The 144,179-nt window shown below is 45.6% G+C and overlaps 2 protein-coding genes across 2 annotated transcripts in view; one reads left to right on the top strand and one right to left on the bottom strand.

Moving 5' to 3' along the window:
- On the top strand, positions 68,241-135,686 carry GFRA4 (GDNF family receptor alpha 4). The gene is made up of 8 exons (XM_021395676.1): positions 68,241-68,761; positions 119,449-119,727; positions 122,932-123,012; positions 125,844-126,189; positions 129,008-129,117; positions 130,034-130,168; positions 130,257-130,414; positions 132,079-135,686. Exons 1-8 carry the CDS (start codon positions 68,722-68,724, stop codon positions 132,223-132,225), a joined length of 1,296 nt encoding a protein of 431 aa, XP_021251351.1. The 5' UTR covers positions 68,241-68,721; the 3' UTR covers positions 132,226-135,686.
- Positions 138,145-144,179, bottom strand: part of ATRN (attractin) — a gene marked incomplete at its 5' end in the record, with an annotated part of 144,363 nt that continues 138,328 nt past the window's right edge. The window contains one exon of the mRNA XM_021395520.1: positions 138,145-143,367. Within this exon, the coding sequence (XP_021251195.1) occupies positions 143,243-143,367 (125 nt within the window). The remainder of the gene's footprint in view (positions 143,368-144,179) is intronic.

Raw genomic sequence — 144,179 nt, 5'->3', positions numbered from 1 at the left:
CTCCCTCAATTTGCTCAGTCTGTGATTCCCTACAGGAATAAGAGAGCTGTGGAATAACTTGATTATAGTACCATAAAAATTCACAACTCAGGAGGGACCATCTGTGCAGGCTGTGTCCACCTGCAGAACCATGGGCAACTCTGTCATACGTTGCCAGTCGAGGAAGATCAACAGAACAGTCACTGTGCAAGCTGCAAAGTACTTCCATGTTCCTCACAATAAGGATAAGTAGAGAAGACAAATCCAAATAAATATGAATTTGCTCAAGGAAGGGATAATAAGAGAACCAGAGCATTGTCATGGTCATCACAGAAAACTCTTCCTTTTTTAGCAAGACCAAATTTTTAGATGGAAAGAGTTTATTTTTGTTAGGATAATCTATCTGGAGAAAAGAGCAAATTTTTCAGAGAGGATGGCCCTCCTCCAGGCTCAGATTAGAAGCAGAGGTTGGCCACCGTGCAAAGGAAGGCAAAAGGAATTAGAACACACTCTGCAGGTGTGATGGGGGCTGGGGAGGAAAGAGGAGAGTTCTTTCTCTACTCCATCTCTAGGATTCAGTGTAAATACCATCATTCTTAGCTGAATACATCTTCATTAGCCAGCAAATCTGTGCTGACTGTCTTTCTGAAGATTTGAAGGATGCAAAGGATGTCTCTGGGCCCAGCTGGAGGCAGATTACCCATCCATAGGAGTATCCATGTGGAAGGAGGTGCAGAGAGAGAGCAATCAAGCAATTGTTTTGTAGGAAAGCTTGTGCCAAAGCTGTCAGTGTTGGCATTGTTTTTATCCTAACTCATAATAGCGTCACAATCACGATCCTGGAACCAACAGGCAAACAGGAATCATGATTTCAGATGGCATAAAGGGAGCTGCCATGATTTCACGTACAGATGTTTTCTAACAGGCGTACCTCGACCTGTATCTTGAAGAACAAAAAGGGAATCCGCTTAACAACTCTATTTTAAACACGAGATCTGTTTGTAACAAACCCTGGGAAGGGGGTGGGGAGGAGGGTAGCAAATTACGCAGTGAAATGCTGCTTACAAACAGCAGAAAATGACTACAGATGCATGAAAAGCAAGATTAATACAGCACCTACGCATTTTAGAGCAAACACGCATTGTACTGAGTTCTGAAACGGTCCTCTAAGAATGACTGTGACCTAAAACTGCAGCTGAGGGTTGGCAGCTCGTAGATGTTGTGTTTTCCTCGTCCAGGTATTCCATGTGAAGGGATGGTGCCTTCCTCTGAGTGTATGGAGCATCCAGACCGTAGGGAAGCCATAGATGCCATTGCTGAGATATGACAGTCTCTGACATTTCCTCACGTATTTTGAGCATGTCTTCACGTGACTAACCTCAAGGGGAGAAATATGTATTCACAGGGCATCTAACTAGAATGGGATAAGTGTTCCTGAAGAAATGAATATTTCCATTTCACACCCTTATAATTCCAGTGTGTAGGATTTTACTCTGTTCTTCCCTACACACACTTCTAGCAATTATCTAAGCATTCCACTCTGCTGCTATTATGACCCAGAGGAAGGAACAGAATGCTTTTTCCAAGGAGAAGATGAAGAAAATTCATAGCTCATCTATCCCCCTCCTCTCTGGCTTTCACCCAGCTTCATTCTTTCCAGGTGCCATTCCACTGCACAGGAGGACCTTGAACATGCTCCCTTGTCATCCTAGCAGGGAAGGTCACACTCTCCATCTGTGGTCTCTGTCACTGGCATCTGACTTGAATTAAAAGAGTGTTGTGGGAGGAAGGGCAAGGGGACATCATAAATCATCATGGAACTGTTTGAGTCAGAAGGGACCCTTAAAGGCCATCTGGTCCCAATGCACAGGGACACCCACAGCTCCACCAGGCGCTCAGAGCCCCGTCCAGCCAGATCTGAGTGTCTCCAGGGACAGTACATCCACCACCTCTCTGGATAACCTGCGCCAGTGCTTCACTACCATTACTGTAAAAAGACTTCTTCCATACATGCACTCTAAATCTCCCCCAATACAACTCTCAAGGGTAAAAAACTGAGAAGTCCCAGTTCTGGTGTAAGTCCAGTAGTGATGGAAAAATAGATATAGTTTCCTTTCTGCACAAGGGACTCAATTTCATCTTCCATGCAGGTCAAGGGACAACTATGACACTTTCTGTTATTATGGCAGGGGATGCTGTACACTGTGCTCCCTCCTACAGCAGGCGTGCAGGAAGCTGGTCACCTTCCTCATGTGGTGTAATGGGGGGAAAGTAGACAGAGTTGATAAGATGTGGGCTTGTAGAGTCATAGAATCATTAAAGTTGGAAAAGACTGCTAAGTTCATCTAGTCCAGCCATCCTCCCATCACCATCATGCACACTATCCAATGGTTTGCAGAAAATGGCAAAAACCCCAGCATTTTTATGAGGCATATCACCAGAGACTGAAGAAATACATCAATAAATGTAACTATGTGCTTGGTCTATTGTAACCTTCCCAAAGTCTGTTCTGGTGGCTGTTGCTGGTCATCACGGGGCTTTGTGACTCTGCAGCTGGGCTAGATGAGCCCTTGGCCCTCACTATCATGGCTGTTCTTGCATGAATTCACCCTGTCAGCTTTCCCCCCTTCTTGTCCATTCCCAGTTTCTCCTGAAAAAGGAAAGCACTCAGGAGGGCACTGCACAAAAAAATTAACTGCCCAACGAGGCTATATACAACCCTTAGGCCACAAACAAACTGCCTTCGTGCATTCAGGAGATCTATGCATCAAATGCAGCTTGACGGTCCGGGTCATACGTTACAGATAGCCCACACTTCCACCCCTCAAACAGAGCCATGCTTTCTCTTTGCTTAGTCCCCTTTTTGGAGCAGCTCTAATTTATGAACAAGATGATAAAGAAACGAAAAAGAATCCTGTCAAGGTTCTTTCTGTGGGTTGTAAATTGTCCATATATCAAAGATATTGCCTACATCCAGCATTTAATGCTATCAGTAAAAATATAATGCGAGGGGGAAAAGAAGAAGTTGCTCACAAGGAAGAATGAATAACCTGTGTGAAATATTGAGCCTGTAAAACCAGCATTTCTCCTTTTGGCTGGAATGTTGGTATTTCTCGCTATTTAATTTACATAAATCAATGATGAAAAAAATGTAATAACAGAACTCAGATTCTATAGCTGCAGGGAACCTGGGAAATGAGGGGACGGAGCTTGGAGATTATCGACATGCTCCAAAGAGAGCAGCACCAGAGAGACTGATTTTTCTAATTTTTCCTTGCTCAAACAAGGTAGCCCCTGTGCCTACACCCCAATGGTGAGAAGTACTGGAAGAAAAAAAAAGAACTAATAAATTTAGCACTTTTAACATTATGCTTGATTCAATTGACTGGACAATTCTGAAATGGTGACTTGGACCAGTTCTGACTAGTGATAAAGTCAGAAAAAAGTCTTCATAATATTCAGGTGCCTGTTGAAAAATCTTGTTCAAAGGCACCCAAATGGGACCAGTGTCATCCTGCAACGGCCTCAGGGCAAGAGAAGGGAGAGCAGAAAGGCTGTAAGTAGAGCAGGGACCTGGTCTGAATGTCAAGCTCCCTGACCCCAAACAAACCCTTGTGCCCACTGAGCCTTCCCAGTCCATGGATGGACCCCTGCAGGGTTCAGTCTTGGCTCTCTTTGTGGTTTACCTGATCATCAGGGAAAAGAAGGGAGCAGGGGGATCTGAGCAGACCCTGTTGGTGGAACCTGTCTTGCAGTTTTGTGGGTCGTGTCAGCAAAGGAGAGCTGTTTTGTAAATGTTCAGATCCCAGAGCTTAGCAAAGCCTGGCTTTAGTGACCACACAAGGGCATACATCCAGAAAAAAGGCTGGAACAGGCTTCTTCTGAGTAACACAATATATGTATTTATATATTTTACTTATTTTCTTCTCCCTTCCTTTGTTTTCTCTTCCTTTGCCCTGAAGAAGCTGTTGATTATAATTTCAGTGCAGTTTGAGATGCAAGCTTAATGGAGCGGGCCTTTCTATTTTTGTACGCTGTGCATTGTCATATGAAATAGCGTGGATTATATTTTGTTGTTGTTGATGCATTGAATATACTTGATATTTAAATCCAGCAGTGTTTATAGCAGGCAGAGATTCTGTGCTGGGACCGGAGAGGCTCGGTGTGTGCTTGGTATTATTATTCTTTCGGTAGGAGATTGAGATTCTGTCTCATGGTTTTGTTCATTTTGCTTTACTTTAGTTTACCCAAGTAAAGTTAAAGAATAATTTAGAATGATGTTTCTAGTCTTAGATTTCTCCTTGATTTCCCCATGATGGTCTCCTAATACCTCCATCCCCATTACGTGCTGCTTCTCCATTCTGTTAGATAGGTCACGCTGGATAACCACGCCATTTCTACATTTAGAACCCATCCTCATTTAAGAAGCTCTGGAAAGGACTGAGAACACATATAATAATGGGTTAAGAACTGACATAATAGACCCTAATAGCACTGTCTGGAAAGCTCCAGTTTAAGGGGATGTGGTGAAAATTAACAGTGGGCCACAGTTTCATGCAGAGCTTGCCTTGCAGAGCAGGGCAGGAGTGCATACACTGGCTTGAACTTGGTTATTAGTGTCCCAACATTACTTCTTTGCATTTGTTTGCCTTGTTCAGCACCAAGGATGCTCTGCAATCTTAGGGATATGTAACATCCTCTTCTGACTAAGTGCTGTCCAGTACAAGATAGAAGGTAGAGTCTGGATAAGCTTAGGACCCCTGGTTGGACCTATATCCTCTGGATGAAAGGGCTAATTATCAGCAACATCCCCACCTGTTTATTGTATAGAGTTGGATCCTGCAGTTTTCATCTCTCATATCATTCTATCTGAACCCTCTGAAGATACAGCTGGCACAAAGCTGAGTTTCTGTTTCACAGATGAATGGGAAAATATATATAAGTTTGAGAAGCTGCCAGACACGTAGTTATAGGGACAGTAGTCTGAGGGAGTCCTCTAAGAGAGGAAGGTGAAAGAAAGAAAGGTGAGATGCAGGAGAAAAGTCCCAAAACAATCTGAAAGTTGACAGACGAGGTGAAGGCAACTAGGAAAACTGCAGAAAGCTTAGCTGTTTCTTGGGAGTTTGGTAAATAGTGTTAAAGCAGGGTATTGAGATAAGGTGGGGTATTACAAGAGAGCGCACTGTGTATGGATGCAGAGATCCAGCAGCATCTGATGTCAGTATGGTAGAGGGGAACTGGAAAACAAAAGGCTCCCATGTTCTTATTGCAAAGCTAGGAAGAGCCACAAGAGTTCAACCAGCTGAGGAGTCCTTGAGGAAAAAGCAGCAGAGAAAGCTTCAAGAAGTGAACCGGTTCAAGCCTTTATGTAGAAGAGGGTTAACTGCATCTAACTGCATCTAGACAAGCCTTGACAACTTAATCTGCCCTATTTATAAAGCCTTGCTGCCATGAGGAAGCCGTGGCCTCCCCTAGGAACCAGGTGAAACATGGCACTACTGGGTGGTAAAGTTTTCCCCGCCACCCACAATGTTTTTAATTCAAATTCAGCTGCCTTCCTTCTTGTCCCTCTCTCTGTGGATATGACAGCAGTTGATCTCTGTCCCCTTTTATGTGTTGGATGAAAGTTGCCATGCCAACCTTTTCTTCTGTTGCCAAGCAGACACTGGAGTGAGAGCTCCACTTCCAATCCAGCACCATGCACAGAATATCACAGGGAGCCACATCCTCCAGAAATACAACCAATTTCAAGATCCTCACCTGCACAGCATCTCCCTTTTAAGCCTTATCACCTGGTTATGACTGCATGAAGTCAACCCAAGTCAGGTGCACCCAAGTTCTGAAGATGAGCTCTTTAGTCTTGTACTTACCAGCAATGGCGTGGCTGAAAACAAGTTGCTGGGACTTTTTCCACATAGGAGGGTCAAGCAGGAAACAAAAAGCTGACACTGATACACTAGAAAAGTTCTGAGCTGAAAACAGTGCAACAGCCCTCTAGCAGGCTTATAAAAGCTTGAGAGGAGACATGCTCCAATCAGATTGACCAGGCAATCAGGGAAGGATTTGTGGCAGCTGGGACCAATCCTGAGTATCAATATGTGCATCCAGGTGTAAGGGAGACCCTTTTTGCTGCTTTGAATCTTGTGAGAGAAGCACTGAATTTGCCTTTTGAAGAGAATAAAGCAGAAGTTGGAGCAAGCTTAGAGATAGGTAGGAATCTGTTTAATCTCTTGCAGCTCTCCCGAGAGCTCTTCATCCATGGGAGAAATACAGCTTCTGCAAGGTTGTTTTTGTTCAGTTGGGTGTTGATGTAGAAGCATGAAGGTTGGAAAACAGCTCTGAGATCACCAAGTCCAACCCAACCCCACCATGCCCACTGGCCATGTCCCTCAGTGCTACATCTCCACAGTTCTTGAACACCTCCAGGGACCATCCCAAGGTCCTTCCTAGTGATTTGTCTCACACTGTCACTGATTCAGTCTCTGCATCCCTCAGCATTTGTCCCTTAGGAAAGGGGTTTATAAATAAGAACAGGACATTGAAATTCGTAAGAGGAAAGTAGGTAATTGTAGGGATGTGTTGGGGAATGGCTATCTATCCTACATGGCTGACGGTTAAGAAAACTGCATCTCAATGGAGCTGTGGAGGGGAACAGGGACACAGTGACACTCTGAAACCATTATTTTGCACCCCCCTCACTGCCAATAGCAATAGGAGCAAAAAGCAATCAGGGTTCACGTCTAGGTACAGCTGAGCCGAGGATGTGACACGATGTTTGGTCATTAGCTTTCAATGAGACTGTGTGTCAGGGGAAAGGGTTCTGCAGTTCGAAGAAGAGATGATTTACAGACCCGAGGAATAACGAAGCTTGTAAGGAACAAAGCTTGGAAATAAAACTGCATGCTCCACCTGAATTGCTACCTACCCGCGTGTGTACTTGAAGCTCATATTTAGTGCTTCTGGTGGCACATTGACAGACGGCTTAGTGAAAACAAATGTTAATGTTAATTAAGCTGGAAAACTTCCCAGATTTTGAGAATGAGAGTGTTTGCTTGGGTAATAATTCAGATAGCCTGTGCCCTGCGCAGTGCTTTCACTGGGAAATCTGATCACTCAGAAGCAGGAAATCAAACAACCAGAAGAGCTCAGATCTCAGATTTTTCTCCTAGGATAGAGGGATGCTCCTCCTTAAAGCACCCTTCTCAGTGCCTGGAGCACCCCAGGTTTCAACAACACAACCCATCAGGAGCTCCTCACCTTCCTTGAGAGAATATCTTATGCTCCAGCAAGGCTCTGGCAAGGAAATGCTTCCTGACATACCTCCTAAATCCTCCTTCACTTAATTTCACTCCAATGCTTCCAGATGATGATAATTAACCTCTTTTTTCTGCAGAGGATAGCAAATAGTGAGAGCTTGGAGGTACGAGCGCAGACAGGTTGGGCAGAGTTTCGTGTGCATACAGCCAGATCTCCCCGCTTAATCTAAATAATTGTAGTTCTGTTGGCTTTGACTGGTCTACCCTGACTTCACCAGCGAATGGTCCTGCCCCTTGGTTTTAAATTCCCTGCTACCTCCTGGTAATTCAAATCATGGCCGCCAATACCAGGCTGAGATATGTGAATACCACCAAAGGGTGTGGGCGAAACGGGCGCTCCAGCTATTATCACAGGGATAGGAGCACTTATTTATTAATTTATGTCTAGCCTAAAAGGCTAGGGGAGGGGGCGGAAATAATAATTAGGAAACGAGTGGATGCACACAGCCGGCCACAGAACCCCTGCTAGCGCTTCTATCTTTATGAAGGGCCACGCAATGGCTCAACACATTCCTATTTTCTGCTTCACTGAGACGACTTTCGCACTGTGGATGCAACGTGCGCTCGGTCCCAGCTGGCAGCTCCGCTAACCATTAGTATTGCAATTAACTCTCCGCAGTGTTCGATTGGGGTGATGCTCCCCAGAGGGCTCCCTGACATCTTTTCCAAAGGGAGGTGCTGCCGTAACCCGGTGGCGAGTGGAGTGCCAAGAGCAGATCAAGAAGCTTTGTATGGGCTGCGGTGTTGTGCAAGGCAAGCTGCTCTGTAGACTTCTCCCTGGAATGCAAGGAGATGTGCAACGTATTTCTTTTTTAATTGCCACTTGCTTAGAGGTACCCTCCAAACTCTGTCAACTGGGCAGGAAACATTTCCTGCTTCTGCATTTTCCCTTTATGACCTTCATATTTTCATTCTGGTTTGCATCAGAGCAGGACTTGGGAGGCACAACTAGGCTGTGCTAGATGTGCTCACACCGACTTGGAATATATGTCCTGGGAAATGTGCCATCTCGGTGCACTTCCAGCAAAGACATTTAATCTAGTGAATATACACAGAGGCTCCACCTTAAATCATGGGATTAATGAAGGCTGTGTTGAATGAGGTGCTTCTGCTGGGCTCTGTGTGAGGTTATTTGTGCAGGGGTCCCTTTCTGAACGACTAAATGAGTGAAAAGAAGGGACAAAGTGGTAGGGAATGGCAGCTTGGAGTGCAGGAGTGCTTTGGGATGTGGTCATGGAGCTGACACTAAGTCCATAATGGGGGGTTAAGCCCCCAGAACTTGATGGGACACCAGGAGGTCAGAGGGTGGCTGGGGGGCCATTTGGACATTTAGTGGGCATGGTGGCGATGAGTTGATGGTTGGATGTGATGATCTTAGAGGTATTTTCCAACCATAGTGATTCTACAGTTCTGACAGTCTAAAAAACTCCAGAGCGCTGTGGTGGTACTGCAGTAACTTCAAGGGCAGAAGATGTCACCGATCATTTAATTTGACCTCGTATTTGTTACTGAATTTAGCTGGTTAGCAGCATATTGAGAGCTTTAAGGTGAATGTGACTTCTTTGAGGGAGAAATTGAGTCTTGATTTGAAAGCATTCAGTGGCAGAGAGAGGCAGTGCTCTCCATGGCACTTTGTTCAAACGGTTCATCACCCTGCTGGAAATCATTTCTATTTGAATATGTCAGGATCCCACTTCCAGCCACAAATACGCCTTTATCCACAAGATTAAAGATGGCTTTGCTAACCCAAATTTTATCCTTATGGAAGTACTTACATGCTTTAATCAAACCAGTCACCTATCCGTCTTCTTTCTGATAAACTAAGCAGACTGAATGGCAGAAAGTCTCAGTGCAAGGCACGTCCTCTGGCTCTGAAGCAATTCTTCTTGCACTTTTGTTCTTTTGGGACACATTTCAGACCTCTCCCCAACCCCTCTTTAAAATCCCAGCAGCAGACAACCAGCTGCTCTACATGGTCTCGTCGGTGCCTTGTGTAGAAGCGGAAAACATTTCTCTTTCCCTAATTACAACTCCCTGCTCATCTCTTCAAGGTCTCTGTTGCTCCCTTTGCTACAGAGGCACCGTGGGAGTTCATGGTGAGCTGCTTGCTTTCCAAGGCCCCTTAACCCCACTCCCTAACATAGCCAGCATTCCTTAAATCTCCATGCGTAGTTTGGCAATTGTCTGTTTAAAATCCCTTTTATCCCTGTTATGATTGATAATATATTTACTTTGAGTAAAAGCTCATGTTAAGCTTGCAGGGCTTACTACATGCTTGTGCAGATTTCCCCTTAGCAAACACTTTAAGGATTCTTAGATGCGTTGTAAGGACTTAGCAATATCTAAACAAATACATTCCACTAGATTCTTAATATCTACTTTGATAATTAATACTAGACTCATGAACAAAACCTGAATTTTTCATATTCATTAAAAAAAAATTGAGACATCTCGGGAGATGAAGAACTTGTTAATACTTCTCTTCAACGAGCAATGGGTTAAGTATCTCTCTCATGTTTTTAATACTCTCTACAGTCCTTTAAGCCTGGGACTTTCCCTAATGCCTTCAGCTTTCCTAACTAACTGCCTTCATTTCACAGCTTCTCATTTTTGCTAATTACCATCTTCCTCTTTCTGTTTTTCCTCCATTGTCCTCTTATTCCTAATTGTTGCCTTCATTTCAGCACTTGGCCAAAAGGAGATTTTTAGGCCACGCTGTCCTTTTTCTCGATCTGCAAATAGTGGCTGTACATGAAAGTGTTCAATTGCGCTGGAAATTGTATAAAGACAGAATGACAAATCAGGCTTTGAGACAGAGCTAACGCTAATTATAAAGCATGAGAGGAATGGATACGGGCAGATGGGTCTGCACAGGAAAGCTCTGAGACAAATGTTCGCAATGGCACCTACCTACAAAATGTCCCATGCAGCCAAATTCAACCACCTTCATTTCTTTGCAATCCAACGAACGGACAGCAAGGTCTTGTACCCGAGGAGGCATCATTTCCATACTGACCATCACATTTTAGGATCATAGAATCATCAGGGTTGGAAAACACCCCTAAGATCACCAACTCCAACCATCAACCCACGCCCACTGACCATGTCGCCAGGTGCCACATCTCCACGTTCCTTGAACACCTCCAGGGGCTGTGACTCCATCACTTCCCTGGGCAGTCTGTGCCAATGCATCACCAGTGTATCCTATGATGCAATCCTTTCCAGCTCCTTCACTATGACTCTCAGCAAATGGTTTGCTTTTTCCAGCACACTATGCCTGGGATCTACAGAGGAGCTCTTTAGAGCAATTAATTTATCCATCATTTAGTCAAACTAGGCTTAACCACAGCACCAGCGAGACTGTATAATGTTAGCGTCCCTCCTTCCCCACCCGTGCTCATCACGTCAAGGTAAGTATTTCATGTGGACCCTTGCCAGGTCAGTCCACACAGCTTGCTTCTCTGCAAAGGCAAGTTCGTGGCTGCTGGAACGATGAAGCAGTAATGCTGCAAAGAGTTAAAGGACATGAAAGCCTTTCCAGAAGCAGCTCAGTGCACACAGGCAAAGCAATTGGGAAGTGGGCACATTACTGCCACTGAATGAGTGACCCGTAACATCATGATGACACATCACCATTGTTCCCTTGTAGAATATTTCCTTCAGGAGCAAAATGAGTGAGAAACGAGTTCCCAAATGATTGCTATCAGAAAAAAAAAAAAAAAAATTAAGGGTGGAGGGGATAAAAAGGGGAGAAAAAAAGAAGAAAGGTTTCATAGGCTAAGAGCAAATTACTCTGCAATTCAGAGAGTGATTTCATGGACATGCTGCAGGGATAATGTATTCTGAGTGGCTAGAATTTCATTTAATTCCACTTCATTGTTGAGCATCTTTTCCAGTAGTTTTATGACTGAACAGTGTGTGCCCATTTTCCCTGTTCTTAATCTGGCTGTTTGACAGTCACTCTGGATAGAGAACGTTCATGTTTATTTGCAAGACGCCTCTTTACAGTATATGTCCCGAGACAGAAGTGGTCGGGGCAAAATGCTCACTAAGGAATCCTAATTTCACCACAATTGCTGTTTAAGCAACTGACTCGAGTTCTTTGTCTCTACAGCGCAGCCAGGGCAGCACGGGCTGTCACTCATTCGCTGATGAATCAATTAATCAATTGAACTATTTTTCTATTGTGCAGCGATCACTGGAATTGCCTGCAATGACTGAAGGATGACATTATGGGTGGAAAAGCTCTGTGAAGCTCTGCACAGCTGCATGTATGGTGGGCCTGAAGCGACTCTGGGATGGACTTGTGCTGAAATCAGGAGTATCTCGTGGTTCCCTGTAACTTTATCAGAAAGCCACATGAAACCTCCAGCATTTTCTTTAGTGAGACCTGAAATTCATCTAAACCCCTATGATTGAGAGTTACAGCCTGGCTGCACCACCCATATATATGCCCACAAACACCCATTTGAGGGGAAAAGACACAAAAAAAAGCCCCAAAAACAAAGATTATGACTTAAACTTCCCCATATATGAGTCCTAAATACGTGGGTTTGGGAGCTCAGGAAGCTCAGCTGGGAACAGTTTGGGGAGGTCCTATTGATAAGAAGCATTTTGCTGCATGTTCAAGGCACCCAGAGCTGTCTGAATAACCCCAAAACTGCTTTGTGAACAGCTTTCTGAAAGGCAATAAAGGCTCTGAACTAACACCTGCATTGCAAAACATGCACCAATCAATGGTCAAGGCATACTTCTCACACGGCTTTGCAGCCTTTATAGTGAGTGATACGTCTCTTGGCTTTCCTTGGAGGCAGGACATTTGGCTGAGCAAATGTTTGACCCAAAGCAGCCACCCTCATTCTTCACACTTCTTATTCAATGATGCACTTTTAGCCTTAAGCTTTTAATCAGATACGACTTTCAACATCATTTCCTGGACCAATTCTGGGCCATTTACATTGGCCCGCACGTCGCCAGCTGAAAACATCACATTATTCCATTTTTGTACCTTTTCTGCTTCTTTATCTCCTCTTCCTGTGGTGGCTGGATCACCCTGGCTTCTTGTCCAGCAATAGGACAAGAGGTGATGGCCTCAAGCTGTGCCAGGGAAAGGTCAGGTTGGATATTAGGAAACATTTCTTCTCTGAGAGAGTGGTCATGCACTGGCACAGGCTGCCCAGGGAGGTGGTGGAATCACCATCCCTGGAGGTGTTCCAGAACCACGGAGTTGTGTCATAGAGGGACATGGTCAGTGGGCACGGTGAGGGTGGGTTGGGGTTAGAAGTCTTTTCCAACATCAACGATTCTATGATTCTATGTCATGCTGATGAATGATGATAGTGGGAGAGCAAAGCCAAGCTCCTTGTCCTGCAGATCAGAAACCAGCTGTAGGGTTCAGGTCCAGGTACACAACCTTCACAGGAGGCATATGTCTCTCTTTTGGGAGCAGTTTCCCAAGCACATTTCCTTCAGGCAGCTGTGACATCTTCATTCATCCGTGTGTCTGTGTGCATAACTACCCTTTTTCTTTGACAGTGTCTTCTGAATCGCTTGGATAATTTCAACCATGGGAACTGTCTTCACTGTATTAAGATATAAATACATTAAACTCCTTTGGAATCCATGCAAACAGGGTAGGCAGGAGAAAGGCTTTTCATTACTGAAGATCCCAGGATGAACTAAAAACCCTATTAGACACCAGAGAACCTACTCAAGCTTTGTGAGTTCCTCAGTTCCCAGAAATACTTGCTAACATAATTAAAAGCCCTGAAGCACAGGCTCATCCCTGGCTCACACTTCCTGTTGCCTTTTCTACCTCTGGAGAAGAGATTTGGAGAGCTATTGGATTTGAATAGCAGAGATGTAATATTCACTTTGCTGTGATGTGGATGATCACACAGAAGAGCCACAAGCTCTTCAAGGTTTGTTTCGGGGCTTTTTTATTAAAAAAAAAAAAAAAAATCTGTTAATTTCCCTGATGTTCTGTAGCTTTTCAGAAATAATATACAAGCGTGCACATAAATAAATCCACTTCATTTACTAGGAAATAAAGTCAGTCAGAGAAAAAGCCACTGAGTTTTCCTTTCTTTCCTTCTTTTGAAAATGTCTTTGCAATCACAACAAAGGAAATTCAAGACATTCAATCAAAATCAAGGTTTGGCCGAAAAGAAGACAAACTAAAATATAAAGTCTCATATTTGGAAAAAGGTTTACATAAAAGGAGCTGAAAGCTATTTGTTAAAATGCATTTGAATTCGTAAGTTCTTTTTGCTAGTTGAGACTTTGGTCACCAACGTGTTTAACTCACAGCATCATGAGTGCCTTCATGGACTTGAATCTGATTTCTCACGCTCCTGGAAATGAAGATGTATCAAAATCTGGACACAAGATATAAAGCTGGAAAAAAATTGCCTGGATGCTATTCACCTTCTATATCATGAGATTTTCATCTTCCTTGCTGTCCTTGTGTCGCATTGCAATGACATTTGTGCTACTGTATCTCTCTACACATCTAGATTGTCAATCCCAAATAAATTTGCTGGCGTCTGCTTAAAAAAAAAAAAAAAAAAAACCAACACAGACATCAAAAATTGATCCAGCAAAAGTCAATAAAAATGTGTGCATCAGCAAAGCATCACGAGATAATCCAGAAATGTGTTTTTTCCTTATTCTTGCGTAACTGCTATAGCTAGGTTCAGATGACCATGCAAGTCAATTGTGTGATACTTGCATAAGTTTGGAGTAATTCAGCAGTGAAATAAGAAGCTGGGGAAGGGATTAAGCCTGTGCTAGTGACAACTGAGGAGGGATAATAAAGGCTGGAAATCTACTGAAGTATGGAGAGGATTAACTTTTTTGCCATTGAAGAGGAAGGGCCATTGAAGGAAGTTAATGACAGATCAGTTCAGTTAAAAATGAACTCAAATGGAGTTTTTTCTCTGCAGGAGAAGTAGAGGAGCAGTGGAACTTCTTGCTGCAAAGTGTTGAGGATGCTAAATATTTCCACTCTCTCAAAGGGAGAGAGTTCTTAGACTCTTCCCTGAGCATCTGCTTTTACCTACTCTTATGGCAAGCAGGGTACTTGGTGTATGATTGGATGCAGTAGGGCTTTTCTTGCACTGTCATTCACTAATATTGTATCATTTCTCAGCAAGTTTGCACTGGTGGCAAAACCCTCTCTCCAGTCAGTGCAAGAAGATAAGCACTGCAGGGAAGGAAATAATTGCAGCCCAAAATATACACCAAACCTTCTTGACTCAAAACTTGATGCTGACGCAGTGAGCAGTTAATTTCTGGATAGAGAAGCCACTGTACTTGTAGATGGATAAGTGTGTGCATTATATATCCATTGGGACAGGTCTGTACCAATAATAAAAAAAGTGAAAGACAAATCTCTGGTTTGAATTCTAAGTGATGGCAGTAACTAATCCCTGCCATGCTTCTAAAGCAAAGTGTGCTTTGAAAGCATCAGGGCACTGGTGGTGCCCACACAACCCGACACATTTTGTGGGTCTCCTCTGGGGTCATGTAGCTCTGCCACACTGGATGTGTTCATGGAGTATATCCCTGCAGCTCACAGGGAAGTAGATTTATAGCACTAAATGTTATAACCTGAAGGTCCTAAATATAGTGTGAAGGCAGTGCAAAGAGTGTTGGGATGGTGTTGGTGAATCGCATAAGGCAGAGGGAGCCAATGACTTCTTGACTGTTTGCTTTCCAAGTGCATAGCCATAATACTGCTATGTTATGCTCTGTTATTTTATGTTACTTGATATTATTTTATTATTTCACTTCACTTCATTTCAGTATTGCTAATATTTGCACTAGAGTGTGGATAAGGCTCAGCTAAGAGAATGATCTTTATGAGTTCAGCATTGACAGGCACAAGGAAGAAGTCATTGTCTTTCTTTAACAGTTGTCAGGCAACTTGCATGACAAAGCACTGGCTTCCCATCTCTAGATCACAGAATCATAGAATCATGGCGGTTGGAAGGGACCTCAAGAGATCATTGAGTCCAACCCCCCTCTAAAGCAGTTCCCTACAATAGGTCACACAGGTCAGCATCCAGCAAGGTCTTGAGTATCTCCATAGAAGGAGGTTCCACCACCTCTCTGGGCAACCTGTTCCAGTGCTCCATCACCCTGGCTGTAAAGAAGTTCTTCTGCATGTTAGTACAGAACTTCCTATGTTCAAGCTTTAGGCCATTGCTCCTTGTCCTGTTGCTACACACCACTGAAAAGAGCCTGGCCTCAACCACTTGATTCCCACCTTCCTTTAAATATTTATAAATATTTATCAGTTCCCCTCTCAGTTTTCTTTTCCCCAGATGGAGCAGACCCAAGTCACTCAGCCTTCCCTCATACAGGAGGTGCTCCAGGCCCTCAATCATCTCTGTGAGCCTCTGCTGGACTCCTTCAAGGAGATCCCTGTCTTTTTGGAACTGGGGAGCCCAGAACTGGACACAGTATCTAAATGGGGCCTTGCCAGGGCAGAGTAGAGGGGGAGGATCACCTCCCTTGACCTGCTGGCCACGCTGTTTGTAATGCACCCCAGGATCCTATTGGCCTTCTTGGCCACCAGGGCACACTGCTGGCTCATGACCAACCTGTTGTCCACCAGGACCCCCAGGTCCTTCTCTGCAGAGCTCCTCTCCAGCAGCTCATCCCCCAACCTGTACTGATGCATGTGGTTATTCCTCCCTGGGTGCAAGACTCTACACTTACTCTTGTTAAACCTCATCAGGTTCCTCCCTGCCCAACTCTCCAGTCTGTCCAGGTCTTGTTGAATGGTAGCACAGCCTTCAGGTGTGTCAGACAATTCTCCCAGCTGATGATGGTTGTTGGTGGTTACATCAAAATACAAGGCAAAGAGGGACCAGTCCAACAGAAACTCCAATTGCATCAGTTATATTTTTGGTTTTGAACTAGCAATTATCTTTCTTCCCATTTTCTATTTCATGGATTTGATAGTTTATTTTAAAAGCATGCTCCTACATTTAGACCAGGATGTGGTCCAAAACCGGCTGACATTTCTCGCTGCCAGTTGATTGTCCCTCACAAGAGCAGTATGAGAAGAACGAACTTACACAGCAGTATTGCATGAGTAACAAGAGCAATCCCACTGCTTTTTGCTCCTCCTGAGACTACCTCTTCAGTGTCACTGCCACCAGAAATAAAACACAATCTTTCCTTATGCTCTTCTTACCATGGGTATAATTAGAATCATAGAATCATTTGAGTTGGAAGGGACCGTGACTGGATCCTCAGACAAGATCACAGAGCTCCAGAGGCAACGGATCGCTCTTTGCCATGGCTATCCAGTGGGAATTGAGCTTTCTTAACTTCAGAGAAAATCGGTGATAGTTCAGTGGTTATCCCATTGCCATGGAATTCTGAGTATATAAAAGTTAAGACTACTTGTTTTAAGTTCACTTGAGCTTCAGGATTCATTTGGCAGCAAAACCTGTGAACTGGCAGAAACATTGATGTTGACATGGTTCACAAAGAGGAAAGAATTTCTCAAGAAAAACTTGTTGCTTTCTGGGAAAATATTTCTCATTATTTCTTTTCCAGAAACAAATAAACAAACCCTCCAACCAGAAAACCATTTTTTCAAGCTTACACATTTTTTTCCACTTTATGTCATTATTATCCATTAAAAAAAAATAAAACCTTTGGGAAATAAGGCAGTATGGGAGGCTGGAAAATAGAGAAAAATCTTATCCTAATTAAAAGAAAGAATGTGATGGGTTGATCTTCCAATTTTCATGATTCTATGATTCTGTGATAAAAAAAAATGTTCCATTACATATATTGATGATTGGACTTGATGATCTTAGAGGTCTTTCCCAACCTTAATGATTCTGTGATTCTATGTAGTTGAGAAGATAAGTGTGAGAAAACCCAACAGTGGGTTGTGTGTGGATAGTGAAATATATTTCATTTGTCCTTTCTTTCTCACTGAATTAAATTAAGGGTTGAAAGTCTAATGCTGCCAACCTCCAACCAACCCTATTCCTAGGAATGCAAACAAATGAACCAACATTGCAGTACGCTGTATTGGAGTTGCTTTCAAGTGGGACAGCTTTCAGTCAATGGTGAATGCTCACAAGATGATGTGTAAATGGGGAAAAATTGCCAGAGGCATCTCCGCATCTGGTACAATGCTGGTAAGACTTCGTTTGAGACAACTGCAGTTTAAATATTGCCACTATTACCAATGCCAAAAAGAAGAATTCACCCCTTGTCAGAGTAAATAAGAGCAAGTATGTGACCGCTGAGTTCACTTCACATTTTTCTACCCTTCCCTTTCTGCACTGGAGTAGAAATCACATCAGTGAGCAAACATCAAGGCCAACATGCATAAAGGCAATGAAATGTTCCAGCCCTACCTGTGGAGCAGGCTGAACCAGTGAAGGGTCCCTCATATTATTCATCCTCATTCCAAAAGCTGAGACTTTTTTGTGGTTTTAGAACCATCTGCTTCCTGAATTTATCTACTCTTGGAAACCATTGGGCAGCTACTGTATAGCAACTGCAGCCACTGAGGCTAATTTCTCACTGGATAGCATGACCTCCAGGCCTGCCAGAGGAAGTAGTCACCCAGATGAAGATCAGTTTATTAGTCCATTGTGGGCAGGACAGGAAATAATATGCTTATCAAGGAAGATTTAACTTTGGCACTGTCTCTAAATGTCTCAACTAACGAGACATTTTAGGCACTGAAATGAGGGCTTGAGAGACTGTGATGACTGTAGCCTAGTTTTGCTTTAGAGAACAGGAGAGAGGCAAATATCTGCTTGGACTAGTTTGGGTCCAGTTCGTCCCATCAGGTTGGTTATTAGGTAAAACTTCTCTGAAAACGTGGTAATGCATTGGAACAGGCTGCCCAGGGAGGTGGTGGAGTCACCATCTCTGGAGGAATTCAAGAAATGTCTGGATGTGGTACTCAGGGACATGGTTTACTGGGAAATACTGGAGGTAGGTGGATGGTTGGACTTGGTGATTTTTTCAGGTCTTTATGATTCTAAGGGATCTGTGGATTTCTGACTGTAGAAGAACATCTCCTGCCTTCTCCTTGGGTACAGTGCTGTCGGTATGGAAACCCTCACCTGCCCAGTGTGCTCACAGAAGTGAGCCTCAGCCTGTGCTACAGTCAGCTCAATTCCTCCTGCCCTCACTCTATACACTCCCTTTGCTCTTGCAGTAAAGATTTAAGGAAGAAATAATAGTGGTAGGTCATTATGACGTTTTAGTGTGTGTTTTATAGGGCATCATGACTCACTGATTCAGGAAAGAACTTTGCAGCTCACTACGAAATTGCCTGTTTCAATCAATCCTGCTGGTGGTTTCTCTAGGAATTTTATGAAGTGTAACTTATGTACGTGTAGAGTGTGAGTGTACCCACATATATATTTATATATGTGTATATATGTATACATGGCGGTGGTGGGGATGGTTATATTTATTTTTGCTTCTGGAATAACCAATTGAAAGCAAAAAAAAAAAAAAAGGCAATAAAAAGTATTATAATGACAAACATGTAAGCCCTAAAATGCTGAAAGCAGCACAAGACTCCATCGGGTCAAGAGAAGGAATAGCTGTCATGAATAACCTTGGCAGGAATGTCTCCAAGCTCAGCTGCTCAGAGAGTTATCAGGGTCATCGTCTTTGTTTAGCTTTTTTGTGACTTAGATGCAGTCACCATCCTCTATGGCTCTAAAACTCTTGGGACAATGATTCCTAAAGTTTCTTTGTGAGTCCTCCGGCCGTGGATGAATGGGCCATAAATCAACCTTTTGTTGCTGGTGCACAGGAGTAAATTTTCTCTGCATTGTTTTCAGTTTGGATACTGCAGAAGGAGTGCTGAGCTCTCTGAGGACAGAATGTGGCCATTGCTGGAGTAGGAAATATAATGCCCCAGGGCAGATGTATGTATGTAGGTCTGAAAGTAATGCCTTCTATTTATTTCCATGGAAACTGCAACAGATACAAAGAGCACAAAAACACTGTATGGTAGAGCAAACACTCAGCTACAAAGCACTATTTTTCCATGTGGTCACCACCATTAGTTATGCATATGAACTAGAGTTTGCATACCACACTAGTAAAAGTCTACACCAATGGACATGACCCACTCTTTCACAGATCTATGACAGCGTTGTTGCTAGGAACATATTACTCATGCAGTCCATCTTTCAATGTGCTCACACCCACTATTTGGTCTGCATAAACATTCAGCTCACTTTTGGAGCAGCACCCATAATGAAACAGGAGGTATTACTTTTGGAGCAGCTCCCATACATGGTCCGTGTGTCCCATTCAAAAGAAAACAAAAAAAAAACCAAAATGTTTTTCTACCATCATCTCTTATGGATGGGAAAATAGAAACCCTGGAGACAGCACTAAGAAAAGTATCACCAGGATGGGTGGACTTGGAGCAGATCCTGAGCTGTGATCAAAAGTGCTCGGAGGGAACTGAGGCACAGAAGAAGGAGAGAGAAAAGAACATGGGAAATGATTTATGTGATGGTGATTTTTTGTAAAAGCTTTATTTTGGATGGAGATAAGGACCCCAAATGCTTCAAACAAGCTTATGGGAAGTGTAGATAGAGAACCTACTTCCTTCTGGGGAGTGGTATTGGACCTTTCAGCATGGATTTGCACAAGGAAGCCTGGCGTTTTTGCTGTTGGCTACTTTGGGAAGGGAAAGAGGCTCCTGGGCGTATTCAAGGGCTTAAGTTTAACTATTGCATCAATGGAATAGAACATACGACCATAGCTAAACGGGGTAACTGAGGCAGCAGCCACTTCCTCAGGAGAAAACCTTGAGCTCTGAGCTCGTACCTTACATTTATTTCGTGAAGGAATAACCTCATAGAATCATAGAACCATTAAGGTTGGAAAAGACCTCTAAGATCACCAAGCCCAACCCCAACCCATCCCCACCATGCCCACTGACCATGTCCCTCGGTGCCACATCTCCACAGTTCTTGAACACCTCCAGGGACAGCAACTTCCATCATGCAAAATGAGTCTTAAAGAGAGAAGAAGGAAAACACCAGGAAGTAGTCCTACCATGCAAGCCATGTGGTCCTTCCCTTCTGACTTCCAAGCTGGTCACAGTGTGTAATGGGACCAAAATGCTCTCATAGGATGGGACATCTGTGTACATAGAAATGGGAAATACTTCCTGAAATTCAGATATAATCCTAACTTGCAGTGTGCACCTAACAAGATCGATCATGCATCCAACTCACCCTGCCTGTAAGGGACAACCAAAATCCGTAACGCCACTGTTTGTGCATGGATGGCTACGTTAAAGGACCCAGTCTTTGCATCTGAACTCTGTTAAACTGTAGTACGTGCATTTCTGCTGCCATACCAAACCCTGTGTTTCTTATACAAACATTGTTAATCTGTTCTCCTTAGCACATAAATGTTATTTATATCATCAAACCAGAAAACCCACAGTTCCATGCACAGCAGATTTGGTGGAATCAGGTTTCTCGAACTTGGCCTCTGCAATCTCACAGTGTGTCTGAGGTCTTCCTGTGACATTTTTCTCACTGGGACCATCGTTTCAAATCTGTTGATTTTCAGCCAGGCGCATTTTTTCATCAGGTTTATAGAAGTGTAGGGTCCTTGAGCCAAAGAAATTGCCTGAAATTTGTGGATGGGTTCAAAAGTTGGGAAGGAGAACGAAGACAGATAGCAGATATTTCAGTTACATGAAGGGTTCGTTTCCCCAGGAAGCCATCCTAAAAAAATAATTGTGCCCTTCACAGAAAATTTATGTAGACAGAATCATCAGATAAGAGCCTGAACTATGCACACATGCAGGATTCTTAGTGGAGAGGAGTCCTCCCACCCATATTGTGTCACCCAGAGATCCTGGCAGGAAGCTTTTATCCCATCCAAGATGTGTCTTGTGTCAGAGCCAAGCAGAGACCTCACATCTCACGGGGTTTCAGTCCACAGCTCTTGTTCTTCAGGGTTTCAAGCATACCTGCCAAAAATAACAAGTCCTGTTAACGACTTTCTAGGTTAGAGCTGTAAATCTGGTAGCGCAAGGACTCTCCCAGCCTCAGGAGCAGTCGTGCTTTACCCACTGGATTCCTATTTCATTTGCCTTGATTGGATTTGCAGAAGACCTCAGCTACAGATGGTTCATGTTCTCCAGGGAATAAGGATCCTTGCATCCAAGCAAGCTCCTGAATCCCTCCTGAAAACTTGCACAGATTGCTCTTCCTGGCTCCTGGCTGGGTGGAGAGTGGTGCTACAGGGGGAGCCCACAGGATATGTCACTACTCAGTAATTCACTCATTTAGCACAGCCAAGCAGAAACACTGACTTTCCTTACTACATTTGCTTTATTCATGGCAAGGAGAAACCCTGCTCCTTGCTGGTATATGAGTAGGGAGGAATGCAGAGCACTGAAGCCTTTGGTTTTTCCTTTGTATTGCAAATGAAGACAAACCAGTTTAGCTAAAAACAGCTCTCGTAGGCGTCACAATGTATATTTGAGGTCAGAATGACCTTTGGACTCATCTGGGACTTACTGAGGGGTCTAATACAGACATCTAGTGGAACAGGCTTCCTGGAGAAGTGGTGGAATCACCATTCCTGGAGCTGTTCAAGGAAACCACAGATGTGGCACTTAGTGAAATGGTTTAGTGGGCATGGTGAGGATGGGTTGACGTTTGGACTAGATGATCTTGGTGGTCTAATCCAACCTTAATGATTCTATGATTAGGATTAGAGATGACCTAGGATATCTCCCCAGCCTGTAGTTGATCCCATGGAGCTGATGGATCTCTTGTAATTCTTCTGACCCATCTGCCAGTGTCTTGTGAATGACTTTATTGTTACAGAACATCATAAATGCCATTAGGCAGCAAGTTAAATACCCAAATTGAGCTTAAGACTCTTAATGACACTTTAAACCCTGTACAAGGTATCCAAATAGGAGATGGGCATTATGACTCACGTGGTGATTAATACAATCCAGTCAGCACAGTCTGTGGACAAGGTAGATCCTCCAACAAACATCCATATTAAATCAGAATAATCATTGCACAAACTCTTCTATTTGCATTGACTATACATTCATTGACTACTGTGACATTAGACAGCTAAATCTGAAGGAGTTCCCTGTGTTGTAGCCACTTCATCAGGAGGAATGGCCAGCATGATGAGCATGGCAGCTGTAATTGTTGTGACCAGTTTAGAGCTTTGTAAGGATGGGAAGTGGGTTTGACTCAATCAGGAAAAAAGCACAGAGAAAAGATTGACCAAAGGGAGAACCAAGAGAGTGACAGTCCCATGCATTCACGGAATTACAGAAGTGTTTGTTGAGAGGATATCTGAAGTTCTCCAGTTCAGCCTTCCACTTGAGAAAGGCAATTTCCAATCCTGGATCAAATCAGCCATACCACTTCTTGCCATGCAATGTGGAAACAGCTTCCCACTACTTACAGTGCCTTTTCCCCCAGTTCTGAATAACTTCCCAAGTGTGCTAGGTCTTTACAGGTGCAGTGGAAAAGACCTCTAACTCTTGAGATCTCTTAGTGAAGTGAGCTTTGCAATTGGATGTCTCAGACCATGTGTGAGCCAGTGACATCCCTTGGACTCAGGGATAACTCCTTCCAGCTTAGAGCTGAACTGAGCTCTGGAGAGATTTTGTGCTTGTAGGTGCCCACCTCACATTTCTGCAAGCATGGTCCCAATTGGCACTGAATCTTTAGGTTCCAGGCACTCACAACCTACGTATGAATCACCCCAAACTCTTCTTCAGAGGGTGCTTGACACAGCATGAAAGAAGTCACGTCAAAAGGTTGCTGCAGCGACGTGCCGAGTAACTGTGGGGGCTGTGCCAGCTCCCGTCACATGAAAGGGTTGTACAGGCATCAGAGAACATCAGAACCTTGTTCCCTGAAAACATGGGATGCGATGGTGTCATGCTGGTTGAACAGGAGTCCTAAGAGAGCAGCGCTTGTCTTGTTCAGGCAGCAGTGTTTGATGGAGATGTTCCACTTCCTTGTGGGCTGACGATACTCCACTGCTGAAAAAAATGAACCCAAGGTTCTGACAGTCAGCAGGGCTCCTGGAGCAAGCAGGGCAGATTTTGCTTACGTAGCATGCTATCTGCTCTTCTGTGCTACTGCATTTCATTATAGAATGAGTAACGCCCCTGGGAGGGTCTCAGCGTTGTTAAGAACGCAACTACTTTGAAAGCATCCCTTGGAGACATCGGTACTGGTGGTTTTATGGATGGAGCAAGGGGGAATATTCGGATACAGAGCCAGCAGGCACCGTCCCATCCTCCATCACCTGCAGCTGATGCAGCACAGAGGCACTGTGGGGTTGGGGATGGAGGCTTGCTGCAAGCAGGCAGGGTTGGCCCCAGCGAAGCAAAGAACAGAAGCGATTCTTTATAGGTGAGACACAGTTACTGCGACACTGGTAGTTATTTTCTCATCAGTCACATCGAGCTCGCAGTGCATTTCCAATTTTATTTGCTATTTTAAAGTGACAGAAGAAGCAGGGATCTCTTCACTTCCCTCCCACAGAGGCCAGCTCCTCAACATAGGTGGAAATGGCATCTTAATTCTTTTTTTACCGAGCGGGTTGATACCTGTTATATCAAGAGGATGGCATTTCTCTGAGAGCAGGCTGCAGAATGCAAATGAAATGATAAGTGCAGCGAGTGGACAATCGCGATTCTTTCTCTGATGATATTTGGAAATGCAAAATTATCTCATTTCAGAGCAAGGGTGGGGGGGGGTTGGGACTTATTTGAAAGTGGGGGAAAAAAGTTCCCCTTTCCAGGAAGAGCACTTAACTATATGCAAGCAAAGTGGATAAAAGCAGCTCGGTAACAACCCCAATTGCACAGAGATCGACTCCTGCATTCCTGCACATCTTTGCCTTTTTGACATTTAACTTTAATTTATAGCAATTTAGCTTGCTCTTAGAGGCTGCGCTGTACATTTGGGAAAGCAAAGTGATCTGTTAAATGTTTGTCTGCAATTCAAATCAGGCACAAAGCAGCTTTGTCTTTTCCTTAAAAAGGAAAACATAGTGAAGCCCCTACACACATCTGAGTGTATTTAATTTGGCATAAAGAGACAGATTATTCTCCTGTTAGGAATTAATTAATAGACGAGAGGACCACTACAGATTAGTTTGGCCCATTGGTCAAGAGTTACAAAATTAGATGCTCATCATTAGATTCCTAAATATGTGGTCAGGTGGGTGGAGGTGCAGTTTGTATCCTGACCCCATGGCACATCCCACATCCCTGCTTTCATTTAGGTCTGTTGCCTCACCGTGTCTCATGTTGCTAATTGGGTCCAAGGGGGCCTTCGCTCTGAGCCCACCCAAACAGGGCCAATTTTCTGCTATGCTGAGGAACCAAATCAGATCGTAGATCTGAATCCCTAAGCACCATGGCCAGAACACAACCACATGGCTGTGAACAAGTGTGGGGAGAGGAAACAGGACAACTATGTTTTGTCAGCAGTGAGCCATCCAACTCACCCATGGAGTCATGCTGGCTGCTGAGATCTCACTTTGCTGTCAGTGCACACCAATTCATTGTCCAAAAGTATAATTTCCTTGCGTTCATTTTAAACAAAACCAGAACAGTGACAGGTGTCCAGGAAAGAATTAATTCTGCCATTATTTTTTGCCTCTTCCTGCTCACAAATTCTCTGCAAGCAACCCGTGATTTTCCCAAGGTTGTGAATTATACAAAATTATTCACTGATGACCTTGTGAATATACTTGGACTTTTCTGCTGTTTGTAAGGAGTGTGTGAGCAGGATAATGTCTGAAAGCAGGGACAATACTGAGGTCCAGGAATTGGTTTCCAGGAGAGTTATGTGGGACGGCACATCTCCAGCTGACCTTGGTCTCATCACTTAATGCCTCTGGGCCACTCACTGTGGATCTGAACTGGCCCTTTCCTTTCATAGCAAGGACTGCTTTGATGATAATGATGAAATTATTCATGTCTGTGAGCTGCTTCTGTGATAATGTCAGCGTGGGCCAAGTGGAAATATACCGAGTTATTAATTCAGAAAGGTGATATACTAAAGGTTCTGTTTCTTGTTGGGTGAGAAACTTAAAACCAGGTTTCTGGGGCAATTTTGAATGTTGGAAGCAAGTTCCTAGAAACTGAGTGTTATCTAAACATAAGCTACGGCTTTCAGTATGGGAGCAAGAGACTGAAATCCAATAGCCATTTGCATGCAGGGCCTCTTTTAGCCTCATAAATCAATTCGTAACTCCATCCTCGTGGCCGCTCTTGGATGCTGGGTGGGGTCAGCCAATTTCTGTAGCTGTTACCTCAACAATCTCGTTGCCAGGACTATTTTCAGAAAACATACGCTCAAAAAAGAGTCACGCACACATTTGAAGAGGTTTGTTTAAAATTTCCAGCAAATGTTGGTGGAATCGCTGAAGTGCTTGTTGGAAGCAAAATTCCATGCTTGGAAGATCAGTCCTCCTCCCACAACTTCTTTTTTTTGTGGCGTAGAATCATAGAGTCATTCAGGTTGGAAAAGACCTCTAAGATCACCAATTCCAACGCCAACCCATCCCCACCGTGCCCACTGACCACGTCCCTCAGTGCCACATCTCCACGGTTCTTGGACACCTCCAGGGATGGTGACCCCACCGCCTTCCTGGGCAGCCTGTGCTGGTGCCTGACTGCTCTTTTGGAGAAGAAATGTTTCCTAATGTCCAATCTGAAATATGACAACAAGATGAAAGTCCTTCTTGCAGCCCCTTGCTTTACATCTCTGGCCTCCTGCACTGTGTTTTGCAGTGGACACCACCTACATCCTTCTGTAAAAAGCCTCTTAGATGGAGGGGAGGGCTCAGAAAGTGTGATAGCTTCAGGAGGGAAAAGCCCATGGGGATACGAACGCTGACATCTGTTCTCCATTGCTCACACTGCTGTTTGCCTTCCATGACAGCTGCATCCAGGTGTGCTCTGGGGCTGTACCCATCGTGATGTGGAAATCCCAGCATCCTCAAGACTTGAGGTAACCAAATGTTGTGGGCCTTGGCCAGTCCTGTCATTATGAGCCCACAGCTTCGTATCATGTGTGTATCACCAGGGTTGCCTACTGCCATGGTTTCTATTTTGTCGATGATGTAGATTTTAAAGACATCAGAGTGTCTCATCTTCTGCATAATATTCCACTTTCTGGTAAGTCCTGCTGGGAGAATTACTCTCCTGAAGCCCAGACATGATGGCATTGTGCCCACGAAGCTGGAGCTGAACTACAGTGCATCTTTTAGAGAGATTTCCTATCTCACTTTAAAACCTGGAGTGATAAGGTATTTACCACTGGCTTTTCAAAGCTGTTGCAGTCATTGCTTATCTGCACTGTAAAAATAAATCAATCAATCAATCAATCAATCAATCAATCATCTTTCATTTTCTACGTGAAGTTCTCTGACTTCAGCATCTAAAGCTATTGGCTCACCATGTGGTGAAACAAGACTAATGTGAGCTGCAGGTCCCCTGCCACCAGGGGTGAACGAAATCTAACTGACTCGGGGATTTATTCCACGTTCATCACTGCTGTCTGAGCACGTGCCTGAACTATGCAGGAAATTGGAGCTGTTATCATTATTTTGGCAGACCCAGCTTGTCTCCAGCTGCCCCATCCCTTTGCCCTGTGGGACATACTGGCAAGTTTCCTTTTTGTTCTTAAATGGATTTTTTTTTTTCATAAAAATGTCTCTTATTTTTCCTGATATGTCCTGGTTTGACATCACTTCAAAGTATAAATCCATTACTGCTCAGCTGGCTTTTCTCTCCCCCGTACTCCTTAAATGTTGTTAATATAAATGGTCAGAAAAAATGATGACGGGGAGAAGCATGACAGTGCCTTTGATCCACCAGTCAACTGTGCTCTGAACTCCCACCCTACCTTCAAAAAAATGTCGTGCCCCCATTGCTATAGCAAAGGGTCACTGGCTGGCAGCATTAGGAATTTCAACTGCAGAGGACAGGCAGCGAGCATCCTTGGTCCATCTAACAAGACAGGAAGAGACGTGAGAACACGTGGCCCTCCCCCTTGGCTGCTTACCATCTATGGCAATGACTTTAAGACTCCTTTTTGCTTTGGACAGCTCTAAAGACATGATTGTCCCCAATCAAACCTCACAACAAAGAGGAAGAAATATTTTTAACTCTATGAGGCCCAAGCATCCTGTCACCCACACACTCCAAAGAGGTAAGACGTAGTAAAATCCACTTAACTTTAAAGCCTCCCCTAGACTGTTAGATTGTCCCAGTGTGGATATGAGTTACTGGTGCCTGAGGAAAACTACATGACACCTCATCTAACAAATTAAATGTTTCCATGCAATTAAAATGAAGCACTCAGCCTTAGTGTAATAAACTTGAGGCTATTAGTATTCCTAGCGTCGTTGCCTTCATTGTGTTTTACAGTGCCATAAATATAAGCTCAGCATGATGGCTCAGCAGGCACTGAGCATGGAGAAAAATATCTTGTAATATTTGTTATTAAAACATTAAAAAGCCCTTTACTTGAACACACACATTTTTAAAATGTCCCTGACTTGGAGCCTCTGCTTTTAATCTCTCCACGTGCCTTGTGGCACTCCATCACAGCCTCTTGTCAGCATGACAGGGATTGCTGCTGCGAAGTGCAGCATTCCCTCAGTGCTCCGAGGCATGGAAAATACCTACAGAATTCCAACTCTTGCTCAAGGTGAAGACCAGAGTTGTGGTCCCAAGGGGAGAGAAGCCTTGGGAGTTTTGCCAGAGCCTTGAACAGAACCTCAGCATGGAGATGAGCATCCAACAATGGTCGTGTCCAGAGAGTCATGGCACTCAGCATAATCTAACACCTACAAATCAAAAATCCTGTAAGAAGAGGATTCATTTTTAGCTTTAGCTGATGGGGGATTCATTTAGCTGGTGGTGACACTGGAGTTCAGGTGCCAATATATGAAGTGCAGAGATTCCTTTTATAATTTGGAGGACACCTAGGCATCAAGTAGGTATGTAGAAGACATTGGGTTCAGTTGCCCATGCAAAAGTATCTGGTGCCATCTGAGATGCACTGGGGTATCCAAAATGCCTGTGCAGGTCTGGGACACAGGTCTGATGGGACATCCAGGCCCTTCTGTTGGCCAGGCAGCATACCCTAGTTACCTGGAAGACCCAATCCAGGTAAGACATCACAAAACAAGGCAGCAAAAGCTGTAGGTGTCTCCATGTGTTCTAAGTGTGCAAGTCCTCCATGGAAATGTAATTGGTGAAGTCAGTGGAGATGGTGGTGCGATCCACCTGGCTGAATGAAGGCATTGCCTGGAGAAGCTGTGGTTTCCCCTCTCCTGGAAACATTCAAGGTCAGGCTGGGTGGGACCCTGGGCAATCTGATCTGCATTTGGCAGTCCTGCTGGTGGCAGGAGGGTTGGAGCTCAATGATCTTTAAGGTCCTTTCCAATCTAAGCCATTCTATTATTCTATGATCTTGTTTAGCATGGGATGAGCCATGACCTAGACTCCACCATCTACACCAGCAAGCTCTCCACAGGCTGATGTGCTCAGACAGAGATATCTTCCCGGCAGACAGACAGCTATAAGCAGACAAAGGGAACTATGCAAATTTTAGAGGAGACATCTGCAAGTTCCTAACATCCCATTCTGCATCCATTCTTGCACGCTTCTTGTCATACTGGGAAGTATTGCAAGAAGTGGAGCTTATTCTCTGAAATAATGCAAAGTAATGCAGAGCTTAGCTCATGGGATTTGCTTGAGTTAAATCAGGAGAACGTGTTTCAGGTAATACAGCAAGAGTTATGCAAAAGAACTCGATTCTGCCTTCTCTCTTTCCTGCATCTTTCATGGGAGGACCTACACTTTCTCTGAAATCCAGTTGAGTTATCATGGCCATATTTCCATCCATGGTTAACACATTTCACACCCCAGTTTCCCTTCACTGCAGCCTTGCTAAGCAACATTTCTTTGACTTCATTTGGAGAACAGAGTTGCAAGGATTTCAATAAAATCCAAACAGAAACTCTTTATCCACTATTAGTTTCAGTTAAAAATAGACAACACATTTCTCTGCTGAGACTTATTCTTTATAAACTCAGGCATATGCTTGTGGATTTGAGCTATTTTTTCTGTTATTTATCCACTGTGTAAGCACTGATTTCTCTCAATACATATTCTATTAGTTACAGTTAGAATTGCCAGAATCACTCTTCTTTTTCACTGTCTTCTTCCTGTACATCTCTGAATCCATGATACCATGTCTCTTCCTACAGCTGTTGAAGAAGCACAAAGCATCCTTCCAAACAGCCTGAGGTGACCAGAGGAAAAAGGGTGAGAAATGCATCTCTTCCTCGCTAACACTGTCCCTTTCTCTTTAGAAGGGACGTTGCTCGGTCCTCATCATTTCATAATTCTGCAATTTCCAGTTTTAATATTTGTTACTGAATTTATCAGCCTCCTCTGTAGTACAAAATTGGGCGGTTGATTTGTGCTGTGTCTGTTCACATCTTCTGAAAATCCCCTTGTTACCTCTTTATCAATAGCCATCCTGCTTTTCCAGACATCCTCACAATTTGTCTTTGCTATTACAGATGGGTTTTAAGCAAGGAGTTTTATCTCTCAGCTATTTCTGGCTCTGTCTCCCTATCACCCCTGCCATCTTTCCCCCTCCTACTGAGATTCAACCACCAGAGAGTGAAATGCATTTTGGAAATGTCTGGTTTATCCCACATAAAGAATGAACAACTTTGCCTGGAAGCTGCCTTTCCTGTTTGTGCAGAGAATCTTGTGCCTATTTCTTAAAATATTAGGAAATTTGAAGCCAAGAGATGAAGGCATCACCCATGTGAAAGCTGGTGATTAGGGGTGCATGAAGGGTACCTACTGGGAGAGTTTTGAACACAATGGCATGAAAGTTCTTCTTACGAGCTCCCCAAATGCCCTTAAATTTTACAGACCATCACAACACGGCCATCTGGATCCTGGGCACATGATCTAAAGAACAAAGCACTTACCATTTACAGTACATAAATCTGAGGAGATTTCAGTACGGGAGATCATAAAAACGTAGAAGCGCTAGAGGTCAGAACGCTTGTCTGATGGCAATAAAAATAACAACAATGCACAAAGCAAGTCCTTTTCCCTCAGATTTCTAATATTCTTTCCCATCAGAAGTGAAGCGATGCTCACATGTAGGACAGTAGGAGAAGACAGACCAGGGCTCTCATAAAGGTTGGAGGGTATATATAGAACTATATGAGAGCTCAGGATCTGTGGGACTAAGCCTAATAAAAGCACATCTTATCTAATCTAAAAGGTTCTCATATATTGTTGACACTCCTGTAGTTTGCTTTTTACTCCATGGGAAATGCAAGTGCAAGGCACCAATCCAGACCTGCGTCTCCTCTGGTAGTTGCTCAGTGTCTCATGGGGGGAATTTGGAATACGCTATTTGAATAAAAGCTCCATCTGTAGAAATCTTCCTGCTGAAACTCCTATGGAAATATCGTTATTTCCATAGGAAATATGTATTTTCAAGTGAAAGAAGAGACTCACTAAGCCTTATAGTCGCTGTCCACCCTCCCCCGCTTTATGTGCTCACCCTAAGACGATCCTAAGATGACTGGGGGGTTGGACTAGATGACCTTTAAGGGTTCCTTCCAACTCTGGGGATTCTATGATTCTGTGATCTGATTAGTGCTAATTGATACTTTCAGCAGTGGGAGTGGAGGATGCTCAATTCTCTCCGTGTTTCTGGAGAAGATCACTCCTGATGCTGGGTGGTGGGGGGATACACTTGCACACGCACGGGGGAAAGTGCTGGAGGGAGGGACTGGGATAGCACAAGGTCTTTCAGCAGAGCTGTGGATCTATCCCTCTTATTACCTGGGTCTCTTAATTTCCCTTCCTCCTTCTCTCTGACAATCATAACTGCTGCTCCTCCAGGACTCGTTTGCTGGAGGTGAGGAATGGCATCATATTACAGACTGCCATGTACCAAAAGTCAGAGATGAGAGCTGTCACATCCCCAGGAGTTTTGTGTCCAGCATCAAGTCACTGCTCCCCAGTGGTCGCAGTACAGATCCTCCTGGGGAAAGCTTTCCGTCAGGGCTGATGGGGAAATTGTTTCAAACTAAAAGAAGGGAGATTTAGATTGGGTATAAGGAAGTTTTTTACAGTAAGGTTGGTGAGGCACTGGCACAGGTTGCCCAGAGAGGTGGTGGGTGCCCCATCCTGGAGGCACCCAAGGTCAGGCTGGAAGGGGCTCTGAGCACCTGATGGAGCTGTGGGTGTCCCTGTTCATTGCAGGGGAGTTGGACCAGGTGGCCTTTTAGAGACCCTTCCAACTCCAGTGATTCTATGATTCTAGGATTCTATGATATGGGTGACAACAAGCAGAATGGTGCAGTCAGCATGAAGAAAGAGAAGTCACTTAGAAGATGGGCTTGAGAGGTGGGCCCACATGAACCTCATGAAGTTCAACAAGGACATGTGCAAGGCCCTGCACTGGGTCAGGGCAATCCCAAATGTGAGTACAGACTGGAGAAGAGAAGGCTCTGGGAGACCTCCTGACTGTAGCCTTCCAGAACCTCAAGGGGCTGACATGAAAGATGGGGAGAGGCTCATAATTAATGGATCTGGAGATTGAACAAAGCATAATTGCCATAAATTTTAGTTTAAAGGTGTTAGATTAGTTTAGATTTAGTTGTGAGTCTTTAGAATAGACGTTAGGAAGAAATTCTTCACTCAGAGGGCAGTGAGAGCCTGGAACTGCTGCCCAGAGCTGTGGGTGCCCCATCCCTGGAGGTGCCCAAGGCCAGGGATGGAGCCCCGGGCAGCCTGAGCTGGTGGGTGGCAACCAGCCCATGGTTGGGGATTGGAACTGGATGAGCTTTAAGGTCCCTTCCAACCCAGACATTCTGTGATTCTATGGTTCTTTATGTCACTGACTGGGAGAAAATCAGATGCCATGCCAAGGAAAAGGCAAACAAGAGGCCAGGGGTCTCATCAGAAACATGCAGACGCAGCAGAGTACCCATGTGGGCACATCCTTTGGCAGCCACCGATGCTCACTGCTGCTTCTGGCATCATGCAGCAGAAAGACATTGCAGGAGCTGTAATTCTGTGTCCACGTCTGATTGCCTCAGCATCCTCTTTCCTCTCTTTGGTTTTTAGACCTAGATAAATAAGATTAAGATGAGAGAAGAAAATCTGAATGACTGAGTGTGCACATCATCCATCTGGTGCAGGATCCCCCCTTATATACATACAATGTCTCACTCTCCCAAAGAGCAAACCACAGGGTGACATGTCTCTTTTATTTTTATTTCATCTATTTTCTCTTATTTTATTTATTTATTATTTCAAGAATAAGTACTCAGTAGTTACTTTGCTTTCCCTTACTGAGTTCGGGTGTTTTTCACGAGTTTTATTTTGTAGCTATCTCAGCAGCCACTGTTTTTTGACAAACGCTTTATGAGGTGAAATGAGATGTGAAATGGGAAAATGAGGGAGATGAGAGAAAACACTACCAGGGTGAGGAAGGAAGGGAAGGAAGACAGCAGTAGAGGGAGAGGATGACAAGAGTGGCATGAAGATTGAATACCCAACCATGTGGCATTTGGGGACTATAGGGATCATCTTGGAGGGGTGAGGTGAGCAGATAGGAAGCAGTGAATGTTCCCTTGAAAAGACTGGTGGGAATTTGGGGATCTTTCTTGACTTTCTGGCTCTGTACTGTGCTCCCAGGCAGCAGCCTTTGCATGTCATTTGGGATTGTGAAGGGCTGTGTCATGTGGTTGTGCACCATGAGCCATTGCTTTGGGTGCTTCGTGCTTCAGGTGTGCATCTGCTGTGTCATCCCAGCCAGGAACTATTCTTGTTCAGACCAAAGTTGTTAGGGATGGGCACAGTAAAGGCAATGAAGAACCACGTGAGAAAGACGACTCCTCCATTGGGATGTCCATACCACAGCATGCAATGGGACGGAGAAACTGTGAACTGGAGGTGGGCTTTCTCCAGCATTCCTTGAGGAGCTATCACATGGAACAACTCACTTCTGGGCTCTGCAAGCAACTTGCCCAGTCAGTCAGTAGCAGAGGCTGGGGCTACCACCTGGTGGCACCTCCAGTGTAAGTGTACAGTAAGGACGAAAAGTCATAGAATCATAGAACCCTCTGAGTTGGAAGAGACCCTTAAAGGCCATCTGCTTCCACTCCCTGCAATGAACAGGGACACCTACAGCTCCATCAGGTGCTCAGAGCCCCATCCAGCCTGATCTTGAATGTCTCCAAAGATGGGACATCCACCACCTCACTGGGCAAGTTCTCCTGGGATGAATCAGCAGACATGTGGTTGGGGAGGATTTAATACCTGAATCTGGAACAAAAACTGGCCAGCAAGGCGAGCTGTGGAGTGACTGATCTGACTAAGAGCTATTTGATGATAACAGCCTATAAGCATGTCTTTTTGTACATGTAACTTAACCCAGTACTGGTCTACATGCCCCAAATCAGCTTCTCTTTCCAGCCCTGAAGCAACGTTGATGAGCCTGGAGGAAAAGCATGATGGTGCCTACTCTGATCATGATATGAGGGAGTCTGGAGGAGCTTTTAATACAACTCAGTCACGGGCACAAATTGTGCCTTTCACACTGGCTTTGGAGGCAGAATCATTTTCATCTGGGGACAGGTGCTTTTGGGGCTGTCTTTATTTAAACAAATCTGTCTGTCTCACTGAGATGGCAGATTGCAATTACAGCACAGCACGCTGGTCAGCTCGGGGTTGGATGTCCAGATTTCCATCTTCCTGCCCAGCTGGGAGGGGAGGGGTCTCCCCTGGCAGAAGTAACTGCTGGAAAGTGCAAAGCCATGGCACGAATAAGAGGCAACACACAGCAGTGAGACTAATGAGTCTGCTGCTCTACTCTTGGGTTATTTAAATTCATTCTGGACATAGGGAGCCTTCCCTGCATTTTTTCTAATGTTCCCGTGTGGTTGAAGGACATTCGTGCTGAAGGTAATTGGATGGATTTAAAGTCCATATCTTGCCTGTTTGAGATGCTCAGGAAGGAGTTTTTTTCTTCCAAAACAAAGAAAATGGTCTCTGGGTCAGATCCTCAGCTGCTGCAAAGTGGCAGACCTCCTGTGACCTCTGCTAAGGACTGGACACAGTGTGCTCTAAAATGTGATGTTTGTTTCCCTGTTGTTATTAATTTGTTAAAGGATGAGATCTTCAAAGGGAGCCAAAGGAACACAGGAGCCCAGATCTTATTGAAATGCAGCCAGGCTCACATGAATTTCTCCAGGGTATCTAATTCCCACAGTGCTCTTGGAACAATCCTGGCCTTCAGGCTGGTGATGTGATCAGCACTGTAACACACAAACAAACAAAGCTGTTTGATCTGTGCCTTCCTTCCGCACCGCACTTCTTACCGAGGTGGTGGCAGAACCCACAGATATCAACAGAGGAAAACAGAGCTCCAACAAGAGCCTTTTTGGAGGCTTAGCAATGCCCTATCCCCACACCAGTCTGGTGGGGCTCATTAATGGGATATCCATGGGGCAGCTCATGGCCTGAGCAGAGGTTTCACTCTTTCCTTGGTGTAGGGTTGTCCTAATCTTCTCCTCCAAACCACATGATGGAGTAAATCTGTTTCAGGCAAGGCTGTACACAGACTGCTTAAAGATCAGCTGAGTGGGATGCATCTCAAACAGACAGTCCTTGGAAGAGTCACCGATGGTTTTTCAGGCTTGGGCTGTCTAGGAGAGTAGAATGGCAATTCATGAATGATTCATTCTGGGTTACAGATCTGTGAACCTACCTTAGACATCTAAAAGTCTCCAAAGCACTGGAGGAGAGTGTCCAGCACCAGTTTGCTTGACAAACATAATTTCAGGTAGAAGAGGGAAACCCTGGGGATTCCCAGCCCAGGTAGGAAGGTGGCTTTAGGTTTACTGAGTGAGGCACTTGCTGCAGTTCTGATGGGTACACCCACACCTTCGAATAGAGGGTGAAAGATCATCCTCACTGTGATGTTAACCTCTCTCCCAGTCAAACCATTCATATCAAGACAGTAGTAGAATCATCACTAAGCCCTGTTTTGCCTAAGACATCTAGTAAGGGCTCTTCAAATAAGTGGAGACACCCATGTGCTCAAAGGAAGGCACAGGTGCATCCCATTCTTGCCCCACAAAGCCTACACAAGGATCCCCATTGCTAGAAATGTCAGTCTCCTCATCTGTGGGTCAGGACCTGGTGCGGACCAGAGATGGTTTCTATCAGGCAGCAGAGACAAGGCTGGTCTGGAAGGGGATTACTTTAGTCATATTGATGGAAGCTGGGTTTTGGGAGGCTGTAACCTCTCCAGTGTTGAACAAAGAGCAGAAGTTGTGGCCCAAAGTGACGTGCAATGGGTGACACAGAGACTGAGCAGCAGAGGCCAGCCTAGAAGCCTGCTGCCTTCCAAAGGAGGCTGGCGTGCAACGTGCATCCTGCTGTCTTCCTTGTTAAGTGATTGCCCTGTTTTAAAAAGCAAAGAGGATTGATTTGCTGGAGTGTCCCTCTGCGTGTGCAGCTTTCAGCTTGCAGCTGCTGCTCTAATTGTGAGACAGAAATTCCTCCTGAGACAGGAAAGAATGTCGGCTTAGGTTAAATAAAAAGTGAAAAATACAGCGATTCTGCAAACTTAAGCAAAGAAATCAGTGTGGTTCTGGAGCTTAGCAACAAGAGTCACTCTCAAAACATTTCATTAGAAATTGTTTGAGCCTAGTTTCAAGGAGCACATTTTGCCCTGATGTTGGATTTATGCTACGCCGGGATTAAAGAATAACACAGGGTTTCAAGTATGTCAGTTCCTTCATTTGCAAGAGGTGTAAGGCAGGGATTTACATTCGCATGGGGCTGTGATCTCATCAGCTCTTCCTAGCAAATCAAGGGGGTGACTGGATCGGCTTTGGGGAGGAAGCCAGAAGGGAAAGTTAATTAACAAGGACTTAGAAATGGGAAGTTTCACCTTCTGAAAAAAAATTCTCTGGTTTTGACATTTGTTCTTCTCTTGAACTGAGCCAAAAAATAAGTCAAGAAAAGCAATAAGCTGAAAAATATTTGGACAGAATAACAGAAAAAAGTACGTCTACAAAGTGGTAAGATTTAGCCCAGGCAATGGCAGAGAATGACAGATACCCTGTGAGGTGTTGTCTGGGCCAAAAGAAAAGCATACAAAGCAAGCCTGGGGCTAGCAACAAAGAGAACTGCTACTTCCATGAGGAACTGGCAGACCCAGAAATGAGAGACAGTGCAAAATAAGAAGTCTGGTTTGGATTATTCTCAACTGAAATTCAGTTAAAATCAATTTTCTCATCAATTCCTCTTAGTTCTGAATCGCTGTGATTCCCAATGAGATGTAAAAGCTGCTTTCAGCCATTTGAGGTCACTGAACATATAAGATCTATGCAGCTTTTGAGCATCACAAGTTGAAAATGCATAGTTTTGTGGCTTTTGTTTCTTTCTTTTGCATTGTAATTTTACTGGCCCAATATCATGAGCAGCCATCAAGAATTCATGGCACGATCTTTGAAATACAACATGAGGGACATGGAAAAGGTTTGCAGTGCTCCAGGTCCATATCCACTTGGATAAATCAGAGAAGACTCCTTTGACTCTGCGCTTGTTTGGGGGTTGCTTTTATTTGTATTTTTTTTTAATATTCTGGCCTCATAAGGGAGCAAAAGTGAAAAATTCTCACCCCAAATCTGTAAGGATATTCACCCACAATGTAAACCTCATTTTGGGTCCTCATTCCAACCTCTTTGCATACAGGTTGTCCAGGGAAGCTGTGGATGTCCTCTGCCTGTGAGGGTTCAAGGCCAGTTAGGATGTTTGGATGGGACTTTAAGCAACCTAATCTAGTTCTGAGGGAGTCCATGACCATGGCAGGAGGAGTGGAACTAGATGATCCTTAAAGGTCCCTTCCAACCCAGTGCTTTCCACGATTCTGTTATTTTATGTTAATGAAAAAGAAAGCAGACCCATTTATCTTCTCCCACCAAATCCCTATTCTGCAAAATTCATCTTCATTTCCCTCAGCCCAGAAGTTAATGGACCTGCAAAGACTGCATGTGTTGGCTTAACACGTCTCCAACAGAGCAAGGAAAGCAAGGAAAGGCTCCTCCAGCTTCCAGTTATAGCTGTGGCTGGGATCAGAGTAGTGAAGTGAGCCATGTAGGGAAGCACTAAACCCTTGGAGAATGGCTGGACTTCCCTTTGGCCCTGACAACACTACTGCACACCATCACCTTTTACAGATCCACAGCACTGAGTGGCCGGGCTATCGGACCAGACATGTCTATGGGGCTGCAAGATGCAGTGGAGCTTTTATTCACTCCACAACTTGTATTCACAAAGTCACAGGCTCATTTGGGGTTGAAAATGACCTTAGGAATTTCCCAGTCCAATCTGCCCAAAGCAGGGTCAGCTACAAGATCAGACCGGGTTACTCTGGGCTTTAACCAGTTTGGTCTTGAAAATGTCCAAGGATGAAGATGGTATTGGTACCTCAGACCTTTGAGTCCTGGAAGATTATTTCCTTGGTGTTGCCTTCATGCACGTATTCAGTGTGAAGGCATTATTTCAACCAGTCTCCTCTGGGGAATAGGTGGCTGTCTGCCACGTGTGAATAAAGACCAAAGTCCTCAAATAATCACTCGGGGGCTATTATCACAGGTCCATGGGAGAACATGATGCTGCATTTCTGCCCTCATGTGTCCAGCTGTAAGAAGTCCCTGCCAGTACAAAATATCATTTGTCGTGTCAAAAAAGTCCAGAGTGAAAAAACAAACAAACAACAAAATCTTGGATCAGTCATTGAAGAAACGTCCCCAGACCCAGCCTATAACTACAGCTAGAGCAGAAGTCACAAGAAGAGTATGGACAGGACCACTGCTTCAAAGAACCAAGAGACACAATTTGGCTTCTACATCTTTGATCTCAGGTGTACGACCCACGTTTTATAGAAATGATGCAACTGGGTGAAACTCACTGCCAAGAATAAGCAGTTCTGCTAGCTAATGGAACACTTCTCCGAGTTCTCTCTAGGTGTACAGGGACATCCATGCTGTGGTTTAAAGCTCAGACAGTAAGGAGCTCCTTCTGCCACCTGATGGTGAATGGAGGAAAGGAGTCACAGCACTTCATCTGCTCAGTCCTTAGCAGGAATTAGCAAGGACCAGACCTTCCAAGCAGAGGATTTCTTTTTGACCTTTAACTACTGGCACGGTTTGAGAAATGTGGCCACTGGGAGAGAATCACAGAATAGCTTGGGTTGGAAGGGACCTCAAAGATTATCCGGTTTCAACTCCCCTACCGTGGGAAGCATTGCCAACCACTAAATCAGGCACTAGTTCAGGTTGCCCATTACCCCATCCAACCTGGCCTTGAGTGCTACCAGGGATGGGGCTTCAGGTTACAGATGTCCATCCTGAACCCCCTTCAGTGACACCTGTAGTCAGCAGAACAGAAGCTCAGCTGAGAGTACTTAGTGGAGTGCAAACTTAAAGGCTCAGGAGCAGACAATTTTGGGCTGTGCTTGGAAATATGGGAAGGAAGTGTGGGACAGACTCGTTGAAGAACCTTTATGTTCCTGGAAGTTTATCAGAGATATTCTTCTTTCACTACTTGGATCATCGGGATATTTCCATCTAACCTGCGCAGAAACCAAAGTGACTGATAGCAGGGGGAAGGAGATAGTCTATCAGGTAAAGAAAACTTGTTTCTTACCCTTGGAGGCTGTGTTCTTTCCCTCAGCAACTTCCCCGCACCCTCACAAAGCTCACCATCATCATCACTGTGCCACCCCTGCTCTTCCACTTGCCCCAGCCATGTAGGCAATGGTCGTTTTCCTCTGTCCTTCAGATCCTGTGCTTCCAACCAGTCTCTCCAGCCTTTGCCAAAGCCATTCTTCCCAAACATGGTGGTGCTTGTTTCCCTGGTCTACCACAAGCCTGACTTTTGGGAGTCCAAATTCCTTCAGTCCCGCAAGGTACCATCGAGCCTGACCAAGGCAGTGAGGGCTCTGTCACAGAGGGTGAGAAACGACTGTGTCAGCCCCAAGCCTCCAGAGTGAGAGGTAAATGGTGTCTTGTGTCAATGGTGTTGTCTTGATGGAGGTCTGAGAAGAAAACCAACCCCAGCCTGCTCTGGAATGGCAGTCATTCAAATCGATAACAAGGGCTTGATTTTACAGAGGGTGACATTCCTCACATTTTTCCTTGTGATTAATGCTTTCCTTGTACGTCCTTGCCACACCACAAGCTCCTTAGTTGCACAGTAACCTTTTGTGTGCTGCAGGACACATCCAGCACATAATAATAAGGTCTCAGAGCCAGATCTGTGATGGTGAAGAGATGTGGAAGACTGTCTGGGATCCCATGAGTTCATGCTATACAGTCCTTAAAACCTATGAGACAAGGTGCTAGTGGAGCCTGATACAATCACTCTGATAGTGGAAAGATGCCTCACCTACGGTACACTTTGAGGCTCTTTGCTTGAGGGCTGTTGTGTAAATCACCTTTTTGCAATGGATGAGCTGGCAACAGAAATCCATACATGAGCTTTGGGCCTTCTCTGGACAACACTCTTGGACATATGGTCAGAGTTTTGGGTGGATGCAATTAACCTTATGGGTCCCTTCCAACTTGAGATATTCTACGATTCTATGATTCCTGGAGCCGTGGACACAGCTGTGTTTGGGAGACAGGCTTTGCAGAAGGACATGTTTTCCTGCAGGAACCTGTATTGTCCCAGTTGTAGGACTACATCTGGAAAAGGACAACGTATGAGCAGTCCAAGTGAATTATGCAGAGGACTAGGACATGCTAGACAGAGCCCAGCAAACCTGAGGAGACATTCAGCAAGGAAACAAAGGAAAGAAGGTCAAGAAACATCTTCATTTGCAGTCTGCTGTGATTAGAAGTCATGCCCTTTAGGAGGCCTTGGGAAGAGCACACGTGCATTATCACTGCTTGAATGCCCAACACAAAGTCAGGCTGACTTTGCAAAGCTGACTCATGATGTGGGTAGAATGAAAAGGACAAAATCTTTTACTTTACACGCATGAGATACAAGTGTGTGGAGAAAGGGAGAGCATTTGGGTTCCTGAGACCTTTAAGTTCAGCCTGCCCAGGGCCCCATCCAACCTGGCCTTGAGCACCTCTGGGGACGGGGCATCCACAACTTCTCTGGGCAACCTGCTCAAAAGGTTCTGTTCGAAGGACAGAGAGTACATCACTTTCAGATCACTTCTCATTTCCCTCTCTGGGCCCTGAACAGGATCCTCAGTATTTCTAACTCAGGTTCATCTTGATGGGTTCTCAGCTCTGCTCACTGACTCCCCTTTTTCTTCACAACTTGTGTTTTAAGGGCACGTCCCTTCCTCCACAGTGAGTTTACAGCAGTGGCTTTGGTAGCTTCTGTTCCCTGCAAAGCTGCATGAGAGAGAAGCCAAGAAAGCAATGCTAATTGTAGCAGTAATTAAAAGCCGAGTGTGAATACTCAATGAAGGGTCAGCCTGGGTGAAGTCCCAGGCACAGTGCTGAAGTGGCTGCTTCAGGAGTGAAACATGCCTTGTGCCTCAGCTCTCAGCACTGCAGAGCTAATTGCCTCTGGAGCAGTGCTGAGCTGGGAGGGCTGCCCGGCTTTCAAGTCCTGAGCCAGGCTCTTCACCTGGAGCCATGTGGTCGCAACAGCTTGTTCTCCTCTTGAACACAGAGTCTGCATGGCAGCATGGAATCACTTGCTAAGAAAAGTTTATATTGCTTGGGGCTACCCATGTTGAGGGCTATCAGAGTCTCAATTGAAACTAATGTTTAGAGGAATGTTTTCTTCAGTTGGTACTGCTGGGTCATGGGAAAGAGTTGCAGTCCTAATTTCTTGAGGTAATTGTAGCTTTTGGGGCTCTCTAGGAAGAGGTAAGGGTTTAGTTTGCATTTTTTGGTCAGTTTTAAATGAGAGGATCGCATTTTACCCTTGGGAAGGTCAACCATTCCAATAACCTCAGAGCACCTGTCCCCAAGTCAGCATCTCTGCATTTATATTGTGATATGTTATAAAAAAATACACATTGCCAGATTTTTACATAACTTCCACAGAAGGATCAAGGGAATGCAAGAGTATGCAGCTCTGTAATAAAGTCTCTAGGACCAGCTCTGGCTAAGAGCTACTCCCAGACTAGCTGGAAAAGTGCCCACCCAGAAACACAGCCAAAAGGTGTCAACAATTTTAGCACCCTTTAAGGGAAACAAGATGATTTTATGGACCAAGATGAGGAGGATCCAGCTAGCTGTGTCAGTGTAGTCACCGCTACAAGTTGTGGCTTTCCCTGCATATACCACCCAGGTAACCTAGTTATTTCCTGCCTCTTGAACAAGAGCAGTATCTCAGATCCCACATCTTGATGTTAGTACAGTTTTATCTGAATCATTTTGGGACATCAAATGCTGGATATAGACAACGCCAAAGGCTACAGTAAATCCACATAATTGGTACTTAACCAATAATAGTTACAGCCGTAATTAAGAGTGTGAAATTTCACTGTTTATTACATCAGGATAATGAGGATTGATCCTCTCTCAGTTTAAAGTGGAGTAACTCTGCCATCATCCACCGCAAAAGTCTCCAATGCGCACAAAGTGTTTTCTTGGATAGCAATCGCATCCCTACAGCGTTGAGATCCTGACTGAGGATCTGGCCCTTCTGTGTGTGCTCCCTCCCACTCAGACACAGCAGAGCTCAGAAAAGTCACGTAGAAGCAAAGAAAACATCTTTTGTCCTGTTCTCATACTCCCAAGCCTCTTCCAGGAAAAGACCAGGCAGTAGACGATAACAGCTCTTGGGTTGACCTGGGGAGGGCAGGCCTGTGATTGAGATATAGGTCTCTGGGGATGGCAACAGTTGAAGTTTTTCCAATTAGCGCGTTGGATCAGAGTCAAGAATTGTCAGGGTTTTAATTTACTAACCTGTGTCCCTCTCCCTGTATATCCATGTGACAGCCTGTTCTTTTAAGGTTGATAGAGTGCGTGGCTGGCCTCTAACTGGTCTCACATCCATCTCCCCCTTGCTCCAGTTTGCTTCCCCAAGAACATTTTCCAAAGTGGAATTTCTGTGGCTTGTGGATGTTCAGGTCTATTTATGCCAAATAGTGATTCTTGCTGGAAAAACGAAAGCTCAGGCCTTTCTGAGTCCTTCAGATGTCTTGAGGTGGGGATGCTGTGTTGGTGTCCACATCGTGGAGAGGAGACAATATTTTTCTGGACTTTGTTGAACATTCTTTTATTGAGATGTCTGGACACTAGCAGAACATGGGAGCACTGCTGCTCCTGTTTGTGTAAAAGCAAAGTAAGTGTTGACCAAATGGCAGACAGGTGGATGTGTTCCCTTTGGCCCTACGGATAGACTTCCTTGGAAGCCATCGGTACAGCATGTTCATCAAGTGTAGAGTAGGCTCCCACCTGCCTCCCATTAGCCAGCATTTCCCATGAGCATTGACACCAAATCACTGTCAGGATGAACGTGAACACCCTTCTTTATCTTTTTCAGCAGCTGTTGAATGTCGTCATCTCCTGAGTCTGGCACAAGCAGTAACTACAGCTCCAAATTCAAGGATACAACAAAATACAAGTTCCATCTGTATCTCGCTGAGATCCTTTGGTAAGGACAGGTGAACAGCTGAAAACAGCAAACCACTGGTAGATGCACACTAGAAACTCTCCTGATTGTCCTGACATTTCCTTTCATGTTCAACCATCCCTATGCCTTTTTTAAACACTTTATGTTTTCCAGCACAGAGCTATCACTGTTTTTTCTCTTTAGAGTGGTACACAACCAGCAAAATTTTCAGTATACTAAGTGACAATTATAGTAGAAAGAGCCTGCTCAGAAGGGGCCATCATCATCACTGTTTGAGGTGTTCATGTAATTCAGACTACCGAGTCTCATGGTTCAGTGTTCATCCCAAAAACACTGGTTCTACTCAAATCTCTCCTAGGGTTAGATGACCTCAATGTACACATCTGCTCTTGAGCCAGTCATCTACAGTGGGATTCCTTTGGCCAAGTAGAAAGGTTTGAAGTACAGATGTCTGTGTTGGATCTAGACCCTTGGGCTCCTTTTGTAGCCAGTGGGATGAAACAGGATACAAGCCATCTGGTCTACTTAAGAAATGTACTTAGGAGGCGATGAGTCATTCCTAGAAGTACCCATTTTGCTCCCTTGATTAGCAGTGGAGGGTGGGCAGCTAATTCGGATGGAGATATGTGCACTGATTTCAAGTCTTAAAGTCTGAAGACTTCAAACGATTTGAATCCAAATGACCATAATTACAGCATGAATAGGAAGGAAAGACACTCCAGCATCATTATGATGCTTGTAGAATAAGGAGCAAGAATAAAAATACGGAGCCAAGCCCACATGTTCTGCTATTACAGAGGCTTCCTAGGTTAGCTTCCCAGCTGGTGGAAGCCTGCTTCCTCTTTTCATTTCCATACTCCTTGACCGATGAACCTGAGAACCAAAAAGAAGTTGGGAGGGCGCAGAATGAGAGCAATGCGAGGCTGAGTTCGAAGATCAGCCTAAGATCCCCCATTTTCCCCATGCTGATGAGATTTCAAGGGCATGAAGACACCTGTGCTTCAATGGAGACTGACAGGAAGCAAATCCCTCATGGTCCTTTGTGTCTTTGAATCTTCCCTATTCAGCTGTATTACAACAAAAACTACTGTAAACTGAGAGCTGGGAGGGGGAGCAGGGATCATAATGCAGTGAGCAAGATCAGTCTTGTTACTTGTTAGAATGACAAGAATAATGGAAAAGAGGAGGAGAGGGCATGAGAGAATACAAAAGCATTAGGCAGAAATTCTGTGAAGCTTATGCAACCTAAAATAAAATGTGATTTGCACGCAGTGCTGTTTAACCTCATGCCCCTGTGACTAATGAATTTCAGTGTCGGGGGATAGAGAAAAAAAAAAAAAACAAAAACACCACCACAACAGCAGCAAAAGGAAAAAAGGAAATGTGACACCAACCCACAATTAGCTGACAAGCAGAAAAAAGAATGGTGTTTTCCCCAGTCTACTTTGCAAAGGTTTCTTAGCAATGTTTCTTAGGGGGCATCAGTGGGAGATGGGCAGGCTCAGCGCAGGACTTTAATTCTCAGGCATTGTCTGACCGATAAAGATTTTAATTGGACTGTTTATGTTTGCAGTCCTCCAGCAACACAGATTTGCTGTGATAATGTGTTTTAAGGGACCAGAGGTAACATTTGGAAGATAAATGTGGTATCGGCTGCCCACGGGGTTACACAGACATTATAGCCTACTGAGGATTCATTATCCATTGTATTTTGAGGTTTTTAAATGAGTTTTTCCAGGCATCCACCTCAGATTTTATGGAACTTCGCCTCTTCCCTCCACTGTTAGACAGCAGAGTGGATTATCACCTGATGTAAATCAAGGCCCTTCCTGTAATTGATTACTGTGAGCTATCAGGTACAATCCCGATCAGCAGAGTTTCCCTGAAGACAGGACACTACAGCTGCTGGACTCCTCTTATTACAGCTTGAGTACAGCAGCTCACGTAGCTAGGGATGCCAACATCACAAAATCTAGGAAGAGAAACAGCACTTTGTTCTCAGCTATTGGACACAGCCCGTATTTACAAAGGGGTACGAGTCACCTTCTACTAGCAAAAAGTTGAGAGATAATGATTTTAAGTTGCACCAGAGAAGGTTCAGTTTGGATACTGGAAAACATTTATTCCTCAAAAGAGTGATCAGGCACTGGCACAGGCTGCCCAGGGAGTGGTGGGGTCCCCATCCCTGGAGGTGTTCAAGAACCATGGAGATGTGACACTGAGGGCCATGGTCAGTGGGCATGGTGGGGATGGGTTGATAGTTGGACTAGATTATCTTAGTGTTCTTTCCAACATTAATGATTCTATGATCTAATGGCCCCTGTAGCCATCACCATCTCAGAAGTCATGGGTCAAAGGACAAGAAATCCATGGTTCAGGTTGGGTATCGGGAAAAGGTTTTTTACCAGACGGTGGTGGGGCACTGGAACAGGCTTCCCAGGGATGTGGTCATGGCACTGAGATTGCTGGAGTTCAAGAAGCCTCTGGACAACACTCTCAGAAATATGTTCTCATTTTTGTGTGGTCCTGTGTGAAGACAGGAGTTGGACTCAATGATCCTTATGGGTCACTTCCAACTCGGGATATCCTATGCTTCTACGGTTACACTTCCACCACTCAATGGTGGGATCAAGTTCGGCCCCCTACACAGTGCTGGGTCATGTTTGGGGATAGGATTGGCTGTGCAGTGACCTTCAGTTGTGCTAACATAGTCATGAAGCACACAAAGGTGTTAATTCAGGGATGGGTGCAGGCACCATGCCATGAGTCTGGCCTTAATGAGGGCAGGAATGTCACTGCCTCCCTGGTGAACACAAGTTCACAAGCTACATCCCACAGCATTTGTCTTCACTCTCTGTAGTGACTTGGTTAGCATGAGAAAGTTGGTCTGATAGAGATTTGTTTATTTTAAGTGAGTTTGGGACACATTCCAAAGTGCCACACTGAGCCTGGGAAAAAAGTGGTCCTGCGTTTACCCTCAGAAAAGGGACAGAATAGAAAAGAGCCATACAGGCTCACTATTCCCTGCCCACCATCTTTAATGAGGAGCAACTGATTAGGAAGATGCACTTTCAGGTAGAATAATAATATCACCCACTACTTACAGCCAACTTGCAGCTGATTCATAGCAGCTTGCTGGGATACCTCTTCTCCAGACAGATCATTTCAGATAAGCAAGAAGCTCCTGCGGGTCCTCAGCAGCTGGATTTGAACAGCAATTTATCAACAGGAGCCCTCCAGTTTGTCCCCCTGCATCTGAAAGAGGAAAGAAAACAAAAGGAATATTTTCCCTTCAGAGGTGATAGGAAACACTTTTCTTTTTCTGAGATTCATGGTCTTTTCTGATTGTTTCCTTACAGCTTACCGGAGCTGTCAAACTCACTTTAGCTTGGGAACATGGGGACATGAAATATTTAGAATTGGCTCTGGCTTTATTTTCAGTCTTCCGAAGGCAGTCCAACAGGCAAAGTCAAACTCTGAAGATTTATGGGCTCTCTAAATAAGCACCAAACAGAGCTTTCAATTGGTCGCAGTTCATATTTTAAATGAGTTGAGCCCTTGGAAATACCAGTGTCATGGGCAAGATCCTCACCTCCTGGAAAATTGCTCCTCCTAGCCTAGAGTCCCTTAGGGAGAACTGTGCTGGGCCATAGCACACGTGCAAGTTCATGGGGTAGATGCCATGTATCACGAAGCAATGTCTTCTTGCTCTCTTGGTGGCTGTACACAATGAATGCATTGCTCTCGCTCTCCTTGATGCAATTATGGCAAGATGTGTGTACGGAGCAAGAAAACCAGTAGAATAATGGCCTGTTTACAACAAGAGGAAGATTTACTTCAGCCCAGATGATTATCCAATTTTAACTTCAGCCGGTGAAAGTGCTGCCTGAAGAGGGTTGTTAAGGGAAAGGATGTTAAAAAGAGGAATTTCACGAAGAAATAGAGGTTCTCCTTTACAACGTACCCCTGAGAGAGAGAATTCACCACCCCATTCTTTCAAGTCAGGGTGGCTGGTGAGGGTTCTCCACTTGTATTAGGCCTCAAACTCAAACACTGCTGCGTACAGGTCAAACATACCTCTGACGATGGGATGAGCAAAGGAGAAGCACTCCTCCTGGGTGCACTACCTTGGGCTTTGGCTCAGGAGAGATTTTTATGTCATTTCTCCCTATTTATTTTAGTTCTGCTGTTTTCCACAGGGAAAAGGTGTGAGCTCTTCTCCCCGTCAGGATGGACTGTGGTCACCGAATCACCGCTGCCCTCCCAGCAGCGGGATGACTGGTCAACTCCAAAGGAAGAAAACAGCAATTAGAAGTTCTTGTACCCAATGCTGAGCAGAGCTCAGCGAGTCATTTTTCTCAAATATTTAGTCTGATGAAAGACGGAGGGTTTGGGGGGCACTGGATTATTTGGGAGTATGGGTTGAGCGTGGCTGATGGCTTCTGCTGGCAATGGAAGTATGGGGATGATGGAAGGGAAATGTCAAAATGCTTCATTTCAGCCTGCCATATGTTTCACATCAGAAGCATCAGGGTGATTTCAAAGCAAAACTTTTCAGCTTCTGTTTGTCATTTTGGATTGAAATTTCTCTCATAATGGAACTGTTTGTTTTTAATAGCTTAGAAATGAAGAAAAATTAATTAGGTGGTCAAGGGAAATTCTCGGGGTGACCATAATCTGTGTTCGTTCTTTTATCCTGGCTTCTTTTTTCTTTTCATTTTTCAGAAAAAAAAAATGAGGGGGAAATGCTTATGTTTGACTGACACCTTTTTTTTCTGATTTCCTAGTAAAACAGGGGATGTCAAAAAGAAGATTCCCGAGCTCTGAACTTTGCTGCATTTCTTGGTAGCGTGGGTGGAGTACCGTCTCCTGCTTATAAATAGTCTCCGTTTTTAGGCAGTAATTGAAAACACAAAGATTTCAGGAAAAAAATCCAGTCCTTGTTTCTGCTGGGGCTTTAGCTGGAAGCACATCAGTCACAGAATCATAGACTCATAGGGTTGCTTGAGTTGGAAGGAAACTTTGAAGGCTGTCTGGTCCACTCCCCTGCAATGAATGGGGACACCCATGGCTCCATCAGGTGCTCAGAGCCCCATCCAGCCTGACCTTGAACATCTCCAGGGACAGGGCATATGTCCTTAAATGCTGGACAAAGAGGCAGCACTGGGGCAAGATGATTGACAAGAAAAAGGTAAGGTGACGTGCCTTGGGGTTGGTTTAGTGAGTACAACTATGGGACTGCCATCTTGTTCTCTTCCCGTGTCAGAAGGAGTGATGGGGACAGAAGAGCACATCTACAATAGCTTCCTGACCAGACAACCTCATCCAACCCCATTCTTAAAGAACTGGGATAATTTTTGTCTGCTTACAAGTCTTTTCTTCTCTCCTCCTCCTTGTCTTCCTCCTAACATCTCCTGAAACTATTTATCAGTTTCAAACAATTTCAGAGGGAGAGGCTGAAGAGCTAATGAAGCTTGGGAAAAGAAGCAGTAAGGTGTAAAGGGAGAGACCCATAAGCTCAGATGAGATAGGTGAAACAGAGGGTCCTGTATTAGACTTCATCTTAGAATCATCATAGATTGGCTTGAATTGGAAGGGATCTCAAAGACCATCTAGTTCCAACCCTCTGCTGTGGGCAGTATTGCCACCCACTAGATCAGGTACTAGTTCAGGTTGCCCAGAACCCCATCCAAGCTGTCCTTGAGCACCTCCAGTGAAGAGGCATCAGAGAATCCACAGCAGCTAAGAGATCTTACATGTATTTCCTAAGGTAGAAAAAAATTCAGTCAGCTATGGGAGAGACTGGAAGTGCTATGGACAAAGGTCTTGGTCTCTACTGTTGTAAACAAAGAGGATCAGTGGATTCTGCTCTCAAACACAGGGATTTATTTGCAGAGGGATGTGGTTGACTGGAGAACGGTGTTGACCTTGAGCCTCTGTACTTTCCTGCTTGTACAACTGAACAACACAGCCCAGACTAGCTTTCAGTCACTAAGGGCATGGTTTAGAATCCCCCCTAAAGAACAAGGCTGCATTTTGGGTTAGTTTTTTTTTTTTTAGTCCTGGGCCTCGCTTTGTCCTGGCCCTGTATAATCAGCACAGGACAGATTCCAGTGCTAGACTCCATAGGACCACATTTAGGACCCCAGGAGGTTGAAGATGTCTCTGCTCTCCTGTTGACACTGGCTGTGATTTCTGGGACACATCCAGAGCAGGGTCTGGCATGCTACCACAGAGAGACAACAGTGTGAATGCTACTCCCACCACACAAATAGAGAGCTGGTGGCTTTCAGCAGTGACAGTGAGAAAGTGGAAAGAGAAGATTTCATAGAATCACAGAATCGTTAAGGCTGGAAAAGAGCTCTGAAATCTCTAAACCCAACCCCAACCCACCCCCACCACACTCAATGAGCATGTCCTTCAGTGCCACATCTCCACAGTTTTTGAGCACCTCCAGGGACAATGAGTCCACCACCTCCATGGGCAGTCTGTTCCAATGGCTGACCACTCCTATTTTTCCTAATATCCAACCTGAACCTCCCCCTTTGGTCCCACCAATCCAAATCTCCTCTGTAAATCTCCCTTGAAGGCTCCGACACATGTTGGGGCCATTAGCCCTGAAATTCAAGCAGTCTGGGATTTCCTTTCCTGATACATTTGTAGTCCCCTGCAAGAGGACTCTGTTCTGTGTCCTGTCAATTCAGCCATGAATCTACACTCAGCACCTTTCCTTACCTACACACACCATTTTTACGTACATCAAATGAAAGACAAAAGAAAAGAAACAAAAACCAAGAAGAATCATTGGCAAAACAGAGCTGCTTCTGCAGCCTCAGAGGGGAAGAACAGCAAAACAGCCATTTTTGGAGGCTGGAGACCAGCTAAACTGGTCGAATTTCTTTGCACCGAGGTGGTGAGCTGCAGTTTCCCACCCTTGCTCACAGCCTGATTTCTGGGCAGCTGCATCACCAATAAAGCTTGCAAACTAATCAAGCCACACTTTTTGCTGCTTCTAGAGTACACTTAGGGGAAATTGCTCTTCTGTAAAGTCTACTAGGAAAAAAAAAGGAATAACTTTTTTTCACAGGTGTTTTTTATTTTTGAACATTATAGAAAGGACTAAAATGGACCGGGGAGGAAGGAGGTTGATGCTCACCTCAAGTGCATGTCAGTGCCAGGGGAGCTGGTGGATATACACTCATTTACATCAACTGAGAAATAAATCCTGAGGTTCTCATTACACAGAGAACACTGAATCCTAATTCACCATCCCCCAGGAATGAAGTAAAGGAGATGGAGGGTCAAGCAGCATAAAATCCAGATACACAGGAAAAGAGAGTCATCTGGGGTCAACTGGTGTTAAAGCTTCAGGACAAGCAATGAGTTTGCTGCAGCACAGCCTCCTTGTGCCAGAGCAGCACAGAGTAAGGGAGGTAAAGCCAGGTTTGTTGGGGAGGGTGGGGGCTGTCTTCAACCTGTTGTCCATGGAGCAAGGCAAGGAGTTAAGTGTGCTGATGGGATGACGAGAAGCCTCTCCAAACAATGGAAATTGGATGAGGGTGGTGGTAACATCACAAAGTCATCAGTAGGAGATGTATTAACAGGATGGGTTGGCTTGGAGATTTGGAGGACCTTGTCATTGCGCCTCTTTAAAGAAACAGAAAAGATGGCTTTGAGATGAGATGCACCTGGAGCTTCTCTGGACTCTATTCTCAAATTGTAGGAACATGGCACAGGCCAAGCTTGGCAAACTTCTGGATAAATATAATGTCACTGAGCTCACCTGTGGTCTCTGGGATAGAAAAGGACTGGGCAAGCAGTGTGTGCCAAGTTGCAAGCATTGACTTCCTTGGCTTTTTTCTTTTTCTAGATAGAAGAGAGTAAAAGAGAAAGATATCTCCTGTTGACCATGGGATATGACTTAATGGTAAACTAAGTAATTCAATCATGGAGCAAAGCTTAGAAAACTCACACTGACACACAGCTCCAGGCTGCACCCTTCAGAAAAGTGCCCCTGAACATAAGAGAATTATAAACCATCTCACAAGAAAGGAGCTCTCTCATTTTTGAACCAGGACTTATTCGCATCAAATCAAAATATATGAACCATACGACTTCACCTGGCCAGGCATTTTGGAACAGGTGGCCCAGGGAGGTGATGGGGTCATCATCCCTGGAGGTGTCCAAGAACCGTGGAGATGTGGCACTGAGGGACTTGGTCAGTGGGCATGGTGGGGTGGGTTGGGTTGAGCTTGGGGATCTCAGAGCTCTTTTTCTGCCTTCTTGATTCTATGATTCTATAGGTTGCATCTGGAATATGCTGAACGGATGCTGGGGTGAGTGAACACAGAGGAATCTTTTGGCTTTTTCATCTCGAGAGCGCATCCTGATAAGGTTGGAAAGCTGATGACAAAACTTAGCAACAGAAGAAAATCATTAATTTTTATTCAATAATTCTTAGCAAAGAAAACCACAGTTAATCCCAAGAACAGTGCTGGGGAATCAGGCTCTCGGAAAAGTGCTGCCACGTGAGGATCAGGGTTAGAACACAGTGCCTTTCCCTTTGAACTGCAGAAAGATCTTTAGGAGTACAAGGAAGGAAAAAATAGCTCTTGCAGAGCTCCTGCTGACATCCTTCTCTGCTTCTGTTCAGCTTCCTGGAGTAGGTAGAAAAATATCACAGCTGATGAAACTCTGGAGCAGGAAGCTGCACTTCTGTGCTGCTATCCTCCAGCCCAGGGGGGAGATGCACTACAAGGGGATAGAGTATAATTGTGATTGGAAGTAAAGAATATCCTCAGATGCTTCCCTGGAGGAAAGTCGTAATGGCACCTAATTTTAAAGGCTGTGAGAAAATAAGTTGGAGAATACAGGCCTTTAAAATAATGTTTTCCTTCTCTATCGGAGTGGTTATTGGAAACGCTAATGGGAGAGCACAGGGTAAGATCGAGGATGCCTCATGCTTGAAAAAAGAAAGGATGAAGAAACCAACACGCACACAAAACAACAATCTGGTTAATGAAATGGAAGATTCCCATCTAATAAACTGGAAAGCACCCTCTGAAGTAGTAATGCAATGAGTCATCCTGCAGGAGGTGTTGCACAGCGCAGGGCTGCACCCAGCAGTACAATGGGAAACCAGCAAAGGAGCAATTACCTGGGCACTGGCTTTGCAGAAAGCACGGAGTGCCAAAGGGGACCATTGTGGTGTGTGATGCAGTGAGCTACCTCAGAGCAAAGAGGAGTAGATATGACATCCATCAATCACTGGATGCAGGATGAAGAAGGACAGACAGTCAGGATTTAAGAAGAGCAGAGCTTGGCAGGGTTTCTCCTAGAAGGTGATTCAATATGTTCAAACGTAACACGTCACCCAGGGGTTAGCTGTCAAAATGATCCCAATTACAGCATTTTTTAAAAATGATTTGAAGGAAATGAAACAATTCTATTTTTTTATTTTATTTTATTTTTTTTGTGTGTGGTAAGTGTGTGCTTCCTTTGAAAATACTCCCATTTCTCATCTAAGACTGTACTCGGGGCAGCTTTATGCCAAAACCTCAGAAAACACCGAGTTCAATGAAAGGTTGATTTTATTTTATCCTTGAAGAACAGAAGCTTTTCTGCTTTGATTTTGCCTCTGTTTTCAGGAAAGAGGAAAACATTTGCCAGCCAAATTCACCTTAAAGGTTGGTTAGGGCAAAGGGCTGGAATACATGAGAAGGCTCGGATGGGGTCTCAGAAGTTTTAGTTCAAACTTGCCTCTGGGCTGTACTTACATCATTTGACATAATGAATCATTGGATGATACTATTATCAAGGCTCCAAAGACCAGTGGAAAAAAAAAAAAAAGTCAATTTCAGTCTCTGGATTCTCCAAATTGTGGAGGCAGCTGCTGAGGGCAGATCCAAATTCCTCTCAATCCAAGACAAGATCTGAGCGCTTTGAAACGCAGCTTGATTCGAAGGCTGGATCTGCGTTCTGCTACAACACCTCCTTCCCACCAAACAATGTCTTCAAAAAGCATCAGAGGCTCCAGAACATCCAATCACAGCAAACCTAGCTCCTTCAGCAGTGCAGACGTTTTTATATTTCATTGCTGCTTAGTGAGAGGGAGGGCAAGAAGCATGACGAGTGGCATACACAAGAAGGTTGCCTGCTCTGCATCAGTCTTGGGTTGCTTTAGCAGCTTGCTGATAAAACCACCAGGTTGATAAAACTGAGTAGAGTTCAGGCTGACTTGGCCCTAGCAAGCCCTCTGCTGCAGAAGGTGATCCATCTCAAATGGGGATGGAACTCACCCTGATGCTGGAGAAATGTGGCCATAGGCAACAGTGCAAACAGGAAAACCAGGCTTCAAGCCTCTTGCATGGAACTCTGTGACACAGTCACATCTCAGCATGGCATGTTTCAAGCCTCAAAGGATGGGCTCATGGGAATCTCATTTTGAGTTGATGTTCTCCAGGGCTTTAGTCACGTTGGGGTCCAGCTTGAAAACTGCTTATCCAGGTAGACAAGGTGTAGAGATAGAAGGGTGAGTTTATTCTTGCACAAGACACATGAGAGGTTATAAGCAAGGAAAAATCCAAGAGTTTCTTAAGTAGGTGCACTGGTGAAGAAGCTCAGAGGAAATATCCTCTTGGAATCAGCTTTTTCTGACAGACTGGTGACTCTCCCATACCTTTTCCCCTACCATATCTGTTGCCTATATCAAGTGTATAACCACCTTTTAAGTTTCAATTTGAATGCCCAAGGATGGATTCATTTCAACTCACCTCTCTCAGCCCCTTTCTAAACCAAAGAAACTGATCAGCTTGGATCCCACAGCATATTTCTCCACGACAAGGGTCAAGAAATGAAGAGAGTCACCAAATAATGGCCAATGCCTCCACCCCCAAAGCATATGAGTTACCTCTTATATATATACCTATATATGTACCTATATATATATAAGTATATACCACATATATACCTATATATGGGTTACCTCTTTGCACACCTCAGGCCTTTTGAAAGCATTGTTTTCCTGGAGATTTCCTTGCCCCATAAGGATGCTCTTTAACACAGGGAAGGGTTGGAGTTGCAACTAGATGCATCCAAATGCAACACCAGGACTCATCTCTGCACAGCTCGGCTGGTACTTTCTGGGGAGCCCAAATTCACCTCCTGTAGCTGCATGCACCATTCGCAAAGCTTTTTCATGAGCAGATTAATTTCCAATATTTCTGCAGGATGCAAACACAGCTAATCCCACTGGTGGCTGTTGCCTGTGGGGTGGAGCTGGCTAGATTCTTCCCCACATTTGCACACTACTCCATGACCAGCTTCTCCATCCAGTGAGTACATTTCTAGAAATTGCCTTGGCCCCAGGATTAGATGAAAGGGGAACAGTCACAGGAGAGCCCTGCACTTCCTTCACCAGCGACTTGAAGGACTGGTGCATTTGCAGATCCAACACCCCATTATTCATGCCTGAAAGACAGAAAATAGGGCACATTATGATATCAAAACCCAGCACCTAAAATCACCGGCTTTGTAGTCTGCAATTGAAAGCATATATCTGCCCATGCTGAGATGGAGAAGTTTCTTTTCCCAGAGAAATCTCTCCCTTCTCACATCTGTACAGGGCACAGCTTGCTGTCCATGGCTGTAACTCTGAAGGAGAGCAAGATAGGGACGAACAGCCTTGAGCATCAGAAGTGTATACTCTTATAATGGACTCGTGGTCCTTTAGGATTGGCTCATTACAGTTAGGATTGGGTTTAATTTACTTATGCCGTAGAATCATATCATAGAATCAACCTACCATATAATCAACCCACCATAGAATCAACTCTTCATAGAATGGCTTGGGTTGGAAGGTACCTTAAAGACCATTGAGTTCCAACCCCCTTGCCATAGGCAGAAATTCCACCAGACACAGTTCCTTTGACCAGATGTAGATGTGAATCTTGGGAGAAGAGTTGCACCCTAAAGCTCTTGTTGTTCCTCCTGATGTCTCCAGCCATCCACCTACCACGTATTTTGAGTTCCAGCATTGTCTTTCTTGTTTACCAGGAAAGACACACTGCCAAGAGTGCCTCTGAGATGTCGGAGCAAGATAGAGGAAGGTCAGAAAGAGGAGTCCTGGCAAAGAGGTTCCTTACTGTCAGTTGGCTCACCATCCGCAGAGACTGCCAACGACTGTCTCTTTTGCAAACATCTGTAGGTGCTGACAGCAATGAAATAGGAAGGGAATATCTCTGATGAATCCCAGCAAACACATGGATTTGAGAACAACAGGAGTGTTGTACAGAGTATATGTTTGTCTTCTTGCAAGAGCAAGTGTCATGAGCTTCTTACCTTCAAATAATTCTTAACTCCCATGCACCTCTCCTAGGCATTACAATTTTTTATAACTGGGGAAACTGAGACATATCCCATGGCAGGGGGGTTGGAACTAGATGATCTTTGAGGTCATTTCCAACCCAAAGCCATCCTATGATTCTAGGTCGTGGTAGCAAAAGTGTTGTCTCCAAAGACATTTAATGTGGGGTGATGAAGCTCTGTGCATGCTTTGAGCATTAGAACATGTACCCCCCTGGATGTCACACTGCTCCCCCTCCACACTGGGAGGGAGAATATTGGCTTCAGGTACCCTGCTGGCAGCAGCTGTATGGGGAAAAGGAAAAGGAGGAAGATTAAAGGACAAAAACAAAGCTCATCCCTCGTGGCACCTTTTACACAACCATTTCCCATTACAAGGTCTCAGCCATACATTAAGGAAGCTTTTAGGAGCAGTCCTTTTCTGCCTGATGAGTGAAACCAGATGCCAAAACCCCAGCAGCGGCAGCAACAGTAAAATAAACCCAGCTAGCAGATTCACCTCCTGAACCTGGCAGCAGCGTGAGGCCACCTTAGCAAAGTCATCATGGGACCATCCATCATCCCACAAAATTGCTGCTGCTCTAATTAAAGCGAGACCATAGCGATTTGGATTTATTTATCAAATATTGGAAAGCAAAGACACTCACTTACTGCCAAAGTGATTAAAGGCTTCGTTGCTATTCACAAGCAGGAGTTGCACTCAATAAGCGTCTATGATGGATGATAGAAGGCTGTTTCTCCTCAGGAGCAAAGGGGCCCAGTCCTGGATGGACTAAGGCATAGACTGGGTTTTACTCTGGTAGCCCTTTACTTCAGTAGTTCATCTGTAGAGCCAACAGCTTATGGGAAGGGATTCCACTTCCCACCTAGCACTGATGTGAAACAGACCCTACATACCTCCTTTCATGTGGAAGAAGGGTTTCAGAGTCATTTTTTTTCACTACCTTGTCCTGTTAACACCTCCGTCCTCTCAATCCTTTCTACTGCTGTGGCAGCGTGTGTCTCAAAACCAGAAACTTGAACAAAGTCTGGGGCAATCCCAATGCAAATTCACACGTCTGGGTTTCGGGTGAGCAATGGTCTCCTTCCAGTAGCTCTCCTTTCCTGGCAATTCAGCTATTTACATTCTGGTTTGTGAAGGCACTGTGACAGAGACGAAATCGTAGGCTTAAAAATGAGAAATGTTGGTTCTTTTTTCCTTTTTACTGGAAAAACTGACTGTGGAAAAAGTGTTCGTGTTTCATCATCGGAACAGAAAGCATCCTTCACTGCTCAGTGGCAATCCCCATCAGCTTTCAGCAAATATTTAGAGTTGTGTAGGGGATTTGGTACTTCCAGAGGTGTCACAAGACGACATTATTTTCCCCCCTACGATTCCACCTCCCAGTCACAAACACTTTCCTGGCATCCTCCCCCAGAGCCTCCTGCACACCACCACTTTCTCCAACCCAGTTCTTGTTTTCCTTCCCTGCTTGCATTTTTCCTCTTGCCTTTTATTTTTGCTGCTATGAGGGAGTTTGGGCAGCTCTTTTCCAGCATTTTTTTTTTCCCTTCTGGCAAAGGTACAACACCAGTTCATTGGGGAGAAGTCAGTGGAACGTTTCCATTTCACTGTGAGGGACTGAAAGTTACCGAGTGCCAGTGCCCTTGAAGCCATGTGCCTCCCTCTGATTTAATATCGAGCCTTTATGTGAGTTAAGGACAAATACCTTGCCTTACAGAACCACTCCCTGTGACAGCCTCTCTAATTAGTTGTTATTAACAGTGATAACAGAGCTATCAGATTTAATAGGCAGCAGATTAGGGCAATTACGGTGAAGTCAGCGGGTGTGTGAAGCTGGAGGTTCGGCTCTGGGGACAAACGGGCACATTTTCTCAGGCAGGACACGCAGGGCAGAGCTGCTGCATGGAAAGGCAGGAGTGGGAGCCTGGCTGGAAAGAAATAATGGCCAGCGCTGTTGGGCGATGAGGGAGGGTAGGTGTCATAAGCATAAAGGAAACCAGGCTTGGAAAAGTAAGTATTGAGTGAAATAAAAATCTGGACTCATTCAGGCTTCTGCCTTTCTTCCACCCTCCCTTTCTTCCTTTCCTTGTACGCTCTGCTCTTTTTCTTCCTCCTTTCCTGTTGCCTTCTTTCTTTCTCTTTCATTCTTCTCCCCTTTTCTTTCTTCTCCCCTTTTCTTTCTTCTCCCCTTTTCTTTCTTCTCCCCTTTTCTTTCTTCTCCCCTTTTCTTTCTTCTCCCCTTTTCTTTCTTCTCCCCTTTTCTTTCTTCTCCCCTTTTCTTTCTTCTCCCCTTTTCTTTCTTCTCTTTTTTTCTCTTCCTTTCTTCTTTCCTTCTTTTTCTCTATTTCCTTCTTTCTCTCTATTTCTCTTCCTTTCCCCTTTCCTTCCTCCCTTTCTTCCTTCTTCTCATCTTCCTCTTTCTCCCTTTCACTTTCTTATTCATTTCCATTTCTTTCTTTTCTTTCTCTCTTTCTCCCTGACTTTTTCACTCCTTCACTTTTCCAGCTCTTCTCTTTTTCTGTTCTTTCTTTCTTTTCCTATCACATTTTTGCTCTCCCTTTCACTCTTTCTCCTTACTATTCACCTTCTCCAGGAGAACACAAACAGGGAAAAAGAAAGATGAGAAAATTAGACAAAACACCAGCATCATCTTATTATTTCTCCTTATCCCTGCCTGGACATGCCCTATGTCTATTGTGTGTGAACTGTTTTCACTCATGGTCGTGAAGAGCAAAGCCAGTGCTTTTTGCAGGGTGCTGCAAAGTGCCAAATCCTTCTGTAAGAGGTGGAGAGAAGCAGTCTGAGGCCCAAGAACGACCTGGCTGGAGGGATCGTAGCGTGGGAGGAACCCCAGAGGTCTCCCCACAACCATTTTGGCAGGTCCACCTGCCTAGACCTGTCCAATTAGCCAGAAATGTAGAAACTCCTCTGTGGACAACCCTGTCTGTCCCCCTACCACCACACCCCTCTTTCAGTCCCTCAGAGCAGTTGAGGCATTTCCCCCCATATGTGCTTTTCCCTTCTCCGTGCTACGTTTCTTCTCATTAAAACAAAAACAAATACAACACGTGGATACTGCAGCCCAGCACTCTTCAGGAATGCATTTACCAGAGACAGCCCTGGTCGCACTGCTTTCCCCATTATCATCAAAGCTGATGAAGACGTCCTCCTCTGGTTTCTGTAACACAAATCCTCGTCCCCCATCTTCCCTTCCATCGCATTTGCCCCACAAGCAAACTGTTTCCATGGAAAGATGATATGCAACATGAAGTCATGGCCACATTGGTAGGCCCTGGGGCCTGCCCTTCTGCTCCCAGCAGTAGCCCCTGAGGGCCCAATCCTCTCCTCCTCAGAGCTAAGGCCCCATGACCTGTGCAATACTCTGGGGAAGGTGTTTGGCCCCCATGACCTATACAACCCCTTGGGGAAGGTAGTTGGCACAAGACATGGGGGAAAGGCAAGAGGCAGAGGAAGCACAGATGGGCATCACTCGACGCTTCTATTTTGCACTTGCTTTCTTAATTGTATTCCAGGAGTTTCCAGAGACCACTGCTGAGATCAAAGACTTGTTAGCTGTGCAGCTGGAAAAATAGGTAGAGTCTACTCCAGAGAAGTACTGATTGGAGTGGGGAAAGGGATAAGGGAAGGGGAGCTGCAGAGACACATTGTCTTGCCCTGGATCCAGTGTCTGGGTTACAGACTGGAGTACATCTCCCATCTCTTCTGAATCTTCCTCCTTATCCCACGGTCTCCTCTGAGGCATAAAAAAGTTTTAATGGCAAACAAGGGGTGGTTCGAGAGAGTTTTACAAGGTGTGATATGGAGAAACCATATCTATTGCATCATATCCATTGCACACCTCCCATGGGAAGCTGGATGGCTTGAATTGGCTGCTGTGCTGCAGATTGCTGCGGCAGTGGGAGCTGAAGTGTCAGACTGTGCTATAAAGAGTGTATCAGCTGCTAACACCATCCCACAAAATGTGACTGAGCTGTGCTGAACAGGTGACATCCCCAGACCTGAAGTGGGTTGTAAAGTGAGGTGCTGGGAAGTGCAGACCTCCCAAAGACTATTTTATGCAGCACTGTGCTGGTTTGTGTCATAGCAGGATTCTGCTAGGACTTTATGTCTTCCATGTAAATTTATGGAGTCCTTTTTCTGCTCCTGTCTCTCCCAGCTGAAACCCCAGAACTTGGCTAATGCTTGCCCATTTGCCATGGGTTGGCTAACTTTAGCTCTGAGGAAGCAACTGTTCGGTATATCCAATCGTTCAGAGTTGATATCTATGATTTCACTTCAAAGTGGCTAGAATAAAGGAGGTGCAAATGCTGATAAATGATCCTTTCTTTTTCCCCCCTCTCACGAAGTAGGGAAAAAATGGCACAGGCTCAATTTCTATAATGTTCTATTTTCATCTGTAAGAAGAAAATTTTCAAGTCTAGATGCCAAAAGTAGGAAAATTAGATCTGTATTTAGACAGTTAAATAAGAGGTTCAATATTCAAAGACAGCAATACCCCACATCTCTAATTGCCACCAGAAGAGACTGGGATCTTGCTTTGCTTTTAAAAGGGTGATTTCCAAAAAGAAAACTCTCTGTCAGGGAATGAGGGGCAGAAGTCCACTGAAAGCTCAGTGCTCTCAAGTTTATTTCTCCACTTAGTGTCATAGCATGAGATCTTGGCTTCAGGCAGCTCTCTTTACTACAAATCTTAACTCACCCCCTGAAAGTAATTCATACCTGCACATAGCGGACCAACTCCATTTATTACTCAGTCCAAACTAGAATGCATGGTGTGCAAGATTGGACACCACAGGGAAACTGTAGTGTCTGTGAGGGGATTGGGCTGCACCAGCCAAACACCGCATCCCAATGAGAAGAGTTCATGGCAGATGCTCCCAGATCTCAGCAAGAATCTCATGAAATGTGTTGAGTTGTCTAAAGCTAAGAACCTTCCATGACTTCCCCCCCAAATGCCATAACCCCAGAGGGCACTCATTGACAATGAGTGAAGATAACTTTCAGATAACTCCAAGATACTCTTAGATAACTTCACGCATGGTCGAATGGCTATCAATGTCCAAAAGTAAAAGAAAATACAACCCAAAATTCAGAAGGAAAAAAAGGAGATTTGTCACAAACCACTGAAAAACAGCCTGGTGGCGGAATGAAGTCTAACACTGGCTTAGGTTCCCAAGAGCTCACATTCAGCTTTGAGGTTGTTTAATCAGCCCTATGGTTTACTGAAAGAAAAATATTTGAAAAATAAATGCACAGACTTTCCAAGTGAGACCTCAGCCACAAAGAAGAAGATTCTTTGCCCCAGGCCATGTTTTATGCCATGTTTGTGCTCATGCCAGCTGTGAGAGGAGGGCCTCAAAATGTACACAATACTGTGCAAACACTGAACAAGATAAATTCCTCCCTTGGAAAAGCCAGGCAGCTAGATCAAGTGCACCAAATCCACTTTGTAGCACAAAAGTTATTCAGGCAGTCATTATTTCTAGAAGAATGAGCAAGTGAACAGGCTGCCCTGGGAGGTGGTGGAGTCACCAACCCTGGAGGTATTCAAGAACTACAGAGATGTGGCACTAAGTGCCATGTTCAGCAGGCAATAATGATGGTAGGTGAATGGTTGGATTAGATGATCTTACAGGTCTTCCCCAACCTTAATGATTCTATGATTCCAAGTGGGTGCTAGTATATAACTGTTCTCATAGAATCATGGATGTTCCATAGTGTATGGTACCTTTAATACCTTCATAGGATGAACAAGGTTGTAGATTGATATTAAAGGGACTACGATGTCTTTCAGGACATCTCAATGATGTTGTCTGCCTTCAAAGATCCTCTTGTGTTACTCAAGTCAATGAGCACAGCTAAATTAGAAAACATGGTCACCTTGATTATGCAGCAGGACACAGGCTGCTCTCCTTGTTATTAGAAAAAAACTTCAGAAATGAAAACAATATCACCATGTTATTAAGAAAAGGAGGAGGGAAGGAAGCATTTCAGCAATAAAAATGCCAATCTCCGATTTATTTAAAAAACACTAAAACAATGAGCTGAAAACTGGGAATCTAGAAAACTCCTTTGATAAATGTCACTATTTTTAAATTAGGACAAAGGAATTAAAAAAAAAATGGAGGCTTATGTTTAATTCACTTGAAAGCAAATTAAAGGGTTCGGCTTATGGATGAAAGAGAAAATTAGGTTATTTTTTCCCTGAGAGTTACCAAGGCTACTGCAGCCCAGAGAAAGCCACAGTTCAGCACGCAGCTCCATGAACTGCTATTATTGACAGGGCTGTTTGCACATCTTAAGTGGATTTAGAAGTGGCTCCATCTCAGGAGTCGGAAGCTGGACCAGACACTGTGTCACATCCTGGCGTGGACGGCACTTGGTTGGGTCTGCCTAATCCAGGGATTTTTTTCCCCAAATACATTCAGTCCTCCCCCATACTTTGTAAGGCAGGTGCTGGCTGGATTAATGTGAAGCTCCCGGCAGCAGGATGTTTGCTTTCTGAGATACTTTCTCATACATTAGCGAAGTCAGCTCTTGTGTCGTGGTACAGTACCTCCAGCATTTCACCTGGGCTGAATGTGGGATTTAGCCAAGTACCCAGAAATGTAACCCCTCGGTCTGTACATGTGTAAGTCCATTATGGTTTTTAACTGCCATGGCTCAAGCTGGGTATGATTTCCAACAGAGAAACAGCTGAACAAGTGCCCCACTTACAGAAACCCTTGCTTTCTTGTTTATGACTTACCATTTTATACTATTTCACTGCGTTTTCGCTCATCAGTGGGGTCTTCACTGTACTATTCAGTTCCTCCCCACTGATGTTTCTCAGCTTTTTTCCCCCCCATCAACTGACTTCGTTAGCACTTCATTTCTACCTTGGGGGCCAAAATCATTATTGCAGACCTTAAACAAATCAATAGTGAGAAAGACCCAAGAGAAACTCCACTAATAGATGTGCTCCCCTTCCAGCACTGTTCAATATAATTTCCCGTTAGCCACATTCTTACTTGTCTCACGGTTTCCTCATCAAACTCTATCTTATCCCAAGGAACTAACAAGGTTACTCCATGGCACCTCATCAATTTCTCATTTCTCAGTCTCCCAAAAAAGGAGATTATTCACATGCCTGCTTTTCATACTAAACTTTATTTTATCCAAGAAAATATCAGGTTTACATGCTATGATCTCTTAGTTGTTCTCTGTGTCTTTCCTGCCTCCTTCTCACTATGTTGTAGCAAAGTCCAGTGAAGCTCTGAGCAGAAACAAGCACCTCTATCATCTTTTGGATTACCTCTCTCTTTCAAATACAAACCCTGTTTTCTGCTCCCCAGCCCAGAAGCTGCACCTTGACTCAATGGTTATCCTTCCACTCCTTTCTTCCAGACGCAAAGTTGTGCATGATGGCCCTTGCATCATAGAATCATTAAGGCTGGAAAAACCTCTAAGATCACCAAGACCAACCCACCTCCACCATGCCCATTGACCATGTCCCCCTGTGACACATCTCCATGGTTCTAGAACATGTCAAGGGACAGTGAATCCACCACCTCCCTGAGCAGCCTGTGCCAGTGCCCAACTGCTCTTTTGAAGAAAATGTCTCCTAATATCCAACCTGAGCCTCCCTTGGCACAACTTAAGGACATTACCTCTTGTCCTGTACAAGCTGGTAAATCATCTTGTAGATGTGATAATGAAGAGTATCTCCATCTAGTTGTTCTGATTGGAGTGCTTTTTGGATTAGAGCTTCCCCGTAGTTCTCATTTCCAAATTTCCGTACATTTCCACGATGTGCTTGGCTTTTACCATCCTATTCTTCTTGACTGAATAAAGGTGAAATACTTTCTTTTTTCCCCAAGACATTTTACCTACATTATGACAAAACACATATATGGAGATCAACCATAATTATCATCCCTCATTTCACTGTATATTCCCTGCCTGCATTCTTCTGGGTTTTCATTTCAATGTATCCCATGACTGAATATATTAATGGTTGGACTCGATGACCTTAGAGGTCTTTTCTAAGGATAGTAATTCTGTATGAAGAATGCAGGAGCACTGGGGTTCCTATCACTCTTCGTATCTCTCAGATGCCCTTTTCATTTGGTTCACTTGAGGATGATTGCAAAGTGTGGCAGATTAATCCAGACGTATCTCACCCAAGGGCTGGCTGCACTCTAGTGGTCATGGGAAAGGAGTGTGCTGTGAGGAGATTTGCTCTGTTTATTGATGGTGTAATTCTGCAAGTCAGTGTGGTCCTCCCATTGACTCAACTGGGAGTTCAGGCTTTCCAGGATCTCAACACAGGAGCTCAGCTCCAGATCCTCAGCAAGTTTCACAAAATGCATAAGGATTCCCAAGGTCTGTGCAGTTCCTTGTAAAGCAACTCCTCCTTGCAATGAGTTTAAACACCCTACAGGTGCTGAGAGACGCTGCAGTCTTTAGATAAACACTCCTGGAGTGTTCTTCCTAGAAAGCATTATTGCTGTTGTTATTATTACTAGCTCTTATATGGTAGCAAATAACTTTCCTACTGTCCTCTCAGCTCATTTTAATAGATTTGTGTGGCTCTCCCAGAGGATCAGCAGTCAGAGAATCCCAAATTAACTCATGCAAAGAATAGAAAGGAAGTAGAAAAATGCTTCTAAAACTGGAAAAAGAAAAAAAAAACACAGATTTAAAATTCACTGCTCTTATGCTCTTGTAAAACCCTGGCAGCCAAGACCCTTCTCCTGCCCTACACAGACAACACCTGATTAAAGAGGAAACACAGATAACACAAGCTGGTTCCCTAGCATAGCAGACAAGGATGAACATGAGAGCAACTTGGCCAGATCAGGAGAAGCCTAATCTGTTTCTGATGGCAGCCAGGCTGAGGTCATTCCATCTACAGAAGCTTATCCACATCTTGGATCATATGGTATTGATGAAATGAATGAGAACAGCCTTACCTCTAACTACAGCTGGAGATGGTTTTTGAGAGATGTTGATCAGAAAGGGTCTAACAGCTTCAGAACCCCACTGACAATTGGGCCACCTGCATCAGTGAAATCTGCTACTACCTGCTCTATGGCTCTTGGCTGGATTCTCTTGCTCCTGTGAATGGTAATCAAATAAATACCCTATAGCTGTATAAATGCAGGGAGGGGTATCAGCTGATATCAATAAAGTCAGCTCATCAGCAAGCCAGTGTGAAGCCAGATGGAAGAAGTATGGGGAGCTGACCTGAAAGTGTGGTGTTTTGTTGTTTGCTTGAAGATTGGCGTATCTGTGTCAAAATTTAAAATTTTTCTTAATGCTCCCAAGCTGGGAGGTCTAGAGATGTTTGAGATTGGAAGTATTCTCTTCTTTCCTGGTTCTGTAGACCAAGATAGCGTTTGAGGTTTCTTTAGTGCTGCTGCCTGGTTCATCTTCTCCAGTGTCTCGTATTCCCTGATCCACATTTCTAGACAGTTTTCTTCTTATTCTAAGCAGAGATAGGTGGATGGAAGGATGGTTAGTAGGACAGAGGGTGGGTGGATTGATGGATGGAAGGAAGGGTGGATGGAAGGATGCATGTGTGCATGTCCTGTGATGGTCCTGGCTATTTTCCAACTCTTTTGATTTGCGTGAATCACTTAATATCTCTGTTGTTGCTTCTCTATTCATAAAAAGAGACAACTGCAGTTCCACTGCCTTGTTTTTGTAGCTGCTTTTTGGATGACCTATGATCAAGGGGACGTGCAGGGCACGGAATTATCTTCCACAGTGATCTTACTGAAGACAGACAAAAAATGGTGTTCCAGTTTCCAGTGTAACCAGTTTCATTTTTACAAGTGCATTTCTTTTAATCAGCGTGTTTTGTGTGCTTTCCCTGCCCAGTGATTTCTTCATGGACTACCTAAACAATTCTTTCTTTCATTGGTATTGCTAAACCTCTCATCCAGAGCTCTGGGGAGTGGCTCTTTGGGACAGATCTAACGTGGACCAACAATAGCATTTTTTAGACCTGACTGATCAATACTTTCATTCCTTGGTAAGGAAAGGTAGCAGGTAATTTTAGGAGGGATGTGTGTGTGTGCGTGCATGGAAGGAGTGTTTTAATTAACTCTGTTCGTCTCAGCATCCACCCAGCGATTAAAAGGAAGCCCAGATCTGACAAATAAGGCAGCAAGGAACAATGACCCCTCTCTCTTTGCAGTATTTGTGGCATGTCTCCTCTGGGTGGCTTTTCCCAGTGTATGAGTCTCCCCCACATGCATTAATTACAGAAAAGGCAGGAAATGCCTCTGTGTTGGGTTGAATGGTAGGGGTTGCCTATGTTTGGACTTTCCCCTCTTCCCCAAAACCCTATTTTTTTTCCTGCAAACTTAGGAAGAAAAGTTGCTTTCATAGCACTGATTCCTTGGCGACTTCCTACTTGTTCAAGCAGGAGAGGCTGGAGCATGTCCGTAGCCTGAGAGGGGACAGCAAGGATTATGATCCTTGATTAGATTCATAGAATAGCTTGGGTTGGAAATAATCTTAAACCTCCAACTCTGGCTCCAGCCATGCAAATGGAAGAGGTATTGGCACTCAGATGCGGCCCTGAGGGACATGATTGGTGGGGATGGGTTGATGGTTGGACATGGTGATCTTTGTGGTCTTTTCAGCTTCAATGATTCTCTGGTTCTACAGAGAGGTTGATATTCCTTCCCTGATGTGACCAAAAGAAAAGTTTTCTTGCAGCTCAAGTATAGCAAGGGGACAAGATGCAGCTTCCCCACGTCCATGCTCTCAGCACTGGTGTGTGTGGTGGGACACAGAGCTGAACCCATCCCTTCATTAATGGGTGGGCTGATGGGGCTCGGGTCACTTCCTTTGGTCCAGCAACATCAGGTAGAACCACAGAATCATTAAGGTTGGAAAAGTCCTCTAGGATCATCTATCTAGTCCAGCTGCCAACACAGGACCTCATTCTCAAGGAGAAGGCAGGCATTTTCCAAGGAAAATATTTATTTGTCAAAATAACACAAAGGATAACGTATGTTTCAGTGACGTTCCTTTTATGGTCAAATGACTATGTCAAGAATAGCGCAATAAAAAAGAATCTGCAAAATAATTAAAAATAATAATAAGCAGAAAAATGCAATCGTTTCCCAAGTTTCCCAGTTGGACGTTTCAATTGCATCTCATTGCAATTTCATTTTGAAATTTGCTTAAGCATAATCATACTCTCTTTAAAGAAGTAAGAAAAAAAACAACAAATGAACAGCTCAAGAGTAATGCTTTTTCCCTCCAAATGAGGTTTTATTAACACTTTATTTTTCCCCACTGAGTAACTTGGGAAAAGCTCATTTTAGATGTGAAATACAGTTATTAAAGACATTCATTTATTTACAGCTTTCCCATTCTGACAGAGAACTAAAAGCTCGCTAATTGAGCAGCTCCAGACTGGAACACGGTAGATACTTTTGGAAGGAGAGGAGGTTCAGGGAGCACCCCTTTCTTTTCGATTTGCCAGGGGGAAAAAAATAGCAAAAAAAAAAAAAGTATTTTCTCAGTCTTTTTATGCTCTCTGCCTAAGTCCTACAAACGTGGCTTTATGAATTATTTCCCTTCTCTGTTTTTCTCACAAAATAATAAAATAGTGTCGTTCCTCTGGTTTTCCAGGAGGACTTGCTGGAGGATTAATGAGGTGATGCCACAAGGAAATCAAGTTAAGAACCCTGAACAGCTCCAGCAAAAAAATAAATAATAATCCAAGAGCTTTTAAACATCTGTTTAGCCAAAATATCTGACCCAGCGCGCGAGAAAATCTCTTGCTGCTAATGTTCAAAAGCACTTCCTGAGCTTTCAGGGAGGAAAAAGTGACTGGTGCTTCTCTCCATCCTCAGAGGAGCCTCTGTGTTGAGAAGAGGGAGAGGAAATGAGGGAAAGAATGAGGGAGGGAAGGAAGAAGTGAGAGGGAAAGTGGAGGAAAAGAAGAGAAAAGGAAAAGAAAGAGGGAAAGAATGGGGAAAAGAAAGGGAAAAGGAAAGAGGAAAGGAGAGGAGAGGAAAGGAGAGGAGAGGAAAGGAGAGGAAAGGAAAGGAGGAAAGGAAGGAGAACAGGGGTAGCTGTTTTTAAAGGGTACTGAGTCTTCTTACTCTGTTGGTCAGTTAATTACCGGGTGAACCTGAAGACATCGCTTCATGTTCTGCGTCTCAGCTACTCCATGCATGAAATGGAGGTAGAGGAAAATGATGCTCACTCATCATCATAAAGATTAAGAGGTGGCTCGAGGAGCCAGGCTCTGCTGCTTGGCTTCCTATAGGAGGGTCTTATGCTGGGACGTGGGGACGACAGGTAGGGGAGGCCGGGGGCACGGGAGAAGCACTAGGGGATGAGGGTAAGGGACACTTTGGTAGGGCTGTATGGCCTCAGGGCAGCACAGGGATCTGGATGGAGATTTATGGAGGTGGGAGAACATAACCTGAATTTACAGAGAGGGTTTGGGGAGGAGATACAGAGGATCATGTTCTAGGGGATTGCTTGAAGAAAGGTGTAGATTTTGGCCGAAGACTTCAGGGCTCCAGCTCCAGCAGCCAAGACTAGAATGCAGGTCCCAGATGGATAAAGCCAGTGCTTAGATGGGGGCTTGGAGATGCTGGGACCCCCCAAGAGGGCAGCGGGGGGAGAAAGCACACCCGGGGCTGAAGGAATCGAACACCGCGGGATCCGGAGGGGCTCCTCCGAGACGCAGATCCACCAGGCTGGGGTAGAAACCCCCCGGGACCAGGGAGCAGGGGCCAGGAAGGCGGGGAGGAGCGGGGCCGGGCCGCCAAGCCCCACCCCGCGGGGCCGGGGCCGCGGTAGAGGCGGGGGCGGCGGCGGAGGGAGCGCGGGGAAGGCGGCGAAGGGCTGCCCCGGCGCTCGGGTACGGAGTCGGGCGATCCGAAGTTTATCGCTGAAACGAGAGGGGAAAAAAAAAAAAAAAGGGAAAAATAATAATCATTAAAAAAGAGAATAAAATAGATACAGGAATAATTATAGCTAGGTAGAGACAGAGAGAGAGAAAGGAAGAGCATCCCCCCCGCAGCTGCCCCGGAGGGATGCGGCGGAGCGTGGCCGGCGGGACCCCCCGCTGCCCGGGCACCACCCGGGGCCGGAGCGGGGCTGAACCGTGAGCGCTCACCCCGGGAGGGCCGGACCGGGGCGGCGGGGACTCCTCCCGCCCTGCTCAGCCTCCGCGCATCCTCGGGCGCCGCCGTGCCGTGCCGAACCGCGCCGTGCCGAGCCGTGCCGGGCCGCTCGGTCCGAGCCGTGCCGAGTCGGTGTGAACCGAGCAGTGCCGAGCGGTTAGGATGAGGGGCATCCTCTACTTCTGCACGCTGATCCTCCTGGGTGAGTAACGCTGGGGGACAACTTTCTGTCGGGGTTTGCTTGCGGGGATATCTCGCCACCTCCGGGTATGGGAGGTCTCTCCCTTCCTAGCACCCCGGGAGCATCACCCCGCTGTCTGTTGTGTTCGCTCTGGACCCAAGCGCTGGAGCTTTGCTACTGTCAGTCCGGATAGTTCTGTTTGCCGCGGGAATGGCTAATTACAGCAGGGAATGAACGCACTTCTCGCTGGGGAAGAGGAGCTTGGAGGGAGGTGTTGGGAGGAAAAGGATTTAGTACGGTGCTGGGCGGTGGAGGAGATAGAAAATGTCGGGGTTCGGTGCCGGAGGGTGATGGCAATGCGTGAGCCCCAGCCCCGCACTGTGTGGAGCTGTGCGGCGGGGCTTCCCGCTGATCCTTCCCAAAACTGGGTGCCCTCAGGGCTTTTTGCACCGGCAGCTGCCTCCCTTTACCCCTGTGCAAGCTGTAAAGCAGATGGGAGATGCTGTCCCCCGTGGGATGCTGCTGTATCTGCTGGGATGAGGTCCGCAGCACCCGTGCTTGGAGCATCCCGCTTATAACCCGTATCTCTCCCGTGTGCCGTGCCCTGGGGTTCCTGAGTCCCCGGGATGAGCAGTTTCCATGTGTCCGGCAGCAAGCAGCCACAGCTGGGAGCAGCATTGCTTTGGCTACAACCCTGCCAGCTCCCCGTAGGGTGTGTTTCCCCTTTGCTCTGTGCTTCTTTGAGATGGCAAGCCCCAAAAATGTGGGTTCAGATAAAGCAGGAAAGGCTGCCAGAGAGGAAGGAGGTAGGATGTGCTAGTCCTCTTCGAGTGGCTGTTGGGAAGAAGGGCTGGAAATGGCTGGAAGCGGCTGGGACATCCTGGTCCACCTGTATGTATCCCGAGCATCCCCGTTCTCAGCCCACGTCCTGGGCGAAAACCACGGCAGGTTTTTTTTGCTCAGTGAAGATGGCTTTGTCAGAGCTCCAGGTAACTCCTCGTGCTCGCTTTCCCTGTCACTAGATGTCACCAGCAGCAACTCGTGCAAGTCCCACGAGGCAGTGGGAGGTTTTGGCTCCCAAGAGCAGCTGTCTCCAGCCCTGGAGCGGTTCACTCCGGGGGTTTGGGGTATGGATAGGACCCAGACTGGTTCAGCTCTTGATTGCAGGGAGTGGAGCTGAGCTGGGGAAGGTCCCAGGCTGCCTCAGAGATGGAAATCTCTCCTGTGAGGCTCGCGAGGCATTTGGGTGGGAGGTCAGGTCTCTGCAGGATCCCTTTTCCAAGTGGTTAAGATTGAGTGGGTAACTGATTGACTGCCTGATTGACTGACCAGTGGGCTGATTGATTTTCTCTAGAGAAAGCAGAGTTAAAGAAAAGAGCTTCTGCAAATGGCCAGCTCTCCATTGTCAGCAATGCAATTGGGATTAGTGGGCAGGATTTAAGGAAGTACTCATCGCCTCGCATCCAGACCAGAGCAAAACCATCAGATAGTATTCAGCTTCTGATCTCAGGGATTCCAGAAGGACCTTTCCACCTCTGGACTAGCATTTGACTCTTGCAGGCTCAGTGCCATCTCAGCAGATGCCATCCCAAGCCCTCTGTCTGCTCTCTAGATGTTTCCTGGATGTTTGTGTTATGGATGGGCAAGAGCTGCTTATTTAGATATCTGCCATGGGGATTGGAGCTGCTGAGGTGCTGGGCTGGTGATGGAGCCTCTGCAGCACAGCAGTATCCAGCTTTCAGTATCCTGCAAACCATGTGGGCTGAAGTGGGAGAGCCTCCCTTTTTGTATGTTCCCCCCCACCCCCATTTTGGGACGATGCAGGGTGGAGGAGGCAGGGCTAGAAGCAATTAGGACCTCTGAGGTGGTACCAGGCAGAATCACCATCATTCATCAAAGATGGAGATCTCCTGCTGTCACTTCATACCCAGCTCCCCGTTGGCACAAGCAAGCAGGGGAAACCAGACAAAAAAAAATAATGATGAAATTGAACAGATTTTTACTTTCTCAGCCACTTTTCATTCAGATCAGCTCCCTGATCTGTCTCACCAGCAGCCACAAGGACACCAGTACCAGTGGCAAGGGGAACGTAAGACCACACCACTGGGGACAGGGCCATGGTTTGGGGGCATCCACTGCTGACTCAGTGTCCTCTAATACTTTCTTGTATCTGTGGTGTTGGCTAGAAATCCCACCCACAGGACACTGGTCAGATATATTCAGGTAACTGTGGAAGGCTTTATGGTAGGTGAATCTAGTGGTGGGCAACTCTACCCTCGGCAGGGGGGGTGGAACTCAATGGACTTTGAGATCCTTTCCAACCCAAACCATTCTACAGTATGTATGTATATTTACTCTGTGGTAAAATCCATCCTCCTGAAAGCATTGACATCATTAAAAACAAAGAATATCATTAATTTTACGAGGACCTCTAACCAGCCCCCGAAACGTTGCCCATCCCTTATGCAGCAATGGATCATTGGGATGGAGGGCGGGATCCTAAGTGGCATCTGGGATGTCTGGGATGACAACAGCTGAGTTTACCTGGGAAGTTTTATGGTGCAGGGTAATTAGCATCATTCCTGGCATATATTAGCCACAGCCTCTTGGCAGATGCCATCAAACACAAGAGATCATCTGGCAGATTTTCACCCATTTTGAGAGCACAGATCCCACGGGGAGAGCAGAAATCTCAACAAAAATGCATCTGTGTGTACAAGAGAGGGAAACGCTCCCTAAATTAGTGCCTTTGTCAGCTCTGACAGGAGCAATGCGTTATTTGCATCAATAAGAATGGGATATTTATGCCTCGCTGTATGGGTGCGGAGAATAAATAAAACTTCTCTCTCCACGGTGTAAATTCCTCTGCAAGGAGATTGCCACACCCAGAACAAATTTTTTGTTTTTGTTTTCCAGAGCTCCAGAGCCTAAAAAATGTAATTACTCCCGAGTAAAAATTAGTACTCTTTAAGCCTAATAATTAGTGTGAATTACTGTGAGCAGTGTTTTATCTCGCTTTCGGAGAGAGAAATATCTTCTCTGCTCTCCTGGCAATTTTCACAGGAGGCCTTATTGTTCCTGAAATTCACTTCATCATTTCTGCGTGAGACTCATTCACTTTTATAACTTTCCATTTGGTCATTTTTAAGCATGACTTTAATTGTGGTTGAAGCCTGCCTCGTTTCAATGAAAACACCTTGCGACCAATATCCATGTTCTTTTTCCCTTCAGTGGACTCCATTTTCCTTTTGCTTCCTTAAAAAAAAAAAAAAAAAAAGGCCCCTTTCTTCTCAGCCCAAAGGTGGAAGAGAACAAATTCAAAAGGAGTTCTGCTAAAAAATAAAAATCAGAAGGATATAGAATCATGGAATGATCAAGATTGGAAAAGATCTCCAAGATCACCAAGTCCAACCCCAACTCATCACCACCATGACCACTAAACCATGTCCCTCAGTGCCACAAATGCACCTTTCAAGGCACATTTCCTTGAAAGAAATAGAAAGAAAGCTTGTCCCTGATGATCTTCAATTCAGTCCTGTTCCAGTTTTTTTTCCAAATACATCTGTCAAAATCCCCTCTGGTAATAACTTCTGACTTCAAGCCTGGCTGGTCTGATGGTGGGAACCATGTGATGGTGGGTGGGGGAGCTGGGAAGCCATGCCCACCACCCAGTATGGATTGCATTCAACTCTTGTGGCTATCATAGCCTTAAAGGCCTAAATACGGGTATGCTGGGATTGGGCTCCTGTTGTAATCATATTTGAAAGTCAAGGCTAGGAGGATAAATTTGAAGAGGTGGATGGGAAGTGAAGCCACAGGTGAGCACTGGGTCCTGGAGATGGACCAGGAGGAAACCCATCTTTGGTGTCACTGTGGGTGATTGTGTCCTGGTGGGTCCAGGAGTGTCCATGTGTGTCCAGGAGGAGTTGTGGTGGTCAAGGTGGTGGAGGATTAGGACTCAGTACTGTTGTTTGGAGAGCAGGATGGGTCTGCAGAAGGTAGAACCACCATTTCTCCTGGGTAAGGAGACCCTGGCACTGCCACACGGAATTAAAATGAGCGTGCAGAAAGAATAAGTATCTTCTAAGGTCACACTGCATTCAAATCACCTGTGGCTCCTCTAGGATTTTGGTCTAATAACAAGTGATGCCACAGCTGGCATCTGCTGAGCTGTACAGGGTTTGACAGATGTTCAGAAAGGCTGGTGTCTTCATGAATATTTCCAAGCATCTTAGGTGAGCTATGTAGGTAGGAAGCTGACATAGAATCATAGAATGGCTTGGGTTGGCAGGGACCTCAGAGATCATCTAGTTCCAACCCCCCTTCCTTGGGCAAGGTTGCCAACCACTAGATCAGACTGCCCAGGAACCCATCAAGCCTGGCCTTGAACACGTCCCACAGCTGCAGATCTGCCTCCCGGGGCCCAGCAGTGCTACATCTTTCCCTGCTGCTGGGATTGGCATCCGTGCAAGATGCAGGATGTAGCCCGAGCCTCGTCATCTCAAGCCCTTCCTGGTCCATCTGACTGGAGCTGTTGGGGTAAATGGGATTTAGATGCCTGTAGAGGATGGCTTGAGTGAGTGGATGAGCCCCAGAGATGCAGACCAGAAAATAAACTCTGAGCTGCTGCTCTACTGACAGTCCTCATGGGGATAAAGTGTTTCCCTATATCCCGTTGGACTAGACCTTTATTCCACAGCTCAGAACTGCCTTGGCTGTATCCTGTCACTTATCTCATTTCACCTCCCTCCATGCGAATCCCCCCTGATCTCGCTCCGCAGGCAGCTCCTTGCTGCACATGTTCCTCTTTCTGTCCAAAGCCATCTGGGAAGCAGTTTGCATGAAAGACGCAGTAAAAAATAGTTGCGCTGTTGTTTTGATTTATTGAACCCAACTGGAAAAACCTGTCCATGATACCTGCCCTCGCTGAATGCTTTGACAAGGCTATTAGCAGTGCTCCCCATGCAGCTGCTGACATATGGGTTGGCAGGTCATTTTGACATGCAAGTGCAAGCAGCTGGTTTCAAGTTCATGGGTCCAGTTTACTGAGGAGAAAGGAACTGTTTTCTGGTGCTTCTTCCAAAAGTAGGATCAAGTTGCTCATCTTTCACACATGGCTGAGTCCTGCCATCTATCCTTGGTCCCCAAGGGGATGGCAATATGTTTTGCCTATGGGGTTTTAAATAAGTCCAGATGCTAAAGATCTGGGAGTTAAGACCAGAGAAACCATTCAGCTTTGCTTTTATTTTTCACCACCTCTTCTTCTTCTGCAAAGAGCAAAAGGCCAAGCGCATTACTCGAGTCAAGTCTCAACATTGAAACTTCTGTCTGAGAAAACTTACTGAGGGTGCACTCAATCTAGGCTCATGCTTGAGGCTGCTTTGCAGGCTGTCCTGTGAACACGTGTTTCAGGTCTCCTCTCCCTTGGAGGAGTTTAGCTGCTAATGGCTGTAAATCCCACGAGGAGTAGAGGTGCCTGAGGGAAGTGCTTGTCTGCAAGAGGAATGTGTTTGGGAGTCCAGGGCTGTGTGGTTTGAGGTCTCTGGGGACTCAGAGCTGAGCTAGGCACAGCAAATGCTCAGGGCAGGTTCTGGAGGAACTCCAGGGCACTTTCAGAGAGCACAGTCTCTGCAAAGACATCAGGCTTTGCTTCGAGCTTTGCATCAAATGAAGCTGGCTGATGCCTCTGCAGCAGCCACCTGGGAAATCCCATCATCCTTGATTAAACACAGCAAAGGAAACATAGGGCAGCTACAGCCTTATGGGAAAGAGCCTTCACTTGGATGACGGCTGTGAGTTTTTTCGGAGCAAATCTTGTGTCTGGGCCACCACTTGTGCAGGGTTCATGTGGTCCTGTCCGTGAGAGTTTTGCATAAGCAATCCAATCAATCTTAAAGGGTTTTGAGTTTCTCAACCCATCTTCTTTTACTGTGGCAGCCTTTATTGAACACTTTGTCTTCTATTTATTTATTTTTTTCTGCTCCTGCCCATACTGGACCCTCCAACAGCATCAGATTCATCATGTTCGCAACTAGCTTTTTCTTTCTGTCCATTGGTCACCAGTATCACCAGTAAGTGGTGTCCAGGAGCTCCAGATCAGCTCCCCTGGTGCTGGTTGTAGGCACAATTCCTTGACTTGCAGCCCTCCTGCCCCCCCTCCCAGCCAAAAAAGCTCAGACCTGCTTGGGGAGGGAGTCATGGAATAAGAGAATATCCCAAACTGGAAGGTACCCATAAAGATCACTGACTCAAACTCCTTGAGAAGCCAAGAGGAAACTCATAGCTGCTTGGAGCTACTTCTTTCTGTGACTTTGGATAAAAAGTTCTTAATAACAGGCTGAGTATTTCTTCTGAGGCTTTAACTTCCATGTGTGCTAAGAAAAATGCATCTCCCCATGACAGCCTTCACAGCAATCTCAGATATTATACAGCTCACTCCATTACCTGCAATCTGGAAATAGGTGGCAGAAGTCTGCTGTAGCACTGCATGTTTTTTCCTTTCTTGCTCTCTGTGTTTTCTTTTGATGTTCAGTGTGTACAGCAGAAGGCACCTTAGAAAGATGTCACAAGGCAACATAAATCCGTGCACACTGACTCTTCTGTAATAAAGGCTGCAGGTTAGGACGATGTGTTTGCCACCTCCTAATGGAGAGGGGAGCAAACCAGGATGCTGAATTATTAGACAGGGCTTGGAATGAATCAAAGCCATTTGACCTGTTTGTGTAAAACCTCAGACAAGGCTGAGTTTGCCTAAGTGTTTCCTCTGCATGGTGAGGAATTATACTCCTCCTCGCAAGGGTTGGTTGATTTATGCCCTGGATTTGACACATGAGTTATAGCAATTTCATGGTAGATTTCTTTTTCTTCTTTTTTTTCTTTTTCCTTTTTTTTTTTTTTCCCTTTGGCTTGTTCTGTTTCTTCCTTTTATAAGAGAACACAACCCAATAAGGCTGGGTCATCTTAGCTAAGCTTACCTTCCAGTGTGGGAAAAAATACTCAGGGTCATAGAGATCACAGCCTACAGATACCCTAAATGTAATGGGAAGGAGTTGTTCTCCTTGCAGGGAGCTGGAATAAAGTGGAGAAGGGAGGAAATTGAGCTGTATATTAGGAATATAAGCTTTGCTTTGAGCCATCATCTGATCACTTAAAGGAAGAAAGAAGAGCAGGTTCTCCTTTAGAAAATGGTAGGATCACTGTGAGGCTTGGTGGGGTTTGTAGGCATTAACAAATCTTATTGCCATAAGTTGTGCTGCCCCAAGGAACTCCAGAAAGGGAGTTGGGTGCCCCCTTCCCAGAGAGCTTCTTGTTTTTCCCAGATTCAAATTTGTGCCATTTTTAAGATGAGTTCCTTAGTAATTGAAGGGAAACAGGAATGGAAATGACCTGAGACTCAGGTGAGGAGCCTTATCCTAAACCCAGGCTGTCTTTGGAGCTGTCTGGGGGAAAGGATGAAGAACTGCATATTAACCTTGAGTTGTGAGACTTCTCCCTACGGACTAGAAGGTGCAGGAAAGAACAGAGGAGATGGACCAGAGCTGATTTAGGGCAAGAGGTAATGGCCTTAAGTTGTGCCAAGGGAGGTTCAGGTTGGATATTAAGAAACATTTCTTCTCCCAGAGAGCTGTCAGGCACTGGCACAGGCTGCCCAGGGAGTGGTGGAGTCACAATCCCTCAAGGTGTTCCAGAACTGTGGAGATGTGGCACTGAGGGACATGGTCAGTGGGCATGGTGGGGGTGGGTTGGTGTTGGATTTGATGATCATAGAGGTTTTTCCAACCTGAATGATTCTGTGATTCTATGGTTCTGGTCTGAAGATGGAAGGAGTGGAGAAAGGGCTCTCCCAAGGCTGGAAAGGAGTTGGAGATGAACCTTAACAGGGGACCCTGGGGCTGAAAGGAGGAAAGAGTGAGGTTGTCTGAAAGCAATTCCGTAGCTGGGAAAGCCATAAAAGTTGGACCCCCCCCCTTCCGTGAAAGGTGACATGAGTCATGCTGGGGAAGTGCATGTGAACTGACAGCTGGGGGACCCATCCATCTGCACGGAGTGCGGAGGCATACGCACCGCGTAAAGCAGTTCCAAGTGATCACCCTCGTGGGAGTGATATGAGGAAATTTATCTCCCTCTGCTGATATTGCTTCACTCTTCCTCCTGCAGACCCAGTCAGGGCAATCCTTAATGTCTGCTGGAAAGACTGCTGGTAATTAAATACCTGACTCAAGGGGGTCTGGGTCTCTAGTTGGGTTCCTTATATAATTGCATTACCAGTTAATTATTGATCATAATTGGTAGGATGAGAGCAAAAATCACCACCACCAACAAAGAAGCAATCAAACAAAAAAAGAAAACAACAACAAACCGAACCAAACAGAAAGTGCTCTAACAAATAACAAAGAGAAATTCAGTAGACTTTTGCACAAGTTCCTAATCTGCAAGGCAAATGCTGTCCTACACTCAGGAATTAAGACATCTATTTCTGGGCATCTCTCAGCATTTGGGAAACGATGCAAACACACTGAAACTCAGTGTAAATGAGGGATATTTTTGGGGTAGACAAATTACCGTGAGATAGAAACAGGTGACAGTGAGATAGGAACAGGTGACAATGTGGTGTTTGCCCTGGGATGTCGGTGCTTTTGCGAAGAGGCTACCTACAAACTGGGATCAAAATTACTCATGGTTGTATCAGAAACAATGCGACTTTCAGCAGCACCTGCTGCTCACACAGTCGACTGAGCTCTTATTTTGGCACTTGTGCAGCCGCCGACTAATCTGCTCTGAAAATCTGCCCGCATCCTCTACGTAGGGATCAGTGGTCCCACTTTGAGTTGGGTTTGGAGATGTGCACGGCTAAAGAGAAGGAGATGAATTCAGTGATGTGCCATGGAGACAGGGGAGTAGCCCTGGGGCGCAAAAACTAAAAGCCTCTGATAGAAGAGTGGGCTGGAAAACCGAAAAATACTGGGATTTTGTTACAATTTGGCTTCCAGACAACAATGGCAAATCAGGAATAATAACAACTGCACTAAAAGATAGAGAACAGAAAATAAAATACTTATTGAGGATAGTTCTAACTGAAGAAAATCATGGAGTAAAATAACATCTTGGGTGTGTCTGTTCTGTTTTACCTGCTTTTATTAAAAAAAAACAAAAACAGCTCTCTATTACACTATTCCTTCTGAAGAGTCAGTGGACATGGAGACAAATGGACCCTGTTTTTCATCTGCCACCTGCTCAGTTTCAGACATGGATGGTTCCAGCAGAAAGCAGGTATGGGTTTCATCCTACCTGCTATTCACCTGGAACTTCCTTAGTCAATAAAGAGGGGCTACTGGGTCCAGAGGAATATTTATCCTCTCTACAGATCCATATCAACTCTGGGAATTACAAAGAGAAACAAGATGACAGTTTTAATCCTTTCTCTGATTGTTAGATGTCCTAAGTTCATTCGTACCCCTCCTAAACCACCAAGGTTGATGTTCCTCAAGTGATCAGGGGTGAGCAGCCAAGGAGCCACTCAAACCATTCTATGATTCTATGATTCTATGATAAGTTCATGACTCTACTGGGGGCCCCAGAAGGCACTTGTAAACCACACAGTGCCCAGGAGCCTCTGGGGATGCTGAACTTTGATTTTCAAGCCCATTAAACTGCCAAATGTTCCCTGAAATGGTTTTGGCCAGGGCCAACTAGCCATCTCCCGAGCACTGGTTAGGATCCAGCATGAGCCAAGGCCCATTAGCAGCAGGTGGTTTGCATGTGGCTGCTCTGTTTTGAAGGGAAAGAGACTTAAATAGCATGGATGAGGCAGTTCTGGACCAGCATCTCAAGTTTGTTTAATTACCTATCTTAGAATACCCTATCCCTCCCAGACACTGGTCATCTCTCAGACCCATCCTGCAGTTGCTGTTGAGCAAATGTGCCTCAAGCTTAATCTCAGCCCCACACATTCATCTTCCTTTCTGCTATTTCCAGCTCAGAAGGCAGAACACTGTCAATGACATGAGATAATATAAAATAAATGATAGTGCTGCCTAATTTGATTGGGAACAGATAAATCTCCATTTCTAACGCAAGCAGGTGCATGCAAACCCACACGCACACAGTGCTGGCAAGGGGCCGGGGATGTGCATGCACACAGAGTCCATTAGAAGCTTCTTGTGCCACAGCTCTATCAACTCTGAAGTGTCCTCTCCAACACCAAGGCTTTCCTTGGCTTGCAGTTGCAGTTAGCATGACTTCATGAAAGATAAGGCACATGAGAGAAGTCTGAGGATTCTTGAATTATCCAGAGTTGAAAAGGGAAGAAAGACACAGGAGAGAACATGATCACACTCTATAAATACCTTCAAGGTAACAGTGCAAGGGAAGGGAGAGGATTAGTCACACTGCTTTAAGACAGGGAATGGAGGGAGAGAGCAACAGTGTGAAGCAAAGGAAAGAAAAAGTTTTAAGCTGAGCAAAATGTCTAAGCTATTTTTCTTTCTCATTTGTACAGGAAAAAGAAATTGAAGGGCTTCAGTTTGGGCCAAGCGTAAAGCTTGATGCAACTGTTTTTCAGGACAGTTGTGGGTTTGGGCCATAAGGGTTAAAGGGTACATCGAAGTGTAAGATCTCTACATCCCGGGTGCATCTGTGAGTTAAACAAGGAGACTGTGGAACCTCCTAGACAAAGACAGGGTCACTAGGTTCAGGTCCACCTCTTCTGCTTGAAAGAGAAGTTTGACCAAAGTTCCTTCACTCCTCTTTTCCCTCCACCCCATGTATCCCACACTCATACTGAAGGTACCATGGAAAGATGGTGCTGCTTGCCCAAGGGTCTTCATAGTTGTGTGATGGTGGTGAGTCTGGGACAACAAAGAGGCTTGGCTAGACTCCCAGTCTTGTTAATGGGTGATGAGGTGGCTGCTGCTCCTCTCTAGTAAAATAACCTTGCTTTTAGTGCTTCAGATCTGGCCCTGTCCTCCTTGAAAATGGAGATTGGGAAGGCAGGAGTTTGGATGCAGCTCCCTGATGGACTGGCTCCAAGACTGGCTTGGACAATCATTCTTATTGTCACCTTCTGTTATTCTGGGACTCAAAATTAAGCATTTTCCAAAAAATGCAGGTAGCTGCTGCCAAGATTCTTTCCTGTCTCCCCACGCAAGTGCCAAGAACTCCTTCTTCTCATAACAAATCAACAAGCCATATATAGGTGTCCCTAGAGAAAAGCCTTCAGGCTAGTAAAAACCAACAAGTTGGTCCAACTAAAGGTAAACAAGTTAATTATGCTGTTCTTCAGCCTGTTGTTTCCTAAGTAAAGCTTGTAGATGTATCAATCCGCCTGTCCACCCCAAATAACTTCTGAGCCCCCCAGCTAGGTTTTATACACATTTGTATATATGTGTGTATATATATAATTAAATGGATATATATAGATGTTTGATAATGGTCTCCAAAAATGTTCAGGTCCCATGGATTGATGTGAAATCCACTGTGGAAAAAGGAGTGAGCTCCTAGAACTGCCCACTGAGGGAGAAGTTAGTGATTTTCATGTCAGAAAACGTGCATGCATCTCCTGGTTTCAGCTGGGACTGAGTTTATTTTCTTCGTAATGTCTGGTGTGAAGCTATGCTATGTTGTGGTCTTAGGAGGTAAACAATGTTGATATGACACTGAGAGACTCCTTTCGGCGCATGACACAGATCTGCAATTGCCAAAGAAATGGCTTCCAGGGACTGAGGTGAGTGTTGGGTGGGACTGGTGGGAGCCCAACACCTGTAACCTTAAAGGTAGTCTATGCAGCTTGGAAATCCAGCACGGGAAGACAAACTGAGAGCTTTGTGTAGATTCAGGACTGCTCCTAGGAGGTAAAAGAAGCTGAGCAATGCCAAAGGGGAAGGATGGTCCTGTGGAAATCAACCATGACGTAGTACCATAGCTGTGGATGCTAATATGATGTGCCATCTCTTGGGTAATCAAAAGCCATAGAATGGTTTCAGTTTGAAGAGACCCTTAAAGGCCATCTGCTCCCACTCCCTGCAATGAACAGGGACACCCACAGCTCCACCAGGTTCTCAGAGCCCCATCCTGCCTGACCTTGGGTGTCTCAGGGAGTTGGGCATCCACCACCTCTCTGGGAAACCTGAATGCCCAGTACCTTTCTCTTGTGCCAGCTGCACATTCAGAGGAGGGCTGCATTTTCCAGAGAGATGGATGTTAGGATGGAATTCTGCAGGAACTCCCTCAGGATAGATTTGCTTGCTATGGTGTCCCCTTGGTCATACCAAGGAACAGAAGGTAACAAGTGTTGATGCAGGGAACTGGGGAACATAGACTGATCTTCAGAGGCTAATGCCATGCTGCAAAACCCTCCAGGGCAGGGAAAAGCCTCTCAGGATGATCGTCTCCTTGTTGGGCAAAGCATGATCCTTATGGGTCCCTACCAACTTGGGACATTGTATGATTCTATGATTCTATGACATTCTGGCAGCCTCAGCACGCATTTCAGCACATGCCTTGACTCTGCTTGCACCTCCCATGTGCTGCTCCACTCAGATGTGACACACAGCGTCCTCGTTCTCCGTCATCTGACGTGTTGGGTGGCAAAGGTTAATGGCATGGCATGCAATGGTCGATAGCTGTCAACTACAATAGTTATAGTGACAGCTTGAAGTGAGGAGGGGACAGGGATTAAGTGAATTGGCTGGTGCTTTCTCCTCTCCTGTGCATGTGATTTGTGTGTGCCCACCTGAACCTCACTGCTCATTCCCATGGTCCCACATGCCTTGCAAATTCAGGGCCTGATCTCAAGGCACAGTGGCATGTATCTGCACCATAGCATGTTATACAGAAATCACAAGGTAAATGATCTAAAATGAAAGAAGAGGATGGAAGAGAGAGAAGGGAAAAAAAAAATTCTTCATGGTGCTTTTGTTTTCTAACAATGTTGACATTATGTGGAGTAACCGAGTATAAAATCTGCCTATCGTTTGGGAGCAGTGTGCAGAAAAGATGCTATTATCTGAGCCTTTTATGCCTCTTTACCCTGTCTGGATCAGAGGAGATAAATGCGTAGATAGGAGCTGAGGCTCCTATCTTTATTTAAGCTGTCAGGTATTGCTACGTTATTTTATGCTGATTGTTATAGAAAGCCTCCACAAAGAGATATATGTTTCTATATTCCCCCATGTTTGCTATTTTAATCTATAATTTAATAATAGAAGAGATGTATTTCCCTATATTATTTTTATTTGTAGTGTCAGTGCTCTTATTTTTCAAATAAACATTCACAGACACAAAGCACTTAAAATATGCACATAATCAATCTTCTCTGTTCTCTTTTGGGTTCCCTTTTGACTATTATTGCAGTCATTCTTTAATTTACGCACAAACACTAAAATATCTTTAGTACAAGACGGGTTCCCCGTTGGGATGGCAGACTTGCAGTGAGCATGTACATGTGGATGCATGACCGTAGTAACATTCAAACGCGCTCACATCTGAAGTTATATACATACAGGCATGAAATGGATACACATTGGTAGATATGAAATAGTCAGTAGGGCCAGGAAGCTTTGCTGTTGTCCAATCTGGTACTGGCCAATTTCATTCGGTGATTCAGATACAACCCAAGCTGCCATCAGAAGCTAGGGGCTCAGCTTGGTATCCAAAAAAATGCTTTCCATTTCTTTCCCGTGCCTCCCAATGGAGTTAATCATTTCTCAGCTATTTCTCAGTGCAGTGAGGCCGCTCTAAGGCCAATTTACAATTGGAACAACAGCCAACAGCTGTACAGAGCAGAAAACTTTGCTTGGGTGGGTCCATGTTTGGTGTCTTGCTTCTTCATAAGCAACAAAAAGGACAGAGATTTTATCTTCCTTTCTCTTGTCTGGTTTGCCATTGGCTTTTCCTGTATGTACCCTCATGCAGAGTGCACACCAATCAGTGTGTTCACACCTAGATGACCAGGGCACCCAGAGACCATTTGCATGGGTCAGCGCATGTACAGGAAGGGACCTTTGGGATTAACCACTGTCAGATACTTGGCTTTCCATGTTCATCATGAGCAAGTGCAGGTCAGAAGCAGACAGTGCAGGCACTTCAAGAACATAAACTCAGTGTTTAAGAAACGGATTTCTGGAAAAGTAAATGACTGAGTCACCAAAGAGGGAGGAAAACATTGGTGCAGAATACTGAAACATTTGGACCAGGAGGGATGATGAAGGGATACCATTTGGGGTAAATAACCAAAAGTGAGACATTTCTAATCACAAAGCATTTAGAGGAAATGCAACACTTGCATGTTAAATGAGATTATTATCAGATACTGTGTCTGGTCTAGCCATGAGGGCTTGGACAATAGCTTGCAAAATATTGAGATTTCTACATGATATTAAGGCATTGACCTTCTCAGAGTTGTCTTAAGACGAGGTAGGTTCATGAACTCCTATGAGTTAAACCAGACAGTTGGTGTATGACTGGCTGCTCAGATCTCAGGTGAATTTGCTTCAGCTGAGCCTAGAACCATGAATTCTCTGCAGATTGCTTGTTTTGTGGCTGTTGTAACCTGCTGGAGACATCAGGGTGGCAAAGTCAAATGGCTGCAGGCAGCACTGTAGGACCACTGATAATTGAGGAAAGCAAAGGGGCTTATGAGCTAGCTTTCTCTCAGGTTTAACAAAGCTGCTAGAAAACTTTCCTCTCACTTCTTTCCTCTGCAAAAAATAAGACTTTCATCTGAAGCCACTAAGAGTCACTTGTCTTTTAGCAGATAGAATCTGCTTTCAACCATAACTATTCAAAAAATGCAATAATCTTTACCGACCTCAAAGTTTTCAGTGAGCAGATAGCATATCTTGGGAATCACAGTTTGACTGAGTTTAGGTGGTAGCCGGGCTAGGCTGTGTGACCAGACTAGATCTCCTGAGGTGTGAGATGAATGCTTGCTACTCAAAAGTCCTACGAAGAAGCCTGGCCTTCAGAGGAGAAGGGCAACTGGAGCTGTTTGAACAGCTCCCAAGCAGCATCTTGGCAGCGTTTCAGATTTAAAACAGTGAGACCATTAGTGGAAGTAGTTTCAGTCTCGATTATTTTCCTCTAATGGCAGAAGGAGAATCTGCAGAAAAGTGGGACGGTTTCTTTCCGAGCCCTGCACTGAAATCGTATCAGAAGTGGAAGGAGTAAATGAGGGAATCCCAGCGTTGGCCCAACACCTCCTACTCCCGCACATCCGAGCCCTGTGCTATCCAGCACCCACCTCTGTTGAGCATCTTCTCACCTCCTGGCACAGTAGGAGTCACAGAGGCTGTCAGCAGCGTTTTCACTCTATCTGGCCTAAAAACAGCCCCTAATTTCCAAGCTGTAGGAGTTACGTCTCTTAGAAAAAAAAAAAAAAAAGAAAAAGAAAAATTGAACACCTGTATCAGAGTTTCCTTCTGCTCAAAAGGTGCTGTGAGTCTGGAAGGGAAAATTACAAGAAAAAGCAGCTAGGAGTCACTGAGTCTAATACAGACGTGCCTCTGTCCTACTGAAATTCGTGTTGCTTGGGTCAATATTACTGTGTTTAAGCCTCATGTTGTGCTACTGCTGTCAGGTCAGCAGGGCTGCAGGATGTTTCTTGACCTCTGTCATTCCTCGTGGTAGCAGTGGGCAGGTTGTTCATGGAGAAGTAAAGAGGACCTGGTTCATGGAAGGACCAAGAACACAAAGACTGCCTGCTGATTCCTTTATGCTGTGGTCAAAGCAAGGAACAAAGTTCCTCTGCATCGCAGCAAAGCAAAGATGGAAAGGATCGCTTTGTCCTCTCCCCACTGGTTCATAATTGGCATTTAGACTGGAAAGATTCACAAACCGCCTTTTCCAGCACATTACCCAAGTCCTACAGGAACCCATCGTGCAAGCTTTAAACACATGATCCTTGCAAATCCTCTACACATGGTGACTGTTCCTGCACACGATGCACACCCCGTGGGGTGTGAACTCAGCCACACACTCTCCAACAACATGCACCAATGACCTGATCCTCCAGTGAAAGATGTTTATCCTTATGTATATTTTCTTCCAAACAAAGACAGAAAACGTGTGCAGTTTGGTTCCATGTGGAAGTTGAATCCAAAGCTTATGGGAAGGAACAATCCAACTTGGTCCCACTTCAACCCTCCATCCTTCTCCGCCCTTGGCAGCTCATGACAGCCAATTGCTACCTATGGCTGTGTCACAGGCCCTGAAGACCGCCTGTCCCTCCTCAGCTTGCTGGAGTGAACCTCAGAGATCAGGTCTAATCATCAGGTTTGCAGAGAAAATGAGATTTTTTCTTCCTGGCTGACTTCCATCGGCAGCAGCTCCAGCTCTCCAAGGCACATCTCAATTAATTAATAGAGTCAAACTTTGTTAGAAACAATCGTTGGCCAGAAATTACTCAGTCCCAAGTTCTCTTCTTTGCTTTTCTCTTTGTTGTTTCTCCCTGATGCTTTCTTCCCTCCTGCCTTTCTCAGCAGTGAAGCGTGTCCTGGCAAAGCCTAATACAGAGGGTGGGATCTTCTTTAGTGCATAGTTGAAGTTCAACCATTTTTCCAGCCCATTCAAAGCTCTGCTGGAGTAGTTTCCCAAGCAGATCTCAGCACAGAAGCTGTGCAGTCAACTGAGGCCAGGCTGCAATATATTACAATATTGGGGTCCCAGGAGATCTTCTGTCACCTCAAACTTGACATTTATCCCCTCAAATTCTGTGATTCTGTGATTTAGGGAATAGCGGGGAAGGAAGGAAGGAAGGAAGGAAGGAAGGAAGGAAGGGAGGGAGGGAGGGAGGGAGGAAGGGAGGAAAGGAAGGAAGGGAGGAAAGGGAGGAAGGGAGGAAAGGGAGGGAAGAAGGAAGGTTCACAGGAGGAGCAGTGGATGTGCTGAAGCTGGGGTTTGGGAAGGAGCTGGGACATCCCAAATCCAGGCACATAGCTCACAGGAGCTCTGGCTGCCTCCAAGCCTGGGAAATGAGGCTACAGTCAGTAGAGATGTGGAATGGAGCTCACCCTCAGTATAGATCAATCATATCCAAGCCCAGGCTCATCCCTACTGAAGCAGCAGTGGCACAGCAGGAGCAGTGGTTGCTTCACTTCTGCAGGTAAATGAGAGACATTCTCCAGGGCTGTCAGAGCAGCACTTTTCATCAGCCTCAAATTATTATTATTATTTTCTTTTAACATGAATGCAAATACGTCAGCCTTTCTAGTGGCTTCATTAAGTACTCAGCACATCATTCACAGCCTTGTAATTCTTGTCAAGCACCAACAGCCCCGTCCCATGATTGTGAAGTCTGAATTCCTCTATCTCATGACAGAAAACAGGGGAGGATTAAAAAAAACATATATCCAAAAGATAACAGCAATTTTCCTTCTTCCTTGCAGTCACTAAATAACAGGGCAGATACCAGCTGGAGTCACAGCTTACACCCAGAGTAATTCATTGCTATATTGTGGTGATACAGGTAAAAATTTTGTCCCATCCTTGGCTGTTTTAGGTTCATGTTGAAAAGATGAAGTGGAGCAATGTCTCATCCGCTCTGTGCGTGGGAAGATGAATCTCTTATATTCCCCATTTTACTTCTTGAATGCAAAGGAGGGAAGCAAGGAAAGCGTTACAAGGTCATTATTAAAGGCGATCAAACTTTAAAAACAAGCAGACCTACTAGCAGCAGAAAATCCTTTTGTTACAACAAGCTGTTGATTTGTCTGCTTAATTTTAGAAATGTAGCAGAGTGTTTCTTGGAACCTCAGTACCCACCATTCCATTCCCCAGGAATTTTACCCATATTTTTCCTCTGAAACATCATCGTATAGAACGTGCATACCACTGCTAGAAAGTGTTTGCAGAATGGGACATGAGCAAGAAATGATGACTGCCATTCCATCTCCTTTGGGACACAAAAAGCCCTCCCTTGTGCCGATTCCTTTTGAGGTATTTCCAGGATGACTGTTTCTCCAGCTGCCTTCTCCTCTTGGCTGCATGCCACCAGGAAGACCTCCTTCAAACTCCTCAAAATGTGGGAGAATTCAATATATTTCCTAAACAAGTGAAGTGTGAAGAGGTGGTTTCTACAGCCCCTTTGAGGCCTGGGAGCTACGCTGAGAGATTTTTCAACATCCTGCATGAAAACACTGCTGAAGAGGCAGTTTTGAGGAAGGGGAAGCTGTGAGCAGCTACATGTCAAGTCAAGTCAGAGAAACATAGCTCAGAGATGTTGAGAGAGGACCAAAATCATTGCTTCAGATGTGTGTGGGAAAGAATACAACAACCAGTGTGCAGGGAGAGGGAACGTTAAGTGTTTTTTAGCAGCTGTGTCTGTCTAAGAGGCCTGAGCCTTGGTCTTCAGCTATACAAAAAATGAGATGCAGGTTCCCAAGTCTTTGATACTCCAATTCATGATGAAGGCTGGGTACTCCAAAACTTACAGCCTGAGCTGGCAAAAGAAATGAAGGGGATCTGAGACGCTAATTAAGCCATGCTCTCTGTTTTGTTGCTAATAAAGCCATGAAAGCTGCAAAAAGCTCAATCCAGACTTTACATTTGGTGCTGCGGTGGTGTTTGGCAGCTGAAGCAGATTTGGCTGCAGCGGTGCATTATCAGCCCTCGCAGAGCTGTGCCTGCCTCCCAGAGGCTGTGAGCCCCCTGCTCCCCGGAGGGATGGAGAGCCAGCCCTGGTGACCCTCATCCAAAGCAAACATGCCTTTAGAGAGGTGCAGAGCATGCGTTTACAGATGAAATGTACTTTGTGTGTTGGTTGGTAGCAGAGCAAAGTGAGTGGGAGAGAACATTGCCAGCCTTTAAAAAAGTCCGGGAGCCATCACAGAATCACAGAATTGTCAAAGTTGGAAAAGAGCTCTAAGATTCCCAAGTCCAACCCCAGCCCATCCCACCATGCCCACTGACCATGTCCCTCAGTGCCACATCCTATGGTTCTTGAACACCTCCAGGGACGGTGACTCCCCCACCTCCCTGGGCAGCTGTGCCAGTGCCTGACCACACTCTGGGAGAAGAAATCTAATATCCAATCTGATCCTCCCCTGAAAGATATATAGGAAAAAACAAGGAAGTCAAGGAGAATTTGAACCATTGCAACATCCATTTGGTTGCACAGGGAGAGCAGCAGCCACCAAGACCAGATCCTGGTGGATGGTCAGACCCCTCTCTGAAGGGTTCCTCCAGACCTGATGACATTCTAGTGCTTCATCCCCTCTTTGCTGCTGCCAGTCTTGCCGAGCTACTATTTGCTGCATTAGATGAGTGATGATCCTTTGATGGAACAGCTGTGCTCATAGAATCATAGAATCACCAAGGTTGGAAAAGACCTCCAAGCTCATCCAGTCCAACCATCCACCTACCACCACCATTTGCCCACTAAACCACGTCCCTCAGTACAACACCATGTGTATCTGACACTTTTCGTCTCCCAGTCTGAAAAGAAACAAATGATTTTCTCTTTTAGAAACAGCCTAGCAGAGTGAAGATGGATTATTCCAAATCAATTAAAATAGCCATGTAAAATTTCAGTGCAAAATTTAACAAGGTCGTAAGTTTTCTTTTACAACCCATAGCTGCTCATCAAAGCCCCAAACAGCAAAGGAAACCTCGCACACTCCTGACTCACCCACTGCACTGTGATTATAGGAACCGTATCTTTTAATGCAGGACCAGAGGCGGGAGCCTCTGGTATTGTGGGTTTTTTTTTTTTTTTGCTTGTGTTTAGACCTTAATGTGCGGATATTTTATCCTTTGAGCCTGAAATAATTTGCAATATTCCTCACGCGGCCCCGAAAGTACTTTGTTTGAGAAATGCTGCCATGCACATTTCCTTGCAGACTACAGCTAAAGGAGGTTTTTATCTGCTCTGTAAGCAAAGATAGGGACTTTGGTTAGCAGAGGCAATCCATGCAAAACCCAAGTGCTGCGTGTGCAAACTGAGCTGTAATAATGGTTATAGCTATTCCAGGGCAGGAGCAGGAGCAGCTCAGGGAGCTTTGGGTTGGGCAGAGAAACAAATGAGGTGAAAGCAGGGATTGTGCGCCCAGCCACCAAATGGAAAACCCGAATCAAGGCAGAGTGCAGAAAATAACGGGAGGAGATGGGCATGGGGGGATGCCACAGGGGCCGGGTGTCTTCCACCTATTTCTGAGCACCGAGGAAAGCACCGTCCCTTGGTGTAAAAATAGGAACTCTTCACACTCTTTTAATAGCAAGGAAATGCTGAGAGAAGCCACTGTTTTCAAGGTTATGCCCAGGGGGCCTGTCAGAGTGTATTTAATGCAGATTTTCTCAGCCATCCAGAGACTAGGAACGTGATGGGTTTTGAAAGAAAGAGGAGCATTCCTCTAATCCAGCAGAAGGGAAAACCTTTTTGATGCTGCCAGTCCCGCTGCTTCAGGGGTTGAGGGTCAGCAGCTCCAGGATGCCCAGTCTGGGTGGCAGAAGGACCTCTTGCAGAAGGGCCTGGAGTTGATCTCTCATGTGCTGGTGTCAAACATAACCATTGGCAGCTCTCAGTGGGGCTGTTTGGGTTTGGGGGCTGGGCTTTTGGCATCGTTTTCACCTCTGTTTCAGTTCAGGTCTCCACGTCCCAGTGGGAAGTAGAGTTTGTTGCGGGCAAGTTTTGCCTCTAATCCGAAATCACAATGCGTTTCATGAAATTTCCAAATGTATTTCCTCCTATTTACACTCCCATTTTCACTCCTTTTCCCCTGCAAGGTCTGATCATAGGAAAAAGAGAGAGAGATACTGAGAAGGATACTCATGGCTGTAGCTGTACTGCGGCTCAGGAATTCAGGGCTGTTATTATCCAAGTATTTCTTGATTCTTTTCCCTTCTAAGTTGATCTTTCCAAAACTTTGCAGATGAGATCCACTAGCCAAAGCCAAGTAGTTAAATCATCCAGCTCTTTTTTCCCCTCCTTTTCCTCTTATTTGCACGGGACGAGTCTGTTGGCATCACAAAGCAAGCTTCCTTTTCCAACTTTTCCATTTTTTTTCTTTATTTAAAATATTTTAAGGTGTCTTTTACTGTCCCCATTACACAGTATTTGCCCTGCACATTGTATCAAATGTCCATCAGTATTGTATTTATGTTATTTCAAAAGTTGGGGGAGCTTTTATCCTCCTGAAAATCTTTTGATACGGACAGCCCCAGGATCAGATGATCACAGAACGAATGAATCATAGAATGAATGAATCATCATAGAATGGCTTGAGTTGAAAGGGACCTCAAAGATCATTTGTGTGGGTTTAATGTGAGCAGTGTGTCGGGCATCTGAAAGCAGCAGTGGTGTTGATGAGGCTGAGCACACTTCCTGGTCATAGTTCTGTTTACAAGAGTGTTTTCGCGTGTTACTCACTGACGTTTGTCTTGTTTGGAGACACTTGTCCCACAGGACTCTGTCTTCCAAAGGCCTTTCCCCAGAGAAGTGGGGAGTCACCGTCCCTGGAGGTGTCCAAGAACCGTGGAGATGTGGCATTGAGGGACGTGGTCAGTGGGCATGGTGGGATGGCTTGGGATTTGGCTTGGGGATCTCAGACGTCTGTTCCAATCTAAATATTTCTGTGATTCTATGATCTGTGGAACTACTTGTGGCTGTTTATCATGGCTGTTTACATGGGTTACAGGGAATACAGAGAAATTTCATGATGACAAATCCACTGAGAGTCACTCCTTGCGTAGAAAGCACTTCTAGCTCAGGACATCCACAGGCTGGCAGGTTTCAGAGGGCAGAATTATGTCCTGGACCCGTGTTCATAGTCTTCCCTAAGCATATTCTGTTGGTCACTGCTGGGTGACACGTACCTTGGAATGGCTGTTCCTACGTAAATCTGGGTCAAGGGAGGTTAAATGCTACTTTGTGGAGTCAATGAGTGATTTAATGATGTCAGAGCAAAGGTCAGTCCAGCAGGAGCCTTCACTGTGCTCCCAGAACAACGTTATTAGCAGAGAAACTTTCTAACTCAGAGGCCATACCTAGGCACTTGTAATAGCCCCAGGGGATGGTTCAGCTTCATCCCACCAGGACAGGTGTCCATAGCCCAGGACTTCTGCTATTCTCCTTGCTTTCTATGCATACCAAGTCCAAGTTCCAAGGACAGAACCACGTGTGCCATCTCCAATAATAGGGGGACCATGAACAGCAAAGCCCAAACCGCAGCACAGAAACACCAGCTCTCCAGATTCGTTCTTCCTTCACAGCTCTGACTTTGTGAAAAATTAATTGCAAGCAGCAATGCACCCACACTCCAGAGAAGCTGCTGAGGGCTCGGCAATGCAGGCGGGGTGAGGCCAGGCTCGAGCACAAACCCAGCCTTGTGCTGCAGCCCTGCTGTTTCCCAGCCCGGCAGGGAGGGAAAGTGGACAGAGAACAGATGGAGAGATGAACCCAGCAGGAGGAGAAGATGTTCGGAGAAGAGGGAGGAGGGGAAGGAAGGGAGAGGAACAAGGCAGAAAGGGGGAGGGTGTCAGCACAGAAGAAAGAGACATGTCTTTCAGGATTAGTCCTTCGGCTGTTCATGCCCAGGGTGCTATCTGATGCTGATCAGGCAGGTGAGGGAAGATTGAAGATATCAGCCTCTCTGCTGGGGTAAGGAGGGATGCGATATCTAACTAAGTGAGGAGAGAGAAACAGCACAGCCACCTGAGGTCCTTGGCAGCTTGCACAGCACGGAGCCCCGAGTCAATAACTTGGGGCAGGAGGGATGGAGGGGTAGGGCTTAAAGAGCTCTTTGATAAGCATGGAGTCAAAACACTTCTTAGAGGCTCTGATCAAAGTTAAAGGCAAGCTCTTTACCCATCCCTCTGGGGCAAAGCTAATGACCTGCCTCTGAATCCACCAGCCCCATGCTGTTCCCCTCCCCACCCCATCCTTGCCAAGCTGCATGGACTGCTCCTCACTGGGCTCCCAGCTCTTTGCAAGGACAGAAGTGCAAGAATGGAGGAACAGATGTGCTCAGGGCAGAGAGAAGTCCCAGGAGCTCATAGCATCACCGGGGAGGGCTTTAACCTGATACATGTGTGTAAGGATGGCTGCAGTGGTGCTTGAATGGTGGAGACTGGGGGGAGTGTAAGGACACTTTTATAAGCTTCTCTGGAATTCTTTGCTTGGGACCATTGTTATTTTTGGTCCCAGGTGGGAAATATTTTTATTTTTCTCCCCCAAAAGGCTTTGTCAACTTAAGCCTTTGAAATCCAATAGGGAGCCAGTGCATCATGGCATGTTGCTGGTCGTTTCTCCTATGGAGTTCAGAATGATCCTAGGTCTTTCACTGGAGATAAAAGCAGCAGTTCCTACCCGAAACACATCATCTTCTAAGTACCCAAATGTTCCCTGACTCAAAAAGGGGAAACTGTAGCAACCTTGCAAGTCTCCAACTTTGCAAAGCTGCCCTGTGGGGTGGTTTTCTGTTTGGCACCAAGTCTTCACCACGGTGCATATATGCCATGACTGCATCCCGGGGAGGTAACCCATCTCAGCGTAGGGCCCTGGATCTCAAGCAGCTGGAAGACAACAGAATGAGGAAGGGGTGAGGGAGAGATGGTCTGGAAAGTCAAACTGAGCACAAAGAAGACAAACAAAATGGAGCTTTCTGCTCGTGTGAAAAGCAGCAGTGAGTGACCCATCTGCACTTGGAGGGGGTGGAAGGGAGGAGTGCTGTCTGTCCTGGGATTAATTTAAGTCATAGAAATGTGAACCTAAGCAAACCAGTTGATTTCCAGTGACCAGGGAAAAAAGAAAAAAAAAAAAAGAGTGAAAACACTAAAAAAAGAACACCCTCCCCCCAAAATATTATCTACCAACGAGAATTTCATTGGCACGTAAATAAATACGGGCATCTCCAGCTGCAGCCCCAGCTCCCCAGCTGAATGTTTAGCTCTTTATCTCCATATTTATGAAGGATCTCTGCTGATTCACGTCTGCCCAAGTTCTGGCTCAACACTTTCAAATGGCCAGCGTTCCTTTAAAAGATAATCGGCACCTCCACAAGCTTTTCTTCCTTCTATACACCTTCCCACCAGGATAAAAGATTCCCTTGCATAATAATTGGCCAAAATGGAAATTGCACACGTCTTTTTCCCTAAGGTACGCACAGCTGAGCATCTGTGGTCTCAGTTGGGAAGTTCGATTTTATTCAGCCATTCAACCCCGGTGCTCAATAAAAAATGCAAGAGCGACAACAACAACAAAAAAAATCAGAAATCAAAGGGCAAAGGAAGGTAATACTGCTGCCAGCTAAACAGCTCCTTTTAAGCCGGGCTCCATCCTCCTCCTTCCGAGGGGGAATGATGTCGTTATTAAAGCCAGATGAGAGGGAGAGATGGGATCCCGGGTGTGTGGGGCTGGAGTGGTTTGCAGAGATAAGATTTAATTTTCAGAGCCAGAGGCTGGAGCTTTGTTGTTGCAGGAGGGTGTGTGTGCTCTGGGGGAGGCAATGGTGAGGCACGCTGAAACTTCCCTCGGTGATCGACCAGAGGCAGACCCAGCTGTTAAAAAAAGAAATTACTTCTGTGATTTTTTGGGGGGAGGATGAAAATTTGGTTTAAAAGCTTTCTTTCTTTATTAGGAAGAGGTGGAGCTCTTGGTGATGTAGCCCCTGTACTCTGTATGGCTTCCCAAGGCATTCAAAGTGCACGGAGCACCCCTGTGTAGGCAGACAGTTCCTTCCCAGTCTGGTTATAATGGATGCTGAGACAGCTGTGCAGCCTTTCAGATCTGCTCAGTGATGCTGAGCCCCATGTTCCAGCCCCAAACAGATGAAAGAAATTCCTACTTGCTGGTGATACCAGGGATTTCCTGGTCCTTGTAGGTGGTGGAGGCTGGAGGGACATTCTGCCAGTGATGCTGGGGGTGGTTGCTGCAAGGTGCTGTGAAGGGTCTGGAGCACAAGTCTTATGGCAAGTGGCTGAGGGAACTGGGATGGGCCAGCCTGGAGAAGAAGAAGCTCAGGGGAGACCTCATGTCTCTCTGCAAGTCCTTGAAAGGAGGTTGAAATGAGGTGGGCATCAGCCTCTGCTCCCAAGCCGCTAGTCATGGGACAAGAGGTGATGGCCTCAAGTTGTGCCAGGGGAGGTTCAGTTTGGATATTAGGACATGGTGAGGTTCTAATCCTGCCGAAATATGACAGCTACCAAAGCAGACATTGGTGTGAGACAACAGGAACCCACTGGACACTGGAGGGTGTGACATTCAGACACCTTCCTGCATTCATAAAATTGGGGTCAATAACACCATTACTGATGCTAACTACTGCAGCCCCATTTCCCAGAGCACCAGCTGTAATAAAATAGCTCCCCAAATGTCAGCCTGAGCATAAAGGATATTAGAAACCTAATGAAGCACATTCGTAGTTCTAATTGTGAGTGAAATATCAGCAAACAACTGGATACTTTGACAGGGTTGTTTAATAATTAGGCCAGGATGCGAGAGACAGGATCTGGCCTGCTGCTGAAAATGAGGCAGGGCTTACGATGTGGGAAGTAGAGAGAGCCTTTTGCAAAAGCATTTTGAGATAAAATATTGCTGGGAGAGTGCTGTAAAAAATGTCACGGGATATGGACTCCACGTTCAGATTCAGTGGGAGGGTGAAGTTACTGCACTGACTGCCCAGGGAGGAGACTGCCAGAGCAAAATGTTGATGAATAAGCTAAGTTTAAATAGGAACTTCGTCAGGTTTGCTTTCATTTTTTTTTTTTTTAACATCATAAAACCTTACATATCCTCTTCTCCAAGTAAAAAGCTACAAGAGGTAGTGTCTACCACCTGAGCAATGAGGAAATCCCAGCAGCTTTGAGACAGAAATATGAAATCCCAGTTTTATAACCCAGCTTTGACAGTCTCTCGGATCCTCCTCATCCCTTCATTTCCGTGGTTCTCTGATTGATGCCATCCCTCCGTGTGACTCTAATAAACTGTTGGTGAGATGTTTGGAGTGGTAGAAATATGGGAAATTTTCCTTGTCCTACCTGGGATGGTTGCACTTGGATAGAATCACAGAATCAGAGAGTCATTAAAGTTGGAAAAGACCACTAAGATCTCCAAATCCAGCCATCAACCCATCCCCATCATGCCCACTAACCACGTCCCAGAGTGCCACATCCACCCTTTTCCTGAAAGTGAATATCTGAGCATGAATATCTGTGATGGATAGAAAGATGTTTGAGAAGATCCCATTGGATTTTAGGGTACCATTGTCCCTACTCCATCCAGTGCAGTGCCAGCTGGACATTGGAACAGGCAACCGGGTGACACGATCTGCTCTTGCCTCCACTGATTGTGCTTGTGACAACTTCTGTGGCACTTTCGACAACATCAGCAGAGCACTGGTATCCTTGGCCCTGCTCCAGCAGTAATAATTATGCCTCCCCACATTCCTCCTGTAGTCTCAATTAGAAACAATTTTCTTCTTTGCTTCCTGACCCGAACAGTTGCCTCGATTAGTTGTGCAATGTTGATTAAACAAGCCAGTTCCTATAGACGGTTGGAAAGGGCTTGGGAATCCATGGGGATTTGAGCACTGATGGAATGCACAATATTAATAGAAATCAATAGAATTAATGGATTAATTCAATACTAATACATAGTGCTGGAGGAGAAGTTAGGCTAATGAAAATGCATGTATTCCCTAAACTCTTCCATTTGCATCAGATGATTCATCCACTACTGCTTCTATCAAACAACATTAATGAGATTAAAAGCACATTTGCTAAGTGCACATGACCAAGAGGGGGAAGGGAGTGAAAAGTTTCTTTCAGGGAGCCCTGCTCTACCCAGTTCTCTAAGCAAGATTTCCTCTCTGTACCTGGCTTTTTGCAGGTTAGTTAACAAGCAGAAGGAAACTGAGGATCTGTAGAAAAGGGGGGGGTTTCCGTGCTAAAGTTCATGCTAAACCTTGCCTTGCATTGGATTTATTTTTCTTATACTAGATAGACACACTGGAAAACAGTTATAGAGTTTTACCTCCTCCAGTACTGGCTTGTGATTGTCAATGGGTCTGAGAGTACAATGGGGTAATAATTGCAGATATCTGAGGCTGCAATAAGAAATGCATATTTCTCATACACTTGGACATCCCTGGCTATCACTGGGCCCCATCCCTTAGTGCAGAATGAGAGGAAATATTTGCAGAATGGTGTTCCTTTTGTGTGAGAAGAGGTGCAGGTAGATATGATTGCAGCCTTAAGCAGCTGAGGAGATCATCCATCCATTGCAAAAGGCAAGACACTGTGGACTAAACATGAGGCAAGATCAGGAGTCACAGTTGCTTTGCATTGAGTTTGCGATCACGCTGAAGTCACTGGGTGCACCAAGGGCTGGGTTCCACATGCTGTACTGCATACATAGCATTGCATATGCTATAGAATGCATGATTGCATCCTTACAATCAAAGAACATTTAGGCCATGTCCCTGTGTGGTCGCTCTGATAAAAGAGCCCTTTGTAGGCTGCATCCAAAGGCCACCCGAGCAGCTTGCAATTCATTGGCATCACTTCAAAAACAAGGCAGTTGTTTGCTGTGGGGCCACCCAGATGTTGGCCATGGGGCATCCTCAGCCCTGTGACCAAACCCACTGAGCAGGCGTTTATTCTAACTGAGCGGAACAGGTTGCAAAACCTTTGGAGTTTGTTTCTCCTCTGTGGGAAATATTGACAAAACCAGAGGCAAGAGAGACACTCATGCTGAATTTTTGGCAAAAGAGAAAATGTTTTTGGCTGAAAACGAGGTGATTTGGATCCTGAACTGCATCTGCAGAGCATGCTGGGAGAGGAAATCCAGCTGTGAAACGCAGAGCTGATCTGAGCCCGATTACAGGTCTCACCATGGCCATAGTTCAGAGTCCACATTCATCTTGGTTTGGGGACATTTGGGTTTTCAATTTAAAGGTAAAAACATCCATCTCTTTGTCTGTGCATCTCCACTTACTCTGTGCAAGCCTGTTTTACTTCTACATTCTTCTCCCTCAAACTGGAAAAGGAAACAGTCTACTCTGGACAAAAAGCTGCACTGAAAGCACAGTGTCCCACATCTCCAGTTTTCCTTAAATCACCAGCCAAATGGTCCTGTTATCTCCATTCCACCTCCACTTCCATTTAAAAAATGCCTTGTTTTGACCCTAAGCTATCCCAACACAAGCTTAAAAATGAATGCAGTTATCAGAGCTGGTGTCAATACATAGATGTATAAAGATACAGATAAATTAACTCATGACTAACAATGGCAGATTTTCCTAAAACGTTTGCTGTTTAGGACAATGTTTTCTCCTCAAAATAGGCCTTGTCCAAATTAAAACATAGGAAAAAGACTGAAGACTTGTTCAGAGAATGTGAGGAAGCTCCCTCTTTTTTGGTCTAAATGAGATTTTTTAGCCTGTTCTGCTTTGTGGAGTGACTTTGCAGATAGCAACTGGGACATGATGGTTAAAAAAATCCAGTGGGGAAGTTGGACCCCAGACTCACTGCTCCATGTGCAGCACAAGCAATGATTCTTCTGCTGCCAGGGGGTCTCTTATCCTCTCCGTGGGTAGCCAGGAGAAGCTCCCTTTCCCCAGTCATGCACATATAAAGTCAATGCAGTATTTTCCTTAATTTACTGAAAGTGCCATTGATTTCCTGCTTGATCTATTGTTCTTCTGGACCTGAGCACCGCTGTGTTTTTCACATAATGAGCTCTATATTCAGAAGCACTTACACAATGTGGGCACCTCATTTCCAGAGGTGTTTTACGATTGTAGGAGCATGTGTATCCCAGGCTTTGTATAAATTATTAGATCATGGGAAATTGTTCACTGCTGTTCCCATTGGTGTACCTTGACCTGTCCCACCAAAGGTTCACTACACACTGCTCTTTACTTTGAGCTACCCTTTGTCTCTGTAGGAAGAAAACTTGGATGCTCTGCCTAGAAGAACTTAGGCAACGTTCAGGCCAGGAATGCTCATTTCTGTGATTCTGTGTTCCTTCTCTTGATGACATATGAGTTAGTTAGCAGTGTGCAAGTGTACAAATCTACCTTCACTGTGGCTACATGGAGTGGTGACTGCTGGGATTACTCATGGATGAAATCACTTCTTGTGTGCATGAAGTCACATCTGCGTGTTGTTAGGACTCCCACAAGATACAACACAAACTTGAGATGTCTCTACATTATCACCCAGATATGAGCAGGGTGCTTTCTTCCAAAGCTGCTGCTTTCCCAAGCCAAAATTCATGATCCCACATGCAATCCACTCATCATATATCATGATAGAATGGCTTGGGTTGGAAGGAACGTTAAAGACCATCTAGTTCCAACACTCTGCTGTAGGCTGAATTGCTGACCACTAGATCAGGTTGCCCAGGGCCCCATCCATGGCCTTGAGATCCTCCAGGGATGGGACTCCCACAGCTCTTGGTGGGACCTCATTGCCCTCTGAGTGAAGAATTTCCTCCTAATATCTAATTTAATCTCTCCTCTTTTAGTTCAAAATTGTTCCCCTTGTTCTATCACTGTGTGGTCTCATAATAAGTCAGTCTCCCAATGACCTTAGGGTGGTGACACCAAGGTAGAGTGTGGCTCACAGTCTGTAAGCCCCATGTGACTAATAAGAGTTGGCACTGGTGGCCGTGCCGCAAAGAGCAGGATGTGACAGACACACTCATTGCATGATTTTTCTGCTGCTGAACGTAGTTCACTCTGCTCTCAGAGCAGCCAAACATCTGCAGTGCTCAGCAGGACATCACTCTGTGCTACTCCTCTAGATACAGCCCTTTGTAAATAAGGGGCAGACAAGAACTGACTGTCCTGATTTTCATTGTCATATCATTTACTTCTGATTTGCAGCACAACAACAACATTACTGAATAATCAGAGCAGAGACTGTGCAATGACCTTGCTGGCAGGGCCAGAGCCTCCAGAAGATGAACAGAGATGACCAGTCAAACCAGCAAATCACTCAACCCATGAAATACGTCTTTCATCTCTTATTTGTCTTTAATATTATTGCTACACCACTGACTTCATTGCAGAATCCACACCAGCAAAATAAGACCAAGGTCTGCTCTTTGTATACTAGAGGCATCTGCTATATTAGCAAAAATCCAGTCACCAGGCTGAGCTCTGTGGAATTACCACAGCTTTAAAGTTGTGTAACTGCGATTAAAACCTTGTCCTTACATTAATTCATATTTCATGGGCCTGTTTTGGATGTTTCACACTGTGACTCCGCTGGGGAAATTCCAGCTGCATGTTCTAGATTCATGAGCTGTTTTATTTTGTCATCTATTCAGTCTGTTGTCACTGTGGCTACTCACTCAAAGAAGAGGAGAATTATAGCGGTGTTCCCCTGGGCTGATATAAATCAGCACAACTCCATGAGAGTGGTCTGAGTCAACCACATCTTTGCTCGGATGAGCCAGCTCCTCATCTCATGGAATTGGGAATTTCTCAGCATTACAAGAAGCTGGGAAGGCACAAGCAGCGAAAACTTAGCACAAAATTCCCTCCTGAAAAGGATGCCGAAGTGATCTAAAGAGGGACTATTTGACAGAGTTGGAGGTGGATGGAGAGGAATAGGACCTGAAGCTGGTGAGCAACTAAGTTGGCAATCTGCCTAAAATCCCAAGACTTTAGCTTGGAGAATCAGTCTTTAAAGGCAACTCAATGATCTTAAAAATAAGTAACCTTGCAGCCAAGCAGCATCCTGCAGCCCATCAGTGTTATCCCAGAAGTGTTCTTGCAGTGGCACTCTCTAAATCTAGGCACTCATAGGAAATTAAAATTCCCCTCCTAAAAGAAACCATGAGGAAGGGGCACTAGAATCCAAGACCAGCCTTGGCACTGACTTGCGAGCACCTTCCAAATCATCACGATTAGGAACTGATTTTTAGTTTCTTCAGGCCAGTAGGAAAGGGTTATCATGGAATGGTTTGAGTTGGAAGGGACTCTTAAGGCCATCTGGTCCAACTCCCCTGCAATGAACAGGGACACCCAGAGCTCCATCACATGAGGTGCTTAGAGCCCTCTCCAGTGGGACCTCGAATGTTTTTATACAGTATTACATTTGACTCTTTGCACTATCCTGCGTCACTGGTGAAATCATGTAGTTCAATGCTTGGACCCTAACCATCAGCTGGACTTGCAGGAGATACAGGATGCATGAGGACAATGTTTTCTGAGCCCAGAAAAACTAAACAGGCCAGGAAGAAGTTCAGCATACCTCAGCTCTTTTCCTACTTAGTCTGTCCCCAGGAAAATGCCCCACAGGAGCTACAGGAAAACTGGAATTGGCTAATTGTGAAATGAGCATTTCAGAGGGGATGTCTGTGATCACCACTAGTGAGACAGAAGCGCCATGAAAGAAAACAGATCCAGGTCCAAATGGAGTTAAAACCAGGCTGAAATGATCAAAAGCCCCTCAAGGATATAAGAGCTTCAACCTCATTTAATTAGACACTTCTGAATTGGCTCCTTCAGCACTGGAGGCTCTCTGTGCCCCAGTGGACATCATATTGATGGCACTAGGATCTGCTCCTGGGCACAGTCAGGCCATGGGAGCAAGCCTCCTTGGCCAGGTAAATCAGCCATGCATAGACACAGACCTGTGCCCAGACCTAGACATAAAACCATTAGAGAGTGTCCAAAGGAGGGCTAAGAAGATGTGGGGAAGGGGCTGGAGGGCAAGAGGTGTGAGGAGCAGCTGAGGTCCTGTGGTTTGTTGGGTGCAGAGCAGAGGGGGCTGAGGGGAGGCCTAGTGGCGGCCTACAGGGAGCAGAGGGGCAGGCCGTGATAGATCCGAGGCTGCCCATACCATTTAATTCCTTTCCCCTGGTGCATATCCATTCTGATACAGTCTTTCATTGCATGATTAAAGATATTGATATCGACACGATAACAATCTGGAGCATGGAGGCACTGAGTAACTGAAGGCACAGATCCTCAGCATTGATACACAAGCAAGGCAGATGCAATGAGCTTTTTCTTCAGCTGAACACAATGTCAGGCTTCTAGGGCTGGCGGGAAAAAAATCCTTTCTCACAAAATGAAGATATTTTGGCAAAGGGAGAAGAATTGAGAGGCCATGGTGAACAAGCAGTTCTGAGGGTTTGCTCGGAACATGATGACTACAGGTCTGAAGCCCTGCATGGACACAGAAACAAAAGCTTTGGGCTGGTGGAGACCAGCTGAGCTGGGTTGGATGCCACTAAAGTGGAGACAGGAACCCCCTATGTACCCGAGGGCAGATTTTGAACCACTGAATCAGTGGAGTAAAGAGCTGCAGAAATTATTTGTAATTCCGCAATAATTTGTAATTCCAGGGGCAGAGGTTTTGAGAAAAAAAGCTTGTTGCAGAAGGGAGGTGTGTGGTACAGAGATTTTTTGTCAAAGGTTTTTCAACAGAAGGGAAAACCTGAAAAGCATTACTTTCTTTTTTTTTTTTTAAACCTCCCAAAGAAAGCAATAACATGAAGGGGAGGACGAATTTGGTCCAGATGCAACCAAAGGAGCCAAAAGAAGCACATTTTTGCAAGAAGGGTAATTAACCATTGGAACAAACTACCCACAATAACAGATTTCTTTGTCTCTTGAGGTCTTCCAAAGAAGGGTGGATGCTTCTTTGGAAAAGACGTGTGAGCCAAAGAGAAATTATAGGGGTCATTACCACTGCAAGCGGATGCAGTCCTCCGAGCTGTGTTACGGAGGAGGTCAGCTCAGCCTCCTGGCCTCTGAACTTGTGAATCGTACAGTCCTTTGGCTTTCTGAAGGGCCCCTGCCTCACTCACGCACACAGCACTGACGGATTTAATCAACTTCTTGCTGACAGCAGCAGAACAGCGGTGCTCGCACATCCTGGCTGTAATGCAGATCCTGGTAGGAGAGCCACCGAGCTCCAGACCTTTCTCCTCTTCCATCCCCTTGGCGGCTTTTGCTCCTAAAACCTGACACTGACCCACTTCTAAGCTGTGCATAACAGCTCAGTTCTGCCTCATGATCATATCCATCCTCTGCAAAACCATCAGCCTCCCACAGTCCCAGAGCCTTGCCTAATTTGCTGCCTCTCCTTGGTCTCATTTGCTCTGTAGCAGCCGCTGACAACTCATTATGAGACCACACAGGCTTGCACCCACACCGGCATCCTAAACTTGTCCATCATCTGCATTTCCAACAGGATCCTCCTTTGAGATTTAGGGAGATTTAGGTTAGATATCAGGAGGAAGTTTTTCACCCAGAGGGTGGTGACACATTGGAACAGATTGCCCAAGGAGGTTGTGGATGCCCCATCCCTGGAGGCATTCAAGGCCAGGGTGGACATGGCTCTGGGCAGCCTGGTCTAGTGGCTGGCAACCCTGCACTCAGCAGGGGGATTGAAACTCGATGATCTTTGAGGTCCTTGTCAACCCAGGCCATTCTATGATTCTAGGATGAGATTGCACCCTGCTATTCGAAGAGTCATAGAATCATTAAGGCTAGAAAAGGCCTCTAAGATCACCAAGTCTAACCATCAACCTACCACCATTATTGCCCACTAAACCACATCCCTCAGTGACACACTCCACTGTTCTGGAACACCTCCAGGGACGGTGACTCAACTCCCTGGGCAGCCTGTGCCAAGGCATCACCACTCTTTTGGAGAAGAAATTTCTCCTAATATCCAGCCTGAGATGGATGGATCTGGTCTGGAGGCAGGCTCGGGCCCACTCCATTCTGTCTGTAGTCTCTCTGACACGATTTCTGTGCTTTTATGTGTGGGTAGCAACCTTCCCTTCCCAAGGGCACAGTGCTCACTACATCTTTTGATGGTTCCCAGCCTTCTGCATTAGGACCTTTCTGCTATTGAGTAGGGCAGTACTGTAGGAGTTCAAATCTTCCTTGGGCATTGGGAGCTTAGAATTCATCCACAGCTGAAAAAACACTTTTAAGATGAAAAGCTGCTGCTGGAACCCTTTGCCTTATTGTTTATCTCCACACATAGCCAGGGATGCTGGCCCCTGACTGCAGTAGGGTTTGCGACATGGAGTATGACTCTATAAGGTGAAAAAGCAGCAGAGGATCTGGACTTGACGGGTGGTGTTGTCCCTGGCAGAGTCCCAGACAGCTCTGAACTACTCTTCCCCACATGATGGAGGAAGGGGTCCTCACAGCCAGATGCTGGCACAAATGTGCATTGCTTTCAGCAGAGCGGAACAGGGTTGAGAGAGAGCTCAATGTACGATGATGCGGGGAAAGAAGGGTTATTGAAATAACAAATGCCATTCAAGGAGAGCTATGATTAGCTGGACTCCATGCAGACTGCTAGAGGAATGCTGAACTTTATTACTTCTGGCCTTTTCTGCTGCCTCTGGTCTGTTCAAACTTCATGACGCTTAACGACAGATTAAACATTAAACTTCTCTAAACTGGCCAAGTGAAGTCAAAAAAGAGCTGGGGAGAGAGATCAACAACACTGTTAGCTACCTTGATTAGATAACAGAAAGTGTGATTTCCCTTTAAAGGCACTGTCAGTCTAAGGGTCTGAAATTCACTGATGTGCAATAGAGTTTTTAATAATCCACATGTTCCTGTAAACCTTCATAATCAATTTCCCTTATGCTCATCTCTTCTATTATCCATCATCATCACCTCCTCTCAGCTCTCCCCAGCAATCAACTCTGAATTTGGGGTTTGTTTGCAACCTGGTAACCTTCCCCCCTGCCTACCCCAATATGAAACCCATGAATAATCACTGAAAGTGTGATATAAATAATTGCATGTGTACCACAGCCAACTTGAAGCCAGTAATTACATCTTAGGATTTTGCTCTTGTCCCTGGGTGGACTCTCACTTTACAAGACTAACAGAAGCCTTCAAGCAAGTTGCTGGACCTTTGTACAGATCAAGTTATCTTGGATTACAAGATCATTTCTTACAGCAAAATTCTGCTTTGGTTATTTGAGCTGAGACCGAAAACAGATTTCCAGGACAGAAATAGGGAGGGCATAAGGAGAAAGTTCAGCATGAAAGTTCAAACCTTGCTTAATAACTTATTATTATTTAATTTCCTTCCATCCCCTGGGGTCTCTAGGATGGAAGGAATGTAATTGCCATAAATGCAGGTCTAACTCAGGTGAAGACACTGTGACTTTAGGATGATGTTTCCTTCTGTGGAGTTTCGGAAGTGTTGCTTTCCCAGGGGACCCAGTCGTTATGGCAGATGACACTACTGGCACTTCGCTGCACTCTGAAAGTCCATCCCACCCTGGGCAATCTCTACCTCTTTGTATCTGGTTCTAGATGCTTTATTTAATTCCTGACACAAGCCAGAGGTTTCCTCTTTAATCATCTTGCTACTTCCCCCAACAATGGAGTTGTTTGACACCTGGGACTTATATTTTTGCTGCCATCTCACTTTGTTACAGTGCATCTTCAAGCAAACATCTTGCTCCCATTTGACCAGGATTAATCTCCTGAAACTGCATGTACATGCCTACCTAGAGCTGAATGGATGCCCCAGCTAATGCTTGGCTCTGTTTCCCGTTGCTACACCAGAAATGTGCTGACTTCCCTCAAGACTGTGTCCATATCTGCAGTCCTATTAATGTCTCAGATACCCTAGAGCAATTCAAATGGCATTGAGCACCCATATATTGGCTCCTCTAGTGACTCAGGATTGTAGATACATATCTCAGATGAGAATGACCAAACGAATGCAAGATGATTCCCATCTTCTTCCACTGCATATGGAAGAAGACGATTCACCCTCCTATGACAAATGAATATTTGCCTTTTATTGTATGTTATATTTTTTAACACACTGCCCCATGTTTCTTTATCTTTCCATTTCTATTTCCCTTCTTCCCAGTGCCTTGACTCAATATTGGTAGGGAAAGTCAATCTGACATCTCATTTTTGGAACAACTGTGAGACACAGCAAGGTTTTTTTCTCTCTCTCTTTCTTTCTCACATGTTGTTTCCACTGGGTTTCCTTGTTCTGTGGCCTTCACGTTGAATTTATTCCTTTTATTACTAACAGTTAGCTGGATGAAATATCTCTTTCACACTCCCTTTTATGAGACGTATTTGAAAAGTCTTGCCAAAGCTGCTTAGATCTTGCAGTGCTGCTTCTTACAGCTTTGTGCTTTCTTCAGCACCCCAAATATTACCCAATGCTACAGATACGAGGCCTGCATTCTTCCAAAGGTAGATTATTGACCCAAGTTTGATGCTTGAAATAGCACCTCTGGGCCTAAGTTGCAGTCAGCTCCTGATGTTCTGAGCAATGTAGATACGCGTAATACGAAGCACTCTAGTGTGGAAAGGTGTATCAATGCACAGAGTGGATTTATTACGGGACTCTGTTGGTACAGACTACATCACAGTGCTGGTTTGGGATGAGAAGTGTGGATTTAGGTCATGTCTCAACTTCTGAATCCTTGAATTTACAGCTTCAGTGTCATTTCAATGCGTAGTTTTGCTTGCTTTAGTACAGGTTCTCATGGCTTTGTCTTTTTCTTTCTCCAGCACAGCCTCTTTTTCCCTCCACCACTGCCAACCTTGTGTTTTTTTGCCTGTCTCTCCCCATCAGTCTTGTTGGCTTTGGAGGCAATCACATCTAAGTGAGGTTCCTTCATCTCTCTCTGTAGTTAATGTAGGCACAGAAGTGTCTTCATTGCCAGTAATTACTTTAGTTTGCTCTATGAACTGCTTAACTCTTAAGCAGCTCTATGTTGACTACCGTTTTTGGCACAAGAGTTACGAAATATAGAACAATTAAGGTTGGAAAAGACCTCTGAGATCATCTAGTCCAACCATCCACCGACCAAATCCCAAAACCATATCCCTCAGTGCCACATCTACCCTTCTCTTGAAAACCTCCAAGGATGGTGACTCCACCACTTCCGTGGGCAGGAACATGTATATCTAGATAGTGTCTACTTATATACATACTTACATTTAAATGCAGACATATATCTATATGAAGTTGTATACATTGCTACATACCTAAATTCCAGCTGTCTTTCATCACTGATCATTTCTCACTGCTTTATCTCTTCCTTTCCTCTTCAGACAGAAACTTCTCCTGTTTTTCCAGCTTGACTTCCTTCTCTAATCTCAGTTTCTGCCTTATTCAGCCTCACTTATGTTTCAGGCTTGCAAACTCCAGCCTTCATGTTTAACATCTCTTGTCAGAAGCAAAAAAAAAGTAGTCTGGATATGAGAAGAAAGGATGATAGATGGGTGCAATGACCTGGACTGATACAGACATATACACAATTTTGTCTTTGAACCCAAGGTTGCCTGGAAAAGCGCCACTGGAGGATATATTTTGGAACCCTGTGGTTTGGTAAAGTCAGGACAAGGATCTCTGTTCCTTGACTTTAATCATCATTCATCTTCATAAAACTCCGGGGGAGGGGGGAGGGGGGGGTTAGCTTTTGTTTGAATGGATTTTGTGACTTCCAGAGAAAACAGAGGCAGGGGAGTATAATTGAGAGGTTGTTTAGTGCCAAATTCATCTTAAAGCAGGGAATGCAAATCACATAGCAAGTGTTGAATTATATATGATTAAAACTGCTTCAGTCCTTGCAAAGAAAAATAAAAAAGAGCCTTTTTATTCACCAGTTAATCATGGACAAAGAAAAAAGTTGATAGAACAAAAATGAACTTAATCACAGAAAAAGGGGTCACCGTTTGCTGCTTGACATATGGCTGGGTTCTCTATCATGACAGTGCGTTGCAGAACGCGCTGTCATTTAAGTGTTTTAAAGAGGCACATTAAGAAGGGAGTTCACTGATAAATGACCCTTTAAAAATGGGAGAGATTCACTTCTTAGAAACGAATGTTCAAGGTTTGTACAGTGGTCTCAGTCCATTTTGGATGCTCTTGTATTATGCAAGCTAGGCAGGGTGGGAAGTTTTTTCAGTGCTTTGTTACATGTCTTGATGTATAAGATAGAAAAAAGTGTGTTGAACCTACTGAAGGCATGGTGCTAACACTGTCCCATTTTGCTAACTGTTGTTAGGCAGGCATTAGGTCAAACTCAACATCGCTGGTCCAAAAAGTGACAGAGATCAAAAGAAGAAAATTCAGTTTTCTCTTTGTTTCTCTACAGTGTGAATGGTGACTTGAAAATGGTCCTGGCCCCTGATGAACCAGCAGTGTTGACATGCTTTTTGGATTGTTTGATTCAGTGGGCATCGTAGCTCCCTTGGAGAGCTTGCTGAACTTCATGTACTGAGTCCTCTGCCTTTGAAGGCATCGCACTTGTTTTGCTATTGGCAGGAGCGTACAAGGGGATGCAACGTGCTATGCTTTAAGATCAAGCCTGCAGAGATGGAGGGTGCAGAGGGCACTACTGGGCTCAGCTTGCCCTTGATTCTCTCAGCTCTCTGGCAAGGACAGCAAAGGAGGGCACAGACCACCAGCAGGTGCAAAAATCTTCATCTCTAAAAAATGCCAGCCCTCTTTCTGCTGCTTTGGTGGTAGTGTCAGTGTTTCATGGTAGCCAGTGTCCAGCTACAGAGCTTCAAGAGCTGTGCTAAGTGGCTGGTCAAGAAGGGAAGAGCTGCTCCCTTTGTTACAGAGATGGATGGCTGAACCTGGGGAGTACTGGATATACCTATACCTACACCTCCTGGGTCTGAATCATAGAATCATTAAGGTTGGAAAGGCTTCTTGCCTTTGGTTTCACAGGCCTTCATCTCAGTTACTTCACTGAAGTTACTACTGGCTAACAACAGTTTAACTGTGAGAGAATTCATGATCTTCATCATCTTTAATTTGGGTCTCACTCCAGCGTGGTTTCTCTGGTCTTGAGGTGGTTGTTCTCACTTTACAAGAGCACCTCAGCCCCACTGACCACTACCAGACAGGGCCATAGGAACAGGGAGCAGGGAGGGACTGGTGGAAGGCACATACGCAGCTTTCTGCTCCAACAGAGAGGGAGGATGCAGGAGCCATTTCTGACAATTACTTCTGTAAATGATTCCACTGCTGGGGATTTAACAGACCTTCCATAATCTGTTCCACTTTTTAACTTCCCATAGAACATTTTTCTTAATATCTAACAGAATCTCCCTTGCCGCACATTTACTCAAAATTGCTTCTCATCATACATCCCACAACGGTGGAGATCTATCTATCACTCTCTGCTTCTTGTTTACATATGTGAGTGTTCCTTCACAGCCATCTTCCTAAACTAAACAAATCCAGTTCTTGCAGTTCTTTCAGCCTTTCCTAACAAGTCAGGTCTGCAAAAACACCTGTGAATATCATTACATTCTTCCAAGATCTCCTTCATCTTCCTTAACACATGTTGTCCAGTCAAAGAGGTGGACTTGAACTCCAGGTCAGACTAAAGCTCACTGGAGCAGAGAAGGTCCCTTCCAACCCAAGCCATTTTAAGATTCTGTGATTCTATGATTCCATTATATGCATTTGTGTCTCAGAACATGTGTTTTCTTGTTTGCATGCTGCTACATTTCCTTTGGCCACTTCCCACCCCACGGCCACGTCTCCCCTACTGCTGAACTTCTTCCTCCTGTCTTTCTGTATTGCACTGCCCAGTGTTGCTTCTGCTTCTGTTCAGTGTCATCCTCCTGATTTCAAACACTGCCTTCAATGAACTGAGATCATTTTGAATTCCAGTCTTGTCCTGCTCATTGCTTGTGACCCCCTTCTTGTCTTCTGTCAGCCACAAATTACATAAATCTATTCTCTATTCCATCATCGGAGTCATTATGAGAATATTGAATAGTGCCAGACTCAGAATAGACCCTAGAAGACCTTCTAGTCTGAAAATGTGCCATTTCTTTTTGAGCACAGTACTCACGAGCACCCATTTTACCATGATTGCACAGGAGCCATTCTTACGGGTACATCACGTGGACCTCTGCCAAATGCCAAAGTAAAATCATACTGCCTCACCCTTCTGGCCAGTCTTATTCACCTGGTTGGTCTATATTTCAACATCTTCTGCTTCCATAAAAAGGACTTTTCTTTGTCCTTGCCCACTCCTTTGGAGCCACAGTCTTGATAAGGATTGGAAAGCTAAAAATGTTACTTTTCTGCCACCTCTTGTAGTTGGTATGTGCGGACTTAAGCTAAAATTTTATTACACTAGAAAACAAGATTCACCCTGGTGACAATCCAGAGGTGGGCGAGGTTATGACCTGGAAGCAGAGTGATTGAAAGAGTGAACCTGGTTGGAAAAATGAATAGATAAACCATAATAATAAAAAAAGAAAAACAGAATAATACTGAGATATCTTCAATCCCATTGGAGAACAAGGCGTAGAAATCTGTGCTCTCAGATTCCAAGCGCTCAGTGCTGCAGCCTGCAGAAATGCTGCTCTGTTCATGAGACAGAAATTAAAAGGGCTTGGGCTATCTGCTAACACTGGGTATTGGTTTTAAAAATAGAAGCTACTGCAATGTGCCTGCCCCCGGGAGCACTAGGAAAGAAGGACAAGCCCCTCAGATCCCAAAGAACTCAATAGGAATATTTAGAGAAAATATTTTGCTTTGCCTGACAGAGGGATGTTTTCAAGACAATGACTGGAGATGTGTTATCTTTTATGCTGTTAGCTGCCCTCTTGGGTCCTTGCAAATAGCCCTGACAGAGAAGATTTTGAGAATCTGCATTTCCAGTGCCCTTGATGGGAGCTATTGCTTGAGCAGAGTTCCCTCTGGGTTTTAACTTGCTCCTGAGGTTTTTGACAGGAAAGTGCAAGAGTCATTTGAAGGAAACGAGGACATCACAATACACATTGATGATACACTGAAAGATGGTGGGGGCAGAGCAGCAAAAGAGGAAGACAACAAAAGAAGTGTTTCCTGACCCTGAAATGGGTCACAAAAAAAGGACATGGCAGGAGAAATCTAATTTAAAATCAGAAATGTGAAATATTTGGGGAGAAGTGTAAGTGTGTACAGATTCTGACCCAAGCCAGGCCATTGCAGAAATGCTGCTTTAACAGATAAGAAAGATTTGCAGAGTTTGTTTCCTGGAGCCGAAATGAGATGATGGTTCTTTTTTCTGGGATCTTATGACGAAGGACTCAAAATGAAACAGGCTTGCCAACCTGGGCAGGGAGCTCTGAAAGACAGAGAAGAAAGCAAGCACCTGAGTTTTGGCAAGCTGTGTCACCTGGAGATGAACCATATGGACGGGAAATAATGCTGCCACTGGAAGAAGGCTTGGGAATAACATATCAATTCAAATCAGAGCTGTCTGTAATTAGTACTGCAGTGTATGGGCACAAAAATTAGCAGTGCCAAAAATAATACATCCTGATGTATTTTACTGAGTCTGTGCGATATCAAAAAATGTATTGCAATGGCCACCAATGAATGCAGAGGTGAAGAAGTGCAAAACTTACCAATAATTCCTACCTGAAAGAGAAAAAACAGAGATGATGGCTCAGATATAGCGGACCTGTTGCAGTATCCAGTGTATGCTGAGACTGCATTATTACAGAAACACTGAATAATCTGAGTTGGAAGGGACCCATGAGGGTCATTGAGTCCAAATCCTGGCTCCACACGGAACTACCTAAAAATTAAACCCTATGTCTGAGAGCTTTCTCCAAAGACTTCTTGAACTTCAGCAGGTTTGTGCCGTGAGCACTTCCCTGGAGAGCCTATCCCAGCGTCTGCATTGGAGAATCTTCTATTAGGGTATCTTGTAGGAAAAAAATAAACCTTGTATTTGGCAAATATAAACTCCCAGAAACAGAAGTCCTGCAAAAGTCCATACATATTGATTGGACTTTGCAAGATTTCGAAGAGTTGGCAAACAACAGAAACATTTAGTCAAATGATTTGAAGAAAAGTGGAGTTAAGGGAGCTTAAAACTACATATATATACTTATATGTGTGTACAAAACTCTTGCAGGCTCTGAAAGAGATCTGTATCTCACCCTGCTGGGCAGAAGACAGCCTTTAGGGCACTAGCTGGAATTCAGCTCAGAAAGCTGAGCATCAGGCTTATTCAAATCTGGGCTGAGAAGCTGATCTGATCTTGAGGCACACAGAGAGATAAATAGCTGGACAAAAATACACGGCCCCAAATCAAACGAAAGCGGAGGAGTTCACTTTCTACAGGCTCTGTAGTCAATAACCCCTGAATGCTGTTTTAGTGGCAATTGACTGTAACTGAGAGAAAAATTCTGTTTGCAGAAGGAGTGGATGTAAAGGTTTTATGTTCAGGTTAATCTAGGAAAGACCATGAAAACACATCAACAGCGTGTTATCCAATCTCCTAGAGACATATGGGTCTGTGTAGCATTTTAAATGCATATGTTGCTACAGGTCTGGATGTTTGAGGACCCCCAAAGACCACAGCACTAAGCTCTGTGGGGCTCTCACAGCCCAGTGGCTGTAGGTAAGAGACATAGACTGATCACTACTTTCTCTTGAGAAGAGCCATTTCAAGCATCAGAGAAATGCCTGTACTAATAGTTGGAGCACATAGCACTTTCTTTCCTCTAAAGAAAATCAGCTCCAAGGCAATTACTGGTAATGAACTTTTGCATGGAATTTGTAAAAATTATTGTAAATAACTAGCATGTTGCTGATGTCACTTCGATTAAAATATCCTTCAGCTCCTCTAGTTTCCCTGTGTGTAGGCCTCTATTTGTCTTTGATTGTCTCTATTTTCGAGGAAGGTTCAGGTTGGGTATTAGGAACGGTTTCTTCTCGGGAAGAGTGGTGATGCACTGGCACAGGCTGCCCAGGGAGTGGTGGAGTCACCATCCCTGGATGTGCTCCAGAACTGTGGAGATGTGGCACTGAGGGACATGGCCAGTGGGCATGGTGGATGGGTTGGGATTGGGCTTGGAGATCTTAGAGCTCTTTTCCAACCTTAATGGTTCTATGATTCTGTGGTTCTATGGTGCTTGGGATTATGCCAGCCTTACCACGCGCCTCCTATATGTGCTTGCAGACTCAGAGACCTTTTATTTCCTTTCCATGTATCAACCCCAGTATCTGACTTGGTCATTGCCTTCCTGGTGGTGTTACAAAGCAAGTCATCATCAATGCAACTGTAACCGGATTTTTTGAAATCTCCTGCTTCCTATCTTAAATTGCCCCTTTTTGCCACATATTTAATAACATCCTCCTCCCTCCAGAGAGGGATGGATTTCTATCTGTGGGGCTGCTATAACCACATCTCCCTTAGAGAAACACCTTGTCAGGGCTGTTGCCTTCACCATTGCACTGCAGAGCTCTGACGTGTCGCGCACTCTTCTTCTCAAGGATGTCAAAGAGGAAGAGAAAATCTCACAGTGCTGGACAAGGCAAATGGAAGTCACTGGCATGTGGAGCATTACAGGATTGCTCTCCTTTTTAGATCACTCTCACTTCATCCGAATACAGTGCCAATTGAAGTGATAATGACTCCTCTTTCAATGGCAGCTTTCACTGGAGGTATTTTGATATGCTAGTAAGAGTTACTTTAAAATGCCAGCAATAAATACTCATTGAATGCAATACACTTAGTGCCTCAGCTCTACAGTCCATATATGTTCCCATCAGCTGCATTTTTTGACTGAATAAATGCTAGGTATGAGCAGTACTCTCTACATTTCCCTCACTGTGCCATGTCTCTCCAAGAAAATACGCAACAAATTTCTCTCTTAGAGATAGGATGCCTGCAGTACCTTCCTGGGATCAGAAAAATAGGAAGAATAAAGATAATTCTGTCTGAAAGACTCTTGATATTCTTCTTTGAGTCACTTTCTTTGGGATGTGCTTTCAACAGGACAAATATCAGCCTTGAAGTTACAGGAAGTCGTGCAATGAAAGGACTTGTTCATCTTCATATTTTGGGTGGATATTCATATTGTCACCAAAATCAGGTATCAGTGTGTCTGAGCCATGCCCAACATGTAGGGAGATCTCTGGATGAGGAATGTGACAGTTCAGAAGGGGAAAAGAAGCACCGGAGACAAGCTGGTGCTCAAATCCTTCAAACCTCTATTCTGGTGAGATGGGTGAGTCTTACTCAGGGCAGGTATGCAACTCTTTGCAACCGGGTCACGCACTGAGCTTGATGGTTTGATTTGCATCTTCATTTCCTAAAAACATTGTTTATAGCTGAGTCGGTGATTAGTCTGGCTGAGTCAATTGAGTAGGATGAGGCTTTCCAGAGGCATCTTTACAAAACAAAGGCTGAGGTCTTGTCAGAAAGGATGTGCTCGTGTAGGGGAATAATGATAACTAGGGAGACTTCACTCCAAGTTATCATGCGAGTGTTCAGGAAGAATTTTTTTCTCCTTCGGGGTAATGAAGGCATGATGTGACTTCACCAGACTGCAGACATCCAGAGGGCTAAGGGCTCTCTTCCAGCCTTAAAGTTTGCAGACACAATCTGGCAACTAATGTCCCAGCTCACGGTTGGTTTGCTGTTGTTGTTCTCTTTTGTTTCTTTTTTTTTTCCCAGTCAAATTCTAATCACTGACTTGGTGAGTGACAAATAGATTGCTTCTTCTTTCCAACCTTCAGCAAAGTCATAGTGACACTCGCCTCCTGGTAAATGGCTAAGGGTGCTACAGATGAGAAGGACTATCAAAGACAAATATGGGATTGTTGAATTAATTTCTAAATGTTCATGTCTAAAACCCAACCCACCATGCCCTCCTTGTGTGATTCTTGCTTTCATTTAACACTTATGGTCAACACATTTCACTCTCGCTTTGCAGCCTAAGGGAGTCCCCACACGTCAGAGAATAGCCCACCAAAACCATGTCCTCATCATCAGACTTGTGCAGATCCATCACGCCAAGTGGTGGGTAGGATGGTTTGCTCAATGAATTTCCTGAAATGATGTCTAGAGTTTCTATGTGAGATGCATTCTACAATAGGAAGATAGAATGGATGAATGATGTTTCTTTTCATTTTGATTCTGAGCAGTGTGTAAATTATCTTCTACATGGATCAACTATTAAAGGATAGCTCACCATTTAGTGAACATTATCACATTTATTTGTATTTTCCAAGTGCCTTTTAAGTGCTGCTTGAAGGCATCTGGCCAGTATCAACAAAAATTGCTAATAACTTTAGAATAAGGGGAGAAAGGTCAGAGATTTAGGTACAAAGAGTCAGCTGAGCACATTTTAATGCCTGCTGGAGACACGTAGCATGTTGCTGGCTCAGACATTCTGGCATTGCTTTGGCAGTCTTGAACATTACATTCCTGAGGTGTTCTCAGCAAATTCCCCCAGCCCAACATTGACCAGGAAGATCTGCTAGCGAAAGAAGATCAGTTTGCACTGGGGGATTTCATTCTGTGTATGTAATGTTTGTAAACCCATCCAGTTCCACAGAGAGTTGATAGCAATGAATGCTGACATCTTCCCTGCATGAGCTGCTCTGATCTAATTCAGCAAAACAGCATCCCAAAGGGCTTTACAGGGCACTATGAAATCTGGATGACAGCTGTGAGTTCTGGACAAGGCATGGGGGATCTCCTGGTAGGGCTTTTCTCTGACAGATCTGGGGGAAGGACCATCAGCATCTCCAGTTCAGGCATGATACAGTGTTCTTGTCCAGCGACACAAGACCAAGTACACGATAGAGCAATGCAGACAGCCAAATCCCAGTGGCATTTCCACTCTGGCATGCCCCAAGAACTCCTGGCTTCCCCAAATCCATTGCAAATGGGGCCCTTGGAGAGAGGGACACCTGAGAGCCACAGCTTCTTGTCCTCTTGGAGAAAATCTAAGGTACACAGGTAGTGGTACATGCCACAAAAACCATGTGCTTGCAGGGAAAGCAGCCCACTGCACATTCTGCAGCTATTTCAACAGTAAATGGGAAACTAAGTCTGCATAAGGAGGTTTTCTGCTTAGGTGACACTGGGCACTTGACTGTAAAATCTGGGTATGGAAACATAGTTTAAACAAGGATAAAGAGTGACTGCCAACGTTAGTCACCTGTGCCCATACATGCATCATTACTGGCTCATGAATGTATAGGAAATATTATGATTATTTCTTCCAGACTCCCTTTCCCATCATTTCTTGCTCCAGGAAAAATGTGAGTAACAACTTACTTCCAACAGCTCTGGGTAAGCAGAAAGTTGTTGGTTATCAGGCAGCTGCCTACTACCAAGCACCAACATCTGTCCTGCAGTTTTAATTCAAAGCAGCCTATTAGGATGGCCTGTTGATGATCATTTCTCCCTGATGAACGCTGTGGGATGGTCAGGTGCCCTGTATACACCCAGTGTAGTGTAGACCTATACTCTACAGATGTCTCTCACATTAGCACAGGATGGAAGCACACCTCCCAAGCTTTCCCCAAGCCATTTATGTGGTATGATGTGGGCTGGCAGACTGAATCAGCATGACAAAAGCCAGGCAGCTCTGCAGCAGGAGCAAGGCTGGTAGGGGGACAGCCTGTCACACGCCACATTGTGTTGCATGTGACATGCCTGGTCAGCAGAAGACCTCTGGAGCATGGCAGGGAAAGGATGTGGCAAAGCAGGACTGAGCCCATAGCAAAGAGGATGGGTGAGCACAGGGGATTCAGCCTGAGCGGGAGCTTTCTGTGCAATACTTGTGCTCATTTGTGTAAGGTTTGGCAGGCCTGACTTAGGAAGAACTACGTAAAAGATGTCCAACTAACCTAAATGGGCAATAAACCACTTCTGTTGCTCTACTAGAGATGTCAGATTGCTATTCTCCTCTAAGCAGCAAATACTGCAAAAGACAAAAAAAAAAAAAAACAAACAAAAAAAACAATCTGGAGTCAAGAGCTTGTCAGGGAAGTAATAACAGTGTTCATCACTTCCTAGCACTGTGCGTGGATTCGCACCTAAAATATCCGAAGTCTGGTGGGGAAGAGGATGTGTGCCAAAGCCCTAGGTTGAACAGCACCATGAATCAGAGAATCATGAAGGTTGGAAAAGACTTTTGAGATCCTCAAGTCCAACCCCAACCCATCCCCACCATGCCCATTGACCACGTCCCTCAGTGCCACATCTCTATGGTTCTTGAACATCTCCAGGGACAGTGACCCCAGCACTCCCTGGGCAGCCTGTGTCAGTGCCTCACTCCTCTTTCAGAGAAGAAATGTTTCCTAATACCCAACCTGACCCTCCCCTGACATGACTGGAGGCCATTACCTCTGGTGCAGTGTGGTGTGGTGCCTCCTAAAGCATCTACAACCCAGGTCCTGCTGAAGGAAGGATCCAAAAGTCAGCGTGCAGGGCCCAGCGTTGGTGCATGGTCATACAAATCCTTTTGTATGCTGTTTCGAAGCTGGTATACGTAGTGTCACCTTCACATTTCTGCACACTAGACACAGCTGCATTTCCATGGTGAAGGAAACGTTCTCTTTGGAGGAGTCAGGTTTCCGTGTCCATCCAAATGCATTTTTGAGATAGAAAGAAGCAAGACTCTGTGAAGGCAATGGAAGAGCCAGATTTTTCTCTTACTCCTGCAGGTTAGGAGTGCCTTTATGTCAGTGTCACTGAGGTAAGCAAGAGCCGAAACAGATGTGGAGCACGGCTGCAAACAGGATGTGAAAATAAACTCATTACCCCATCTGCCCACCGTAAACAGCGTGAAATTAGCAGCAAGCGAGGAATAAAAATCCAGACAAATGGGCTTTTAAAGAGAGCGGAGGGAGCTGGAAGTTGCGTTATTAGAAAAGCAGAGGCACAAAACGCCCAAGCCACACACGTATTCCCACCCCCAGTGAGCTGCTGGGGACAGATGTGGAGAAAAATCCCATGGCGGAGCATCCGTAAAGTGGCATTTTTGAAGGTGAAACCGTAAAGGCCGCTCTGTCCATGGGAGAGCAGACCTGATGCTGCTCTCTCCCCGCCTGTTAGGAAGCACCATCTATTTTATAGGTCTCGGAGTTGTTTTTTTTTTTGTTCCCCAAGAGGCGCTCTCTTAATGTTGCATAAAATTACTCTCTCAAGGGTAGCGCGAGGAGGAAAGCGCAGCGTTATGTTGTCTCAGTTGCAAAGACATTGCTACCAATAAAAGCCCCTGAATGGTTTGGATTTTAAGTGACATGATTATGGAGCGGGTCATTCGTGACGCTCCAGTTAAGGTTGCTTCAAACACCTCTGCCATGAAGTCTGCACGAGTGTGTCTGATGCTCTGGGTTGAGGCTGTAAATATTCACCCCCAGCCTTTGTTCTATGTAGCGAGCAAGGATATGTTTACTTAAAATTTTTGCAGGGAAATTTCTCAAATGGTCAATCTGCTTGATTTATTCAAAGTGAGATCCCACAGAGTTTTATGGCTTTTACGGGCTGGCTGTGTTTATAACTGTCCTGGGGAGTATCTTCTGCCATTCACGTAGAGGAGTGGGGGAAGGAGGGCTGTAATTTCTATTTTAACTCACTTTTCTAGCAGCTGACATGACACTGACAAAGTCATCTCCTCTAGAATAAAACCTGCCATGCTTTATTGGAGGCCAGAGGAGATCCTTTGGAGAGAGCCGGGGCAAAATTAAGTCAAGTGCTTTTTTTTCCTCAATAGATTCTGTTCAGAAAGATTTCACATGGAAAATGCAGCAGTGTCTGAAGGCAGAGACTATAGCTCCAGCTCGCTTTATAGATCTCAGAGAAATTGCAGACCGAATGATATTTCAAGGAAACTGGTTCCTTGTGTTCTGAGTTCTTCAAGATATGACAGCCCAAGGCAGAGTTTTCTATGTGTTGGAAATAATTTCTCTCTCCACATTTGGCAGATCCAAGCAAGCCTTGAGTGCTAAATAAACCAGGTCTATGAATAAATCAGGGGAAGGGGAACTCGAATTTGAGGTGTTGTGCGATTTGAGATAACTGAAAGCCTGACGTTGGCCATGAGGCACTTTGAAATAGTCTGGAGTTTGATGAAAGGTTTTACATTTGAGATGCCATTGGGGTATTTCATGAGAAACCTCCTGGTGGGTTCACCCAAAGTTTGTAATAAACGTAATTGAAATATCTGAACTCCAGCTGCTACCTTCTACTCTAATCAGAAAGAGTGACAGAAGCAGCTCCTTCTAAGCAAACACCCTGCTACTGCCAAGGGAGGAGGGATGTAGGGAATGGATACGCTGGGCTCAGCATGCACTGGGAGAGCAGCAGAGGCAGGTGCAGAAATTCAGGTCCTGGAAGGTAGCAGGTGGGAGGAGGACAAGGGAACTCCGGAGAAATCAATGGACTCTTGGAGAGAGGGGAGATCTGATGAAGCTCTTAGAGATGGAAATGTTGGACCTACATTTTTCGTGGAGAGATTTCTGTAATGCTGTCTGAGTTGGTTCTCACTCTATAGGGGTTCAGAAATGAGAAGTTCCCCTTACCTTATCTACCTTGTGCAGATGTAATGTGTTCCCACCCAGAGGATAACAAGAACTGCTGGGGACAAGAAGTTCCTCTGGGAGTTGTTTGAGAAGTCCTGCTTCAAGGTCATGGCAGCAGTTTCTGTTTTTATAGTACGGCAGAATCAGAAATTACACTGTAGGCATGGGGTCTGAACCTTCCCTCCCATATACAAGGTTTCCATCTTCACCACTCCCACAAGTCATGGCTCAGCCATCCTTGACCTGTATCAATGTGCTCCAGAGCTCCACACCAACTGGAAGGAGTGCAGTTCTCCTGTTTTCTCTCTGCCATGACCCTCTTAGCTCAGGCATGCCATTGCACGGGTCCCGTCCCCTGGAGTCACTCTGGATGTGGCCATCCTGCTGTAGAGAGGAAGAGCATTTAGTAGCATAGTGATGGTCTGCTCTGGGCCATGGGGACACGGCATCGCCAAACCTTGGTGGGGATGTTTAATTCATTGGTGTGCATGTAGAAATGACTCCTTCCCCCAGTGCTTTTCTCTGTCCTCACAGCATGGGGAACAGAGCACTTAGTATTTTCACAAGTAACTCTGAGGGGAATTTGCAGGCATTTGGTAAGAGCCAAAACAAAACAGTGGGAGTCCTAGGGGGGTGGTGGCAGCAAACAAGGGCCAACTCCTGGGACGCGTGTGGGCTGACTCCAAGTCAAAACGCCCCACACAGTGCAACTCAGAGCTTCAGGGACAGTGTGGGCAAGATTAAATTGTGTGCAAGGAGGAGACAGTGGAGTGTCCAACAAGACTGGGCTTCTGTTAATGTCAGTGGGCAGAGATGAGATAGAAAAGTGAGGGGGGGCAAAGGCCTTGGAGAGCTTTCTGTGCTCCAAATGGGATAGGACAAGCATGTACAATCTGGCTTCCAGGCTGACCCCATCTGGGGCCACTCTCTCAAATCAGGAAGACCCAGGTCTCAAGGATGGAGGTGGTTTTCTCCTTCTGGCTCCTCAGTGAGAGGTGTAGGAGGCCACAAGCATCTCACTGCTGCTGGTGACCCAGCAATGTGGGGTAGAGGGCTGGGTTGCAGTGCTGTGTCTCAGGTTGTGCTGCACCTCCTTAGCATCCCTCCAAGTGCCCTTCACCCAGTCTTATCCTTCTGATGCTGCTGGGCCGTGCTGCAGCACACTTCATCAGCTGGCACATTTCAACCCCATCACGGTGCAATTCCTGAGTAGGAGCAGTGAGCCTGGACATTTAAACTCTCCAGCTGACACCCTGGGGAGGGATCTGCCTGCTCAAGAACTTCAGAAGCAAGGTATTTGCTTGTAGAGTGGGTGGCGATGTGGTTGATTTTCACCTCTGTATGTGAAGATGGACATCCCAGCCTGGTCCATCTCATGGGAAACACAGCTCATTTCCCACCTGGGGTTGCTCCATCAGCCTCACAACTCTTCTCTGGTTTCCTTGCAGAAGGTATGGCGGAAGCTGTCAGCTCAAGCAGGGACTGCCTTCAGGCAGGTGAATCCTGCACCAATGACCCCATCTGCAGCTCCAAATTCAGGACCCTCCGGCAATGCATCGCAGGTAATGGAGCCAACAAGCTGGGCCCCGATGCCAAGAACCAGTGCCGGAGCACGGTGACGGCCCTGCTCTCCAGCCAGCTCTACGGCTGCAAGTGCAAGCGAGGCATGAAAAAGGAGAAGCACTGCTTGAGTGTCTACTGGAGCATCCACCACACGCTGATGGAAGGTCAGTTGGGCACAGTGCTTTTTTCATATGGTCTTCCCAAAAGCTGGGTCTTTCTGTTGAGCTCCCCAGCACAAAAGTCAATGTGATGAAGGTCATACATATCATATCCTGTTCTGTCTCTGCACCTATGACACCGCACAGTAATGGCATTTTTAGGAAAGAGATCCTGAAAGTTTGAGATACCTCCTTTCTTTTTTCTAAGTTGTCTTCTTTTTCGTGATGCTCCCAGTATATCTTGAGATATTTTCTGGGGAAATGCATGGAATGTTTTGCGTGTAAATAGGAGTATGCTAGCCAAGCCCTGAAGCTGCATATCTTATAGAAGCGCTGCACCAAGTTTGTGCATTGAGGAAAAAAAAATGGTGTAAATTTAAAACAAATCACTCTCTTGGAGGATCTCAAGTCCGTGAGTGTCTTTGGGTTAGTGAAGATTTGGGGCTGGTGACATCAAGTTGGAATTTAAAGTGTTCTCAGAGACGGTGTTTAGTAAGTTTGGATTTTGACGTTTTTTAAGAGTCATCATAAAATTGCACCTCTGTGGTCATAATTCTTCGTTGTCAGGCTGGTGACTATTTTATGCACCATGAAAATTAAAATGGGGAATAAAACAGAACCTTCCAACCATAGGCTGTGAAATAGATTAATAAAACACTGCTGGCTGGAAGCTGGAAGGGAAGGTGCAGGGGTGATAGGCCAAAAGGTCACGCAAAACAAAGAGGATGGAAACCATAAAGCACCAGCTTGCCAGAATGGGAACTGCTTGATCAAGTTCTCGGAAAGCTTTCAAGTAGCTCAGCTTGCAGGGCACAGAGCACGGTGATATGTACTTACTGGGGAAATAAGAGGCCCCAGCAGCACCCAGGATCTGATCTTTCCCCTAATTACCAAGTGAAGTTGTTTGCTTTGAACTGGGGAAGAGGAGCAATCCAGGCTCTCCATTGAGTCATGGCCCCTTCCCCGCTGACCTTCCTGGACTGAGGGTTTTGGACGCAGTCCATCTCCCACCCCCTTCTCCCTCTGATTTTCTCACAAAGCAGCTCCTGTCTCCTGGCTGTGTTCACAGACACGGTTGGGTCCCTGTTCACCACTCCTGTGGCTCCTGGGTGGCCTCTCATTCTTTCATCATCTTTTTATGACGGGAGCTGTGCAGATCAGTTCTGGAGCGGGCACTGCTTTAGTGACAGAGAAGACGTGGCTGTAGTGAGGGAACCTCCCTGTCAGTATGGGGCCACCCCAACCCTAAGAAAGCTGTTTGGCTCCAACCCTGGGGAAATTTATTTTATTTTTTAAGAGGTGAGGAACTTGAGATGCTTGCAAGAGGAGTGAAGAGCATGGGGAAGAGTGGAGGGCTTGGGTAACAAGGGGGCTGGAGCGACATGGGTGTGCAGGACAGTGGTGCCAAGAGGATCCCCACTGCTGGGAGAGCAGGAAGAGGATGGCAGGGAGAACTGGGAGCGGGCAGGGGCCAGGTGTGCATCTCCAGATGGATGCTGGCCAGGCTGGGTGGGATGTTGGTCCGGCAGCTTGGGACGTCCTCTTGTGGAAGGGTAATTGTAGACTGCCAAAACTCTGCCCTACTTCTGCTGTCATGTTCTGAGCCTTGCATTTTTGCAAGCATCAAGCTCACTTGCAGTGCAGATTCACACTCTCAAACCTTTGATTTCCTTACCTTAATTTCCTGGGGGAAATACATTTCATAATAGTCACATGTTTCAGAGTCCTTACACATGTTTAATTGACTGAGAAAGGAAGCCAATCCACATGCTCCTTGTAGAGCTTTGTCTTTCAGTCATACATACCCAGGAGGCTGTAAAAAGCTTCCTAGAAGCCCTCTTATAAAATCAATTGTGGAAGTGTGTGCTCAGGGAATTTATAAAGCATACTATTTACTCAGCTTCTCTTGTGTGCGCCTGTGTTTAGCCACCTTCCCATTTGGAGACACAATAACATGATGACAACCCGATAACAATTCTCTGATAAGGTGCTATATCACCAGGACATAAAACTGCTATGCTGGAACATACAAATGGGCCCCTCTCCAGTCAGTAACGATGCAAGATATTTCAATGAAGGTGTAAAGCTGCCTTGTAATGCACCTGTGGTAATTGCACAGTGCTGTGTACCCTGGGAGCCATTTCTTCCTGACCGCAGCTGGTGATCAGCATATGCCCAGAGCAAGAGGTTTGATAGTCCTTTTATCCCAGCCAGTACATCTGCTGCTGCTGTCCATATCCATCTAAATGTCTAATAAAAAAAAATGATACCGAGCTGTTTGCTTCAATAATATTCTCTAGTATCTATCAGGGTGACGGGGCATTACAGACCATTGAACGGATGAAAGGGAAGCACCGATTGAATAAAATTAGCTTCCCAGCGACTTAAAAATGAAGAGGGGAAGTGTCTGCGGGAGTTGTGGGTCATTAGCTCAGTGCCAAGTAAGAAAGGGCTGCTGGCAAGAAGAGAAGAGGTGTTAATAAATATGAAAATGAAATGTTGCCCTACTTGCATCCTAGAAAGAGATGAGGACCACTGAACAAAGGAGGGATATATAAAAAATAGGAATGGTGTTGGAAACACATTGCATGTAGGCAATAGGAGAAGACGTGATGGCCTCAAGTTGTGCCAGGGGAGGGTCAGGTTGTATATTAGGAAACATTTCTTCTCTGAAAGAGTGGTCAGGCACTGGCACAGGCTGCCCAGGGAGTGGTGGGGTCACTGTCCCTGGAGATGTTCAAGAACCATGGAGATGCGGCACTGAGGGACATGGTCAGTGGGCATGGTGGAGGTGGGCTGGAATTGGACTTGGTGGTCTTAAGAGGTCTTTTCCAACCTTAATGACTCTCGGATTCTATAATGGTATGAGCTCTGCCCATAAGCAAGAGCGTGTGTTACAGCCTGGTGTCTTCAGCAGCAATCTCAGAAAGGGGCCCAGGACTTGAGCTATACAAGGTTGCAACTCAACAGTTCTGTGAGGGGCTGATCTATTCCATAGTTACGATGTATTTTTAAAAGCCAGTTGCATTCTATTCTCTTCTGTAAGGATATGGTCACAACAGTTCCTTTGACCCCGACTATTCATTTACTTATGATCTTTAAAGCACAGTTATTTTTGGACTAACCAAGCCATTGTATGCTGCAACTGTTGAGCCTTGTACATCTCAGGCTCATCTGCTGCCTTCTCACCAACTGCTCTTTTCACACCAGGCATGAACGTTCTGGAGAGTTCTCCTTATGAGCCATTCATCAGGGGCTTTGATTACGTACGGCTGGCCTCCATCACTGCAGGTAGGTGGCTGAGAAGATGCTCTTACACTGACTGGTTCAAAATGGGAGAACTGGCTGTCAAGTGCTAAGGAGGAGGCAGTCCTTTGTGGTCTCTCATGGTCTCTTTACAAAGCATTGCATGGCTAAAGTCTTGCAACCATTTTTTTCAGGGACCTTCCTACCAATCCTGTGCCAAACTGTTGGTAGAAGAACATGTCCTCGGAGGAAACATTTGCAGTTTTTATCCTTTGTCTTTTAAATGCCCATTCTTTGAAGGGCTGAGGCTGAGGGACAAAGTAGGAAGGCCTCTCGTGATAAGCCATCATCCGTGGGCTGATTCTCCATAGCAGGTGGATGACCTGTGCAATGCAGAAACCCTGGTGAGCATTGGATGGCTGGTTGCCATTCGGGACTAGAAGGTGCTTCCTTATCAATCACAGGTTCAGACACCCCAAAGGCAAAAAGGTCAGTAGCCCAACCTACTGGCTTGATCCCAATCACAACCTTTAACCCCATGCCCTGAGGTCAACCTGCGGACTCAGGCTCATGTTCTGCTCTGTATCATGTAATCCCCTTAATAACATAAGCAAAGCTGCCCTACCTTTTAACCCCCTTGAGGGCATGAACCCTTGGCTCAGCAGCTAAAAGGTCAGTGCAGTAGCTTTTAGCCATCCATCACCAATATTACAGCTGCCAACACAACCTGTACCAAAACCATGGGGAAGCTTTACCAACAGTGATTTTTGTCACCGGAACACTCACCTGGAAGCATGTGATTTGTTCCACTCGTGTCTCTGGAAGTTGTGCCAAAGCAGCAGTCCTCTCGCAGCTCTTCCTAGCGTGCACTTGGCTCTGGGGTGGAGGACACAGCTGGAGTGCACCCAAGCAAGCAAGGAGCAGCACATCTCTGCAGCTGATGGATGGCTGCAGTCCCCTCGACAGCGAGGCACTTGTTAGGTGAAAATGTCCAGGAGCAAATTAACCCATCAGCCCTTGACAATCTGACCAGCAAAGGGAAGGGAGATGCTCCGTGACCTCACATCTTCTTATTGACTCCACTTGACTGATTTGAGCATGCAAAGTGAAGCATGCACAAAGCTGTTTGCCAGGTCACGGCCTTCCTCACAAGAGTTTTTCCCTTTTTATTTTTTCTAGAAGTCCTACAGGGCTCTTCAGAGCACGGCAAAATCCATCCAGGAATGGGGATTTTTATGCATGATTAACACACAGACAGGTTTTTAAAGCAGATTGAAACTGGTCGGGCAGCAGAGCCAATGAGCCCAGAGCAGCAGGGATACATACCATAGGACTCAGCATCCATTGAGGCACATGAAGTTTTGTGGTTTAATTTTTTCTTTCCTATTTATACATCAGAACAGCCTGTATCACAGCTCATGACCTGTCACACTGTGCTTATCCAGTGCGTGGAATTACAGGACTGGCGTTGCCAAAGGATCCTCTTTCAAATACACCCCAAAAATTCCAAAGAACTTGTTGAAATGTAAGACATTCCCATGATGCCATGCCAAGTCAGAGTGACAGATGTTTTTAATCCAATTTTACAAAAACAATATATGGCCACCACTAAAAATATAGAAGCAGAATGATATCCCTCCACTCTGATGGTAATAGTGAATGTTAAAAGCGAGTCCTCCATTGCTGCGTGTGAACAGGAGAACTAGCATGTTCCCTGTGATTCATTAGCTGATTGGGTAATGAAACCCTTCCAAGTAACTTTCCTACACATTTGCTGGCAGCTCCCCAGTGTAAACTGAAGCTCTGAACAATATTTATCTCCGGGTGTTTTTAAAGAGAAGCACTTCTGTTGTGGAAACGCACCGAGCAAAAGTGCCATCCATTGTAAAATAACTGCAAAATTTGAAATTCATCTTCTGGTAAACAGCGGAGACAAAACTGAGGGGAAAATAAATGGCTAAAAGATGGAGCATCTGATAATGACTGCGACAATAAAGGAGGACAGCCAGTTTTGAAGTGCTCAGAGTGACTGACGATGCTTCAGCACTTGTCATGGTGACTGGTTGGTTTTAACTCCTGGTCAAAGACAGGGCTTGACTTTGCAGCAAAAAAAGAATCTGGTTCTAAGTGTGCTTCAGGTAATGGGCTTAATTCAGAGAGGCGAAGAATGTATTCAAATTCATTTTCTCTAGCACATGGAGGAGCCTCTTCTTATCTCTCCCATCAGCAAGAGCTGAATGTCTCAACACATTCCTACCAGTGACTCTGTGGCATTCTTCCTGGTATAAAAGATAGCTCCATCCACCTCTGAAATAGTTCCAGGATCTATCCGTACCTCCAGAGGCCTGAGGAAACTCACTGCACAGGGAAAAGAAGCCATGGTGCAAGGGTTTGTGCAGATCAGATGTGTCAGGACATCTGGCTTGGCCATTGACTCGGTGTTTGATCTTGGGCAACTTTGTGGGAAAAGAAAGTCCATTTGGAACAGATCCCATCACAGTGGTGGATCCAGTCATGGTCACATGTTGATGTGCCTTCTAATGACTGCTGACTCACCAGGCCTCGGTGTGGTTAATTCACGATGATAACCGCCTGAGGTAGAGCAAAAATGCCCAAGGTAGAGCAAAGTTTCCTTTTATTAAATGCAGGAAGGAGGTAGAGCAGGTTCTGGGGTGCGAGGTTTGTTGTGTGGCCATGGCACCTCTCACGAAAAGGGGATTTGGGTCTAATGCAACACAGAGAGCAGATGTGGACTCCACATGGAGCCAGTGGTGGCCTCCTGAAGGAAAAGGTTGGGAGGAAGGTCTTAGAACAGGGTGCTGCTGCATGTGAGAGCTGAGCACTAAACTCCATCACCATCTTATGCCAACCCACAGGGTCTGAGAACGAGGTGACCCAGGTGAACCGCTGCCTGGACGCCGCCAAGGCCTGCAACGTGGACGAGATGTGCCAGCGGCTGCGGACGGAATATGTCTCCTTCTGCATCCGGCGCCTGGCTCGGGCCGACACGTGCAACCGCTCCAAGTGCCACAAGGCCTTACGCAAGTTCTTTGACCGTGTGCCGCCCGAGTACACCCACGAGCTGCTCTTCTGCCCCTGTGAAGACACAGCCTGCGCCGAACGCCGGCGGCAGACCATCGTTCCGGCCTGCTCCTATGAGTCCAAGGAGAAACCCAACTGCCTGGCGCCGCTGGACTCTTGCCGGGAGAACTATGTCTGTAGGTACGTCCGTGCAGTGGGGAGGGTGATGTGGAGAGCCAGCACCCAAACAAGCCTGGGGGACACTGGGGACAGCCCGGTGCCCAGAGCTGTGTACCCACCTGTAGGATCCTGACTGAGTGCACCTATCTCACTGCTTCCCCAAGTGAACGGCATGGAGCTGTGTCAGGGGGGGTTAGGGAAAGGCTCTGCCCCATAGGGCAGTGGGCATGGAACGGGCTGCCCAGGGCAGTGGGCATGGCCCCGACCTCATCAAGCTCAGTAACTACTGGGACACTGCTCTCAGACACGGGGTTTGGGTTTTGGGTGGTGATGTGTGGAGCCAGGAGTTGGAACTGATGGTCCTCGTGGGTCCCTTGGGATACTGGGATATTCTGTGATTGTTTGATCCTATGACTGGTTCACCACAACTGGCTAACATAGGCCATTGTGTGAGTGGCTCCTTCCCATGATCCATGTCTTTGTTTCATACCCTGATACAGAAAGCGTTAATGAACAGAAGAAGTTTGTGTTGTAGCCTTTTTTGAACTTTTCTATCGATTTTGGATTCGGTCCCAAAGAAAGACTCACTATGGAAATATTTCCAGGAAGGTGCAAGCTAAGCAGGAGTGCAGTGTGGATTCCATTCCAGACTCATGCATGCAGTCATACACAGAACTATCTTAATGTGGATTCTCGCATACTCCTGATGTATTTTTCCCTCAGCTGCACTTTTTTCACCCCTCTATTTCTCAAAAAGTCTTTGATATTCCAGAAGGTTAACCCAAATAGAGCCCTTCAGGTGGAGCCATCCATTCATAAGAGGTGTAAGACCATAAGAGCAGCTGTACTGCACCAGACAGGCAGTGATGCTCCCAGCTCCATGTCCTCTGTGCAGCTCTTGCCATGAGCAGACACCTGGAGGAGAGCACAAGAGCACGGCCAGCGTAGGACACGTCTCCCAGTACTGTTCCAGCCTCTAATTATTCTGGGCTTTGGGACTGAACTGAACACCTCCAGCATGCCATCCTTAAAGTGCATTAAAAAATTGTCTTTTCCTTAGGGGAGGTGAGGGCAGCTGCATGTAGAACACATCCTCTTGGAATGGTGGCCTGGCATTAATGCACCCAGAAATGCTGATAACAGAAAAACTGAGACATAGAGCTGATGCTGACTCCGAATGATGCAAAGTCCTCGAGCCCCACCACCTCTTGCTTGAAAATTCCCCCCAGGTACCCAGAGAATCCAAATCAGACAGGTACTGCCCACTCCCTAACAAGACAAGTGGGCCCAGAGGGGAAGAGGACGTTCAAAGGGGAGAGTGCTGCTTCACGCTGGCTGGAAACCATTTCCTACAAACAGCACAGCTGTTAATTATCTGGTTCCTTGGTCTCTGAATATATAATATAAAACAACCTCCAGAGACATGGCTAGAGCAAGGGCTGGAAGTGCGACCTGGTCAAGGCCAGCAGTGCAGAAAGCACAAGGAGAGCCAGGATCAAACTTTGGCACTTTGAAGAAGTAGAGTACAATACCCCAGGGCAAACCCTGCTGTACTGCCAAGCCCTCTTACCCATCGTAACCCCCTTCAGTTACCCAGCTTGGAGGTGTGGGCTCTAGAAAGAGCAGCATAAAAATTGCAATCGATCCCTCCCTCCCTCAAATAATACAATAAAAATTTGGTAAGCATATTTTGCCTGGCCACTGTGAAGGAGAGGGAGGTTGATGGTATGGACACTGGCTGCCTGCCTAGATGCGTCTGTGTCTCCAGCAGTCCTGTGTCCTACCTGAGAGCCCCATGTGGATGACTTAAATACCCTGCCATGTCCAACTGCCACCAGATGTGCCAACAATTGGCCCATTCCTAAAGTATTAGGTGTCAAACGTCTGTTTGGCAGCGTGATTTGCAGAGTTTACCCAACCAAGGTAGTAGGGCAGCCACATGCAAAGAGCTCTCCGGCATGTCTGAAAGATTCCCCTATTTCCTTGCGTGGACTGGAGGGTCCCAGCAAGCCCAGAGTTGGGTCTCAAAACCACTTTGTGCTGAGAGATCGGATGCTTTCAGCCAAACCATACAAAATCTGAGGCACAACAGTGGTCAAAGCACTGTGGCATGCACCTCTCACTCCACAGACCCCAGAGAGTCCAATCTTCTGAGAGTGGGCGCCGGTAGCGGAGGAGATGGCAGCAGCCATGGTGATGGCGAGAGAATAACAGAGCCTTTGGGAATTGCCCTTAAACTGAAGATATCCTCGGCGACATTTAGAGCATAATCTTTGAAGAGAGAGAAAGGGGACCAGAGTGATTCTCTCTTTCAGCAATTCAGTCCAAAAATGAAGGCTTAGGTCTCTAGGGAAGATTAGTACTCGGGAGTCAGATAGCAGCAATAGAGAATGAATTATCTTGCTGTCTGCAACAGCTTTTCCTTTGAAAAGCAGCTTTGCACATCAGAAAACAAACATTTCTTCCAAGATCGCACCTTCCTTGCAGTCCCAGAGGATGCTTGTACAACATGACCTACAGCACCTCTCCACATCTCCTCTCAGGGTGATAAAACCCACTTCTGGCTTTGCTGGAGTGGGCCAGCGAGAAGAAAACCTGTGTTTTGTATTCCAACTGGCTTAGCAACAGCTACAGCAGCAAAGGATCTTGTGAATATTACCCCCTTCTGTGCAAATGCAGTAGGCACCACCAGTGTGCTATTATGTCCCTTTTTGCCCCAAATATCTCTGCTCTTAAGTCCCATTTAACCCTGCCCATGGCAGAGGGGCTGGAGCTCAATGATCTTTAAGGTCTTTTCCAACCTAAGGCATCCTACGGTTTTGTGCTCTTGCTCCCATAGGTCACGCTACGCAGAGTTCCAGTTTAATTGCCAGCCCTCCCTGCAGACTGCAAGTGGCTGCCGGAGGGACAGCTATGCTGCCTGCCTGCTGGCCTACACCGGGATCATAGGTAAGGTCTCGTGTCCTTCCCCTGCTCTATCATCCACTCCCTGAGTGGGAAAGCTCCTGTACCGCTGCCAGCTGAAAGCTATGAGGGTAGCAAGGTGGACATCTAAGAGTAGGATCTCAAGGAGATGTAGGTCTTTCTCTCCGCTGTGTGAAAGAAGGAAGCTAAGCCATGATCATGGGGCATCTTCATGATAGCTGCAGCAGAAGGAGGAAAACCATGCATCACGAGCTGCTGCAAGACCCTGCTTGATGCTCATGGAGATGGGTTGTCCCAGAGCACTTGCTCTGCTGGGTGTGCCCTGATCCCTCTGCTGGATTTCCCACTGGAAATCACTGTCCCCTGCCATCCTGCTGACTTCAGAGAATGTCAAACTGGGTTTTCAGATGCTGCAGCGGCCCATCTGGCAGCTGTTAGCACAAGCACAACCAGAGTCCAAAGAGAAGCGCCAGTAGCCACTGGACTTGGCCCATCCCAAAGGGAAGGGATAAATTGACAGCTGTTCGGGTCACGATTTCATTCTGGTTTAAGCCTTCCTTTGTTGTCTCTGGCCATTTTGGAGTCTGAGTTTGGCTTCTCTGATGCCAGTGTGAAAACCTCCTCACACATTCACAAGTAATATTTGAACGTTACTAGGAAACCTCAGCTCCTGGGAGTTGCCCATTCCTTAGACTTAGAGCACACTTTAACTGACTAAATGCTTCGCTGCTGGTGGGGTGGGCTAAGAGATGGAAAATGACCCTCCTCTCCTTCCTGGGAGCAAAGCAGAGCTGTGACACCACCACCTGAAGGGTTTTCTCATCACATAGGAGCATGTCTGAGACTGTAAACAGAGCAACATCAGAGAGCAGCAAAGAGATGAGACTGTCCCCTCTTGGAGCTCCAGCTTTGGGGTAACACTTCTCCATCCTTTCCATAGGCAGCCCCATCACGCCCAACTACATTGACAACTCGACCTCCAGCATAGCACCCTGGTGCACGTGCAACGCAAGTGGCAACCGGCAGGAAGAGTGTGAGAGCTTTCTGCACCTTTTCACTGACAACATCTGTCTCCGTAAGTATCTCCCGAGGGAGGATGCGTGTGCTTGCCTGTGGAAGCATTGCCCTGATGGTGCTTTTCTCCATCTCTTCCTCATACAAAGAAAATGCCATCCAAGCCTTCGGCAACGGGACCTATCTGAACGCAGCCACGGCCCCATCCATCCCCCCCACCACGCAGATGTATAAGCAGGAGAGAAACGCCAACAGAGCTGCGGCAACCCTCAGCGAGAACATCTTCGAGCACCTCCAGCCTACCAAGGTAGGAGAGCCTGGCCCAAGGGTTGCTTGGCTGTGTCCATGCCTCTTCATGTCCTCCAGCCCTCCTCACCTCAGCTCCTTCTTCCAGCTGTGTCATTGCATCTCCATGCAGATAACCAACTTCCCCTCCACCTTCTAGAGTCCCTGACTCATTCTCTTCCTCATGCCATGACCTCTTCTAACCCAACACCAAGCACAAGGCAATGCTATCCTATCCCCCACCCTGTCCTCTGTCCTGTTGGTCACCATCTCTTTTCTTTCATGGATGCTATTGAGAGAGATGGGTTTTCTAGGAACATCTCTGTGCTTTCTGGGAGCGTAGAAGGGAACCAGGACCACTGGTTCAGCTCCTTGCCCAGCTGGGGGGCATTCACATAGGTTCAGACAAGGTTTTCAGCTGCGTGAGGTCATACACTGAGACTTAACTGAGCAGGGATCACCAAGCATTGGAAAACCTCAGCTGAAAGATTCTACCCAGCAGCAAATTTTTAGTACCGAAGTAATAATAAATTGAAATTGTTCTAAAACAAATAACAGGTTAATTTACTGATGATGACAGTAATAAGCATTAAATATTTTATTATTAAGTAAAAAGCAATGACCTTGATTCGCCGCCCACTAGAGTAGTCTTCAGATTGAATTATTTTACTGTTGAATAATTAACAGTGACCCTGATTTGCTGAACATACAGGTAACAAAAGCTGTCAGTTAAGTAGACTCTGAGGACTGAGTGTGTGCCTTGTGCTGGGCTAGATGATATCTCCTGGGAGGTTCCACATGCAGATTTTTAAAACCTTTTCCAAAACCATCGCACACCACTCTGTCTTCACTGAGCAGTTATCAGGTCTTGGAGTGGGTGTGAAATGTGGCCTCAGCTTCCCTGACTGCTTTGCAGGGCATGGGTGGCCATGCAGCACAGCACGGGGATACCTCAGTCAGGGCAGAAAACCATTTGCACCCAGGAGAGCTGGAGGACTTGCTTCTGGCTGGCGCTTGCCAAACCTTTGTGCAATCTGAGGTCAAGATCCTGCGCCGAGAACATTATCCAAGCCATCACTTGCAAGAGATGGAGAAGCTGTGAAAGTCCCTCATGACTGATAGCCTAGTCCAGATGGTCACATGCGCAGTACTTTCATAGTATCATGGAATCATTAAGATTGGAAGAGACTTCTAAGATCCCCAAGCCCAACCCCAACCCATCCCACCGTGCCCACTGACCATGTCCCTCAGTGCCACATCTCTGCAGTTCTGAACACCTCTAGGGATGGTGACTCCCTCACTTCTCTGAGCAGCATGTGCTAGTGCCTGACCACTCTTCTGGAGAAGAAATTTTTCCTAATATCCAACTTGAAACTCCCCTGCCACGACGTAAAGCCGTTACCTATGGAGGAACCTACCTGGGTCCCAGCTTCTGCTTGGCAAAATACCTGCTGATGCCATGGAGATACCTCCAATACTTGGGGACATCTCCACCTGGAGAGGTCACCACATCAAGTCATTGGCTGGTGATGACTCCATGGGCATGGATCTCCCCTGAGCAAAATGGGCATTCAGGCACCCACCTTGGAAAAAGAAACTTTCACCACCATCATCTCCAACAGACCTGAGCTGACCACAAGGCTAAAAATCACGACACTCACCCATGCTTCCTCCTTTCTCTTGCAGGTGGCTGGAGAGGAGAGGCTCCTGCGGGGCTCCACTCGTCTGTCATCAGAGACCTCCAGCGCAGCAGCTCCATGCCGCCAGGCAGCCTCCCTGCTGCAGCTGTGGCTTCTCCCCACTCTTGCTGTGCTGAGCCTCTTTGTGATGTGAAGCAGAGTGGGACCACGCCAGGCAGTGACTCTCTTTGTGTCGGTTTCTTTAAAAAAAACAAAACAACCAGACAAGGAACTTCTTTCGGGAGGTGGGGTAGGAGGAGGGAAGGGATGGGAAGGAGAGGTGAGTGTGTTGGCATCCCTTTCTCCTCCTCATCCATCTGCCAATTTGTTTGATTTTATACAATCAGCATCACCAACAGCCAGCTCATCCTTTGTCCTGGCCACCTTTCACCCCACAGCGTGGTTGTTGTCTCTCCAGCTCTCTGTGGATTGGGGTTGTGAGCCACAGACAATTCCCTTGGAAAAGCTGAAGGAGAGAGCTGAGTCAAGAAACGAGAGCTGCAATGTAAATGCTTTTGCCTTCCCCAGCCAAGAGGGGAAAGACTTTTGATGGATGAGATGTCAGGACGTTTCCTGAAGCCCCAACTCACACTGCGGGGCATTTGGCAGGATGAGTCAAGTGATGTGTCGTACAGATTGTCTCCAGGGTTGCTCAGGACCCAAAGGACAGAGTTCACTTCACTCTGGTTCAGAGTGAAGAAACCAGAGCCCCTGGTGAGAAGGTAGCTGGTTCTGTTCACCAGAGAGGATGCTGAAGCACCTCTGGGGTGGAGCAAGCAGCCATACAACAAATTGGCTCACAGGGACCATCCACCTGCTTGAAACTACGGCTGGCATGCAACCAGCATGCGTCTCCAAGATGTCACCTACTCCTTGGGCCCTCCTCTTCAGGAAACGTGTACTGTATTGATCATGTTCAGGAAGAAACACGTGTGTTGCATTTTGTTAATGGCTGGCTTTCTTCGTCTCCCAACCCTAGCATCTCTACTTACTCTACTTACTGGTCCTGTGAAGTGTTTGGGGTAGGTACTTTTTCATGATGTCCAACCAGCCAGGGGCCAAAGTCATCCCACTCCCAGCCAACCTCTCTATGTGCAGGATAAACCCGTGAGGCCACAGGTAGGACTCAATATGAGTGCAACACAATCCATTCTCACCAGCTACCTGTGCCACTGTCGGTCTTGCAGGGACACAGAGGGACAGCTGAGGGATGTCACTAGCTACGTAAGGAAGAGATAGGATACAAAGGGTTTTCATGTCCTTGGTAGGGAGTGGATTGTTACAGTCCCCCTCCTTGAGGAGTTGCTGGAGGAAATCACTTGTATCCAGGCTAGCACACTAAGGACACTGCCTCCTTCCAAGTGCTAATTACTCAGCCAAGGGGTGGCTTAAGGAAAGGCTGGAGAAGTGACCCAACCAGATGGAGGATGATGACAAATGTCTCCCAGATTGCTCAAGGCACAGGAAGGAAAACGTGTGACCTTGTGATACACCAGCATCCAGGGGCCTTCCCTTGAGGAAGTGGGCTGGGGTGTCCCAGAGCCTTGCGGGGAGATGAACTCCATGCTAGACCAAGCCAATAAAGAAGTGGTAAGGAAAAGTAGCAAGGTTTCCCTGGACAAATGCTTTCCCAGGTTAACCACCACACAAGGGACAGGAGCAGCTCATTGCTCCCTGTGAGTTTCACAGCAGCCCATTTACCCTTTGGTTTATGCCTCTCCGAGGAACAGCACCAGTTGCTCAGCATTTGGAGGCATAGAAAATTTTAGAAGCAGCTGAAATGGCAAAGTCCAGCGCTTTTTATTCCCATTCCCTGCAGAGCACTTTCCATCGCTTTAATGCTTCAGGTTTTGCTGAGAAACTGCAGCGACTTTCTTGGGGCTTGGTCCAATATAAAACCACTCTTGTTTGCAAATGAACATCTGTGGGAGTGTAAGACATGGCAGAAACCCTCCTGGCTGCGTCCTGGCTGAAGTTCTGCACCTGGGGTTGTCCTAATCCAGGAGACAGGATCCTGGAACACGCTGAGATCTAAGTCTTGCACGCAGGGTGCCAGGGGATGCGCTGAAATGAAATGTGTGTGCCAAAACTTCATGGCCAGGAGGATCTCCCAGCATTGGAAATGCAGCATGGGGCAGTGGCACAGGTCCCAGACCTCCCTTCAGAGTGCCATAGCCATGCCCTGAGCTGGTGTGAACATTTCCCATTTATCCAGCCCATCACTGGGGCCATCTGTGCAAGTATGAGGTGTAATTCCAAAAACCTGTGTCTTCTGAGCCACAGGTGAGAAAGATCAAACCCCATTGGAGAACAGCAAGGAACTACCTCAACACCATGAGGTCGTGCTGAGAATTGCCTTTGTCTGCTGCTTTCCTTTCAAGTCCTGCAGTCCAGAACTGCTCTTCTGCCCATCTGGTCTCAGCAGATGGGTCCCCACCAGCCTTTGGTCTTCTGGTATCACGGGCTGAGTCTCTGCACAGCATAGGTGTGTAAGGGACGGGATGTGTATGTCATGCTTTGAAGATCTTAGGATGTTGGCAGTCCCTGAGCTTTGCTGGCCAAACAAAGCCTCAGATCCCGTTGTGGTGTCTTCTTGTGTCCTCCATTTTGGGAGGATGGCAGAACGGTCCTGAGGCTGCGAAAGGCAACCGCAAATCACTATGGATCATATCACAGAGGCTTTGCACGAGGGGGTAAAATAAAGGCGAATGGTCTGTTGGGATTCCTGCAAAAGTGTAAATGGGGGTCTGCTAGAGGGTTCTTCCTTGTGGTCTTGACTGAGGGGTCTGAAAAACATCTGCAGAGCTGACCTTGCAGGTCTGAAAATGCGCTCCCCATCCTCATTCCTCGTGCTGTGCTGTGAGTTTGGAAGCAGCATCCCTCAAGCAATGGGCCACCTCCTGCTCTCCCAAGGAGTTCCCTGCGGTCTGGGGATGTTTTGCAGTGAAGAAGGGCACAGAGCAATGAGCCTCCACGCAGCAGGAAAGGGCCAGTGGTTCCAGTGGTTGGGATGGGTGTTCACATGGTGTTGGAATAAAAAAAAAAATCAAAAAATCTGCATGAATTTTCCTGACCATTCCACATTGTTTTTTTTTACCAGTACTCTAAGCCCATTCACGAACCAAACTTGGCAAAAAAAAAAGTAGTCACAGCAGCAGAGGGAAAGGACTGAGTGAGCCAAGGGAGAGAAAGGGAGACCACTTTTTAGCAATTTTTCCATCCCTGAGGACTTCCATAAGCACAAAGAAGAGTTGTGGGAAAAAAAAGTGGCCAGCCGACTTTCTACAGCCACTGAACTCTTTTTTTTCTGGCTGCTCAGCACCGTTTCGCAGTGGTTTGGCAGTTCCTCGCATCCGTGAGATGTCGTGTATGTACAAACACCGCGTTGTTGACCAAGCAAGAGGGCGAGCAGGGAGGGAAAGTGGTGTTGGGAAAGGAGCCCCATGGGTGGCAGGGGATGCTGATGGGTGTGCGTGTGTGTGTGTGTGTGTGTGCACGTGGGGAGGATGCTTGGTGTCTGCCTGTGCTGCCGGGGTGTAACCTGTACTTATCTCTTCTGTACGAGTCGATATTCAAGACATATCCATGAATAAAGCACACATGCATTTTCCTGACCGCCTGCTCCTGTCTGTGATGTAGGGCTGGCCGTGCCCATGCACTGTGCACCAAACTCACTCCTCCTGCACTGTAAGGGATCTAGAAGGAAGAGGGGGATGCTCTAGGGGGGAAGTTGTAGAGTATTGAGGTTCAGAGCCCCCACAGTTGGCTGGAAACTCCAGTCTGGTGCATCCCGGCCAGGAGAAACCAGCTCTGCAGAGATGCAACCAATGGGGAGCCACCAACACCACCCATGGACCTGCTCGAGTTCTGGGGCTGTGTGTGCTGAGCATGGGGATAGCACACACTCTGGGAGCTCTGGAAGCAGTGTGGGGAAGGTTGAGGTCCAAGATGGCACCAGCATGGTCGGAGGGGGGGAGCAGCAGTTTATGTCAGCCAGTGGGAAGATGATTCGTGCTACCAACACCTGTGGGCCATTTCTGGCACCTAAAATAGACTTTAAAAAAAAAAAAGAGGCATAAATTCTGAGTCGGAAGGGACCCATAAGGATTCTTGAACTCAGCGTTGCACTTTTTCCTCCAAAATTTGTGTCTACAGCTATGTAGAAATTCTTCTTCTTGGGCTGCCCAGGGAGGTGGTGGAGTCACCGTCCCTGGAGGTGTTCAAGAAATGTTTAGATGTTGTGTTGAGAGACATGGTTTAGTGGGGTTATTGGTGGTAGTTGGATGGTTGGACTGGTTGATCTTGTAGGTCTTTTCCAACCTAGCTGATTCTATGATTCCATGATTCTGTGGAAGTTCCAGGCAGTGTAATCTGAAATGTGCTATGAAAACACTGCAGGTTGGATGGATTTTTCCTGCTTCTTGGCCGAAAGATTAACAAGACCAGCATTGCCCCATCCCCACCATGCCCACTAACCGTGTCTCTAAACCACCCAGGGACATGGGGACAGGGACAAAGGCTGAAGCAAGAGCAAGTGAAGTGGTTTTCCATGATTTCCAGGAAAGATACCCCCAAACCAAACATCTGGAGACCAAAAAGGGGCAGAGAAATCCATGGATAGCACTGGGGAGAACGCTCCCCACTGCACTGTGACTGCTGATTCAGCACAAGCAAAATTCTGGTAAGCACAGGGATCCCAGGGAATGTGTCAATGGAAATAATACTGGTCTCGCTCGGTGGGGCTGCAGACTTGAGATCAGAGCTGATAAAAGTGAGTGCAATGCCAGTGGGACAGGTGGGACTTTTTGGCATGTTTTTGTAGGGGTTGCCTGTGTTGCAGACATGGTATGGTAAGGTGTTGTGGTTCCCTGCAATGGGGAACACTGGGAACCCAGCCCAACTCTACAGCAGTGATGATGCATTGGTCACGGAGCATCACTGCAAGCCCATAAACTCATCAGCAGATACCACTGCCCTCTTATTAACCAATCTCCCCCATCCATTTTATGCCACAGAAAATCTCTCTCAGTTATTGTTTTTGTCACCTGAACCCCTGCTTTGCTGCTTTCTTTAGGTCAGAAACCAGAAAAACACCAAAACAACAGAGAGGCACTGCATGGGTTACCCAGAGAGGTGGTGGGTGCCCTGAGTCTGGAGACATTCACGGGACTGGATGGGGCTCTGAGCACCTGATGGAGCTGTGGGTGTCCCCGTTCATTGCAGAGCAGTGGGACCAGGTGGCCTTTAAAGGTCCCTTCCAACTCAAACCATTCTATGAGTCTATGAACAACAACAAAAACCCACAAGGGGGAAGACAAAACCCTCTGCAAATTGGTTTTGCCAAGATGGCAATCCGCGTTAGCTGTGCTGCTCTGGTTCATTTGCACATCACTTTTTCCTGCCCCTTTCCCATTAATGTGGAAAAATCAGATGTTTGTTCTTCCACCATACCCAAAAGATGGCTTTAACACCAACCAGCGATGCGCAACTCAACCGAGGGCAAGAATATTCTAGAATTATAAAATATCCTGAGCTGGAAGGATCCATGAGGATCATCATGTCCAACCCCTGGCTCCACACAGGACTACCTCTTTTCTTAGCTACTAGCCTGGCTCCTGCATCCAGCAGGGCTACGACACGGTTATTTAGGGACACTGGTTAGGAGGCATGATGGGGATGGGTCAACAGTTGGACTTGAGGAGCTTAGAGGTCATCTCCAAACTTAAGGATCCTATGATTCTACGACCCTACGTGCCCTAGCACACCCTCCACCCTACCTGGAGATTCAGGTCTGGAATGGTTTTGGAAGACGGCGAGGTGAAGGATGCCTCCATCCTTCAATAGTGAGAACTACTGGTGGTAGGTGAACGGTTGGACTGGATGATCTTGGAGGTCTTTTCCAACCTTGGTGATTCTATGATTCTATCATCCTCTTCTCCCTCCTCTCACACGTGGTGCACAGCAAAAACCCATCCTACACCCTCACCCCTAACCCTACAATCATTTATTCCCCCCCCCCCCCATTTCAAGAAACTGGGGAAAGAAAGAAGAAAGCGATGGGAAAAAAAAAAAGGAGTTTTTAACCAGATCGTCTACTTTTTATTTCAGAGGAAAGATTTGCATTATTTACTTTTATTTATGTACAGGTACTTCACATTTGTATTTAAAATGCACAGACCTCCCAATAATTTCCTCGATCCTGCTTTAAATTAGCTGTTATTTTACAATACAAAAAATTATACCAAAAACTGCAGTCCTAAATGTGTGTATGTATAACACCCACAGTCCCCAGCAATGAAATAGTTTACAATACTTGCTCATATTTACATATGAATGCAATAAATGCTAAATTATACATATTAACAAACTAAGCTCAAGTCTGAACACAGATAAGAATCGTAAATAATTACAGAACAAAAAAATAATAATAATCCAGAATACAATTAATTCAAGGACCCTAGTGTAAAGAACATTTATTGTGCACAAATTTCAGAGTAATATAAAACCTGTTTTTATGTTCTTTTTGCTTTCTTTCCTTTTTTTTTAAAAATGGACCGACGTGTGTTACACTCCTCCACAGCTTCTGTCCTTGTCTTCTGGTGAGGTTTGTGGAGTCAATGAGAAGTGCAGAGGGAATGCCTACAGAACTACAGTACCTGGAAGACGCACAACATCGTCCATGTGTAGTGTTAGAACGTTACGAATGCAACGAAACCTGACGCAGAAGAGGAAAAAAACAGCACATCCACAACACTGTTGTATTCCCAGCATGGGAAACTCGCCTCATTCGAATGGCCAGCAACAGAAAAAGCATGGAGGTGACCGAAATTCCAACAGCATGGCTAAAAAATGGGGGATGCTCATCCCTCCCTCCCCTTCCCGTGGCCCCGTTCCCAACCCCAAAGCGCTCCCTCCCCTCCTCACAGCATTCCCAAATGGAGATAAAGAGGGAGCAGGAATAGAAGAGATGCCAACAAGCTTACTCTAAGTTGGATGGATCAAGTTAAACGTCGCTCCTGGCATGCAGGGAGCAAATCTGTGCTTTCTCGCAAGCTCAGTGCCACCAAATCCATGTTTGTGGGGATAGAAGGGGTTGTCAAGGCTCAGGGCTGAGGTTCTGCCCCCAACCTGGGGTCTTGCAGAAGAGCAAAAGCAGCAAAAGCTGGCTTCAGGATGGGCACGGGGCTCTGCGCCGCGGTGCTTGGCGTTGACATTGTACTTTGGCCACTTGGGTGAACGTGGATCTCATCAAGCTCTCATCAAGCTGCCTTCTAAATCCATACATTGAACCCAGAGAGGACACCTTTTGGTAAACATTTAGCACAGAGAACATGGTGTTTCAGAACAACATTCAGCACTTGTGCTATCCCAAAGGAAGCCTGTACCCAAGGATGGCTTTGTGCGGCCTGACATGCTTCTATGGTACCACACCATCACATTTTGGTACGTTATACACTACGACTTCATGTTGATCACTGGCATTACCCCATCACACAGAGGAGTTTTTTTTTGGCATATATTTCAATACAGCACATGTTAAGCCCCGTGAGAGTGGCAATAACGCAAAAGTTGCGTCCCTTAGATTTTCTTGTACCCAACACATTGACCCATGTTGTGGCAAGGTCTCCTATCACTCAACATTGCAACAGTCCAGAGAAAGTTCTAGGCTATGCAATGGGCAACGTCAAACCCCAAATGTGTTATTTGGAGATCCAGTGGCACTGTTGCTTCCTAGAAGAAAAGGGCTGCAGTATTACTCTCAAAGAAACAGAACGGGTTGAGACTTTGAATGCTGAATTTCAGCCAGTTATAAATGCTTGAAAATAGTGATTCTGAATGGAAATCACTGGCACAATCTTAGCAGTAGAGGCTTAAACTGCTGACTTAATCCTCCACGTAATGACTACTTTAAGTACATTTATTACCTGTCTTCAAGTGTTGTTTCTTTTTTTTCCCTTTCAAACAGAAGAGCTTTATTGAACTTTTCTTGTACACTGAAGTGAAATGCATTTGAATACATAAAAGTCAAATTCTGCCTCCCTGCCTTATACCACAAGATATCAGGAATATAATGTGATGTTTCTTTAAAGCTCTGGAAAGTCATCTAATACTCATCATACGAAGAAGTTATTAAGACAAAACTCATACATCATTTAAAATGCATCAAAAATACATTCAATATTTTTTTTTTCTGGTTTATATACACTTTAAATCTTCCCACGTTCTGCACACTACTGTATAGTTTATGTACAAGTGCAAAACCGGTGTGTTATTTCCCATTTATTTACAGATTCTCCCACGAAATAACGTTGCTCTTTCCCCCCCCTCACCTCCAAGTGGAATCACCCCATAAATCCTTCACTTGGGATAGTGGCCTGGTGATGAACCACCGGCAGAGCTCCCACCTTCGCCTCCCTTCTACCTTCGAGCTGGGATGAAACTGTTTGCAGCGGAGATATGTATGAGAGTTCTCTCTTTCCCTCATCAGTATGGAGATAAGATGCAGACCTGAGCCACATCCAAGAGGCGCCGCTGGGTTTGATTTATATAAACACGCCTCGTTCCTCTATTTACGTTTTTTTGGTTCTGCCAGTCGTCAGCGTTGGATCATTTTTGCTCACTTTTTGCCTTTCTGACACCTCTGTGGCTACACTCTTTTTGAGACCGGACCACCCAGCTCTCTCTGGGGGAAAATTGCATCTTTTTCTTAACATTAACAACGCATCGCCCTTCCAGGCCTGCAGCTCGGAACACAGACTTCAGCACAAGAGTTTTCCCAGGTTGGGTTGGCAGTTCTCCTCCCAAAAAAGGGTCGGAGAAGTGGGAGAAGACATCTCAGAGCATGAGGATGTGCATCAGAGCCAAAAGCGGGAACGTAAGCGCGGGGGAGGGATTTTAGTCCAGTAGTACTTCTCTGGTACAGCCTAGTCCAGGTTAGCCCTATACACATAGAAAGTTACAAAATAGCTTCAGGAGATGAATCTGTCTGAGGTAATTGTGCATCAGCTGCGACTTAATCGCCTAAACCCTTCATTCTGAAAGACACTGCTCACCTCTTTTCCTCCCTCAGTCTTCCCCAGTGGGCACCTACACTTCTGGTGTAGAAACAGACTGTAGGATACAAGTCCACGCACATATACATGCATACATATATGGACATATGCATTATTCCCACCACGTTTTTCCTGCTGTTCTGTTGGATTTGTTACGTGACACATTGATGAACGTGCCCCACCAGGGACTGCTGGCTGTCCCCATCACCACCGGCTGGACACGAGCAGCACCTTGCACCTTTATTGCAATGCCACGCTCCAAAAAGCTTCTCCAAAAAACATACTGACAGAAAGGAACGGGTGGATGATAGGTGAGCGATGACCAAGACGTGCACAAAAAAAGATGCAGGTACTGGTTTTCGTTCTGGAGAAAAGATCTGATAGCTCTTCCCTTCGCTCCCCCAGATTTCTTACTTCTCCTTTCCCTAACCACCTGACGTCCTCATCAGAAACCAGCAACCTGAATGGAACCACACTTAAAATGATCAACTAACACCTCGTTTGGCACCTCAGCATCTTCCCATTAGCTTCGCTATCCCAACTCCTCATGGTCTTGGCACAGCATTCCCTACAATGGAGAGTGGGATTCGTAGAAGCAGAGGGGATCTCATGCGGCAGCACGCACGGATCGATGGGCACAGTCCAACCTCGAGCCTCAAGCCATGATCCCAACTAGCGGACTTGAAAAAGCATGGGATGGTTTGATACATCCCCCAAAAGCCAAACCTTCTTTTTGCTCTTTGCAAGCCCCTTCCTTTCACCAACAAGCCAACTTCTTCAACACCTAAAGCAGCTCGACCTGAATGGGGAACATCCGGAATTAATCACAGAAATCATGGAAAATTCAAATGTGACCCAATGAAGATGCCCTGCCTTTGTTTAATTATTATTATCATGTGAATTCATCATCTTCAAACGTCTGGCAACCGGAGTGCTACTCTTTACACCCAGTGAGGAGCTGGGACAAAGTCCTACAGCCGAGGAGTGGTGTTTCCATGCACCAGCACAGATCAGTTTGTATCCACAAAAACAGCCCAAGGGAAGGGAGAGGGAAAGAGGCCAAACCGTGCAGAGCAACACAGAAACGTAACATATCTGACCCAGAACGCAAAGTGCTTCTATTAAAAGCGCTGGTGAAACCAGGGGTTTTCTTATGAGATGCTGAAACTCTGCTTTCCCTCTGGATATTTCCATCTGGCTGAGTAGTTTGCTAGTCAGGAAAATGCCATTTTCCCCTGACCGCATGTGGTACATTGTAAAGAACACAGGTTGCCTTGGGTGACTATATATATATACGTGGGTGTACACATACATATATTGAAAAGGAATATAATTATGTCAAAAAGAACTGTGTAGTAGTCTCCTCGCTCCCTAGATCTGTTCAAGTCTAGGCACTTGTGTGTGGTGTACTCCAAGTAGGTTAAGACTATGTAAACACTGAGTCCTTCAGCAGCGACGTCCCACTTCTCTGGGTATAACAAGTGGTCTGAGCAACATACAAACTCACCCTTTGAGCCACTCTAGCTTTTGCCTTCCTGATGCTGTGGACCGTGGTGACAAAAACTGCATCTGGAAGAGAGTTCCACTTAAATAATGTGGGAATAAACAACAACAACAAAAAAACAACCAAAAAAACAAAACAAAAAAAAAAAAGGATGAAGATGCTTTGAAGATTAATAGTAGTGTTTATGTGTTGAGAGCTGACACCTGTAAACACTGCATCTTTTTTCTTTTTTTCGTACTGTTTGATAAATACATGAACTACAAAGCACTTTCCATGTATAAACCTGAGTGTCATTCATAGGACTACTGTTCTATTTACACTGACCATGAATGGTGGCGATCGGATGTTACTGGACCTGCAAGAAAATTATTTCGCTTTAAACTTGAAGAAAACAAAGGAGCAATCTGAAGCCACGTGTCAGTAAAACTTAAGTGGAGCAGTTGCCAAATAAAGCCAACTATCACGTAGATGAGAGAAAAGGTTGGGTTCAAGGAAGCTGTGTTTTTCTGAGTGCTTCTAGTCTCTTGTGACACAACTTGAAAATCTTCCTCCTTCTCCTAGGTGGTACTTTTCCAATTTGTTTAAAACCCTATAGAGTTTCTGATGTCCATGCATCAAATACAGGTTCCTGGCTGTGCAATGGGCTGCTGTTTCCGATTTCGTATTGCACCCGATTTCTCTTTGTAGGCAATTGGCATCTGTTGTGAAATGTCCACCAGTGCACTGGCCACAGCAAGACCTGAGGCAACAAAACAAAACAGTCACAGAAACAAATTCTTCCACCCCAGCTGAGAAAAACCCTCTGAGCCACAAAACGAATATCGTGCTTCCAGTTCTTAAAAAAAGAAAAGCAAACCAGAAAAGCATTCTGGTTTAGAGATTAAACTCTAGTGGCTATACTGAAATAAGCTTTTAAATGCTGCCTGTTCTGTTGAGAGCAAATGCTGTAGAAAAAAACTGGAAGTAAGGTTTGTAGGTATTAATGGATGTTAAACCCATTGTGTTCAAGGGAGCAGTCCTTTTCTACATCAGTAAATGTGCTAAAATGAATGCTCAAAGCACCTGTGCACGGAGGCTTCACTGCACCTCCTGGACATCCCTCAGCTCTGCTGCCTCCTCCAGCATAACCACAGGTAAACACTCGTGGTCATCTGGGACTTAGCTCAATGCAGCTCCCAGCCAAACCATCCCTTCCCAAAGTCAACTAATAATCTTTGAAGATCCGTGCTCACCAGTCACTGTACTAAGCTCAGTTAAAACCACAGACTCCCCTGAAGATTAAGTTTCAGCAGTATGCAACGGGGTTTAGGTGAGAAGGGGCTGGGAGAGCTTTAGATGGATGGAGAAAACTTGATGGATCTGCTAAGAGGATGCTTTGGAAGGTAACTGCTCCCAAGTAACAGCGACAGGACAAGAAGTGATGGCTTCAAGTTCCACCAGGGGAGGGCCAGGTTGGGTATTAGGAAAAACTTTGTCTCGGAAAGAGCAGTCAGGCACTGGCACAGGCTGCCCAGGGAGTGCTGGGGTCACTGTCCCTGGAGGTGTCCAAGA

Source organism: Numida meleagris, chromosome 4 (assembly GCF_002078875.1).
Source record: "Numida meleagris isolate 19003 breed g44 Domestic line chromosome 4, NumMel1.0, whole genome shotgun sequence".
NCBI lineage: Eukaryota > Metazoa > Chordata > Aves > Galliformes > Numididae > Numida > Numida meleagris.
The sequence above is the reverse complement of the archived record's forward strand: the minus strand, read 5'-3'. Positions and strand labels throughout refer to the sequence as shown.

Excerpts from the sequence above, each read along its gene's own strand:
- GFRA4 (XM_021395676.1), top strand. The coding sequence starts at position 68,722 with ATGAGGGGCATCCTCTACTTCTGCACGCTGATCCTCCTGG. Across the intron at positions 68,762-119,448 it reads CTGCACGCTGATCCTCCTGG|AAGGTATGGCGGAAGCTGTC; the intron begins GTGAGTAACGCT and ends GTTTCCTTGCAG. Across the intron at positions 129,118-130,033 it reads GGCCTACACCGGGATCATAG|GCAGCCCCATCACGCCCAAC; the intron begins GTAAGGTCTCGT and ends TCCTTTCCATAG.